The following is a 144179-nucleotide window of genomic DNA, read 5'->3' on the forward strand; positions in this document are numbered from 1 at the left end:
ATAAGTATCTTCTCCAAGAATACGTATCAAAACAAGATTGTATAAATGATTTACGAAACAAACAAATAAGAAAAGATAAGGTCAATTGTATCCTAATTCTAATAAATAAGTAGAACTCTGCCACGTGTCACTCTCTAAGACCCCCAAAATCGAGTTTTCCCGCTCATTTATTCATCTATATTTACGTAAATGCCATTCAATCCAAATTAAATCAAAATTCAAATTGATGCAATAAATCCGGAAATTAGCAACTTAATCGCAAAAAATCAAGAAGCAATCTCAAAATTTGAATCGGATACACTCCAAATTTGAATCGGATACACTACGCATTTTGTGGATTTCTATTTTCTTCGAACGCGTTTATGTATCACAAATCATGCAAATGGGCAAGCTTTCATTAGGAGGCGTAATTCTAGAAAAAAAATCACTATGTTGCATATCAACCTAAATCACAGCTAGGACTACAAATACATCTCCAAGGAAGCTGATCAGTTATCAGCAACGATTTCTCATTCGACTTCCGGTTAGTATATTTTATTATTTGATTTGCTTCGTCATCGTGTATTTCTCTCTTCCTCGTATCCACTTTTCTATCTCAACTCAAAATTAGTTTTGTTCTCACTCAAATCTTCGGATTCTGATGCTTCTGTTCCAAAGCCTAATACCAAAGTGCTGAAAAATTGGTTGCTCAAACATCAATTCCTCCAATGATGATGAAGATTCAATTTCTCCTAATTTTCAGGTAATTTTATTAAACCCTCTTGCTTCGGCTTGATTCAAAGAATAATTTGAATCATGTAAGTTAATCTGAGTTTATACGAGAAATTCATGTGCTGCTCCAAATGGGTTGATTTGTTGTTATATATTTGTTGCTCCATATGGGGATTTTCCTACTACAACTCAATGAAGCTGTTAAGTGTTGTACCAGAAGAACACAATAAAAATTGGCATCCAACTTTATTTGAAGAGTGGTTTTTGTTGTGTAATTTGCCTTCAGATAAATCTTTGTTAATGTTTTCGTTTACAGAAGTAAGCTGAATTGGATTGTAAAGCTATTTTTGCAAGCCTCACACGAAAAAGTTAACAATTGTTGATAGCAAGACGGGTGAGAGAAAAGATAGCAGGTATGTTGAAACACTTCTTAATCTCTCTAAAATTAGTATTACCTGCCGGTTCCACCGTTTGTTGGTATTAATTTGTTTTTCCTCTATGAATCCCACCTTCTGATCACATGTCTTTTGATTTGTTTGGCTTGTGCGACCACAGGAAAGAGGGAGAAAGGATTGCAATCGATTTTGTGTTTTCATTGACTGGAATATAATAACCGATATATAGAGTGAAGGAAGATAGTATTTTGCATGTGGGTTTTCGTCTGGGTCACAACAATTGCGATTTGTAGGTCACAACAATCGTCATTTGTGTAGAGGATGGTAGTGGAATTCAGGAGTTCAATGTGACATCAAAGTAAGTTACAGTTATGTTCAAATGCTATAAAATCACCAAAATCAATTTGAATTTAATGATTTATATATTTATGTAAAGGATGGTAGTGGAATTCAGGAGTTCAATGTGACAATGAAGTGGAGCCTACAAAGAAGAGAAGTTATCTAACATCAAAATCAATCTGAATCTTGGTAATTTATACATATTATATTTTTATTGTTGCAACTATTGACAATTTTGAATGTCCATAAAAGCATTTTTTTTCGAAAACTAACCAATATATGCATTGCACTTTCATTTTTTTTTCAAAACCTAACCAATTTTAGCATTGCACTTTGTATTTTCTTGAAAAACTAACCGGTAACAGTTTCATTTTCCTTTTAAAAACTTACCAGTTTTAGCATTGCAATCTTAAATTTCTTTAAAAATTAACCGTTTTTATCATTGCATTTCCATTTTTTTTAAAACCGCTTTTCGCATTGCACCAATAAGCCATCAAGTACGAGTTGTCCAAAAAAAAGAAATTTTTTCGTTAGTTGTTGTTGCTTAGCCTACTCAATTGGCCTCGACCTTACTGCTTTTTTTTTCTTAATTGTTTTTTGTAATTGAAATCAATGCATTGATATTGCTAATAATACAAATTTTTTTCAAGTTGACAGCAAAGAACAGGTTCTAATAACACAATTTTTTTTCAAGTTATTGAAATCACTGCATTGATATTGCTAATAACACAATTTTTTTTTCAAGTTGAAGGTATTAATTTTAACTTTGGGCATATATGAGGTATGAATCTGGATCTTCGACTCCATTTTGATTTTTATTATGAATCATGATTTTTATTTTCGTTTTTTTTACTGATTTAGAAGCTATGTAAATTTATATATTCATTAGAAAGGTCTAAATGAAGGCAATGATTGAGATGTGAGCGTATCAGATTTAGAAATTATTCAACCGATTTCTTGGGTTCCAGCATCAATTATTTTGGTGATGAAGGTAATTGGGTTTTCAGGGTGTATAATCCTTAATCAATTAAAGCATGGGAAAAAAAGCTAACAATACGTATTTATTCCTTAGAGATTATCGTTTTAATCATTTTCATCGAAGGGCAAAACTGTCACTTTTTTTGTATAAATAAGGTTGATGATTTTTATTATGTGATTACATCCATTTAGATCAAGTGCAATGTCATCAATCTTTTAAAACATTATTTATGAATTGTTAATGTGTTTTTTAGATTCAACACCAATTAAATGAAGAACACCTTTAAGGTGTCTAAAGGTATCATCATCTCTTCCTGTTCCCGATCACATACATATATTTAATCTCAAAATTGTTACCAGAGATTTCAAGTGGTTGTTTCTTTTTGACTTATTGGGTTAAGCCAAAAAAATCCGGTTTAATGTATTTAGAGTTTTAAGATATTAATCATTTAGCTATTTTCCATTCTTTTTTTTTCCTCCCAACTCCTATCATTAAAATTGATGATTACTAGACTACAGATTTTGTGCATAACCAATTCTTACACTTGGAACAACAGATTTTGTTAAATGGGAAGATAACTAGACTAAATTAACAAAGGATGGCGGTCATGCAACTCAATTTGAGCACACTATTTTGATCACAAAAACTGGGGTAGAAATTGACAAAATGTTGAAGCTTTTTACATAATTTTTGCACATAATAACATAAAAACTCAAAGAGAGGTTTCAATATTTGTTTATTTTAGTGATTTTCCGTTAATATAGTGACTAATTACAAAAGTTATAGCATTGTACTTTGAAAATACATTGTTGTAATTGTTATCTTTTACTTTTGGTTATCCAAATTATAGCAATGTACTTTCAAAGTACAATGCTATAATTAGGAATCTATCATTTGGCAATGTACTTTCAAACAAGTCATCCGAAATTTAATGTTCTATAATTAGGTTTGTCACTAAAATGTTATGGAAGATAAAACAATGTGAATATTATTTCTTAGTTTTTATAGATTTACATGTATTTGAATTTTGTTATTTATTTTTTATACTAAGTCATTTATCATTTATTATTGTTAATTTAAGTAATCAACCCTGTGTATTACACGGGTTTTAACCTAGTTATTTAACATAAGTAAACTCTAAATATTTTGTCAATTTACAAACACCAAACAAATTTATACTAAAGGAAAATATATTTCAATTTTATTCGAAATATTAATTCTGGAAACCCTGATTTCCAAATCTTTCGCATATTCTATATCGTTAATAAATTCCAAAAAACAATTCTACAACCACAATTCAATTCATCGGCTGTACCCTAAAATCATACCGATTCCAGGGTTTTGTGTTCTTCTTCTTCCCGTTCTATACTCTGTTTCTGGTAATGTATCATGTAAAATTGTAGGCTTCGCTTGAATTATTTATTTTGATTTGTTGCAATGTCTGTTCGTTCGAATGATTTATGTCGTTTAATCTGCATATTTGTTCATGCATTCTAATTTGTTCACATTAGCAATAAAAAGACAACCTTTTGTTTGAAGAACAGAAATTCACTTTGCGTCAGAACTTCACATTGCTTCTTAATTATCCCCATTACTACAACTAGTTACGCTTCTTAATCAACATCAATCTTAACTTTGTGATGATTATCCTTGTATCTGTCAATAAAACATTCTAAACTTTGTGATGATTTTTCCAATCATTTATCTTGAAAAATGTATCTGAAGAACAGAGTAATCTAATTTTACTTCAAAAATTTTGTTATCAAGTTAGCAACAAGACTTCACCACCTTTGTATTTGAATGGTATTATGAGATTTCTGATATAATGACTTGTTTTGATGCAGTTTTGGCATAAATATTCAGACATGGTGCAGTATAATTTGAAGAAAATCACAAGGGTACCCACAGAGAAAGATTTTGTAGACGTAGTCCTCAGTAGAACCCAAAGACAAACCCCAACAGTTGTTCACAAAGGCTATGCAATCAATCACATTAGGCAATTTTACATGAGAAAAGTGAAGTTCACACAAACGAATTTTCACGAAAAGCTCTCCACCATTGTAGACGAGTTCCCAAGACTCGATGACATTCATCCTTTCTATGGCGACCTTCTTCATGTCCTTTACAACAAAGATCATTACAAACTCGCCCTTGGTCAAATCAACACAGCAAGAAACCTCATTGGGAAAATAGCCAAAGATTATGTCAAGTTATTGAAATATGGCGACTCGCTTTACAGATGCAAAGCCTTGAAAGTTGCAGCTCTTGGTAGAATGTGCACAGTGACAAAAAGAATTGGGCCAAGTTTGGCTTATCTAGAACAGATCAGACAACACATGGCTAGGCTTCCTTCTATTGACCCAAACACTAGAACCATTTTGATTTGTGGGTATCCGAATGTTGGAAAGAGTTATTTCATCAACAAGATTACAAGAGCAGATGTCGATGTACAACCTTATGCTTTCACTACAAAGTCTCTGTTTGTTGGACATACTGATTATAAGTATTTAAGGTATCAAGTGATTGATACACCAGGGATTCTAGATAGACCTTTTGAGGATAGAAATTTGATAGAAATGGTTAGTATAACCGCTTTAGCACATCTCAGAGCTGCTGTTTTGTTCTTTCTTGATATCTCTGGTTCTTGTGGATACACTATTGCGCAACAAGCTGCTCTTTTTCATTCGATTAAGTCGCTTTTCATGAATAAGCCTTTGATAATCGTCTGTAATAAAACGGATTTGCAATCTTTGGAAGGGATTTCGGAAGATGATAAGAAGTTAGTCGAAGAGATGAAGTGAGAAGCAATGAAGACTTTGGTTGTAGATGGTCAACAAGTGTTGTTGACCATGAGTACTTTGACTGAAGAAGGTGTAATCGCAGTAAAAAATGCAGCTTGTGAGAGGTTATTGGATCAGAGAGTTGAAGTCAAATCGAAGTCAAAGAAGATGAAAGAATATCTGAATCGGTTCCATGTTGCAATGCCAAAACCACTTGAGGAAAGACCGGTTTGCATATCTGAAGGTGTTTTTGAAGCTAAAGCCATGGAAGCTGAAAAGGTGAAGAGGAAGCTCGAAAGGGAGAATGAGAATGAAAATGGTGGAGCGGGTGTTTACTCTGCAAGTTTGAAGAAACATTATCTTTTAGCTGATGATGAATGGAAGGAAGATAACATGCCTGAAATACTCGATGGGCATAACGTGTATGATTTTATCGATCAGGATATTTTACAGAGGCTTGAGGAATTGGAAAAAGAAGAAGAGCTTCTTCAAGAACAAGGAGATGGAGAAGATGAAGAAATGGAAGGTGAGGATTTGACTTCAGAACAACAGAAAGAGCTGAATGAAATCAGGAAAAAGAAAAGTATATTAATCCGTGAACATAGAATCAAGAAAAGCACAGCTGAAAGCAGACCAATTGTTCCAAGAAAATTCGATAAAGACAAAAGATTTACATCAGAAAGAATGGGGAGACAGCTGTCATCATTAGGGCTTGATCCATCAAAAGCAATGAAAAGGGTGAGAAGTGAGTCGAGGGGTAGAAAGAGGGAGAGATCATCTGATCATGGTGAAGGAATGGATGTGGATGATGATGAAGGGTCAAATAAGAAGATGAAGATGAGGTCAAAGTCAAAGTCAAGATCAATGTCAAGGCCACCTGTGCATGAATTGGTTCCAGGAGAAGGGTATAAGGATTCAGCTCAAAAGGTGAAGGCGTTTAAAATGGGAAAGAGTTCGGTTCACAAGAGGAATAAGGCGGCTAAAAAGGGTGAGGGCGATAGAGTCATTCCGACATTGAAGCCTAAACATTTGTTCTCTGGGAAAAGGTCAAATGGGAAGATTAGTAGACGTTAAGCACATTCAAGGTACACTTTGGTTTATATATTTTGATTTATTAATGATTCTTAACTATATAGTGTGTTTATATTTTTTGCATCGGTTTTTTAATTATGATATTTTTTTTCTGCTTATGTGAAGGTACACGTTAATAATGGTGTTCTTAATCGGATCCTGTTACCATATTTTTGAAGTTGGATGAATAATGCACCTTTACCTGGTTTGTTTTGTTTATGGGTTTTGCTTTTTTTTTTGTTATGATTTTGGTGACAAGTTCATTGTTCTTTAGATTGATGCTCATTAGTGATTACACATATAGACAGTTCACGTAAGCAGTTGGGTTTTGTTAAACATTTGATGTTAACATGAGTTTTTATGTTATTTGTGGATGCTATGTTTACGTTTTTGTATGTGTTTTCCAACCATGCAACATAACAAAATTCTTTTTTTGAAGAAGTTTAAATTTTAGTTTAGACAAAAATACAAAAATAATTAATATTATATATATATATATATATATATATATATATATATATATATATATATATATATATATATATATATATATATATATATATATATATATATATATACTAGCCGTGTACTCGCGCAAAGCGGCGGACGGCGAATAATTTGATCTCTTTAGAGTTAAAACCATTTTGTGTTCACTTCAAGAAATAAATATTAAATGACATATATTTTTCAAGAGCATTACCATACCATATTAAGGGGGTGTTTGACTAATCTTTTTTTCAACAACTTATTAGGTTCCACATCACTATAAGTTAAAAAAGTGTTTGGATTAAAATAACTTATTCTGGTGGGGAACCTCTAATACGTCATTTTTTCATAAGTTACCCTACACTTACTTATTAATTTATAAGCTAATAAACTAATAAGCAATAAGCTTTTTTGCCAAACACACCCTAAATGGTTATTACTTCCATTTATACATACCCAAACCACTTGTACTGTTTATCGCCCTCTTTTTTTTTCGTTTTCTTTAATTCCTTTATTAATTTAATGTCCTACTAAGTAAAATGCTAAAATATATAAATAATAGTTTATAAAAATAAATCTTTAGAATATCAGGTATTGTGATTCAAAAGTCGATAAATAGGCATTTGAGAAGGCCAAAATACTCAGGTGTCAACTTGTTCATTGTGATTTTAAACCAAGTTTGGTCACAAATTAAAACATTTTCAACGATGGTATGTAATTCAATGATTCATATTGATTTAGGTTCTCGAAACCTTAAAATATTGAACAAAATCTATATAGAACCTTATAATAAGGACAATAATCACCGTAATCAGGAAGTCAATGTGATGAAACTTGATATTATAAGGACCAATGATGAAAAAGGTTTCATTTTTAGACTAAATAAGATGAAAAATATACAAACTACCTTAATTATGTCAAATCTTGTATTTAACCGTTCTTTATTGTAAAAATAAGATGCCAAAATATACAAACTAATGATAATACAATGCTCTAACTGACCCTCTTGGTTGAGTTCTTTAAACCTGCAAAACCAACACATTAAAGAAACATAGTAAAAACATTTTTAGGAACAAACCTGATATAATAAAGCCTTCACCCAATATATTTATAAAATAAAAATACAAAAAGTTAAAAATGATGAAATCAATTACAAAAAACGATTAAAATAAAAACCTGTTAAGAAAGAGTCATCTGCAGGAGGGATATTTGAATTAATATGTATTTTCTGATGGTTTCAAATTTTGAATTATCCGAAATTCAGGGAAGAAGATAGAATTTGTTGAGAATTATAAGGATTCAAAACACAGGTTAAAATTTAATATTATTTTATTGATGACTACTTGTACTATTAGCTTAATGATTTGAACGTCTTAGAAAAATAATATTATTATATTCAATCTATTTTTAGAAATAGTGAGATTTCTTTTATAAGATAGTAAAGATATATATATATATATACTAGCAGTGCACCCGCGCAAAGCGGCGGGGCGTGTAAATTCTTTTAGTGATATGTTTCCTCTACAAAAATGTTATGTTACAAAAGAAAGTACACGTCGAAGACAAAATAATCAAACTATGGTGTTATTTGGGAAATGAAGTCATTTTTTGTTCTTGGACGGTGGACTTTATAGTAGAGGAGGGAGCAAAGAGGTATATGCGATTGGAGGGATATTTGAATCAACATGCTAAATTTAAGGATATCTAAAAGGGTTCAAAATTTGAATGAATCCGAGATTTGAGGAAACCATATCAAATTGTTGAGAAATATAAGGAGATTTGATGATAAATATTTGAATTCAAAATATGGTTAAAATTTAATATTATTTTATTAATGATTACTTGTACTATCAGCTTCATCATTTGGACGTCTTAAAAAAATATTATTATTATAATCAATCTATTTTTAGAAATAGTTAGATTTCTTTTATAAGATAGTAAAGATATATATATATATATATATATATATATATATATATATATATATATATATATATATATATATATATATATATTTAAGTGTTAGTTCAAACCATTTTTTTTTTAAATCATCGGTAGTTTTTTGATCAGGTAGGTGGTTTTGGCCCTCCCAAAAACCCTTATTTATTTATTTTCTATTTTCATTTATTTTTTGGAAAAGAGTAAATTACACCAATTGTAGGTTAGGAGTAACCTGTGTCTTTGATCCTAACTTTAATTTTTAACTTAGTTATAAGTTGGATTTGTTTCGGGTTTGATCCTTGATATAGCTAAAAAGACTAATATATCTTTATTATTTTCGTTTAACATTATTTATTTATTAATTATATGTATTTATTATTTATGTACATAAATTTATGTATTTATGAAAAGAATATGGCCCACATATCAGCATATCCTTTTTACCAGCACACCATTAAACCCAAGAAGTCGTCGGAGAAGGTGAATCTTACTGGAAGAAGAAGAACACCAACACTCTAAACCCATCTTAAAACGCTCACTCTCATCTCCAATCTTGAATCAAGTTTCAGCAAAAGGATGGATTAAGTTTTGTATTCCGATTCTAAACAGCAACAAAAACAATGGAATAAGTTGTTCAAGTTTTTCACTGTGACTTTTTCACCATTGTCTGATCACCAACAAAGTTTTGATTTTATTATTTATTATCTATCAAAATATCCCCAAAATCAAAGTCACGATGGTCAAAATTAAAGAACATTGAAACCTTGGTGAACTTACTATTGGTCAAAATCAAATCATACCATTTTCTGATAAAGAAATGAAGGAATTAGAGATTGAAGATGGAGATGCAGATGAAGATAGCGATCTAATTACACATGTAGTGATTTCTCTGTTTCTCTCGATCAATCTCTATCTCACTCATGAATTTGACAGAGAAAAAAGAATGGGTAGGCTCGGAGGAAGAAGACGAGGTATTGACCACGGGTAATTCTATATACACGAACAAAAATCTAGGTCCTCCTATATACACGAATTATATACACGAATTATTGGTGTATTGGCATTGAATTCCGTGTCTATGTAAATTAATCACTCTTTTTAATTCTTTTTGTCAAACTTTCAATTAGGGTCCTCTAATATACATCAAATTTATAATTTTCCCCTTCTCTTTTGTAAAGTTTTATATATTAGGCTTCTACTTTTATTATATATATATATATATATATATATATATATATATATATATATATATATATATATATATATATTAAAATGTTAACGTTTATCATTAGGAATTTAAATCCATTTTAAGTTTATTTTTTACTACGATATATTTTATCATTTTAAATTTATAATTTTAACGATCGATTTATTTGAAAAATTTTAACTTGTTTCTAGTAACATCTATTTAACCATCCTTACGTCAAATGTCAAGCCTTATATATATATATATATATATATATATATAGCAGAAAACATTTATATTTATAGATAAAATTATAAGTTATATGAAACATTAACAAAAATAGAATGGATAAAAATAAAAACTTGGTTTCAATTTCTTTCAATATATAGACCATTGATATTTCTTATATGTTAGACTGAAAGCAATTAACAATGTCATTTTGAAAGTGACTTTCGTTAAAAGCAAACATACGATATTTGTTATAAATATAGATCATATTAAATGGCTATTGTTTCAATGAAAGTAACTATTGTTTCAACGACACATTCCCATTCGAAACGGATATTCATCCAATGGACACAAATGAAGCAGATGAAAATCAAATGGACACAATAAGTATTTAATAGTTTAAAATTATATATATAAGGCTTAAGGAATATGTGGCTGTTATGTACCTAATATTAGGTATAGATCCATTAAAAACAATATAGTTTTAATAAAATACAATCAAATCTCTCTACTATCTTTCTTGTATTCATTTTCCATATAACTCTTACCTATATATATATATATATATATATATATATATATATATATATATATATATATATATATATATATATTAATATAAAAGCTAAAGTTTCAAAAAGTATAAGGTATGATATGAAAATCAACTATAAATATAAAGACATTTAATGAAAATTGAAAAGTAAACGTTTATTTAGTTTAATATATTAAAAAGTGTCAAAACTTTCAGTGATGTATATCGAGTCAATCAAAAATTCGTGCATTTGGAATTCAAGTCGTGCGGTTAAAATTCGTGTATTTGGAATTCAAGTCGTGCGGTTAGAATTACCATTTGATTGATTATGTTTATTCAGTCAAATTTTATTTTAAATTTAAACAAACTGTTTACATAATAGGAATTTTCATTTGTCACCCTTCTATTTAACTATGTATTTCAAAATTCACCTTTTACTTGTTTAAAATATATTCCACACCTCCATTATTTAAATATCATTTATATAATATTACAGGGGAAATGATTTTTTTCTACGCATATTTTTTTGTATGCAATTAACAATGAAGCTCTTATTGGCGATTTCTAAATGTATTTTGCAAGAAAATGATTGATTATATTTAATGTAGTCAAATTTATCCAAAATTTCAACAAAATATATTTTTATTTAGGGGTAATTACTAATCTAGCCAAATTAAGGAAGTGATTATCGATTTTTAGCCAAAAATTAGTATGTCCGAATATAGCCCACGAAACTATAGGTTTCTAAAATCGTCTACTGTTTCGTGTTTTGTATAAAAAAATTGTTTTTTTTATTTGTAACATACAAAACCGTAGGTTTAGGGAAACCTACGGTTTCCTCTCGGTTAAGCTCGGTATCCCAAACCGTAGGTTACGGTTTTGGGGGGAAAATACGTTTTTTTTTTAAATCTACTGTTTTTGGGGTTTCCTCTACTGTTTTGTGAAAAAACCTACGGTTTGGGATACCATAGCTTAACCGAAACACTACTTTGGGCTAATGGGCCATGAAAAAATAAACGAGCCCGTGAAACAGTAGCCTATTAGCACGAAACACTACTTTAAGGCATAAAATAATAGTCAACAATGTTGACCGTAGTCAACCAAAAGTTGACAACATTTTTAAGGGCTATTTTTGGCTAAGTATTATTTTCTTTTGCTATTTTTTGATAAGTAATTAACAAAAATTGCTAGATTTGTATTTTCCCCTTTTATTTATAGCTTTCTTTTTTATTTATATACATATTAAAAAAACGAAATGCCGATGGATTTCTCATGTTAAAAAAAAACACTAATTTAATAACGGTTTATGATGCTTCAATATTTGTATAATTTTAAACTTATGAAAATGTTATTTTCTAATTAACACTAATTGAGTTTTTAAACGCCAATTGAGTTCTAATACGTTAATTGAGTTTGTAAATGTTAATTTTAAACACTACTTGAGTTTTTAAACACCAACTCTAAATGCTGATTTTTTAAAACATCAATTAATTTTAAATACTAATTGAGTTTTTAAAAACTAATTTTTAAATGTTGATTGAGTTTACAAATGAATTAGACTAATACTATAGGTTAAAAAAATTATGTATATATATTTTTAAACATTATCATACACATATGAGCATATTTCTAATAGAATAGATTAGTATAGGGAATTTTTAAAAGTCCAAAAAGTATAGGATGAAATATGAACACTGTCTATTAATAAAAGGATTAATGAGAAATTATATAATAACATTTCATATATAAAGCGGATGTGACAAATTGTCAGTTTTCAAACTTCAGGCACAAATACCAAAACAATTACACGATTTGTTTCGTGCGAATAGGAGGACCCATTGACCACGTATGTGCATCAGGTTCCACCAAATCCTAGCCATCTCTCTTTCTTCTCTTCTGCGATGCTGTTGAGGCGACATGACCACAAACTTCAGTGACGGGATCTGGCAGCAGGCGGCGGCATTAGTGTATATTTTTGGTTACTTGCTTTCTTTCAAGAACGTGGGAGGGAAAGAGGACAAGATAGGGACAGTAGTTGGGTATTTTTTTTTTTTAATTCCCTTTAAATTTAAACAACAAAATAAACTTAAAAAAATAATTAAGGGTATAATAGTTTTTTTAAATCTAGAGGAGACAAAATAATATTTAGGAACCAAGTATGCAAATTACCCCAAACCATAGGGATCATTCATTAGAGGTGGCAATCGTGTCGTGCCGGGTTCGTGTCGTGTCGAAACAGTAAACGGGTTGAAAGTGTTTGACCCTAACCTGATCCATTTAATTAACATGGCGTGTCGTATCAACCCGTTTATTTTCGTGTCGAGTTTCGGGTTAGGGCTATACCTTAAAATATATCGTGTCATGTGAGATTAAAAGATTGAGCATGTTGAAAGAGTAGGAGTTTGGTAGGCGGAAATGAAAAACTAATTGTTTTGAGGCAGAATAGATGAAGTCATAGCAAGTTTAGATGACAAAATTAAAAGAGTGAGAGTTGGGGAGGCGAATGACAAGGTCATGAGGATGTGAGAGTGGTGAAAGAGACTGGATAGTTTGGGAGAGAATGGAAAAATTGAAATGAAATCTTGATCTAGATAGTTAAATCATTTCAACATTACAAAACAATTCAATTCTAAAGTTTTCTTTTACTTATGCTTTTGGTTTTGTATCATTCTAGTTTATTTAAATAATTCAAAAAACTTGAATATAAATAAACAGATCATTTTTGAGTCATATTCGAGTTGAAATTCTCAACCCTAACATTACCCATTTAATTTTCGTGTCGTGTCGTGTCAACCCATTTATTTAAACGGGTTGAAATATCTTACCTAAACCCGTTTATTTCGTGTCGGGTTTCGTGTTGTGTCAATTTTTGCCACCTCTACCAATCGTGTAATTTACCCTTTTGAAAAAACCCTACTAATTGTTTCAAATCTTTGTTCAAACAAATGAATACATGAAAGAATTCGCTTCAGATCTTCGGTTTTTGGTTTTTGATCTTCGTTCATAACTTTCAGAAGGGTTTGTTTGTTCATAGCTTTCAGATGAAGAAGCTGAGTGATGTGTGTAAGACCAACTAGTTTTAATCCTACTTATAAAATGTAAATTAATCACACAAAAGGCAGTGAACCTATCTATTGATGGTATAGTTTTAGTAAGCAAGGTATCGAACTCAGGGAACGACAATTTAAACTAATTACTAAAATTATCTAATAGTAACTAACAAATAATAAAATAGATGGTTTTCTCTAGTTTTGCAAGACTAGAAACTTACTAACTAATAATTAAACTAATTAACTAGAAACTAGGAAAGCAAAGATTCGACTAAATTCAATAATAAAGGAAACTTCTGTTGAGGTTCAACTCAATTGATCTTATGGTTGATTTTATGGTAATAGTGCAATGGATTAGTTGTTCTATTGGCTACCGATTCAAGTGATTAGGTTCACATTCGCTACACTAATCCTTAGAAAACAAACTAACTCAAACAATGACCAGTTGTCTAATTTACTTTAATTTCCTAGGTTGTTTATTCAGGTTAATTAAGACTTGTAATGGTCAACTAAATTGGCCCTTTAGTTAACCTCTTGTTGATGGTCATCACACAAGCTCACATGGGAATTTACCTATTTTCCTATTAATTCTAGTTTCACATTCGCTAATCCTAGTCATATAATAAAGTGGTCACATAAATTATATGAGGTCACAATTAAGAGATGTTCATGCAACTTAATTTTATTCCTATTAATAGAAAAATAGTTATCATTCACACATAAGGTTCTTTAACAAGCTTAGATTAACAAAATCACCAATATCAAACTAATCCTACCAAAAATCAAACCATAGTATCAATATTGTCTCCCCAAACAGAAGTTAAAAGGTTTAAGCTCATGATTGAGGCAATTGAAAGAACAAAAACGAAATATATATGTCTATACATGATGGAAACAATAGATTGAATTGAAAGTAATGGAAATTGCCTCTAATTTCCTTCGGAATCGGATTTAGGGTTGGATCTTCGTTCTCTAGGTCTTCTATGACTTTTATTCGCAGCTTTTCTCCCCAAGGGTTCTCCAGAATTCTTTGTGTCAATCTGAAAAGTCATTTTTATAGATTCGACCTGACTTGCCGAGTCCATCCCTTAATTCCTATTCACGGTAAGTTAAGGAGTCCTTATTTTCTCGAATCTTCGTATCAACTCGTCGAGTCGACGACACGACTCGCCGAGTCTCTTCTATTTTTTGGCCTTTTCTTCTTTTGATCATTCCAAAGCTTCCCAATGAGTACTCCTGCTTCTTTTTGCTCCCAAGCATTGTTTTTGGACTGAAAACAAAATTCACACACTTTTAAGTATCTTTTGTCCATAATATGCAAATAAATAGCTAATAAATGATAAGAATTACTAAAGGGCTACATATGCACATATCAAAATACCCCACACTTGACTTTTGCTTGCCCCCAAGCAAAACTGGATTTTAGCACATTAGAATCACATAGGACAACTTCAATTGAACCCAGCCATTATGCCAAGACTGCAACGCATGCATTTGTGTCTAAAATTTTCCTATGGAACCCCCCATACTCTAAATACTAACAATCCTCATAAACATTCGCCCACTTTTTCCGAACAATGCTCATTTTATGCATCCCTCCGAATCCATCCGCAGAAAACCTCCTAACCTCAAGGTTTTTTTTGGTTGAGCAACCCAAGCTACATAATCTAGACAATTATAATTTATGATACCACTATGGAGCTCTTTTGGAATTCTTCACTTCTTTGATATTTGATCTTTAATTTTTGGGTATCTTCAACTTTTGAATTTCTTCATTATTTTTTATCTTTGAACTTCATACTTTAACTTTGATGCTCCAAAAATTCTTCAAACTTTTTCTTGTAATTCTCTCTCTCTTTTTTTTTAACATGTAACTCACTTTTTTTTAACCTCAAAACCCTACATGCTTAAGCAGGGGCGCTTAACTTCAACCTTTATTGGATCACGATAATAATTTTCCTGAATACATTTTTGGTACACGATGCTAAACATATTGCATCCTTCAAACTAAGCGAGGTCGTGTTTTTGTCCCATGATTTCACTAGAATAAGGAAGCCACAAATGCACTAAAACGTATATAGGCTCAACTAAACATATGGGTTTTCATGCAATCATCAACATAATTCTAATATGATCCCTAATTGCTTTTACCAAAATTTCCTAAATTAGATCTTAGCAATTTTCATGCAAAATTTTCAAAATTTAACTAAAACTTTACTAATGTAACCACCCCCTACCCCACACTTAATTCATGCAATGTCATCATTGCATACTACGCATAAAAAATGAAATTTAGAGGGAATTAGAACAAACTCCCCTGGGATAGCAGTCGCGAGGATGATTGTCTCTGAAGCTCCATCTTCAATCAACTTTAGACATAGAAACAACTCATCCATGTCTCGGGTGTCATGTCGCATGTGGTAGCTCCAAATGTGCAGGAGAGATACTGGAAAATCCTTAGGAAAAAATTGTAAAGATAGGGTAGCCAAGTGGTGTAACAAATAACATCTAATCATCAGCCTTCTAGGTCGAATAAAGAATGACTCGTCGAGTCTAGTAAATAACTCGTCGAGTAATAGTGCGAAAAGCATGAAATCGTGAAAATATACTGGGACTCGTCGAGTCTGGTAACTGCACTCGGTGAGTCCTTGCTGGGTGAAAAAAAATGAACTTTGATTTGTATCCAGCTTTTGGTGGACTTCAAAAACTTCCCATTGCTTTAGTAACCATTCACTCATGAACCACTTTAGAACCGGACTCAACACCTAGACTTAGTACGTCGCCCTTTCTTGACTCTTTCCATTTTTCCTCACATTCTCTAGACTCCTTATGCTAGTATTCTCTAATTCAAATTCTGAAAGGAACCAAAGGAATTAGAACATCAAGCACATAATTCGAATCCTAATTAAAAGTTTAAAACACACCTAACAAATAAAACAAAATAAAAACAAATTGTTCAACAAAACACAAATAAAAAGAAACTAGTCATCTATCTTCCTCTTCCTCATCATCGTCCCCTTCATGCATAGCTCCACTTCCTCCAGCTCCACTCCGCCTTGCGTTAATGACCTCGTCCCAAGATGGAATGTAGGGGAAGTTACCCCCATCAATGTGTGGAATATGAAAATGATCAAAAAGTCGAACGTGGGATGCGTTGCTAAAATTTATACCCCTCACCATTAGATCTTGAATCCGCCTCATCTCGACATTGTACCAATCCATTGGTACTTTGTCATTGTCCACTGGAATCACCGGCGGTTCCTCTTCCACTTCCCGCTCCCGTCTTGGTCGAACCCTCCGTCCCGGTGCCTCGAGCCCGATCACAGGATCGTCATTGGGAATAGCATAATGTCCCCCTCCATAATCCTTAATAATTCTAGCCCTACGAAAAAGAATAGGATTAAAAGGAGGGGTCGGAATCATCGTCATGAAATTCCAAGCACCATGAGTCATCAACCCATAAGAGTGGGCTAAACGCATCACGAACATACCCCCATTAATTTTTGAGGTTTTTTGGTCCTTGACCGCCCTTTTAGCCAAGTATGAAGCCAAGCACCATGGTATGTTGCAAAAAGTGTTGGGTGTAATGATGCTCCAAAGATAAAAGACATCAAGGTTAGAAACCTTATCATCATCCTTTTGTTGGTTGATAGTGTTGGAAATAAGGCGGTGAGTGGGTGATCGTATGCTTCCCTCTTGAGTTGATTTGGGAATGTAAAGTTTGTTGGCAATGGTGTTCCACCAACTCGTGCTTGTGACACCATCCGAGAATACCTTATGGCAATGCTCCAAAAAATTACCAAATACAGCAATGGGAGTCAAGTTTTGGTCATAAATTCCCAACCTCCAAGCTAATTCAACCATAGAACATTGGTGAACCTCACCCCCAAGGAAAAAAGTGATGTTCTCGGGGCTATAATAATCATCCCCACCCCGAAAATGTATTGTGGAGAAAAATTCCAAGCACAATTCTCGATAGATCGGCTCCCGGATACGAAACAAATGACTCCAACCATCGCACGTGATTGACACCCCATCATGAGTAAATTCCAAATTCCTTAACAAGGTATGGTGCCAACTCCTCTTCGTTCAGACGTTCTGTAGCTATTCCCAGTCAATCGTATTGGGAAAACAAATCTCCTTTTTCCAGTATCTGCAAGTTTCTTCTTCCACCTAGTCATCGTGGATTGGGACTCGATTCGTGGAAAGTTCAACCAAGGAAAATCTTATTGGCTTCCTCGTGAGCTCTGACCCCATGAAAACATGGTTCCTGCAGAACAAATAACAAACAATCTAGAAAACACAGAAACACATTAAAAAAAATAAATCTGGGTTTCACGACTGGACTCGTCGAGTCCATGAACAGACTCGGCGAGTCTGATGAACTGCACGAGTCAGTCAGCGGGTCTTGTGAAATTTCAACCATAAAAACTCAAAATTAGTCCAAGGGTTTGTCCAGGAATGTGTATAAGTCATATTAGTGCAAGAACATTCATCCAAAACACCATAATTAAGTCAAAATCAAAACCCTAAAATTTCTAAAATTTCAAAAACGGGTGTTCTATCAAATTGATACTTTCAAACATCTAAAAATCATGACTTTAACAGAAATAAAGAAGAAATTGAGTACCTTGCTTGATGGATTTCAAAAAATTGGAAGAATTTTTTTTAAAAAAAAATTGATGAATGCTTGAGAGAGAAAGAGGCGCACGACGAGTGTGTTGCTAATAATATGTTTCAAATTAGGGTTAAAACCCTAGTTTAACCGGATGTAAAAAATGTTTTTATTTTTTCAGTAAATATGGTCGACTCGTTGAGTCGGGGCCAGACTCGTCGAGTCTGGTCGCGAATGAAAGTTATCCGGACTTTGAATAGATTCGTTGAGTCAGTATCCTAACTCACCGAGTCACTTGCAATCTAAAAAAAATCATATGATTTTGTCACTCTTTTCGCAAAAATAATCAATCCACCCCACACTCAGACCATGCTTACCCTCAAGCAATAATTTTTGATGATGAAAACAGAAAAATCCTAAGAAAATCAAACAAAAACTAAAACGGAAATGATAAAGGAAAAAGAAAGCAAACTCTCATAACGGGTTGCCTACCGCCAAGCGCTTCTTTTTGAGGAGTCTTTAGCTGGACTCCCTCCCGCTCTACGTTTCTTCGTTTTCATGCATCGAGAATTCACGCTTAATCTTTTGCGGTTTATACTTTATCTTGTAGGCGTGTATCTTCCTATTATATGCCCGTCGCAATTCTCCTTTCTTTTTCCTTGTAGTATCTTCTTTAATTGCATGCTTGATCGGTTTCCCAAACTTCTTTTTCTTCACCCCATCCTTTGGCCCCATCTCTTGTACTTCTCCTTCTTCAAACTTAATTAGTTTATAATTGGAAAAAACTTGGGCTCGAGGTTTGACTAACTTGATTTTTTTGATAAGTCATATGTGACTCAATGGATGAGTTAGTAGTATCATCATTCCAAGCCCTTGCATTCTCCTTTTCTCCCAAGCTTTCCTCCTTATCAAGTCGAAATTCTTTATCTCCTTGTATCATCGTATCAAGGTAAGCTACTTGAACATTTTGAAAGTCACAATAATTTTTAACAATTTGGCATTTTGCTGCTGGACCTTCCAAAGAATCTGGAAAAATCTTCATAGGAAAAGAGCTTGTAAATAGCAGGTCAAGGTTGTCCGAGTCTCTGAACTTTTCGACTCGACTCATCGAGTCTGTGTGTATTCCACAAATCCCATTGTTTCTTCTGGATCAGTTCCCTCCAAAAACTTCTCTATCTCTTCTAAATCTTTTTCAACATCAAAATTTTCTCCAGAAGACAGTAAAAATTTAATTGGATTTTTTTCTTTTAAAAGTGCAAGCCCTTTTTCTAGTAGTTCATCATCCAAATGAATGGAGGAAGCTTATTCTTTTCTTGTCATCTCATGCTTAATATCTTGTGTAGCCTTAAACACTGTTGATTCATCTCCTACCCTTAATGTTAGTGTGGACTCGCATACATCTATCAATGCACATGTGGTATTCAAAAATGGTCTCCCCAAAATAATTGAAATTTTGGGGTTTTCTTCCATGTCAAGTACTACAAAATCCACGAGAAATACAAATTTGTCAACCTTTATGAGAAGATCTTCAGAAACACCCCTGGACGAATGATTTTCTTATCTGCTAGATGAATCTTCATATTAATCGGCATTGGCTCCGGTAGATTCAACTTCTTGAAGGAAGAGTATGGCATTAGATTAATACTTGCACCCGAATTGGTCAATGCCTGAGTAGCAATTTTGTTTCCAAATTGGCAAGGAATCGAGATGCTTCCCAGGTCACCTTTCTTTCTTGGTAGCTCATTTAACACTATCTTAGTGACTTCATCCATATCCTTTCTAGCGGAAAAGAGACCTTTAAGCAAGTTTACATATTTAGGCGTTTGAATAATTGTTTCAGCAAATGGAATTTTGACTTGAAGGGCTTTAACATGTTCCATGAAAGTTCTGTATTCTTTAGCCTTTTCATCAGGTATGGATCGAATTGGATAAGGCAAAGGCGGCCTATAAGGCATTAAAGAAACAACAGTTTTGTCATTAGACCTTGGACTCGTCGAGTCCATTAGAGGGACTCGGCGAGTCGTGTCGGGTTTTGCTGAACTCGAATCTTCTGTCTTTTCTGCATGCACCTTAGTTGAGACCTTTTGTGCAGGGATCAGAGGAGTGAAAATTTCCCAAAACTATTTGTTATTACATTCATGTTCTCCATTCTCAGATTATTCTCGGTTTTACTTGGAAGTTCACCCACCCGAATAACATGTATCATTTGATCCATTTTGTCCATCCTCCTATCCATGGTTTTCAACAAAGCCATGACTGTTGACAAATCTTCTGAAGCTGCATAGGTAGCCCCCCTTGTCACATCATTTCTTGGATTATGGTATTCTCTAGAATGCTTAGAGAATTCTTCAATTAGTTGCTTTGTCACCGGAGGTGCCTTCTTCGTGAGTGGACCTTGCGAGTCAAGTAATTGCCTTGTTGTAACATTTACTCCATCATAAAAAGATGGAGACTTCTTGTTGACTATTGAGGTCATGATATGGGCAATTTCTTAGTAGGCTCTTGTATCTCTCCCAAGCTTCATAAAGTGACTCTCTAGGTTCTTATTCAAAGTTGGCTATGGCTTTCTTTAGCTTAGATATCTTGGATGGTGGTCAGAATTGATCAATGAGCTCTTCTTTCATCTGGGCCCATATAGTGATGGATCCGGGGGGGGGGGGGGGCAGTGACTTGAGCCAATCCTTTGCAACACCCTTCAATGTAACTGGAAGCATGCGAAGTAGCTGAGTTTCCCGAGGTACGTTTGGACCATTGAAATAATCAACTACATCATTAACTTCATCTAAGTGTTTGTAAGCATCTTCGTGGTCTTTGCCGGTGAAGGGGATCTCCTTAAGTTGAGCAAGGATGTGACCCTTAAGCTCAAAAGTAGCAGTTGCGGGAATTACGGGTTTCACAAGTCCCGATCCAGTGTCATCACGTATCCTCTTCTTCCATTCCTCCATGGGAATTTCATCGATATTAGCCATGGTAATAGCTAAATCGTCGCTTGAATCGGAGTCGTGTCCGTATTTAGGTTCTTCTTCTTCTTCTTTGGTTTCGTACTTTGTGTCTTCTTTAATCGGGTCTTCGCTTGCTAAAGAGGCGTTGGATTCTCCAACTTTCTTGCCTTTCTTCTTGCTGAAAACGGATTTCAAATTCCTTAGTGGTGAGTTTTTCGGTTTTTCGGGATCTCCAATTGTTATGCCTTTGTTTCTTCTAAGTGTTGCTTCCGGATCGTCAAAAGGTGGGACCAATGGTGTTCCTCCTCCCCTGGTCATAAACGTTCTGTAAAAAGAAAAAAAAATGCGTAAAAAGAATAAAACAAAATTATAAACGAAATTTTTTTGTTCAGTTATGGACTCGTCGAGTCTGTTCGAAGGGACTCGGCGAGTCGAGTGCAAAAACAGAAAAATTTTAAACAAAATTTTCTAAAAACTACTAACTAAAATTTAATCCTAATGCTAAATTTAATAAAAGCAGTAACTTTGTGCAAGTAAAATCTCGCACAAAGGATCGATAACAATAGTAATCAATTTAAAGATGGAACCATTCCCTTGCAACGGCGCCAAAAACTTGATGTGTGTAAAACCAACTTTTTTTAATCCTACTTATAAAATGTAAATTAATCACACAAAAGGCAGTGAACTTGTCTATTGATGGTATAGTTTTAGTAAGCAAGGTATTGAACTCAGCGAATGGCAATTTAAACTAATTACTAAAATTATATAATAGTAACTAACAAATAATAAAAGAGATGGGTTTCTCTAGTTTTGCAAGACTAGAAACTTACTAACTAATAATTAAACTAATTAAGTAGAAACTAGGAAAGCAAAGATTCGACTAAATTCAATAATGAAGGAAACTTCTGTTTAGGCTCAACTCAATTGATCTTATGGTAATAGTGCAATGGATTAGTTGTTCTATTGGCTACCGATTCAAGTGATTAGGTTCACATTCGCTACACTAATCCTTAGAAAACAAACTAACTCAAACAGTGACCAGTTGTCTAATTTACTTTAATTTCCTAGGTTGTTTATTCGGGTTAATTAAGACTTCTAATGGTCAACTAAATTGGCCCTTTAGTTAACCTCTTGTTGATGGTCATCACACAAGCTCACATGGGAATTTACCTATTTTCCTATTAATTCTAGTTTCACATTCGCTAATCCTAGTCATATAATAAAGTGGTCAAATAAATTATATGAGTTCACAATTAAGAGATGTTCATGCAACTTAATTCTCTTCATATTAACAGAAAAATAGTTATCATTCACACATAAGGTTCTTTAACAAGATTAGATTAACAAAATCACCAATATCAAACTAATCCTACAATAATCAAACCATGGTATCAATATTGTCTCCCCAAACAGAAGTTAAAAGGTTTTAGCTTATGACTGAGGCATTTGAAAGAACAAAAACGAAATCTATATGTCTATACATGATGAAAACAATAGATTGAATTGAAATTAATGGAAATTGCCTCTACTCTCCTTCAGAGTCGGATTTAGGGTTGGATCTTCGTTCTCTAGGTCTTCTATGACTTTTATTCGCAGCTTTTCTCCCCAAGGGTTCTCCGAAATTCTTTGTGTCGATCTGAAAAGTCGTTTTTATAGATTCGACCCGACTCGCCGAGTCCATGACCGACTCGTCGAGTCCATCCCTTAATTCCCGTATACGGTAAGTTAAGGAGTCCTTATCTTCTCAAATCTTCGTATCGACTCGTCGAGTCGACGACACGACTCGCCGAGTCTTTTCCATTTTTTGGCCTTTTCTTCTTTTGATCATTCCAAAGCTTCCCAATGAGCACTCCTGCTTCTTTTTGCTCCTAAGCATTCTTTTTGGACTGAAAACACAATTCACACACTTTTAAGTATCTTTTGTCCATAATATGAAAATAAATAGCTAATAAATGATAAGAATTAGTATTAAATGAAGGGCTACATATGCACATATCACTAAGAACCCTTGAACTTGATCTGATTTTGTTTGCCTATATTCCTCAGACCTAGGTTCATAAATTTATTCTTGAATATGTTCATCCAAAAACGCTTTACCAGATCTGATTTCGTGTGTGTGTTCATAAAATATGGGGTTCATGAATTTGAGTGTGTGTGTGTGTGTTTGAGCTATCAAGAGGCTTCTGAGGCTTAAGGATATGGGTGGGATTAACCGCCGAAGGTAAGAGTGGTGAAGGAGGAATCAGTTAGGTGGAGATCTCGTGGAGGGTTTAGTAGCATGGTTCTTATGATTCAAAACATGACTATGAACACACAAGAACAAACCAAGAAAATAGGGAGGGAGAACAGGAACAAACCTAACAAAAGCACTTGATAAGGATATGAGAGAGAGAGAGGTGTGGGCCCTTTATTGTTTTGTAATTATTAAAATAAATAAATAAGTATTAGATTTAAAAAAACTGAAAGCAAAATAGAAAGTAAATACAAATGGGTGTATTCCAATAATTTCAATTTTTTGAAGGACCAAAACCACATACAAACATGGTCAAAAGGAACACCGATCCAAAAAAAACTGAGATGTGCACCAAAACTCGAAAAAATGTATACCACAGGGAGCATTTTTGTAGTTTTATCTTTAATTTATAGTAGTTCTCGGATAAACGATTACTGATTTTAGCCGAGGGTGGGAAAAAAGTATAATAAACATTTTTTGGTGTTCTATTGAAATTGAAACGGAAAAATACTATGACATCCTACACAATCAGGAATATTTGATTATTTGAGTCTCTCACAATCATAAGCGATTCTTCAAAAACACACTCATTTTTTATTTTGATATGATTCGAAAGAAGAGCTTTATATCCTAACTTGATATGTTTTTCCATGATCTTGGAATGTTGAGCTTTAAAGTTTAAACCACTACCAACAATTTGCTACTAATGAAAAGTTTTGCGGATCTTAGGCTCCCAATACCTACACCACTAGAAGCTCGTGTTATTTCCTACCATAGGAATTTGCTTCTAACTCTATCTTATTATCTTCTTATTGAAAAGTATGAATTTTTTTCCTAAGGGAATACTCCGACCATTCCCCTGTTTTGCTTCGAACTAGCTTCATGGATTTTGGCCCTACCCATTTCCGTTTTTTTAACTCTTGGTTGCAATGTGATGGTTTTGATGAAATTTTTTTGTGAATGCCAGGAATAATTTTTATGGAGGAGGAGCGCATGACAGATTCCTTTCTGATAAGTTGCGTTTTGTCAAGGAGGCTATTAGGAGTTAGAGGAGAACTGAATTCGACAAGGAAAACAAAGTGATTTTGGATTTAGAACATAAAATTGATGATCTTGAGTTGCTAGCCTAAGATAGGAACCTCAATGTGATTGAACTGTCTGAAAGAAGAGAGTGTAAACATCATGTTCTTGAGATGGAAAATTTGTCGAGATTTGATTCAGTTCCAAAAACTAAGAACAAATGGGTGCGCGATGGAGATGAAAACACCATCTTTTTCTACAACTATCTTAAAATCAAGAATATGCGAAGTAATATCCAAGGCCTCATGATCAATGGTGCTTGGATTACTGATGTACGCAACATAAAACATGAAACATGGAAGTTCTTTAGGTATAAATGTGACAACCCGGAAATTTTTAGACGGTAAAGCACTGTTAAGCATAAAATGCGAAATATCAATAGAATACTTTTTAGCCTTACATATCTAAATGAAATTCGTAGATATCATTAAACCGTAAACGTAAATAAAAAGAACGTCCAAATCTGACTTTGTATGAGGAAGTTATGATTTTTCTAAGTTTCGGATATAACAATAGACAACTAATACTCGAAATAGAGATCGAGCGACTTTTAGCCGACGCAACCTAAACGAGAATTGAAGATCTTGACAATAGTAGTACAATGGTAAAAAGATAGATGAAAACGGATGTCGGATGAAGAAGTTATGGATTTTTAACGAACTTTTCTAGTCCCGACCTATTAAAAATAGAATATTAAAAAGAAAGTCAAATTTAGCCGACGGAGTCTAAACGAAAGTTGTAGAGCATAATCTCACCCACGCATAGATATAAAAAATGTCAAAATCGGAGCTCGTATGCGATAGATATGAATTTCTGAAGTTCGAGACACGAATCCCCACACTGTCAAAGGACTGACCACGTGAGCCAGTAATGGATAGGTTTCAGGCTATTAGAAGTCGAGTCAACAGATGGATAGGATCGAACTCACGAGGTGAGCCAATCCATGCTCACGACATGAGTTCCAAAATTTCTCCCTATATATAGAAATTGAGACCTTCTGAATTTGGTTGCTGAAATCCATCCTCTCTCTTACTTCTACACACTGTAAAGCCCCTCTAAACCACCCCGAAGCCCCGGTAACACCTCTATTACACAACGCAAGTCCTGACGCCCCGAATCTCCAGAGAAACTGACTCCTTTCCAAGTCGAAGTGTTGCCTACGTGAAGCTCGTTTCTTCACCAGAAACCCACAGTTCGTCAAGAAAGATCATTCCTAGAACGAAATGTTGCGTGATTCACTCTTACCAAGTGAGTTCATACCCCTAACTTATCTTTTAAATGCTTTTATGGGGGGGGGGGGGGGATACAAGTAGAAAACCATATACTTGTATACTCAATCACATGTGATTTATAACTATCAAACCAAGAGATTTCTTATACTTCAAACTGTGTTATCAAACAAACTATTTCAAATCAATTCAATACCATTGGGTAGCAAAGGTGTTCAAACATACACAATCATTCAAACAACATTAATAGTAAACTATAATAGGTATAGTTTAGAGGACTACTACTCACTATTTCTAGTACAATGAGACATAAAGGAGTCAGTTCATACTTAAGTTAGTTCAGAACATACTATAACGAGAAACAGAAAGAACATACTACAAAGAGAAACATGGAGGAACATACTATACACTAGAACAAAAGGAACATATGATAACAAGAACAAGATAAATATAATGTGAAACTACTACTTCACGGCTTAGCAATATACTTGCTAGGTCGCGTTTTGTAACCTGAATCTCTTGGAGGGAGAGCATGAGTTTGCGTATAGATCTATACGGGATTGACACCCCACACCTTGCTGCTAGCTACAATGGGACTTGCAAGTCTACGGGTGATAAATGTCACATCAATTTCGGCGCCTTTAGGTCGTCGTGTTAAACACGTGTCATATCAGTATGGTTACAACAAACTCACATTTTAACCTTAATTAACAAAATGGTTTTAAGGTAGTAAGTGCTTCAGTGATTACTTATAAAATATTACAGAATACTTTCATTTTCCCATTACATTCATATTGTGATCTTCTCAAATAAAGGGTAATGCAAACTATTTTCTAGTAAAGGTAGTCTTAAACTTGGGAAAACTTGCAAAAGAAAAACAATACAGTCGGGTCTTAGTACATTCATTTAGAAAAGGGCCTATAATGCTAGCTTTATGATTCCTTAGTGCATATATCAGAGATATATATTAATTGGGTCTGGCAAATAGTAGGATGTGTGCTTTCCGCTTCATTTCCTGTTCCTTGTTTGGTTGTGGGATTAGAGCAGATGCACCCAGTCTACTGTCTATCCGATCTTATATATATATATATATATATATATATATATATATATATATATATATATATATATATATATATATATATATATATATATATTCCGTTTACACCAAGTAATCATAAGGAGAACCAGGTATGGGTCAGGTCATAGCATACAAATTCAATATATCGTTTTCTAGTACAAAAACATACTTTTCAGATAGAACATTTAGTAGGCTAAACTAGAAACTTATCAGTAAAAGGGTTTAATCCATCAGTGGTTAATTTTATAATACCTTAGTTTATTAAACTAGTATAACTTAAAGGACCTTTAGTGGTTAATTCTATAATATCTTAGTTTATACATCAGGGTTATATATAATTAATATCCGATAGGCATTTGGATGTATGCTTTCCGCCTTACTTCCTGTTCATTGTTTGGTTGTGGGCTTAGGGTAGATTCACCCATTTAACTGTCCGTTCGATATTAGATTATATATAGCTTGTATAAACTAAATGATTATAGAAGGAACTATTGTGGTTACTATTTTTACTAAAGGAAATATTTGATTTTCTTAAAGAATGTTTTCATCAAATATAAAGAACTATTACAGTTAACCTCATAAGTACCAAATGAATATGCCATGGTTATATACAGTAAAGATCTAACAAACAATGGGATGTGTGACTTCCTTCTCATTCCCTGTTCCTTGTTTGGTTGTAGGCTTAGGGCTGATTCACACAATTGATTGTCTGTTTACCTAAATTGTATGTAACGTGTATCCATTTAGTACTCATAAAAGGAATTGTAGAGTCATTTTTACTCTCATTCATCACATCAGAAGATATAGGATTTTCTGAAGGAACAGACGAACTTTTCTAAAAAGAACTTTCAACTTACTTTACATCACTAAAATACTTATGAACTCACCAGCTTAAATGCTAATCTACTCTTTAAAAATAACTTGTATTCTCAAGAGAATAGTGGACATGTACACACCCTGGTATTCAGAAGATGGAGCATAGTAGTTTCATGTCTTGTTTTGTTATTTACTTTTGAATCAATCTTTTGTGAATCACATACTTTGTAAACACTTTAATATTAATATAATGGTTGTTTGTTACTATGATTACTATGATACATGTGTTGTGATACTAAACATGACGTCCCCCCCCCCCCCCCCCCCCCCCCCCGAACGTTTCTGTTGTTCCGGTTTGGGGGTGTGACAATAAATTTCAGGAGAAGTCAGGGAAACCTTTTTAAATCCGAATTTTAAGCAGATTACTGGTGGAGATAGGAATTTCTTGGAGGTCCTATTCGATCTTATTAAAATAAACCAGGTGATTTGGGTTTGTGTTAGCGATAAAGCCCCTAGACCCGACATATTTTTGTTTAAGTTCATCAAACACTTTTGGTCTTGAAGCAAGACGACATTATGAGACGCGTTAAACATTTTAAGGAGTTTGGAAGCCTTTATGGAGAGAGTAACTCTTATTTTATTTTTCTCCTCCCAAAGTCAAGGACCCGTCATCTCTCATTAATTTCCGACCCATTAGTCTCATCGAATATGTCTACAATATCATTGTCGAATCCGTTGCCTCCAAAAAAAAACACATCATCGTTTCTGTTATCCATGAAACCCAATCCGCTTTCATCGAGGGTCAGAATATTCTGGATGGGTCGTTGATCATTAACGAAGTCTATACCCATGCGAAGAAGAGTAGGAGAAAAATGTTTCTTTTTAAAGTTGATTTCAATAAAGCTTTTGATTCCATTAATTGGAGTTATCTTGAGTCCGTGATGTTCCAAATGGGATTCGGTGCTAAGTGGTGGTTTTGGATAAAAGGTTGTCTCCCTTCCTATAGTGCCTTGGTCCACATTAACGGTTCGAAAACTAAGGAATTTTTGATCCCTAAGGGGACGAGACAAGGGGACCCGTTGTCGCCTTTCTTATTTATTATCGTCATGGAAGCCCTAGTGCCCCCTTGAAGTCAGCCTGTCAAAAGTATTTCTTCTATGGTGTGTCTATCCCCAACGACGGTTCTAAAATCTCCCATCTTTTATATGCAGACGAGGCCTTGTTCGTTGGAGAATGGTTAAACTCCAACTTTGATAATTTGGCGAGAATTTTAAGGTGTTTTGCTGCTTCCTCGGGATTAAAAGTAAACTTTCATAAATCTCAAGTTTACGACATTGGCGTTTCAGAAGGGGGAATCAATGCTTGTACTTACATTTTAGGATACGAGGCTGCTTCCTTTCCTTTCAAATACTTGCGGATCCCGGTAGGTGCAAACATGTCGCTTGAGAAACTGTCGCCCTATTCTTGACCGAGTTCAAAGTCAACTCTCTTCTTGGTCAATTCTCTTTCCTTTAGTGGCCGACTCATCCCTTCTAAATCCGTGCTTGGAAGCCTTACAATTTATTATTTTTCCTTATATATAGCTCCTTATTCTGTTCTTGAGAAATTGGAAAAGATCCGAAGTCGTTTTCTTTAGGGTGAAAACTAAGAGAAAAACAAAATCTTGTGGGTTGCTTGGAAAACTGTTTTAGGCCCAAAGGAGAATGAGGGCCTTGGAATTGGGTCTCTCTTATATCTCAATTTGGCGTTACTTTTCAAATGGTTATTACATTTTAAGATCCTAGAGTTGGATCATAGGCAACTTGCACAATTGCTCGAGAAAATCTTTACATTCTCTTGGGAAAAAAAAAACGTTGGCATGAACTTGGTTTAAACATTGTTAAAGTTTTAATTCTTTTACACTATTTGGTGATATGCATTTTAGACATTTTAAAGTGCCAAATAAACTTGGGACGCAAAACCCTTTTTTAGACCAAAGACTGGACAGGGGAAGGTGCTTTCACTAACCATTTCCCCTTTTTATGCGGGCTCTACAAGCGTAAGTCTAGTTTTATCTCGGAGAGGATCAGGCCCAACAGACACCTAATATGGGCTTGGAAAAAGGCCCCCAACAGTGCCTTGGAGTCCGTTGAGTTTAATAGTCTCACCACAGCCATTTCGTAAATTCAACTCAACAAATGGTGACGACATATAGAGATGCAAGCTATCCAACGATTGTTGTTTCTATGTGCATGATCGGCCTTAGTTGACTCCAAAATAATAGTCTCGACGAGTAACCCCACTACTTGGATTCATATGGTTCCCTTGAAGATCATGAGGTTTGTTTAGTGTGCTTGTTTGGATCGGATCCCCTTGGCTCTCGCCCTCTCTCGTCAATGTATCTCTCTTCCTTCCACGTCTTGTTATTTGTGTGCCATTGGTTTCGACGAGACGAACAACATTTTGGTTGGGTTGTTGTGGAGGCTATAACGTGGATTCTTAATTGGTGCAATATCCCTCTTCAAAACTTCTCCAGGGTCAGTGATCTTGGGGATTTCGTAGCCAAATGGGGATGCTGTCCCAAAAAATGGAAACTCTTGCTTCCTACTGATTGTGGTTTCATTCGGTGTGTTTTGTTGACAAGGAACGATATTGTTTTTAACAAAACGCGGATCTTCCCTTTTAAATTGGCGGATAATATAATCAAAATGATGTTTAGTTGGGTTAACAATAAGGTTAATTTTGGAGTTTGTAATTGGATTTATTGTTGTCGTAAACTTTTAACATTTTAACATTTTGTAATTTGTTCTTTCCGTTTGTTCGCCTTGCTTTTAGCTTTTTAAAGTAGTGTCTTTTATAAATTTTCCGCCCATTCCAAAAATAGAAAGCATGAATAATAGTTTTATTATTATTTAATTCCAGGTTGTGTCTAAAAGAAATTGTGTACAAAGTGCAGTGTAAATGCCATCGCTTTCGCAATCGAGTTTGATTATTCGATCTTCCACCCTCTCAAATATTTTTCGCAGTCACGCCCTCTCACTCTTTCAGCTTTCGTTTTTACAACTTTGACCCACATTTTAATTTGTTTTACAAACTTGGAAAAGAAAATTGTAATATGAGTATTTTCGTAGCTTTTCTTTATTATAAATTTTACGCAACTTTCAGTTTGTTTTACAAATTTGATACCTTTTATAATATTTTCTCAACTTCTTTTAGTACCTTTTTTTTTTTTTTTTTTTTTTTTTTTTTTTTTTTTTAAGGAAAAGAAAATATTTTTACAATTTCTATAACAACCTTTTTAATAAGTGTGATTTGTTTGGATATCATTTTAACATTGTTTAAAAACTTTCCAATTTTTTTTTATAAGTTTTTTATTTTTTTATTTTTAAAACTAGTTTATTAAAAAAAATTAATTTGGTAACTTCTTTTATATCTTTTTTTACATATTTATTTTTTTTCAGGAATTTAACATCTTTGTTTTTTTGGTTCTTTATTTTATTTTTACAAATTAACACCTCACTTCTCCCTAAATTTTTTGAATGGAGTTCTTTATAGCAACACATCGAGGAATTAAAGATGTTAAATTCATCAATAATACCCACCAGTACTTATATATAAGTAGAAGTAGGACCGGTCCATATGTTTTTACTATCCTGGGCGAAAAACTTAATAATGACCCAATACTTATATTAAATCTAAATACAACATGGATTTATAAAACGAAAATGCAACTATCATGTTTTTCAAACAAATTCATATTCATATAACTAAAAGTTGTAAACATCACTAAAACATTTTCTTTAAGCATTATATGAATAAAAAACTTGATTAATATATCATAGTTAAGATAAGTATCTTCAACAAGTTCATTAGATTTAGACTTACTCTTGTATATGATTTGCAACAAAAATAAAATTGTTGTGTCAAACGAAATTGTGAAGTGTGAAGCACGAAAACAAAAATTTAACACATTCACAAATACAATACCCCTTATCACACTATATAAAATGTCAACAAAATATCAAAATTGGAACACAAAAATGTCACTACCTTAATATGTGTATAATAAAAACTCAAATTGAAACAATTACTTTTAGAATCCACTGTAAAATTGAGAACAAAAAATTTTGTTCACAGCAACAAAACATTTTAGAATTGCAGGGAATCAACTCCAAGGGCATAATCGTCCAATCAGGCTATCCTTTAATACTATTTGAAACCAAAATCATGATAACTTGAAACCGATTACAAAAATTAAATACACCTACAACAACAAGGGCAAAATCGTCCAAATTGGCAAAACTCAATATGTACAGGGAGGTACCTTTAACATCCAAACCGACCAAAACAAGGAAAACATAACCGTACACCTAGGTAAAACTCCAAAGCCAGAAAAGTAACACCATATGACAAAGCATAACATCTAGAAAAGCTATGTAACAAATGGAGAACCGGACAATTCCATAGCAACAGGGGCAAGATCGTCCTAGACAGGTGAATACTTTATACTTCCATTCCAACTATGATGAGTTCCAAACCGGAGAGAAGATAAATATCGAGATCATCACAGAAATCGGAAGAGGAAATGGTATCCAAAAAATAAGATAAGAAATGTTGAAATAAGTATCCTGTATATCAAACTTGTCATTAATTCTTAAGAGGGTAAGTTGTGTATTTTTGTATTTGTGTTGGGTGTGTTGTGTAACTTTTGTGTAGGATTCCGGGTTTACACGCGGGTTTGTGAGTTGCTCCATGGAGCTTTATACCCGGGATATATATGGTGTTAGGTGTAAGTAGTTCACAGTTAGTTGATAGATATTTTTTACAGATTGGTTCTCTCTTCTCTCTCAAGTTAGGGTTTTCTCTCAGTATAGAGTTTGTGCGTAAATCTGGAAGATCTTTGTTTTGTAAAGTCTTCTTGAGATTCATGTACATGTTTGAGTGTGAGTGTATTTGTAGAGAGGTTTCCGATGTAAGTAAATGTTTGATCGAACTGGTTTATAGTGAATAAACTGTTCAAGTTGGGAATTGTTGGTGTTCTTCACTTTCTTTACATGGTATTAGAGCTATAGGCTTCGTGTTCTTCATTTCGGTGTTCATCGGTGGTTGTTTCACCCAGAACGTCATCGTTAAAGGTTGTTTCTAACCTTTGTTTCTCTTTTACAGTTTTTTGTTGTTTGATCTGAAGTTTTTTTCATTAAATCTTTAGATCTGTGTTTTAGTGTAAAGTTTCTTTAAAGAGTCCTGGTACTGTGAGTTCTTTGTGGATTCTTGCAGGTTTATTTACCCGACACTTGGTGTTAAATGTCTGTGTAGCTTCATTCGATTAATCTATCTGTCTGAAATAACTCTCTAGGGGTCGGATTTTGTCACCAATAAACCCTAAGTAGGGAACGGACAAATAGAGTCGATTCTTTAAGCGTTCGTCACTGTAGCACTGTGAGGGATTTCTTGTTCTCTTCTGTTCTTTTCATATTATGTCTGTGAGATCCTGGATGTCTTGAATACTCCAGTTATTGCTGCTTATCTTTGTATGCTTCTATGTGTGGTTTTTTGATTATTTTCTTTACTCGGTATTGATTGTCTTGGGCCTCGACAAACGTGGTGACCTTCTGGACTTTAAGTCAATACTCGAATCTGTTTTTCATTTCTTAATCTTGTTATGGCTAGAAACACTGATCCTCCGGGTGGAAGTGGTAAAGATGATCAAGTCAATTTTGATGATCCTCTCTTTGTCCATCCCTCTGATAATACTGTTACAACAATTATTATAGTAAAACTAACTGGTAATGAGAATTTTAGATTGTGGAGAAGTTCCATGTCTAGAGCTCTTAAGGCTAGGAATAAACTTGGTTTTGTAGATGGAACTTGTAAAAAATCTAGTGTTGATGCATCCACACAAACTAAATGGGATAGGGCCAATGCAGTTGTTTGTTCTTGGCTCTTATCGTCTATTTCTGATTCCATTTATCAGAGTCAAGCCTATTCTGATGTAGCTGAGGATATTTGGAATAGTTTATTTGAAACTGTCACACCCCCGAACCAGACGGCGGAAACGTCCGAGGGCTGTTGTGACTCAATTGAATATCATCACAGTGAATATACATGAAACATAACATCATTCATCACCATGCATTGGAATAGTACAACTGGTAGTGTTTACATTTAGTATATTGTTTCAAAACATTACATTCCCAAAAATAGATTGTTCGATACTAGTTAAACAAACAACATGACATCACTGAATACATTTTTCCCTTCGATTTACCTGTTACCTGAGAATACAAGCATTTTGAAAAACGTCAACATATGAAATGTTGGTGAGTTCATAAGTAATGTTTGAAATAACACGTTTTGTATTGTTTTAAAAACCACCAGAAAATCCGATATTTTCTAAAAAGAGTATCGTATAAAAAGTGTGAAGATCCGTAAGTATGCTTGTTTGTTTCTATAAATGTAAAAAGAATTTGTTGTACTTGGTATGCATCTTATAGTTGTATGTATTGAAAAAACCCTAGGAAAACCCGATGTTTTCCTAATACTTTGAATTACGCTTTTTGTGTGGTGTTGTATCGTTGCGACATGTGAAGTTAATGATTCCAGGCGACATTGAATTAAATGTGTATTGTGAATTGTTATAAACACGCGTTAATAGAAACGACTAGTTTACAACCATACTAACGATCCCTTAGGCGTCGTCCGTACTATTCACTTAATCCAACCACCTTGACTTCTCGTAGCCCCACAATCGAGGAGAAAAGAGGGCACGAAGACCTCAATAATTCCATAAGTCGTTCAAGGCTATAGTGAATGCGAAGGGCCCTTGGCCCGACCCGCATTGTTGTGAATTCTCGACTTTACTAGCCGTACCAAAGGACCCTTGGGTCCCAATAGCCTGAAAGCCATTGAAAGTCCTTTTACACGGAGTTAGGTCATGAAAGACCCAACAATCATGTAAGTAAGTTATCTTCGGGCCTAAAGATCAGGTCATTGGGCTAGCTAGGCCCAACAAGCAAGATTTGACACTTTTGGGCCCAAAGATGGTGTATCGACGTCTGTGTATTCCCACATATGTATTGACTTCCCGAAATTTCCGCGTGTGTATTGAATATCGTCGTGTTAGTAGTTTCGGATTCGTTATTGATTCGAGACCAAATCAATTCGTTTAGTAACGATTTTTGGTGTTGATGGTGTATTAGGTTTTGTCGGTAGTCGTGGTACCAGTATTTTATCTCAACGGATTTATTGTTTAAACTTTGGAGTTTGTCTGTTTGCATCCCCTTTCTTTTATGAGTTTACACTTTTAACCCTTCGAATAAAAGAATTTCCAATTTAGTCCTTAGACCATTTTTCTTGACATTTTAATATCAAAACTTGTTGAAAATGGTATTTTTCAGCTCATATTTATTTGAAAACAGTTTTAGTCCCTCAAAATGAAGTTTTCTCGGTTGAATCCTCATTTTTTCGCAACTTTTACACTTTTGACTCAAAATAGAAAATATTTGCATCTTTGGTCCTTTTTAAATATGAAAAGTGTTTTTAACCCTTGAAATGGACTTGGAGCACTAGTAGTCCCCTGTTTTACAGAAAAATACAGTTTCAGCACTTCAAATTTGAAAATCTCGCATATGGGCTTTATTGGGTTGAAAAATTCATTTTTGGCCCATTATGCTTAAGATTTTACATTTTAGTCCTTCAAAAGAGTGTATTTCCAGAAAATACATTATTGAAACTGTTTTGACTCACTTCAACCATCAGAATTTCTATTTTGTCATTTTGGGCCCTTATATTTTATATTTTTGACATTTTGAGTCCAAAAATGGGTTTTTAGCCCAAAGAAGTTCATATTAACCAACTTGGTTATTTTTCTAGAAATGATTTGTATGTAGTAATATAATTTATACTAGTATCATATAACTTGATGCAAATCTCAGTTTTAAGGACTTTTTGACTAGATCCAACATCACAATCACATAAAAACACAAATATAAACATAGAAATCACACAAAGCATACATATACACGTAGATCTACACATTTGCTTGTATTCCCCCCCCCCCCCAAAAAAAAAAAAAAACTTATAAAACCGAAAAATAGGGGGTATGAAGCTCACCTTTGGGTGTGGTTTCGGTTTTGGAGAAGAGATGGAAGAAAATGAGATGATTTTCAGTCCTAGCAACACTTTGATGATGATCTCAAATTTGAGGTGATTCTAGGATGCAAGATCATGATTTCTTATGAGTTAAGAAGAGATGTTTGATAAATCAAGGAACCTAGATCATAGATTTAAGTATAAACTTACCTTAGATGATGATTCTTGTGAAAAATCTCCTTGAAATGCCCTTAAGTCTCAAAAATTTGGTGATGAGAGGTGAGGGTGTTCCTTGAGAGTGTTTGATAAGCAAAAAGTGATTGAAGTGTGTGTGTGTGAGCTCTCGGCCGAGAACAAGAAGAAGAGAAGAGAGAGAGAGAGAGTTGAGATGACAATCCTAGATGCATGTTGGTCCATGCATGGAGGTATGTGATGCATAAATGAGGTGGCAACTTCTCAAGTCAACTCTTCACTCCTTGGGTTTGGGCTTGGGCCGAGATTTGGAAAGAAAAAGGAGATTATTGGACTTTAATGCCCCTGAGCCCATATTAGAGTTAGGTTGGGTGATTTTTAGCCCTATAAAATATAAGTGTGATTTTTATGCTTTATTAGGCTAGATTAGGTTAATTATGGTCCATAATAGTTCATAATATTATATCTATTTCATTCTAGGCCGAATATGGCCCAAAATGTTGAAATAAATGAAAGTGGGTCCAATTAGAGCCCATTTAAAGGTTCTAAGCCCAAGATAGTCAAATTGGAAGCTTATTGGCCCATTGGGTCCAATAAGGAAGTCCTAGTCCAAAATGGACCTAAACAAGAACTTCTAGGGTTTCCAATTACTTGTTGACTATTTGAAATGCTTGTATGGTGTACTTGATTGAAATTTTTACTGCCATGAAGTAAGCATCTTACACGCTCTTAAGTTTTTGATTCAAAATTTTACTTGAGTGTTGTGATTACAAGGCACAAAATTTCTAGTTGTGACAGAAACTTATAACAAGTCAGATGGTTCTGTTGTTTTTAATATTCATCAACAAATCAATAACCTTAAACAAAATGGAATTTCTCTTTCAGACTACTTTAATAGACTTGACTCTCTTTGGAAAGAATTTGATGGTCTTACTAGTCTCACTGAGTGTACATGTGAAGCTGCTGTTATACAAAAGGATCACTCTAATCTCATGAAACTTATGCAGTTTCTTAGTGGTCTTGATGATTCGTATAGTCAGGTCAAGAGTCATATTTTACTTATGGAACCATTACCTTCTGTTAAAGCTGCGTTTTCTATAGTGTCTAGAGAAGAGTCTCTCCAGAGAAATGGTTCTTTAGGTTCTCTTCAGTCATCTCAAGCTTCATTTAAATCTCAGTTTGCTGCTTTCAATAGTAGATTTAATAATAAATTTAACTCCAACAGTTCTAATAGAAATAAGAGTCAAATTGTTCAATGCAAAAATTGTGGTATTAAAGGTCATTCAGTTGATAAGTGTTACAAAATAATAGGATATCCAAAAGATTTTAAGCAGAAAAATGACTTTAATAATCAAAAATCTTTTTCTGTTAATTCTACTACAACTTCTTCTGGGAATTCTAGTGTTTCTAATTCTACCGATTCTGTTGGAGATTCTGAGTTTCATCAACTTACCAAAGAACAATACATCAAGTTTTTGAAACTTATAAATGATAAGCAGGTTAATGAGGAAGCATCTGCTAGTGCTAATATGGCAGGTACTTGCTTATTCCAGGCTTTTAGTTCCTCTGTTGATACTCAGAAATGGATTGTAGATTCAGGGGAAAATCAACATATGATTGCTTCTGAATCTCTTCTTCATGACACTGTGGATGTGTCACAATTGAATCTTCTTGTTAGTCATCCTAATGGTACTTCTGCTAAAATAGAAAAGATTGGTAATATGAATATGACTAATTCTTTAACTTTGTTTGATGTTTTTGTTGTTCCTAACTTCATGTAAATTTGTTGTCTGTTCATAAGGTCTGTAAGGATAGTAATTGTGAAGTCATTTTTAATGAACATGGTTGTAAAATTCAGGGTTTACAATCAAAGGAGATGGTGGGGAATGGTAGAGAGTCTGGAGGTCTCTATTACATGAATAGTGAACCTTCAGGTAATTCTCTTAGGGTTAATAATTCCTCATCTTTTTGTTGTGTTTCTAAACTTACTTGGCATAATAGACTTGGTCATCCTTCTGATCAAGCTTTGTTTTCTTTAAAACAAAAACTTAATTTTGAAAATGATATTGTTCCTCCATGTGATGTGTGTCATAAAGCAAAACAAACTAGAGAATCTTTTCCTGTTAGTCAACATGTAACTTCACATCTTGGTGAATTAATTCATCTGGATGTGTGGGGTCCTTATAGAGTGACCACTGTAGAAGGATTTAGATATTTCTTGACCATTGTGGATGATTTTACTAGAGCTACTTGGGTATATTTGTTAAAATCAAAGGATGAAGTCTATGATTGTGTCATGTTGTTTTTCAACATTCTTTTAAATCAATTTGAAGTTAAAATCAAAACAGTTAGGTCAGATAATTGGACTGAGTTTTTAAATAATAAGATGAGACAATTGTTTGAGTCTAAAGGTATTATGCATCAAACTTCTTGTGTTCACACTCCATAACAAAATGGAGTTGTGGAGAGAAAGCACAGGCACATTTTAAATGTTGCTAGATCTTTAACTTTTCAATCAGGTTTACTTCTCAAGTATTGGGGAGAAGCTGTTTTAACTTCTGTTTTTTTAATTAATAGAACTCCTACGTCTGTTTTAAAAGGTGTTTCTCCTTATGAATTAGTTTACAAATCTTCTCCTGTTTTTGATAGACTTAGAGTTTTTGGATGTTTATGTTTTGCAACAAAATTAAATAATTTGGGCAAATTTTTTGAAAGGGCTGATAAATGTGTTTTTCTTGGTTATTCTTCTGATAAAAAAGGATATAAAGTTCTTAGTCTTGACTCAAATCTTGTTTTTGTTTCCAGGGATGTTAAATTTTATGAGTCTGTTTTTCCTTTCAAGCTCAAATCTTCCTCAATTACAAATAAATATAATGTTCCTTTGAGCTCTAGTGATCCTTTTTCCTATGATGATTCTGATGGGTTTTGGTCATAAGACATCCTATGTGCTCATACAAACCCTAATGCTTGGATCTAGGTTTCTCTATTGTACATGCTTTGAATCCAAGACTATAAACCCTAATTCTAGCATACATATAATCATATTAACATGAGAATAAGTTTATAGTGTTACCTTGATTGTTATGTAGCAATAACAATCCCAAATCTCGTTGTATTGACTTTGGAATGCTTAGAGTCACAAGTGTCACTCCTCTAATGGCTCACAAACACCATAAGCAAGTGGAGAAGGTATAAAGAGAGAAGTGAGAGGTTAGAATTCGTATCTAGGACCTCTTGGGAAGGGATACACGAATTCATGGCCCTAGGGGTGTTTATATAGGTGTAGAGATAGGGTTTCAGTCATTATCCTTATCTAGTTGATTATCCATTAAGCAACCAATAAGATAATCCTTGAATCCTTATCATACTCGAATTCTAAGGGATTTACACCTCAAATTCGTTCACCATATATATAAGATAATCCTTACCTTATTTTGTAACTATCACATAATTACAATTCAGCCCCTCTAGTTTAATTAATTACATTTGATCACAAAACTAATTCTTAATTAATTATTGACCAATATTAATTAAACAAATATGATTTCTCCTTTAATATATTATTCTTATAACATATTAATAAATCATATTATCCTCTCTCTCTTTATTCATTTCTCCAATCAAGTTGCTTTGGTGAAGGCAACCCAAAAGGACCATGCACCATCGGGTCAAGTACATACCAAAATAGTTATGGACTTAGACACTAATCCAACAGTCTCCCACTTGGATAAGTCTAACAACTATTTTGCGTATGACTTCAGATCCTGATCTGCAATCGTAGCTTTCCAAAGCCGCTGTTAACTCTGATCATATCAGATACGCGTGTCCTTAGATAAGGGATCATATATTCCTCCATTCTTGATATCGTCTGAGACATGATTTCTAATCATTCTCTTTGTACTACTTCTCGATTTCCGATTTATGACAACAGACTAATTGAACAAATCAAATTAGCCCTAGCCCGACCGAGCATTTACGTTTGTCATCACTAAACCATCGAGGGGCCCAAAGATATCGCTTTTATCCTACATTGGATAAAAGGAACGGATAAACTTTGATACAATGTTCGCTTGCACTCACTAACCAAATCACACACAACAATATGTTTTATAACACCAAGTTACTAGTGCGTTTACATATTATCAATGTGCAACCTATTCGCAAGATACAACTCACACATCTCGGTTTCAAGAATATAAGATGTTATCGTCTCACCAATCACTCGTAATACAATTCATGGAGTGATCCAAGTGAGCGTGGGTTTAATCCAATGCTCAAATCATATTCATAAGCACTCATGAACGTTGCAGCAAACATTTGCTTATGTCTAATACTCTTCTAGACAATCCACACACCAATTCACGACAGTCTTCATTCATATCTACTTCCAACATATGAACGACTGTGGCCCGTTTGAATAATTCGATTATTCTTAATAAACTCAATTATTCTGGAAGTCAAAACATGCAAGGTGAAACACAAGAATAATACTAATCCCATATGGCCTCAAACCTTTGAGTATAAACAAACACGTTTTATTTATCACCATATCGATTACTCATTATTTGTCGTTTCGGGTAATCAACTTCGCATTTGAATTCCAACACTTGTCCCATGCTCCTAGCATGCACACAATGTTTACCTATGGTTCTTACTTTTGCGAAATAGACAAATTGAACACATTTCCAATCATTCTCATTTTACAACACCAAATCCATTTTCTTAAGTGTAAGAATGTCAAATTCTTGTTACTTATAGAATACACTAGATTCTAACACTTTATGCAACGATCCTTTTGTAATGTCACTGCACCAAAGTCTCAAAGACTATTGCCAATGATATTACAAATTCCTCTATCGGAAATTTTTACAAAACAATTCCTTAGATATGATGTCTCTCACTCAAAGTACATTCCTTTGAACATCCTTTCGCATAAAGTTTCTAATCTAGACATAGATTTTACTTCCCAACATGGACACACTTCCATATTTTCTATATGACAACTCATTCTTAATAGAATCTTATCTATTTGTAATGATGTCGATATCGTTCATCCAATATGGAAACACTTCCATAATTTCCAATACTATACTTCCAACTACTCGCAAGCGACCAATCCTCGTCGAACTTTGGATTGTCCTTTGATAGTTGTTTAATTATTTTAGTCAAAACCAATTCTAGTCCCTTTTCCCTCTAAATGCACTATACATTTGGAAAATCTTAGAATGGTCAAACATTAAATCATTTGCAATCGATCCTTTACCCGAAGCGTAAGGGACATGATGCACAATGTTTTATTTGCTATGTTCTCAAAATTCGAATTGCGAAGAGGAATGCCGTAATCACAATCGAAATTTTAAGAACACACTATGTACCTTTGACTAAATTTATCAACATTTCGCAACCTAATCCTTTAGATTTGAAATGAAGCATAATATTCTCTCCCTTAATTATAGCAAAACAACCTTTCAACTCTTACAACTTTGCAAAGTATGACTCTTGTTTTCTATAATTAATATTGCCAACTATGCAATACGTGCCTTAATAATCATACAATCATAACATTTATGCTCCCACTATCATGATGATTATTATAAAACATAACACTTATGCTCCCACTAGCTTCGACATGTATTCATAAACATCTTAACTTCCAGAAAAACAATACTTATTGAATTTCTTAAGTTCATGTTTCTAATACTTAATGCTTTGATAATCTTTTATCAAGGCTTCTTGAACTTATACACCTTTGCCTTAGATAGTTCATATGTGTGTCTTAACGATTAAGACTAATTTCCAAACCTCACAATTCGAATCATGGAAAGGGATACCGTAACCATAATCAAATTTGAGAATGCAATTTTACAATCACTATCTTCTTAAAATCTTTCTTAGTGAAAGCATTTCCTCACAACCATTTTCATGAAGGAGGAAATCTTATGACACTTAGATTTTAAACGGTGTATGTGTTCCTATCCATGTGAATTTGTTAAAACCAAAGTTTACGACAAATTCAAACTCATATGGATCGAACTTTCTTAATCTTGATTTCTTGCCTTATGGTAGCACAGCTGCCCACCACGTCTTCCAAGTAGTTAAGCATCTTACCTTTTTCCTATCAATGTACCTTTCATTGATCAAGGTCCTTGCCTTTTACGCATTCAAATGAGAACTCATAGGACTCACATGCATAATTAACTCGATTGGATTGGCACAGAAACAAAATAATGTCTTCACGATAGGTTGTAAACCTCAACTCGTGTGCTAGTGATGATCGATAAGGTTTATTTGATTTGTTCTTGAAACTTTTCAAGACCATTAAGACTCCCACTGACTTCTTAACATATAAGATTCTTTTGTCAATAAACATTTCTTGACAAACAAATATTCAAGAGTTAGTGTAGTTTTTATCAAAACACTTCACAAATTGGTCCTAGTTGGTCTTTTTTTTCTTATTCAAGACATCACAACTTTCCACAATTGATGAATGTTATAAACCTTCTTAATACTATTCACTCAATGTCACAATCTTGACTTTAAGACTTGTTTTTGGAACGAAGTATCATTGACTTCTTGATTTGACCATTTCTTCAATCTTTGATTCCTCTTCTTGGACATACAATTGTACCAAGACTCACTTAGAGGATCAATTGAGATATGGTTCTTAATCATTAAGACCTATCATAAAGCATAAAAGCCACTCTCCCTTCTTCTTAGAATGGAGAAACTCTTATCTTTCTGCCTATTTGATTCTTCTTATTCGTTTTGCTATTGATCTAAACCCTTTAATCAATTCAGAATTACACTTAATCTTGTAAGTATAATCATATTTACTAAACCTTTAGTAAATGATGACGAATATCTTTGTTACTCTTATGGTGAACTTGATCAACACACAACTTTGTGTGCTCGATCTCCTAGTCCTTCACTTGACACTTTGTCAATGAATTAGTCTAATTTCCAAATATGAAATTTCTCATTCATCATGCAACCACGTTGTATGATTCCAAGTTTCTGTCCAATTGAAACTTGGGCGATGAGAAATTCTTGACTTTCCATAATACAATAAGAAACAAATCCATTATTGCTAATAATTTTAACATCAATTTTTCATACACGCCATTGTAAGGATAAATAAATAAAATTTAAAATCAAAATTTATTTTATTGCGGAAAAATTTGTCCTTCACAATGCAACTCATTGAAAAACTTATGCGAATACATCTTTCTTAGCAATCTAATTCTAACTCTAAGTAGTAGCTCAAGAATCTAATCTTTGAGAAACGCAATCGAAATCCATTCCTTCACGGTTAGATTCTGCTCACTTCTTCCCTTAAGCTTCTTTTCTTTTCTTTGATCCTTCTAAACATCAATTGTAATCTTATCACATTATGTATTCAGAACCTAGAATGAAGCTTAAAAGAGTTAGTCAATGGATTTTACCTAAATTAGAGCCATACGTTTCGACTCTCCCATCTCTTAGATCTCTTAGGTAAATAGGGCAGCTTCGTCTCCAATGCCCCTTCTCTTGGCAATAAAAGCAAATTGACTCTTTTTGGAACAACACATGGAACTACTTCAGACATCGCCTTTCTCTTATGATCAAACTTTTCGATCATTGCATGTCTTTCATTGCCATTGTCTATATCCACAGAGGTCTCGAAGGCAGATTCACCAATCAACTTTGCTTTTCTATTGCGCCAAACCATTGCTGATTCAGCAGCAATAAGCATATAGGTGAGATCTATAAGGGTCACGTCGCGGTTCATCATATAGTACTCTCTTACGAACTCACTATATGAGTTAGGAAGTGATTGAAGAACCCAATCAACAGCCATCTCTTCACCGACAATGGATCCTATCATTCTTAGTCTATCAATGTGCGACTTCATCCCTAGGACGTGTGCACACACCGACTTTCCTTCTTTATGTTTACTTGCCAAAAGGGCTTGAGTGATATTGAACTTTTCAATTTTACAATCTTGTAGGTTAGGGAGAATAATTGGAGGAGGAGGAGGAAGTGAAGCATGATTTCTTATTCCTTGATCGAATCGTGGAATATCATCTTCATGTGGAATGCTTGTTCCACGGGACTTGAGAAGACCATAGTTGTCGAACTTTGACATCGGGAGAAAAACGAATTCAAGTTAGTTGATTGATTGAGTCCTTGGTAAATCACCCAAATGAAATTCCAAGGCTAGGACCCAACACAATATCCTACAACTCGGGAGAGGGATACCGTAACCCAAATCGCAGAACATTTGAAGGTAAGTGAATGACGATTCACTAGTTTTCACCATGAGAAACGAAAAAGAAATTTAAGTTTTAAATCTATGAAAACTCCTAGATCCTTTGAGATTCATTGAACATTTCAATGGCATGTTTAAATCTCGATATGCCCCTCTTGTTTGTGACTGGGATGCCGAGGATCACAAAGCGGGTGTGAATAACCATGCAAACTACATGGTGCCCTCACATGTTACAATCACCTATTCGATGTGCCGGTAAACCACACACGCTCCACCGAACTATGACAAACATTGAGTCACCCTTTGCTACCTTTGCTTAGAACCATTTAGTGTGCCGGTAAACCACACACGCTCCACTAACGTCTTCGCGAGGGCACAAAGTATAATTTTATGGAATTGCATCAATTCACTTTTGCCTAAGTAACTAAGATTGGGAATTTGCGAAACATTTAGTTACTCTGTATTTCATTATACTTATAATGGAAGGTTTCGTCCTATCCTACCTGTTCGGCTAACGACCCTCCACTAGTCAAGAGTGCGATGGGTAAGAGTGGATACCCATTCAATCGCCATTTTATAGGCAATTTCCTTAAACACCCCTTATAGACCAGCTTCGTGAATGAGGCCTACTAACGGTAAGACTGACTTTTACTCATACATATATATAATGTTAGACTTTTAATCTTATATATAGTATAGGGTGTATTTTATACTTTTAAAATACTATGTGGTTAACTTTAATAATTACACTTTTAATTCAATTAAATTGTTAACCTAAACTTTTATGGATTTATTTAACCTCTTTTAATTATACTCCTTAATTAATTAATAAAACCATAAAGGGGTGATTTGAACTTTTCAAAACATTACTAGAGTTTTAGAATTTAACATTTCTAATTAACCTTTTAATCAACCTTTAAATTCCAAAACTTGAGGGCAAGTTTTGAAACATTTCAAAACATTAGGGTTTTAACTATTTAAATTTCAAAACAACAAAACTTTTGGGGTTCAAATTTAAACTATAAAACCTAAAGGGATAAATTGAAACTATTTCACAAGATAATTCAAATCTAAATTACAAATAATCAAACTTTATCTAATAAAACAAGTGATTATCTAAATTTTGACAATTATCTTCTATTTTGGTAAGGATAATCACATAATAATGAAAAAATTCGGATTTTATCACAAAAACAAGTTTATGGTAATTATCCAAAACCAAAACAGGAAGAAAATCGCGAATCTGAGCTGTCAGACCCTTTGACTCGTCGAGTCTGGACCTGGACTCGTCGAGTACATCTAACTCGGCGAGTTCACCAAGTGACTCGGCGAGTCAAACATTCAGAAACTCAAAAAAAATCGATTTTCAGTGCTTATTTCGATCAAATATGCATCAATACAATTGAAACCAATCTAGGCTCTGATACCACTGATGGGTTTTGGTCATAAGACATCCTATGTGCTCATACAAACCCTAATGCTTGGATCTAGGTTTCTCTATTGTACATGCTTTGAATCCAAGACTATAAACCCTAATTCTAGCATACATATAATCATATTAACATGAGAATAAGTTTATAGTGTTACCTTGATTGTTATGTAGCAATAACAATCCCAAATCTCGTTGTATTGACTTTGGAATGCTTAGAGTCACAAGTGTCACTCCTCTAATGGCTCACAAACACCATAAGCAAGTGGAGAAGGTATAAAGAGAGAAGTGAGAGGTTAGAATTCGTATCTAGGACCTCTTGGGAAGGGATACACGAATTCATGGCCCTAGGGGTGTTTATATAGGTGTAGAGATAGGGTTTCAGTCATTATCCTTATCTAGTTGATTATCCATTAAGCAACCAATAAGATAATCCTTGAATCCTTATCATACTCGAATTCTAAGGGATTTACACCTCAAATTCGTTCACCATATATATAAGATAATCCTTACCTTATTTTGTAACTATCACATAATTACAATTCAGCCCCTCTAGTTTAATTAATTACATTTGATCACAAAACTAATTCTTAATTAATTATTGACCAATATTAATTAAACAAATATGATTTCTCCTTTAATATATTATTCTTATAACATATTAATAAATCATATTATCCTCTCTCTCTTTATTCATTTCTCCAATCAAGTTGCTTTGGTGAAGGCAACCCAAAAGGACCATGCACCATCGGGTCAAGTACATACCAAAATAGTTATGGACTTAGACACTAATCCAACAGATTCTTTGTATTCTAGTTCTTTACTTGATAGTTCTAGTGTAGATAGCTTGAGAGATGTCCATCAGAGGGATGGTGCTAGTGCAGACCAATATCTGGATGAGACTAATTTCTTTGATGTCAGCAACCAGACTGGGGAGGCACATGTGCCTTCTTCTGGTGAGATGTTTCCTAGTCCTTCTACAATGTCTGAGGAAAGTGGTCAAGATAATACAAATTCTCTTGAAAGTGGTCAATCTATTAGGACTACTAGATTTGGTCGTACTGTACATTTGCCTGCTAAATTCAGTGATTATATTGTGGAAGGAAAACATAAGTTTGGTATTGAAAAAACAATTAACTATTCCTTACTGAATAATGAAAATTTATGTTTTGTTTCGAATCTTAATAAAACTGTTGAACCAAGAACTTATAGTGAGGCTGCTTTAGATCCTAATTGGATAAAAGCTATGAATGATGAAATGGAGGCACTTTATAGAAACAATACTTGGGAAATTACTGATCTTCCTAAAGGAAGAAAACCTATAGGATGTAGATGGATTTATAAGATTAAATATAAATCTAATGGGGAACTGAAAGATTTAAGGCTAGACTTGTAGCAAAAGGATATAGTCAGCGTGAGGGCATTGACTATGAGGAGACCTTTTCTCCTGTTGCTAAAATGGTTTCTGTAAGAGTAGTATTATCTTTAGCTGTTCATTATTCATGGCCTCTATTTCAAATTTATGTGAATAATGCTTTTTTATATGGTAATTTATCTGAGGATGTTTATATGAATCAACCTGAAGGATATCATTCAAAAGGTGATATTAGGGTTTGTAAACTAATAAAATCCTTGTATGGTCTTAAACAAGCCCCTAGGAAATGGAATGAAAAGTTATGTCATTCACTTTCAAGTTTTGGTTTTAAACAAAGCATAAATGATTATTCTATATTTGTGAAAAATCATGGGGATACAATTGTGATTTTACTGGTGTATGTTGATGATATCATAATTACAGGAAACTGTAATGCTGAATTGGAAAATGTTAAGAATTTTTTAAAGTCACAATTTTTTATTAAAGACTTAGGAGATTTGAAATATTTTTTAGGAATTGAGGTTATTAAAATTGATAAAGGAGTTTGTCTGAATCAAAGAAAGTATTGTTTGGAGTTGTTGCATGAGTTTGGAATGCTTACTTGTAAACCTGTTAAGACTCATTTGGAAACAAATTTAGTTTTAAAAAGGGAATTAGATTTGGGTAGTTCTGATTGTGTAGTTAATATAACTGAATTTCAAAAACTGATTGGAAAATTAATTTACTTGACAATGACACACCCATATATTTCATATGTTGTTCACATTTTGAGTCAATATATGCATAAACCACACAAATCACATTTAAAAGTAGCATTTAGATTGTTAAGGTATTTAAAGAATTGTCCAGGTAAGGGTGTACATATAACAAAGGATAATTCTTTGGATATTACTGCTTATGTAGATGCAGATTGGGCTAAATGTTTGTTTAGTCGCAGGTCTGTTACTGGTTTTCTAGTTTATTTTGGAAATTCTCTTGTATCTTGGAAGAGTAAGAAACAAAATACTGTTTCTCGTTCTTCAACTGAGTCTGAATATAGAGCATTAGGTTCTGTGGCTTGTGAAATACTCTGGATTTTAAAATTGTTATTTGATTTTGGTATTAATGGTTTAACTCCAGTTAATGTTTTTTGTGATAATGAATATGCTATTAAATTAGCTCTAATCCTGTATTTCATGAGAAAACTAAGCATTTTGAAATAGATCTGCATTTTATTCGTGAAAAAATTGAAAAGGGTATTTTGAAAATAAATAAAATCAGTTCTTTAAATCAAAATGCAGATATTTTGACAAAATCATTGAGTATTTCACATCATGAATATATTTCTAATCGTTTGGGTATGAAAGATGTTTTTAAAGGTTAATAAATCCTTTTGAATTAATGATCAGTTTGTGGGGGGTGTTGAAATAAGTATCCTGTATATCAAACTTGTCATTAATTCTTAAGAGGGTAAGTTGTGTATTTTTGTATTTGTGTTGGGTGTGTTGTGTAACTTTTGTGCAGGATTCCGGGTTTACACGCGGGTTTGTGAGTTGCTCCATGGAGCTTTATACCCGGGATATATATGGTGTTAGGTGTAAATAGTTCACAGTCAAGCGATATATATTTTTTACAGATTGGTTTTCTCTTCTCTCTCAAGTTAGGGTTTTCTTTCAGTATAGAGTTTGTGCGTAAATCTGGAAGATCTTTGTTTTGTAAAGTCTTCTTGAGATTCATGTAAATGTTTGAGTGTGAGTGTATTTGTAGAGAGGTTTCCGATGTAAGTAAATGTTTGATCGAACTGGTTTATAGTGAATAAAATGTTCAAGTTGGGAATTGTTGGTGTTCTTCACTTTCTTTACAAGAAAAGAGAGTTTAGAGAAATTGAGACACAAGATATGAGAGTTTGTAGAAATCACTATTCTTGGCTTCTTGTGTACTAGAAAGAAATCGGGAGAGGGTATCCATTATTTATCCAAATAAGAGCCTCTTAAACAATTGATGATTGGGGAAACCAATGAACTCCTCGTGTTCTGCATCTGGACCTTTCAACTTTCTAGGAGACAGCTGGGAAGGCGGGAACTAGAGCAAGTAAACACCACAGTCAACCAGAGATGCTGAAATCATTTGGGCCGAATACCTAATACATTGAAATGATAGGACTAAAGTTATGCCCTCCTCTCTTTGCTGCCCTGGGCCGCTGCCCAACTCGCCCATGTATTGGGCCGGCCCTAAGTAGAAGTAGTACAAAGGAAGGCTTAAAAGGACAAATTTGATTGGAATGATTCTACATGCCAAAGACAATGTCTAGCCTTCCAAGTCGATAATTTGGAGTGGAACTTGTTTATCATTGGTTCCAAATTTTAACAAAATTCGTATTTGCCCCAACTAGGAGGCTCAAATATGAAAAGGGAAAGGAAGCCATTTGACAATGAAGTAGGAAAGTCAACCTCAATACCTTATTTTTCTCAAAATTGACTTTTAGACCCGATGATAAATGAAAGCATCTAAGTTTACGGGTTAGATTGTAAGATTTTAATGTAGATCAATCGCCTAAGAATATTACGTCATTAGCAAGAAAGATGTGAAATAAAACTAGGTTGTTAATATATTTGATCCCATGAAATAGACCAATATCAGATGGATTCTTTGTGACAATATACAAGGCTCCCGTTGCAAAGACAAGAAAAAAAGATAACAATGTTAAAGAACAATATAAAAAAAACAAGAAAGAGAAAAATAACAGTTTTACCTAGGGGTGGAATTGGTAAGATATCAAGTTTTTTTCCTCAAAACCGTGTACTGTACCAATTATAATTGACATAAAGTTTTACTTACTAATACCGTACCAACGATACTTGATACCAACTTAGGTGGCTAACAACAAATTTGGTTGGTACATATTGATATTGGTATATACCAAAATATTTAAATAATATCTATATTTGAAGAGTTTGAGACTTGATAATCTATATAAGACTTCACATTATAATCATCATTGAATGGTTAGAAAGTTTTCCAAACATGAATATGAGTTGACGTTGTGGCCCTCGCTTGTTTTAGTAAATCATTTTAGTATCATATATCTTCTTTAACGTTATGTTAGTAATGTCTTTTACTACCATGTTTCGTTCAAAAAAAGAATCAATATCAATAGAATTATATTAGTAAATCCGACTATTACTTATTAGTTGTTACTCCTAATTAAAACTTGAAAATGTAATAATTGATATATATATATATATATATATATATATATATATATATATATATATATATATATATATATATATATATATATATATATATATATATATATTGGTTGGTATGATACAACCATAGTATTCAAAATTTTATATCGTTACTGTACCAAGACTACTTAATTGGCATGATATTACCGGCTAAACATATTGGCTATCGATTTTATTGGTTCTGTTGGTAACATGTTGGTTGGTTCTCCGTGGTACAAATTTGTCAGTAGTTTTACCTTCGACATGGATTAAGTTCCTAACATAAAAACAAAAAACTAAAATTAAAGACCAAACGTATAATTTTAATCAAACCACAAAAACATTTTCAAGATTTTACTCATAAAATGACGGGTGAAATGAAACGCGTGGACTTATATATAACGTTGAGTTTACAAGTGACACACGCATTGCCTATTCAAGCCGATTTGAGCCCCTGAGCAAAATAAAAAAAATAAACCTTTAATAGTATTTTTTTTAAAGTAAAAAAATGATAAATTGCTTGGATTCCTAAAGAATCTGTTCGAATTGATTTGTCGTTAAACCAATCTTTGCGCCAATTATTTTTTCGGCTAACTTAATACCAAACGATTTTTTTTTTATAAAAAATATAAATAGATACATAAAAAATAGGCCCTACAAATTTTGAGACCTTGGGCTGTCCCACCTCTAATACGGCCCTTGGACACACTAGGTTGGTCGAGTGGTAATGATTTTTTGTTTGTGTTCGTGAATCTTAGGCTGATTGATTACGAGGTCAAAAAGTTCAATCTTACACAATTTATATAAATATTTGTGTCATTTTGCTCGACACTTAACTTGGATAAGCCAAAACCGGACATTACCCACTTAACCATTTATTTATTTAGATTTTTGGGTCAGGTTTGTTAGCCATACTTGTTTAAATAAGGAAAGTTCTAGAAAACTAAACTGATAAGCACATCCAATGTCTTGATGGATGTGTTGAGCTTGAGTGGAGTGGTTAACGTTGAACAGTTTGTCCGTTGATGGTTTGAATGTTTGATGCATGAGTCTTGAGTCGTAGCTGTAGCCTACATGAACGTGATTTAGACGCTTAATCTCTTATGCTGATATTACATAATTACATATTATTCCTTTTCTTCTTTATTTATCCGAAACTAGTTACAACCCAAAATATGGATTTCGTGTCACGTTTATCACATGTAGAAAATTAAAGCCGTTGGTTTGGTCTTTATTCTTCGACCACAATTTCCTATTTAAATGGAGGCACTACTCTCACAGCTGAGAGGGACACTACAATTAAAGTTGATAAAACATCATAATTACAAATTGAGTGGGACGCTAACTAATCCAAGGACCATGTAGGACTCTTTCTACATTTTTACCTTGTTTATCTTATCTGTTATAAGATGTCACTTAAAAGAATTCCTAATAATTAATCTTTCTCCTTTGATATATATATATATACACACCCAGTGATAGGTTCTATTGAAGTTCTAAAAAAAATACTGAAATTCAATATTAATGTCATATTTTCTCATATGCTGCTCTAGCATACCGACACAACGGTGGAGTTATATTCATAAATGATTATGCAACATTACCCGTTCAATGTATGAGAATGACTAAAAGAATATGTTGTTTAATAATGTTAATATGTTCAACCTTACATAAGTATCATCATATCATGCATTTTTACATATTATTAACTTTTGTTCTCACACATCTTTTTTCACCCATTCTTATTCTTACATAATAAGATTATCAAGAACACATTTTTACAGAATGAGAATCATAAAAAAAAGTCGATCATACCCTTATAGATAATTTAATTAATGAAAATGCCTGATAATAATAATAGTTATGTGAGGTTGAACGTATTCACATTACCAAACAACAAATTCTCTTAGTGATTCTCACATAATAGCACTATCTACATGTTCGCATAATAAATGTTCATCTGTCACACCCCCGAACCAGACGGCGGAAACGTCCGAGGGCTATTGTGACTTAATTGAATACCATCACAATGATTATACATGAATCATAACATCATTCATCACCATGCATTGAAATATTACAACTGAATTGTTTACATTCGGTACATTGTTTTAAACATTACAAATCCATAACATAAACCGTTCGATAATAAATTTAAGCAAAACACCATGACATCACTTAGTACTTATTCTTCGGTTTACCTGTTGCCTGAGAATACAAGTATTTTGGAAAAACGTCAACATATGAAATGTTGGTGAGTTCATAAGTAATGTTGTGAAAAATGATTTCTGTGAAGTTTGAAAAACCCAGAAAATCCGATATTTTCTGAAAAGAGTATTGTTTATAAAAAAAAGTGTGAAGATCCGTAAGTATGCTTGTCAATTTTTTTAAACATGTATAATTGTTGAACTTTGTATACATCACATAAGTAAAAGTGTTGAACTCCCCGGGAAAACCCGATGTTTTCCCAATACATAAAAGTATGTGTCTTATTTATTGTTATGCCGATACGACGATTGTTTTTGATTACCCATGTGACATTGGATTAATTATGGGTTGTGAGTTGTTATAATCACGCATTAATGAAAATGACTAGTTTATAACTACCAATTACAAACGATCCTTTAGGCGTCATCCGTACTACTCACTTAATTCAACCACCCTTACTTCTCATAGCCCTACAACCGAGGAGAAAGGAGGGTATGAAGCCCCCTTTATTTCCATAAGTTGTTCAAATCTATCGGGAATGCGAAAGGCACTTGGTCCGACTCGCATTTGACTTCTCGACTTTATTAGCAGTACCAATGGACCCTTGGGGCCCAACATCACAATAGAGCTATTGAAAGTCCTTTTACATGGAATTAGGTCATAGAAGGCCCAATAACATGTAAGCGCGTTCCCTTCGGGCCTAAAGATCATGTTATTGGGTTAGCAAGGCTCAACAAGCACGATTTGAAACTTTCGAGCCCAAAGATTGAATATTGACTCCTCGTAGATTTCGCATGTTTATTGAAGTACTATTGTTTATTGATTTTTGATTTGTTATTGATTCGAGACCGAATCAATTCGTTTGGTAAGGATATTGATGTTGAAAGTGTATTTGTTATTATGTTTCGCCGGTAGTCGTGGATCTCGTATTTTGTCTTAAGGGGTTTATTTGTTTAAAAGTAAGATTTTAGCTTTTCACGACCCTTCTTTGATAAAATTTGCACTTTTAATTCTTTATATAAAAGAATTTCCATTTTAGTCCTCAAACCATTTTTTTTTCTTGACACTTTAGTACCATAACTTATTGAAAAGACATTTTCAGCCCAAATTTACTTTGTAAACAGCTTAATTCCTTCAAAAATGAAGTTTTCTCGGTTGGAACCCCCATTTTTGCAACTTTTACAGTTTTGGCCCAAAATGGAAAAGTTTTTCATTTTTGATCCCTTTTGAATTTGAAAAACATTTTTGACCTTTGAAATGGTTTTAAGACACTTGAAATCTCCTGTTTTACAGAAAGTTACATTTCCAGCCCCTCAAATTTAAAAATTTCGCAAATTGGAGCTTATTGGAAAAGCCCATTTTAGTCCATTAGGTTCAAAATTTTCATTTTAAGCCCCTCAAAAATGTTGATATTCAGAAAAATTGTATCAGAAACTGTTTGGACCCTTTTCAACCTCCAGAAATTATAGTTTGTCGTTTTGGGCCCTTAATTTTGTATTTTTGACAATTTAAGCCCAAAAATGGGTTTTATGTCCAACTATGTTCATCCTAACCAAATGAACTATTTTTCTTGACTTTATTAGTGCAAAATGGTATAAGTTATGTTTATTTCATCCCTCATGTCATAGATCTCGGTTTTTAGGTACTTTTTGGCTAACATATTCATCACAACACATGATATTACACACAAACATGCATCAAATCACACAAAGCATACATTTACTCATAGATCTACACATTTGCTTGTATTATCCCCCATAAAAACTCATAAAAACAGAAAGAAAAGGGGTATGAAGCTCACCTTGAGTTGTAGTTTCGGTTTTGAAGAAGATTGGAAGGAGCTTGATGTTGTTTTCGGCCCTAACAATCCTTCCTTTGATGATTTCGAACTTAGAGGGTTTCTAAGAGAGTGATCATGCTTTTGCATGGATTAGAAAGAGATTTTTGATAAAACAAAGAACCTAGATCATAGATCCAAGCATGATCTTACCTTAGATGAAGAATTTGTGGAAATATCTTCTTGAAAAACCTTCTAAATTTTGAGAACTTGATGAAGAGTGGAGGGAGTTTCCTTGAGAGATTTATGAGAGAAATGTCTGTGTGTGTGTGCTTGGAATCGGCCGAGAGCAAGAAAGAGAGGAGAGAAGAGTGATTTTTGAAGTGAGTTGCATGAAAACATGAGATGGCATCGATGTTTGAAGTGTAATAACCTAGATATCTTCCATGCAAAGATGAGGTGTCATGCAAAAGTCAACTTCTTCTTCTCCTTTTGGGCTTGGGCCGAGAATTAGAGAGGAAGAGAAAAGAATTTGGGCCTTGTATGCTTAAGCCTTTTTCATGGTTATGTTAAGTGATGTTTGGTCCAAATAATCATAAATATGAGTCTTATGACCTATTAGGGCTAAATTAGGTTAATTACGACCCAAAATGGTTCATATAATTAATTTATTTCATTCTAGGCCCAATATGACCCAAAATATTGAAATAAATGGAAGTGGGTCCAATTAGAGCCCATTTAAGAGTTCTAAGCCCAAGGTGGTCAAATTGGAAGCTTATTGGTCCATTGGGCCCAATAAGGATGTCCTAGTCCAAAATCGACTTAAATAAGAACTTATAGGGTTTCCAATTGCTTATTGACTACTTGAAATGCTTGCATGGTGTGTTTGATTGAAATTTTGTTGTCATAGAGTATGCATCATACATGCTCTTATGTCTTTGATTCGTAATTTGACTTAAGTGTTGTAGTTACAAGGCACAAAAATTTCTAGTTGTGACATCATCCACATATGAACCTATATATATATATATATATATATATATATATATATATATATATATATATATATATATATATATATAATTCCTAACCATCTATTTCATCAAGAACATAAACGTCAAACACAATTTTTAGATTTGTTGTGATTGTAAAAGGTGGACTGAAGAATATGAAGAGTATTTGGAAAAACGTTTGAATCAATCTTTTAAGAAAAGCAATAAAGAAGAACACATCGATCTAAATAAGATCTATTAGCTCAATATATGTTTGGAATAATACAACGAGATTTCGAGTACATGAGAATATCTGATAAAGTTCTTCCTCTAACCTCTAAGTACTTACTTTATTTATAGGGTACTTAAATACCAAAAAATAAAAGGGCTAGACGTTGCATTCGAAACTCTAATATGCCTTGTAAATAGATAAAGACAACGAAAGTACTTAAACTTTCGCTATTTACAGATGCAAACATAAAGACACTACTTTCGACTCTCACAACTTTCAACTATACATTCTCCCCCCTTTGTGAGAACAGTCGAAATCATCAAGCCAGTATCTTCATTGTTTGTACCAGTTTCTTTCTGATCTCAATATACAAAAGAATGATTTTTCGAACCTCCGCCTTTTATTCATTATCATTCCTTTTGTAGTTGCTGATGTAAAGTAAAATATTCAAAAAATGAGAGTTCGTGTACCTCTCAATATCATCCGTTCGTAAAAGGAACTTTGTTAAATTCCCTATTTTATTCTTTCTTTGGAAAACAACACCAAATGGATAATGGATTATTTCTCCATCTTCAAGCTTCTCGATGTTGAGCTTCCCTTTTAACAACGATTTTGGTACCTTTGAAGTTTTGTTGACTGCCATGGAAAGATCTATATATGTTATAACAATATAATCATAGTAGCAATCAATGAAGGCCTTGATATGAACATATCCAAGAATGAACGCGTGACGATATTCTTCAACAACTTCAGAAGTATCCACAGTACATAAGATCTTCGACATTGTGATGAGATCATTGAGATTCATCAATGGAAAATCTGCAATTGTGAACTCAAAACCACATTGTTAGCTCGAACAACTGAGTATCGAAAGTTCTGCATCAACTCCTCAAAAAGCACATTTGGAACAATCAAAATAACCTTCACGATTTTTACTAGGGACTAAAATTCTTCTTCACTTTTTCCCAAAACTGCATAGAAGCAAATCTTTAACTTTTTGAATTCTTCCTTGTCCTTGAAACTTTTAGGAAGTTTGAACTGACTGAAAGTAAACATCAGATGATTTATCAGAAAATCAAGCTGATTAATGTTGGTGTTTTCGATGTCATAGCTTTTCTTTGGCTTCTTCATAAATTCTTCCACTTTATCAAGTAAAGCAATTTCGATAGTTTCATAAAAGTAGGCTTTATTTGGATCACCATTGTTCAATCCAGGAGGATCATTCACCCATTGATTCAGAATGCTATTCACTTGTCTTTGCCTCTCAAATTCTATATGTTGCAACCTTTTCTTTTCTTCTGTGGAAGGTTCAACTTGAATGTTTTTCCTTTATCTTTGGGATTGACTGTTGTTGTTGTATTGGCGATTGCAGAACTCAAACCTCCCTCACCAACAAAATTCTTTTTTTTTTTGTAATTTTAATAAGTCAACATTAACATGAGGAGCATTCGTGATTAATGTTGTTGTTGTTGTTGACATTATTGGTTTCATAGGAATCGATGTGGGTATCTGAGTAGACATAATCCTCCCACAACCGCACCTTTATCTTTGCCAGTTCCCTTGGAAGAACCAACCCTATTTTCCCCCCTTGCAAGACATGTACAAGACATGGAGCATTTGTTGGTGGTCGAAGAACCATGTCAAGGATATGAGCCAATTCTAACTTAAAATTGGACTCAACGGTCGAAACCATAGCTGAAATGGATTCTTTAGAAATTGAAGATGGAGACGAGAGAACAACGTTTGAAAAATTCTCTTGAAAGTCAGAAAGATACTTATCAACCTTCTCAAACACTTTTGCATGTTGTTTAAAATTAAACTTGAGATCACCAGGATAATCCTTGTTGAAAGTTGTAATGTCTTCTACCAGTTGAGTTGTTGCATTAGCCAACACATCAACTTTCTTATTCAATGAAACACAAAAGTTATCAAGCATCTGAACCTCTTTGGAAAATAAATCACTAAGATCCTTAATTTTCAACTTAAGATAGGATTTTGAAACAAACACAATCTTCTCGAAAAGTTCACGACACTCTTTCGTAACATCTCTCAGTTTTGAAATCTCAAAAATCAAAAGTATGAGAATACGTTGCCAAAATCTCATCATTTCTTTTATCAATATTTTCAATAATAGTTCGCGTGCAAGACTCCTGAGCCTTTAAGAGGTATTTGACGTTAACACCACTAACATAGGACTTTCTAGCAGTATCGTTCAAGAATTGCAAAAATCGAATTCATCTTTGACTTTAGAATTTTGAATTGATTACCTGACATAATTGCATTTTCAGGCACATCTTCGTCTTCTGGATTGAACTGTAAATCAACAAAAGCAACCATTACATCATCATCATTTTTTTCTTCTTCTTCATGAAAAATATCTGTGGATTGTGATGAAAATAAAGCTGCAACTAGCTCTTGCATCACTCCTTCAAAAGTTGGAGAAACAATTGCAATAGATGTTGGAATGGTAGATGTTTGTGGTGGTGAAGTAGGTGGTGGTGGAATAGTAGAAGTATCAATTGTAGTTATCGAACCCCCATCACCCATAGTAACATTTTTGTCCTTATCAGATAACTTCACATTGATGTTTGAAGTTTCGTCCTCCTCCATATTGGACTTGGAATGCAAAACTTCGGGTGGTGTGACTTTCTTCTGATAAGGAAGTGAGGTACTTGGTTGTTCACCAGAATTGATGTTTGCATCCGTATTAGATACATTTGCATTGACATCAGGAATACTTGTCTCATTGAAAGTCGATTTGATAGAGGTATCCTTCCTTGGTGAGATACGAAAAGAACCATCCATTACATAATTTATGTCTTCACTATCTACATTTGTTTCTACCATCACATTCTCCATTTTTTCCTCAACAATAGTAAGCTTAAGCTTATTCAAACCGTTGCATAGATTTTATTGCTTTTCACTTCCTTGTTTGTGGAGAATCAGGAGTAAAAACACCTTGGTGTTTTGGAATGTCTTCCTTAATACCAAGCCTCCTATTTGAAACCTTTTGACCCTTATATTCCTATTGTAAGAGTTGGTGATTCTTTGTTGATGAGTAGTGATGCGTATTTTGGCAAGATCCCTAAGCTCGTCAATAATGTCAAGATCCTGTGCTAGGATCCAGGCATTATTTTTTTGGTCTTGCAGCAAGTACCTTGCCGTTGGGATTGCTACTTCAGTAGGGATTACTGCTTCTATCCCAAACACCAAGGAATAGGGGGACTAACCTATGGCCACTTTGGAAGTGGCTCTATCTGCCCATAAAATGAAAGGAAGTTCTTTTGCCCATTTTCCCTTCTTTTCGTCCATCCTTTTCTTCAAATTGTTGACTATGATTTTGTTGCTGGACTCCGCTTAACCATTAGCTTGGGGATGAACAGGAATGGACATTATCATTTTGATCCCCCAGGTTATGCAAAAGTCTCTTGTTCTTTTGCTAATAAATTGGGATCCATTGTCGCATATGATCTCAGCCGGGATCCCGAACCTGGTCAAGATATTACGTTTAATAAACGATACTACCTCTTTATCTCTTACCTGGATGGAAGCTTCAGCTTCGATCCATTTGGAGAAGTAATCAATCATCACCAACATAAAGACTTTTCCTCCTGGGGCTACTGGAAATTTTCCTACAATATCTATCCCCCATTTCAATGAATGGACATGGGGAGATAATAGGATGTAGAGGTTCTACCAGTTGGTGCACGAAGTTGTTGTGTCTTTGGCAAGCATCACATTTTTTTAGTATGTAGAAAGGAGTCTTTCTTCATGGTTGGCCATTAGTATCATGTTCTCAATATTTTGGGGCATAAGGATTTGCTCCCGGTGTGATTGCCATAATATCCTTCGTGTATATCCTTGAAAACTTCTGCAGCTTTAGGATCTTCTAAGCATCTTAGGTATGGACTTACCATAGATTTTTTGTAAAGTTTACCTTTTATTAACACGAATCTTGAGACTCTCGTCTTGAATGCTCATTCACTTTTTTCTCCTGTTGGGAATATGCCATTTTGGAGATATTCCATAGTAGGTTGGATCCATGATTGCGGACTTCTTTGATGATCCTGTTCGTCGAGATCTCTTGGATTAAGGATCCTAGGGTCAGGATCTTCAATAGTTGTTATGCTTGTCGGACGCTTAGGATCTTCTAACTTGTCGGAGATGGTTTCTATGGATGGGTTTATTATGTGAGTTATAGGAATCTTTGTCTCTGGTGGGATCCTAAGGGAGGATCCTAAATTGGCCAGTGTATCTGCTTCTGTGTTTTCCTCTTTGGGAACTTGGGTCAGGCTAAAGTTTTTGAGATCAGAAGCTAATTTTTTGAGGATCTCTAGGTAGGGGTGTGCGCGGTGCGGTTTGGTGCGGTTTCGAGTCAAAACCGCAAACCGCACCGCATATGTGGTTTGAATATTTTAGAAACCGCAAACCGCACCACAGATGTTCAAAACTGCATGACGCGGTGCGGTTTGATGCGGGCGGTTTAGTTGTGGTTTGTGTGGTTTGATCAGTTGTTTAAGATTAAATCTATCAAAAAACCAAAAACCTGGCCCGGTTAAAAAAACTGATTCCTTTCATTTTATAAAAACAAATACAATTTTCGAGTTAAATCGTTTTTAATAAATTGTGACTCATGTTATTATAGTTTTGTAAGTATCATTGTTATTGCTTTATATTGTCGTTATAATTGATATATTCTTGTAAACCATGAGATCTTGATCTAATAGTGATTTAATGTTACATTATAGATATTTGGTTATTGTAAGAAATATATTAATATACATCATTTCTAAATTGTGATTTGAAGTTATAACAAAATAAAGAAAAAAAAGTATATATATAACATGCGGTGCGGTGCGGTTTAAACCGCAGTTTTATAAACACAAACCGCAAACCACACCGCATAGTGCGGTTTGATAAAATGATGAACCGCAAACCGCACCACGAAATTCTAAACCGCATTATGCGGTGCGGTTTGGTGCGGTGTGGGCGGTTTGTGCGGTTTGTGCGGTTTTTTGCACAGCCATATCTCTTGGTATAACAATAATTCTTCACTTTTCACTCCATAAGATCCATTGTGGTGATTGGTTAGTAACAAAGAATCAACAAATACTTGAAGATCCTTAGCTAATTGTAGTTTTATGATGAGTGCTTCGTATTCTTCTTCGTTGTTGGTAGTGTTGAATTCACAACTAATTGCCTGGTGTACGATGTCCCCCTGTGGCAACTTTAGTATGATCCCAAGGCCTGTTCCTTTCTGATTTGAAGCTCCATCTATGAACAACGTCCATCTTCCCAAGTGTTCATCTTCTAGGAGTCGCTTGGTGTAACGACCCGTCTCTGGTATGTGGTTTTTTTAGTATTTATTTTTGAAGTTCGTGGAGGAACTCGACGAGTCTATGTCCCGACTCGTTGAGTAGGGCCGCGTTGTTGATCAGCGTATAGATCGGCGACTCGACGAGTCCATATTCGGGACTCGACGAGTCGGCCTGCCAGGTTGAAACCCTAAATCTCCGGGTTGCTCACTATTTAATCCACCTTATAGCCCCCATTCTCGCCTCCTTCACCCTCAGAACGCTGTGAGAAAACCCTAATCCATCCTTGAGTAAACTAAGTGTTCTTGTGTTGATTTGTGAAGGCTTGAAGAAAGAGAAGAAGAAAGGAGCAAGGAGAAGAGGAGTAGTGCAAAGATCCAAGGGAAAATCAGAGTTCTTTGAGGTATTCTTCGGATTCCCTCTTGTTTTATGCTTTAAACCTCCATTAGAACTCTTCTAGATCTAGTTGATGCTTTTCCCAAGCCTTATGATTGTATGGATGCCCTAATAAGTCGAGATATCCTTAGATCTATTCTTTGAGAAGTTTCAGAGCCCAGATCTATTGCCTTTATGAAGATACTTTGCATGGAAACCCTAGATCTAGCCTTTATTATGCTTTTTGAGCCATTTTATCTTCATGAATGCATATGGGCACGTAAAGATAGAATCTTTACGTGATAATCGAGTTAAGGGAGTTCAGATCTATAAGTTTTATGCACTTGATTCAAGCAAAATCAAGTTTTGAGTTGCTGCATGCAAGCGACTCGGCGAGTCGGAAGAACGACTCGGCGAGTCGAGCCGCGAGTCCCCAATTTTTCCCTTTTTGAGTGATGCCGAGTGAGACCAGTGAGTGATGGAGTGGACTCAGTGAGTTGTGGTTAGACTCTGTAATGGAGGGACTCGACGAGTTGTTCATACAACTCGGGGAGTCCAAGGCAATCTTTTTAGCTCGAAGAACAATTCGTCGAGTTGTTCATACGGCTCGGCGAGTCTGATGCAGATTGCCTGAGGTTTTAGATTCGAAAGGGAACTCGTCGAGTTGATGCCATACTCGACGAGTAGTAGCGAATAGGGTGAGAAATGAGAGTAGGGACTCGGCGAGTTGGCGGCCCAACTCGGCGAGTCAGGTCAAGTGTAAAGTTGACTTTGATCAGGAGAGTTGACTTTAGCCAGGGGTAAAGGAGTCATTTACCCCAATACAGTTATTAATAATTTGATTGAGTGTAATTGTGGATTTGTAGCTGGGGAGATACCGGAGCAGTAGCAGATAGTTCCCGGAGCCACACACTCAGCAGCCAGATGACGAGGTGAGTTTCCTTTCAGTAGGAACGGGTCTAAGGCCACAATGCCGGCCCATTTAGCTAGCAGTAGTATCCGGACTTCGGTTCGATGCAGATTTTAGTATGTTTGATGCCTTCGTGGTTCAGACAGTATTTGGTGTTATGTGTTCCGGGTTACATCCCAATGTAGTATGCTATGTATGTACTCATGTTAGTTGATATGCTTATGTGATGCTATGTTCAGTATGTTCTGGACTTCTGTCCGATGCAGTCAGTTCCGAATTCCGATCCGATGCAGAGGGCAAGGCCCTGGTTAGTTCCGGACTTTGGTCCGATGCAGTTTCCGGACTTCGGTCCGATGCAGTGGGCAAGGCCCAATATGTGATTATATGTATTATATGGTATGTGGTAGTTTGGGGGAGCTCACTAAGCTTCGTGCTTACAGTTTCAGTTTTGGTTTTAGGTACTTCTGCAAGCAAAGGGAAGAGCTCGAGTTGATGGCATCGCACACACACACCACATCATCAGTTGTCCTGGGAGTTGTTTTGTTTCTCATAGATGCGACTAATACATTCTTGATTCATTTTACTTATAACACTTTACTATTGTTTGTGAGATATTAACGTACGAGTTTACCTTATGATTTTCTTATGGTGTTTTTAGTAATTATTCAAGAAAAATTTTTGGGTCATTTTTTTTGGGATGTTACACTTGGCTTCCATGTCTACTTCATTTTGTAGATCATTACTAAAGTCAGCCACAAAGTCCACTAATGCTTGTGATTTTATGGCGGATCTTGGTTCTTATCTGATGTCAAATGTGCTTAACTTCACCGACCATTTTTCCATCCTTCCTAACATTTCTGGTTTTCTCATGCCATTCTTGAGAGGATAGTTAGTTTTTACATGTATAGTGTGTGTTTCAAAGTAGTGTCTTAATTTGGTAGAAGTAGTTACTAAGGCAAGAATTATTTTTTCGAGATGAGAGTACCTGGTTTTAGGATCCAAGAGACGTTTACTTGCATAGTAGATAGGATGTTGCTCTCCGTTAAGATCCTTGACCAGAACGACACTTACCTTGTTTGAGGATACTGAGAGGTAGAGAATAAGTGGTTATCCATCTATAGGTTTCACTAGTAGTGGAGCAAATCTTAGATATGTTTTGAGTTCCTGGAAGGCTATTTCATGTTCCTCCTTCCACTAAAATTTCTTGTTCTTTTTCAAGATATCGTAAATGGGCTTGCTCCTTTATGATGTTCTTGAAATGAACCTTTTGAGTGTTTCTAGCCTTCCGGTTAGCCTCTGGATGTCATTTGTTGAAGACGGGGATCTTAGTTCCATGATTGCTTTTATTTTTTTTGGGCTTGCTTCTATCCCTCTTTTGGTTACCATGTATCTAAGGAACTTGCGTGACTTCATTCTGAAGTGACATTTGAGTAGGTTCAGCTTCATATTGTATTCGTCCAGGATGTTAAACGCTTCCTCGATGTCTCTAAGGTTATCTTCGACTTTCATCAACTTCACTACCATGTCGTCAATATAAACTTCCATGGTATCCTCCATTTTGTCTTTAAACATCCAATTCACTAATCTTTGATATGTCGCACCTACATTTTTAAGACCAAAAGGCATTGCGGTGTAACAATATATACATGTTGTTGTAACAAATGCAATATCTTCATGGTCTGATGGTTCCATTTGGATTTGTTGGAATCCTGCTGAAGCATCCATGAAAGTCAGGAGTTCATGGCTAGCCGCCGCATCTATCATAGAGTTAATATGTGGTAGACGGAACGGATCCTTAGGGTAAGCCTTGTTGACATCCATGTAATCTACACACACTCTCCATTTTCCGTTTTTCTTTTGTACAAAAACCACATTAGGTAGCCATCTTGGGAACTTTACTTCCTTGATCATCCCTGTTTTGAGGAGCTTCTCTACTTCCTCTTGAATGATTTGATTCCGAACTTCCTTCTCTTTTTGTGTATTGGTCTGAAAGAAGGATCAATATTAAGTTTATGAGTAAAAATATTCTTTTCTATACCTGTCATATCTTCATGTTTCCATGAGAATGTCTTACTTCTGGTTTTAAGAAACTCAGTAGATCTTGCTTAGGCATTAAGGATCCTATGAGGACTTTTGCTTCAGGATCCTCGATGCCCAGGGGAACTTCCTTTACTTATTGTTCCTTTGTCTCTAGAACATGTCGTTCCCCCTTCCTTAATTGTATGCTTGTTGTGGTTTGGTTGTAGATTTCATAGAGTTTTTGTAGCATTCTTTCGATTCTTGTTGATCTCCTATGATCTTCATTGTCCCCCATGGAGTGGGCATCTTCACACACTAATGCTATGTTGATGGAATCACTTTCATCTCGTGGATCCATGGTCTACCTAGTATCACATTATAAGAAGATAATGTGTCAATAACACATAGATTTTGTATGGAGTTTACCCCTTCTATGTATATAGGTAGCTTTATTTCTCCAACTGTATGTTTTGTTTCCTAGCTAAATCCTATGAGGTCTAAGGATCTTTTGACTATCTCTGATTCTAGGATGGTCATTATTTTCAACGCAAAGCCAACTTTAATCGGAATGGGCACAAAAATAGGAATATGTCAGCATGATAGGTTAGAAACCTCACGTCGTGTGCTAGTGATAAATTATGGGTTTGATTCTTGATTAGATCTTGAAATTCTTTCAGGATCATTAAGACTCCCACTGTCCTCTTGACATATAAGACTCGCTTGCCAAATATTCAAGAGATAGTGTAGATTCTTTATCAAGACAAAACACTTCACACAATTGGCCCAAGTTGGTCTTTGTTTTATCCAAAACATCACAACTTGCCAATTTCAAATGTACAAGAGTAGGACACATTTTACTCTTACATTTGACTAGTGTTATAAACCTTCTTTAAGATATGTCACTCAAGTTACAATCTTGGAGTATGATTCTAAGAATTGTTTTTGGAACGAAGTATGGCTCATCTTCTTGATTTAACCAATTCAAGAATTCATGACTCCTCTTCTTAACCATAAGAATGCACTAACATTTCCTTAGAGGATTAATTGTGATATGGTTTCTTAACCATTAAGATGATCACAAAACATGATATTAAAGTACTCTCCCATCTTTTCAGATTTGAGAAACTTTTATCTCTCTGCCTAATTTGATTCTTCTCATTCATTCTGCCATACAGCGAAACTTTTCCAATGTTTCAAAATTATACTTAAACTTGTAAGTATAACCATATTTACTAAACTTTAGTAAATCATGACGAATAGTCTTACTGATCTTTTATGGTGGAGTTGATCATTCCACAAGAATGTGTACTTGATCCCTTAGTCCTTCACTTGAGTTGCATATACATGTGAACAAGGAATTAGTCTTATATTTCCAAAGCTGAAAGTTATCATTCATCATACTATACAACTTGCATGATTCCAAGTTTCGGTCCAATTGAAACCTTGGGTGATGAGAATCTTTCCTTATTTGGTAAATTTAGACACTACCACAAATGAAATACTCAAATTCATATTTCCATTATTGCTAGAAACATACAAACATTAATTTTCCATAAATGCCATTGCAAGGATTTATAAAAAATAAAACAAAATTTTATTTATTTATAAAATGCGGAAAAACTTTTCCTTACAATGCAACTTTAAATGGAAACTATGCTATTACATATTTCCTAGAAATCTATCATAACTCCTAAGTAGTAGCTCAAGAATCCGATCTTCGAACCATGTGATTGAAATCCATCTTTGCGATCAGATTCAACATACTCTTTCTTTAAGATTCCTTCCCTTTGCTTGATCCAACCATACATCAAAATGTATTAAGAATCTCCAAATAGGAACTTAATTGAGTTAGATAGTGGACTTACCTGAAGCAAAATCAACCTTTTTGACTAGACCTTCTCTCAGATCTTTCGGGTAGTTAGGGAAGCTTCGCAACTAATGCCCCTTCTTTTGGCAATAGAACCATATGGACCCTTTGGGAATGGTACACTGGACTATCTCAGACTTGCCTTTCTCTTTACCATTTGGTCAAACGAGTTGACTATGGCCGATCCCTTTCCATTGGGAAGAGAAAGCTTTTTTGGATATCCAATGTTACCATTGTCAATGTCCATGATAGTTTGGGAAGTTGATCTTCTAATCAAATTTGCTCTACCAGTGCTCCAAATCACTGTTGATTCAGTAGCACCAAGCAAATAGATAAGATCAGTAAGGTTCATGTCATAGTCTGTTACATAGTAGTCCTTAAGGAACTCACTATGTGACTTAGGAAGTGATTAGACAACATCCAACTTCCTTAACACTTTGACACCCAACTCTCCCGGCTTGTCAATATGTGACTTCGTCTCCAAGATGTGAGAACACATAGACCTTGCTTGCCAATAGGGCTTGAGTGACCTTGAACTTGTGGGTTAGGGAGAATAACTGGAGGAGGTAGAAGAAGAGAAGTATGATATCCATGAGCCAACCACAGGACATCATCTTCATTAGGGAGATATTCAAGATAGTTTATTTAAAGTCCTTAATATAACACCCAATATGATATATTAAGGCTAGGATCCAACACAATATTTTATAACTTGGAAGAGGGATGCCGAAATCCAAGCTATAATATATTTGAAGGTAGGTGAATGACGATTCACCAATTTCCACCATGAAAAACGAAATGATTTATTAGGTTTTAATTGGATTTGAAACTCCTAGATCTTTTGAGATTCATTGAACTTTTCAATGGCATGTTTCAATCTTGATTGCGCCCTCTCAAGTTTTGTGACTGGGATGCCGAGGATCACAAAACAAGGTGTGAATAACCATGCAAATATACTTGGTACCCTTAATGTTTATCCCTCAATTGATGTGTCGATTAACCACACGCGCTCCACCGATATTATGATAAACATAAAGTTACCCTTTACATACCTTGTTAAATCCATGTTAGTGTATCGGTTAACCACACGCGCTCCACTAACGACTTAAGCAAAGTGCAAAATGTAATTTCATGGGTTAGCAACAAATTCACATTTACCTAAGTAACTAAGATTGGGAATTCATACTAGTTTAGTTACTTAGTATTTATCATTAATATTTTTAATGAAGTGAGAATTCTAGTCCTTATCCTACCCGTTTGGCTAACGACCATACACCAGTCAAGGAAGTGGTGGGTGAGAGTGCACACCCATTAAACTGTCATTTTATAGGCAGTAACCTTATACCCCCCTTATAGACCGACTTTGTGAATGAGGCCTACTAACGGTAAGACTGAATTGATCTTATATATATATATATATATATATATATGTGTGTGTGTGTGTGTGTGTGTGTGTGTGTGTGTGTTGAGTATATTTGTGTTGCATCTTGGGCTAAGTGTTTTGTAATCCGGATTGGGCGTGTCCATCCGTGTCTATCTAGATTAGTTACGTAGTTATCTAGATTGATTGTTAGGGTTATAGTATATATATATGCATGCATGTATGCGTATATTGATAAGTTTTTCATTACGTTGATTTTTGTAACCCTAAATGCCTCTACAGATTGAAGTTGTTTATCGAGCTCTTCTGAGGTGTTATTGCATTAATCATTCGACACATTCAACGCAATACTTGTGTTCTTATTACGTTCTTATTTTATATCTTGTTTAGAATCATACGATCCTAAAAGAACTTTGTTCTAAGAATTGGTAGCAGAGTAGGAGACTGTGTGATCAATACACATTCCTTCTGTATACGTAATTCTTTAGGGTTTCCGCTTTTATCGTATAAATAGTAGTCGTCGTCTTCATATCGACGATAACTCTATTTTTGATAAAACCCTAATCTCAAGTTTACAGGTTTGATTCTGAGCAGCTCACCATGTCTCAAGAAGATTCACATACAAACCCAATTATCGTCTCAAACAACATTGGATCAACAACCAGAGTACCCATACTCTATACTCAAGACTACGAAGTATGGGCTCATCACTTTGAAGATTATGTGGTTGGATCGGAAGACAATGGCTATCTCATCTGGGAAGCTATCACTCTTGGAACGTTTGTACATTCGGAGACAAACACAACTGTTAAGACGCAAAAAGATTACAACAAGTTGGTGACAGATGTTCAAAAGAGGCCACATGTTGAGAAGGACAAGATCTTGTGTAACGTAAAAGCCATGCGAATGATAAGATTCGCCCTGCAATCTTACACCTTTCGGCTTGTAGGTTCATGCACAACTGCTAAAGAACTATGGGATAGGCTGAAGGAACTTTACTCAATTCAAACTCTGTTACTATCAGAATTTGGAGTTTTCGAACAGAAACTCGAAGAGAAGCTTGTACAGACCTTTGATCGGTTCAATCATCTCTTAAGTAAGATGATCAAGCATGGGATAGAGAGGAAGCTGATCGAGCAGAAAGTAACGTTCATGAATGGGCTGAGACCAGAATGGATGGCTGTGGTTTCCACTGTGAAGGCGCATGAACAGTTCAAATCGTACTCGCCGGCGAACCTAGTAGGGATACTGAAATCCCATGAAAGTGTTGTAACTAAGGAAGTGAAAGTGGTCTCTGGTATGGGATCGTTGGCTCTTGTTTCTAAAGGAAAAAGTAATACTGAAAAAGAAGAAGAAGAGTCAGACATGTCAGAGTGCGAGCTTACAAGTAAGGAATATGCCTTGATGATCACAAATCCAAAGAAATTTGCAAGGAGAAAATTTCCCGCCAACAAGAACCAAAACTGGCAGGGAAGCTACAGTTATGAGAAGATGAAGGATGAATCGAATGTCTCCTCTTAAAAGGATGAATAGAAAAAGGAGAAGACGCTTGTAGGAGACTCCGGATACGACTGCAACTATTGTCACGGCAAAAACCATTTTGCCAAAGATTGCATGTTGAGAAAGATGGCCGAGAAGAGAGAGGGTGAAGATGACGAAGCGTATTATATGCACAAATTAGAAGAAGTCAAAAAGAAAAAGGCGTCCAACAGCTCAATGAATGCCTTAATCGTACAGGAGAACGCTGAGGAAGATGAGTTCGGTGGCGTAGAAGTATGGTCAACCGATTCTTAAGATGAAGAGGTTAGAAGACCCACTAATGGAAAGGCGAATGCGGCAAAGAATGAAGGTTCGGGTAAAAAATGTTTTATCGTCACTGCTGGTCCATCAATCGAGAGTGCAGATTCGGAACCAAACCTGACTGAAAATAAGTGTTTTGCAGCCAAACCAGTGAGTGAGAAGATCAACGACTGCGATCGATTGATCAAAAAGGTACATTCTATTCTTGAGTCTCTTAAAATTTCAAAAATTGATTATCAAGAAGAATTAAATGAATTAAACTCTAAATTCTCTAACCTAAGTAGTAGCCTTATGCAAACCCGCTTCGCAATTTCTAACCTAACTGAACAACTCGGCAGGGTGTTTTCAAAAAGTGAGGAAAGGAGAATCTGGATTGAGCTGAAGGAAGCAGAGTTAGTTAGGGCTAGGGATGAAAGTATTTATTTGCAAAGAGACAATTTAAAGTTATTAAAACAAAGAAATGTTTTTTGTTTGCTTGTTAAGCGTCTTTATACTAATATTGCTCAATTACATATAAATTGTGAAATTGGTAAGAAAATTCATAAGATGATTTTGCCCTTTCTTGAATTTAAAGAAGATGAAGTTATAGCAGAATGTGAATCAGAAGTGTCATCTGAAGAAACGTCAATGTTGTATAGGCTAGGTTTGGATAAGATAGAAACTTTCATCGATTCTAAGGAACATAAAAGTGTGTTAAAAGATATCTTAGATGAAAATGATAGGTAAAAGATTAAAACTGAAACTATACATACATTCGACTTGTCAAATGCTAAAATTGTTAAGGATAATAAAACAAACTTAGATAATTCGTCCGAATTTGATGCGGAAAGCGAGATGAGTGAAATTTCAGTAGAAGATGTGGTTGATTGTTCTAAGTTTATGAAAAATGAAACCAAGAGTGAAAAACCTCTAATATCAAAAAATTCGGTTGAGTTTGCTCGTCTGTCAAAAGAACAGAAACCAAAACTCAAGGAAAAAGCTTTGGTTTATCAAAAGGTTCAGACCGTGCCAAATCAGGTTTATGCTACGACTGGAGTCACTCAAAAGCAGACGACATAATTAAGAATAATGGGTGACGAAGATAATGTTGTAGGTTGCGAAGACTATTTCTGGTCTGCTCCTATTGATAACGCAGACGAAACGGTGGGACTATCTGAGAAAACCACATGGAGAGTCAAGGGTAGATACATATCAGAACCTCTCAACAAACCCTCCAGTTTTGATATTCCAAGCACAAGTGGAACCAAAGATGTTCCTAAAGAACCGATGGTTAAACCTGATGTTCCTATCAAGAGGGAAGACCCTCAAGAGAGATAAAGCACCGAAAGTTCAAACTAAGTCACCTGCAACCCACCAGAAAGAGAAACCAAAGACAAGCTTCAATATTCATAAATCTCAGAAGGAGCTAGCTGAACAGAAACGCCTGAGAAATCGAAGATACGCCACAAATCTGAATGAACGTAAAAGGCATTGGAATTCTCAAAATCCCAACTATGAGATTCCCAGGAAAGAATCCATGGACAAGGGAAAGGAAAAGATGAAGGAAAACTGTAGTCCAAATTCCTATTATTCCAAACCCCAGAACCGAAAGTCTAGTCTCAGTCCTGAACCCACTTTCGGTCCTCGACCCACTTTCGGTCCTGAACCCACTTTCGGTCCTCGAGCCACTTTTGGTCCTCGACCCAGATTCGGTCCTAAAACCATATTCGATTCTAATCCTAGTTATGGATCCTCCAAGTCCTAACATACAACAAATTCTTTAAAGGAAATCAAAGGAAAAGGAAAGCTGGTATCAGATTCTGAGAAGGAAAATATGAAATCCTCTACTAAACCTAGGAATTAAATGAAAAACACTAAACCATCAAAAGCAACACCAAATGATACATTAAATTTAAAGAAGATAAATAAAAAATCAAGGTGTATACCATTAAAAGAAAAGATCAAACGACTCTAATTAAACGAGCTTATTTGGTTGATGTTTCTGTTGTAATTCCTTTTTCTATGAAAAAATTACAAGGATCCAAGAAAATTTGGGTTCCTAACTCTGCTTGAATTTACAGGTAATCAGTGACGAGCAGTTTGACGAAGAATGGTATATAGACAGTGGCTGCTCGCATCACATTACATGAAGGAAGGAGGAGCTAAGGGAGTTTCGGTCCCTGAAAGATGGTGGGTCTGTGATGTTTAGAAACAATTCCTATGGGACAATCAAAGGATACAACATGATAACTAATGAAGATTTCTCAATCAGAAAGGTGGCTTATGTAGAAGGATTGCAGCACAATCTCATCAGTGTATTGCAATTAGTTGTGGGCACAGGTTTGAAGGTATCATTCGATGATGAGGGGTCTGAGATAATCGAAAGACAATCTAAGAAGGTTCTGCTGAAATCTGCGTGGAAGGGTGATATGTACCCTTTAAATATTAATCCAATACGAGGTACACTAGCTATTTGTCTTCTGTCAAAGGGAAACACTAATGAAAGCTGGTTATGGCATCGACGTCTATCACACCTAAATTTCAAAGATATCAACAAATTGGTGATTGGGGATCATGTTCAAGGCCTTCCTCTTCTCAAGTTCGATAAGGAGCATTTATGCGCAACATGTGAAATGGGTAAGCAAAGCCGAAAAAGCCACCCAACACGCATCAATACTAAGATAGTGGAAGCACTTGAACTGTTACACGTTGATTTGTGTAGACCTTCTGCTATAGAGAACATCGGTGGAAGTAAGTACATTCTTGTTATTGTAGATGACTTTTCCTGCTTCACTTGGGTTTTCTTTCTTAAACAGAAATCAGATGCAACTCCCAAGCTGAAGGTGTTCATCAAGCAAGTGGAAGTGCAATTAAGGAAGATAGTCTGAAACATCAGAAGTGATAATGGACTAGAATTCAAGAACAAGGACTTTGAAGACTTTCTGGCTGATAAGGGGATAACTCACAATTTTTCGGCCCCCTATACACCATAGAAGAATGGGATTGTTGAAAGACGAAACCGTTCTCTATGTGAAGCAGCCATAACCATGCTCAGTTACGCTTCTTTACCTTTATACTTCTGGGCTGATGCCATCGCTGCTGCTTGTTATACTCAGAATCGGTCTTTGCTCAACAAGAGATTTTCCATAACTCCTTATGATATCTTAAATAATAGGAAACCGAACGTCAAATTTTTCCATATTTTTGGTTCACGATGCTTTATTTTTAACTCTAAAGAGAACCGAAATAAGTTTGTTGTTAAAGCTGATGAAGGCATATTTCTGGGTTACTCTCTATCATCAAAAGCATATAGGGTGTTGAATAAGAGTTCCAGAAAAATTGAAGAAACTTATTATGTCACTTTTGATGACAATTATTTGAAGAAGGTTCAAAGGACTGACAATGCTTCAGGAGACATATTCCCAGAATCTGGACAGGTCTCAGTTCCAATATCCAACTTGTTTGAGGAATACATTCGGCTGTTCGATGAACCAGAAAAAGCAATTCATTCGGAGGCAACAGTAGCAGACAACAAATTAGATAATCTAAAGAAGGTCATAGACGAAGCCACTAAAGAGATGGAAAGTGGACCACCAAGTCCTAAGTCATCCAAAGGCTCTCCAAGTAAAGCTTCAACGTTCCAGGGGGAGAGCTCAACCACTCCAAAGACAACTGAAGTTACTGTTGAGGGGGAGAATCCAAGTTCATCCCCAACATCTAAAAGTATAGATGATAAAGATACAACTGATCCAAAAATCCCACATGGTTTGGATTCAAAGTGAATTAAGAGACTATGGGTTAAGTATGAAAAAAATTCCTCTCTACTGCGACTCTGAAAGTGCAATAAGGATTTGTCATAATCTAGTGCAACACTCAAAAACTAAGCAAATTGCACTTAGGTATCATTTCATCAAGGATTACGTAGAAGACGGAAACATGGAAGTTCACTTTGTTCGATCTGCTGATCAACTGGCTGACATCTTTACTAAAGCCTTACCCGAAGCAACCTTTAACAAAATCTTACAAGGCTTGGGCATGATGGAAGGAGAGTCGGTACCGAATCTTCAAATCTCTCATTAAAAATTAGACAACCGAAATGGATAGACCGCTCGGTCTATTTCGACTCTCGAATTTTAGGGAACAGAAATGGACAGACCGCTCTGTTTATCTCTGCTCCTTAATTTTCTGGAACAAAAATGAACCGACTGGTCAATCTATTTCGCTTCTCTCAAATAAGGTTTCGGTTGTATATTTTGTGCATATCTTTTGTTTGCTTTGAACTTTAAATATTTTATCTTTCTGTTTTTATTCTTTTTCAGAAAATTTCAAAAATCCAAAAATATTTTATCTTTCTGTTTTTATTCTTTTTCAGAAAATTTCAAAAATCCAAAAATATTTTATCTTTCTGTTTTTATTCTTTTTCAAAAAATTTCAAAAATCCAAAAACATTTTATATTTTTAGTATTATTTTATCTATCTCGATTGTTTGTTTGGTGTTTCTCTTTATTTTTCTTAGGCTATATGGGTAACAAGAACAACCGACTGTGGATTTAAGGCAGGTATGATTTAATTTCAACATGAACCAGTTAAGGGTCCCTAGAAGCATGCTGCTGCATGTTATCTTAAGCCTCTATGATCTTGAGTAGGCCTTAATGATTCAATCTATACCTATCATTTCTTCCAAATCAGGCCAATTTATGCTAATCGGTCTAGAGCTACCTTACTCTTCTCATATGAGTTAAGAGTTTCTCTGCCCTGTCAGGATTATCTAGCAGAAGTTACATTCGGTCCTTAAGCCACCTCTTTAAATTCTACATCTACTTTCGGTTCACCAACGTAACCTTGGAGACTCTCGGTCTTTACCATTGAGGTTTATGTTTACACAACATCTGTGTTTATGATCTTAGATACATATACCATGTGCTGAGTGAAACCCAAAATCCAACACCAAAAATGAATTGACGGTGAATTATACATTCAAGATTTTACTGGTTACCAATGGAAATCTCTTTTTATTTTTGAGATCTTTATGAAATTGTCTACAACCAAGGCATTTCTTCCCAAAAAGATCCAGTTTATTTTTTTTTTTGAGATTTCTGATTCCAATATCATCACTAAAATAAGATATCCTACCTACCTGTTCAATAGACCACATCAGTCTCACAGGTACTTCTTCCAACGACCAGTTTTATGTTAAATCCCGAAGTTCGGTTGAACACAAGCTACCCTGAACCTATTATTAAAAGAAGCCTTTCAATGTTTATTAACAAACAGTTGATCGTATTTTTTGAGAAACCACACAAGCACTTCAAGTCTATCTTGACTCTGAAGGAAGTGATTCTTGCCCAGAATCCTCTGCTTTATGTCTCACAGACATCACTCACATCACGATATCACAACTGTTCTCCATGATGTACAAAATGGGGTACACGGATGTGCTTACAACGATTACAAAGGTGAAGAAATCATGTTTACCATCCCAATGGAATGGTTTATTAACCCTGTTGATTAAGGGTTTGGCCGAACGAAGTGGTGGTTCCAATACCACCAGCAAGGGGTTTCTTACTCTTCTTTATGGTCTCTACAATGGGATCAATCTCGACTACGGCTCCATCATCTGGTCTTAAGTGGTGCAGAGTCTAAACACTACGACACACCATTTAGAAATCTCTTGTGGCCGTTTTTGGACTTTAATTACCAAGAAGGCTACCGATTCGTTAGAGATTCCAATCATGAAGGATGCTCTTCTTGCTACAATCGCAACCTTCCATAGGAAGAAAATTATTCTTTCAGATCCACGTAAGTTTCTTCACTATGGAATGATTCCTGAAACAATGTACAAATGTGTTTCAGAACAGAGCAACATCCTGGCCGATTATAGGAAACTACCTCCTATTGGACCGAGGGTTCTAACTCCTGAGCAGCAAGCTGCCTTCGACGCATTGGAGAAACCGATCAACCGAGGAAAGAAACCTACAAAGAAAGAGGAGCCTGAGGAACCAAAGGCCAAGTCGTCTAAGCGAAAATTTGATGAAGGGGACTCTTCTAAACCGAAAAAGAAAAAGATAGAGAAGATGGCTCGTAGGCCAAGAGCACACACTTCTCCAAGAACAGAGCCTGATGTTGAACAACATGAATAAGAGGAAGTACATCATGACTCGCCCCGAGAGCTCACTCCTCCATGCTCCCCTACTCCACTAGAATCTCCACAACAAACAACAATTCCAACTCCTCCTCCATCACCAAAACAGACAGTTAACCTTTCTGCTCCTGCTGTTACTCCACCAGTTATCATTCCAACAACTGCTATGCCACCTTCATCACCGATTGCTTCTGTTCCTATCTGTACTATAGAATTATCAACTCCACTTGTAACCGAATCTACCACTACTACCATTCCTAAACCCACAGTAGAAGTCAATGTATCTGATACAGGGGCTACTACTATGCCTAAACTTCCAGTTATCAACTTACCTCCTTCACCAACCCAATCCTCCGATTCAGCTGCCACTCTTAGGGGAGATGATGAGGATTTTGATTCTATTTACTACAACCCTTATCGAATTCCATCAGAAGAATCAGCTGATGCTTCTGTCACAAGTCAGCAGATCCAAGACATTCATGAAAAGTTGGATAAACTGCTTGCTGATAGCAAAGCCTATGATGGTGTGGTTATTAAAGATTTATTGGAGACAGCTCTTCAACAGTACACTGATGCCATTGATAAATCTATAGCGGCTGTGGATGAGTCTGCTTCTACTTGTAAGAAGGCCACCAAGGAAGTTTCTGAGGTTGTTCATACAACTCAGATTTTCCTTGACTCTTTAAAATCTCATGCTGACACCAATGCAGCAAAATATCGAGCTTCAGTGGATTCCTTCTCAAAGTCTCTTCGTGAAGAAAGTGACAAATTTCAAGCTGTTCGTACTGAGCTTAAAACAGAAACCACCTCTTTTTTACAATCTGTGGACTCTCGGTTTGATGCTCTAACTACAAATCTGGCAACTGAGAGTGCCTTGAAGGAGGATCTAGTCAAACAGCAGGCCACTATTGATATATAGAAGGTGCAACTCGCCTAGGCAGAGAAGGAAATCTCTCTGTTAAGAACTCAAAGGGCGGTGTACAAAAGTTGTGCAGGAGATGTTAAGGATATGCTGACCAATTTGCTGGAAGCTCATGATCCTATACTAACCTTGACAATTCGCAAACGTCTTCAATCCAAACTCCTCCCTGCCATTTCCATACTTAGCGAGATGAAGGGTGTTTCGGAGGGGTTCATACCTCCAAAACAAGGGGGAGAGGGTAGTGCACAACCGATAAAAACAAAACCAAAGGTTAAGTTAGCTTCGGTTTCTGAGAAAAAGCTGAAACAGAAAGAGATTCATATTGCAACTGATAGTGATACAGAAGAAGAGACAATTGCAGATGCTCTCAAGAGGAAAAAGAGAGACAGAGAGTTGGATGAAACTATGAAAGTGGCCAGAGAGGCTGAAGAAAGAGAGAAGAAGAATAAAGAAGTTGAAGAGGCCTTGCAGTGCAAGAAGGCTCTTTTTCCATAGTGGAACAGAGATACACTTATCATTCAAGCGATTGAGTTTCCATCTATCTATTGGTTGGAACTAGTTGCTTCGTTTGACTGTGAAAACTCTAGAGACTCGCAGTTTGACATGCCCATAACCATAAAAGCATTCACTTTCCATTCCTTTGAGGCAACTGTTGAGGTCCCGTATCCACATTCTAAGGTTGACAGGGAGCTGATAGATTTTTATTTGAAGAATGGTCAACCGCAGTACTTGACATAGAGCGCACTAAAATTACTAAAGTCAAGGTACCGAAACCTTTATCTACAGGGAGATTCATCAATGTCAATTTTAAGATCGACCGTGGTTCAGCAAACACGGAGTCTTTTATCTCTCTGGTAGATCTTCCTAACCTTAATCCACATGACTGGATTCTGCTATACAACATTCTGCTCTCTAATTCCAGAGAGTATGAGCCGATTCTTGAACATATTAAAAGAATGTTGGCCTCCTATATTCTTGAGCTAGAAACCATGGATCAGGAGATAGCTAAGGTTATGAACAGAAAGCCGACTGTGAAGCCGACGTCTAAGCCTAGTGATGTGAACAAAATGAAATTGGGGCAAATTGATTCTACAAATCTCACAGTTATGTTCACTAAAGGTGATAGACACAAGTTTCTATTCGCTTTGGTCGATAAGCATCTATTTTCAACAGATTGCTTGGAGCATATCATAAATATCATACATCGATGCAAGTAGAACTCAGTGGCTGACAAGAAGAATTTCACAGACATGCTTCGGTGGTATATAAGGTTTCGACATCATATTCTGGCCATTATACCGAAGGTGTTTAAAACAGTGACGAAACCTTCTGTTGTTAAGAAGGAATGAAGTTTCTGCTCCAAAGACGTAAAGGGGGAGATTGTTGAGTATATTTGTGTTGCGTCTTGGGCTAAGTGTTTTGTAATCCGGATTGGGCCTGTCCATCCGTGTCTATCTAGATTAGTTACGTAGTTATCTAGATTGATTGTTAGGGTTATAATATATATATATATATATATATATATATATATATATATATATATATATATGTATATATATATATATATATATATATATATATATATGCATGCATGTATGCGTATATTGACAAGTTTTTTATTACGTTGATTTTTGTAACCCTAAACGCTTCTACAGATTGAAGTTCTTTATCGTGGTCTTCTGAGGTGTTATTGCATTAATCATTCGACACATTCAGCGCAATACATGTGTTCTTATTACGTTCTTATTTTATATCTTGCTTAGAATCATACGATCCTAAAAGAACTTTGTTCTAACAATATATATATATATATATATATATATATATATATATATATATATATATATATATAATTAACTATAATACTATAAAGTATAAGAGTTGAATTTTAACTTTTAAAATTCTAAGGGCTTAACTTGGAATTAAAGTATGCATGAAGGGAAACTTTACAAATTCCAAAACTTGAGGGCAAGTTTTGAACTATTCAAAAACTTTTCAATTTCGTAACTTATGTGATTAAAGTATTTTTAATGAAAAAACCCTTCAAGTTCCATAACTTGAGGACAAATTATGGAAGACTTTAAAACATTTAAAAATGAGACTCCATTTTCATAAATATGGTAACCTTATGAGTTTTAATAATCATAAATGTGACTTTTCATATAACTTGAGGACAAGTTATAAAAACACATATTATGAACAACTTTTGGATTAATTTGGATTGAAAGCATATTATCACATAACTTTTCTATTAATCTAAATCAACTCATAAGAACAACATAATTCAAATCAAACATTTTTCATGCAATTAGCCTAACCATTAAACTAATAAAAAACATGAATCTATTGACAATTATCCATGAAATTGGATTAGCATGAACATTACCACATCAAAAACAGCTTTACAAGTTCAAAAACAACTTAGGGTAATGTTCCTAGTCCAATTCTAGCAAAAACAAACACGAAAATATGCAATCTGGAAACTCAACTCGTCGAGTTCTCCAAGGAACTCGTTGAGTTCATGACTTAACACATGAACTCGGCGAGTTTTTGGCAAGAACTCATCGAGTTTTCCATTATGGGCAGATTTTGGTTTTGAAAAACAAGTTTGCATCAAGTATAAATAAAAACAAGACTAGACTCTGATATCATTGAAGGGTTTTGAGAATTCTAACACTCATATGGTGTACATGCAATCCTAAATACCTTGGATCTATGTTTTCTATATTATACATGAAAACTTGAACTTTCCAAGGTATTACCCTAACTAGCATACAATCATTGATACTTGGGTGATACAAACAAGCTAGAAGACATTCGTTTTAATGTAGCTTGATTCCATGGAGCTTAAGAACCTAGTTCCTCAAGTGTGACACCTCAAATGGTTTACACAACATCACCATCATCTTGGAATAACTTAAGAGAAAAGGTCCCTATGCTCAAATTGGCTAGCCCTCGTGTGTACACACACTAATGCCAATTTCTTGAGCCATGGGTCCTTATATATGGTGGCTAGTAGGGATACACCATGTAACTAATTTCTTTCCATATTCTTCATGCTCCATGGGTTAAAACCTCCATGGAGTATCCATGGGTTTAGCCCAACATGAAGAACTATGGATCGTAAGCCCACATATATAAGAATGAATAATTTACATAATCAATCCCAATATATTTACTTAGTCTCCTTTTGATCACAATATTAATTACAAATTAATTTTTGATCAATACTAATTAAATAATATGATTTCATTTTAATATATTAGAACTTATAATATATTAACAACTCATAATTATCCTTTTCTCACAAAAAGTCTATCCACATTGTTCCGATGCCATGCAACCCAAATGGACCATGCCAATCGGGTCAAGTACATACCAATTATAGTTATGGACTTAGACACTAATCCAACAAGATCCACCTGAAATAACGTTAATCATCTTAGCATCAAAGGGCAATGATCCTGGTTTCTCGGGGATCCTGTGATTGTCCTGTCTGTTTTCCTTGGATATTTCTCTTTTTCTTATGAGGATCTCAATCATGTGGCCAAAGTCTTCATGGTAAGCACACCATTTGTACTTGTCTTTCCAAGCGGTGGAATTGTTATCTCTCTTTGGCCATCTTGCTTTATCTTCAAGATCCTGCATAGCATGGATTACACCTTAAACATCCACAAAAAACAATAGTTAGTGATTTTAAAAAGTTCTTGTTCTTCTGCTCCATCTTCAAGCGCATTAACCCTGTGATGATTCAGTTTGGAATAGGGCTTCGATTTGTAGGATCTTTGAGTCGAGGATTTAGCCTTCCTGTTGGGGTTCTCATACTGGTTCGAAGTGTAACGTCCCGATTCTAGGTATGAATTTAGTTAAAGAATAATTGGTCTTATGTCCTACTCGGCGAGTTGGTTGCCCTACTCGCCGAGTAGCAGTGGGAATGGAACGCGTGTTTAGTGACGTACTCGGTGTGTCCACCAAGGGAATCGGCGAGTAGGAGCTGGCAGATGAAACCCTAAATTCTGCGGGTTTTACACCTTATTTAAAGGATCATTGGCCTCCACCAGCCTCCCCTTATGCTTCTTGTCCCTCTCAAACCCTAAAACATGTGTGTGTGTGTGTGTTCTTTGGTGTGTCCAAGCTTGAAGGAGTAACCTTGGAAGGAAGTACTCGAAGAAGCAAGGAAAAGCAAGGCCAGGAACTCGTGGGAAGCTAAGGGATTGCATCAAACATCACTTTCTGGAAGGTAATAGGCTGTTCCTTAAGCTCTTTTCACTTTGAACCTCCCTTGGATGGGTGTTATGAAGGGCTCTCCATGTTTAAGCTAAGAATTTAAGTTGTAACTTCAGATCTGGACTTCCCTTGACCTCTAGATCCATAAAGTTCCCAAATTGTACAAGGATGAAACTTTCCCAAGGTGTAAAACTCCATTAAAGAGCTTAGATTGATCATTTCGGGCCTTTAGAGCTTTGCATGTACATAAAGATTGCAACTTTACGTGATAAACATGCCTTAGGAGCTTGGATCTGTAATTTAGGGCCTTGCCATGGCTTAAAAAGCATTTGCATGGATTAAGAACTGCATGGACTCGGCGAGTTGAATGAGGGACTCGGCGAGTCCGTTGAAGATGGCCATGAACTCGGCGAGTTGGATGAACGACTCGGCGAGTTCGTTGAAGATTGCCTTGAACTCGGCAAGTTGGCTAGGGCTTGTTCCAAATCTTGGCCGCATATGAACTCAACGAGTTAAAAGGGGACCTCGACGAGCAAATCAAGGATTTCGCGACTTCTCGAATGCAGGAAGAACTCGGCAAGTCGGTGACCTGTACTCGGCGAGTCGAGTCAACATAGACTGTTGACTCTGACTGTGGACTTTGACTTGGACCAAGGGTTGACCAATTGAATTCTGTGGGTTTCTGGGATTCGGAGATTTATGAAAAAGGTTGTGTGGTACTTTTTGGTGGTGGAGTTCGTGTTGGACCCAGGAGTTAAGCTTTCTTATTTCCGACGATAGTTGCGAGGTGAGTTATCCTCACTATACTAAGGGGTCTAAGGCACCATGGCCGGCCCATTAGATATGATATCCTAGTAGTTGTATTATGTTGAGTCGGAGTTAGTTATGCATGCTAGTTTGATACGCTTGAGGGTAGGACTGTAGGACTACTGTGATACTGATTGATTTCCTATATGTGCATTATCTGTTACATGTGATATGTTATGTGGGATGGGTTGAGGTTGTACTGCTCTATGCGGTAGCCAACAAAACCTAGAGTATTCCAGATATGAGCTGAGGGCCCGGTAGGCATTCCATACTGATACTGAGGGCTTGGGGGCATTCCATATACGAGCTGAGGGCCCGGTAGGCATTTAAGACTCGTACTGAGGGCTCAGTGGCAATCCAGATATGAGCTGAGGGCCCAGTAGGCATTCCAGACTCACACTATGGGCCCAGGGGTATTCCAGTCTGTAAAGCTGTGGACCCGTTATGTGTTGTTCTGCTCAGTTTGTTATGATATGTTAAGGTGTGATAGGGTTATGTGGACTGTATGTGTATCGGTATTTTGGGGGTAACTCACAAAGCTCTTGGGCTTACAGTTTCAGTTTATTGTTTCAGGTACCTCAGGGGATCGCGACAAGGCGAAGACATGATCGTACAGCTCCTCCTATTGTGTTATGTTTCTGGGTAAACTCTGATATAAATGTATTTTGAAAACAAAGTTGTAATGTTTTGATGAATTTGACGTGTTTTTGAAAGTTTAAATTTGGCTTAAATTTTTGAGTGTTACAAGTTGGTATCATAGCCTTGGTTTTAGTGAATTGGGGGGACATTCGTGTGAATCCAGTCTCAAATCGAGGACAGATTTTCAAAATGGTTTTAAATGGTTTTCAAAATAAGTAAAGGAGGATGCAGGGTGTACGGTCAGCCGGAGCCAATAAGTAGATCCCAAAATACCATACAATTATTTGATATCGTGATATGTTAGAACAACATGCTAGTACTAGGCTAGGGATCTTCAGGAATTGCATGATAGAATTGCCTGATTATATGATGCCTGATAGCCTAGGGATTCATTATGTGAGATTGACATCATGATTGTAGTTGTCTAATGTATGCATCACAGTTGTACCTAATTAAGATCTTATAGCCTGAGAATGTTTGATTTGGCCTTATGTTCTGTTCTTGTTTGATTGGGAGCTTGGGGTAGGATTGGATATTCGAAAGTCTATAGGGTCCAACGTTATGTATGGCTAGCATACATTAGTGTTGTAGGTTTGGTGGAAGTTTCATGGATAGGAGGGATTAAGTGAGACCGGGAGGTCAGTTATGAGATATTTAGTATTTCTCTAGGAGTGAAGGTTGAGCGCTTGCCTTGTTGTGCATATTGTTAGGGTGTTGTGGGGACACTTGGGATGAATATGGGTAGGTGTGGAAGGTAGTAGGGGCCCATGCTACTGAAAGCACAGAACCTATACGCGTGCCAAGTAAGTCGCAATCCCTAGGGTTAGTAGGGAGTTGGCTCCCAAAGATTTATATGAATTATCTAATATCTTATGATATGTTTCAGAATGGTGATGACGAGATGCTTTGTCGATGGATCTGGTTCGGGATCAGGATTAGGGGATGGAGGTCAGGAGGGGCCGACAACACTTGAGCCAGTGGTGCAGATGGGTACAGAGGAGTTGGATGACAGGATTTGGGAAATCCTGCATGATGAGGTCGCTGCTTCATTCCGGGCTCAGTTACCGGAGATGTTCGGATCGATCAAGACTGCCTTGGTGGAGTATTTTGATGAGCGCTATGCAGCCCTTGCAGAGACAGTCGTCACAGCAGCTGCATCAGCGACGGGGGGAGGAGTTGGTAGAGGTTTTCAGTACAGGGACTTCGATAACACGAAGCCCGCTACTTTTGATGGGACGCAGGATCCCATCAAGGCTATGAGGTGGATTTCAGATGTGGAGGGGTGTTTCTTCACCTGCTCGTGTCCTGCTGACCAGAAGGTCAGGTGTGCTCTGAACCTGCTTAGGTCGGGGGCCAAGGACTGGTGGAGACTTGCGACTGGGTCATACTCTGATGATCAGAGAGCTGCTGTTACTTGGGAGAAGTTCATGGATATGTTCCGTGATGGGTTTTAGCCATAAGAACATCCTATGTGCTCATACAAACACTAATGCTTGTATCTAGGTTTCTCTATTATACATGCAATTTATCCAAGAATATAAACCCTAATTCTAGCATATGATAATCGATATTAACATAATAATGGGTTTAAGATATTATCTTGATTGTTATGTGGCAATAACAATCACCATCCCTCCTTGTAATGACTTTAGAAAGCTTAGAGTCACAAATGTCACTCCTATAATGGTTCAAAAACACCAAGAGCAAGAGGATGAAGAACAAGGAGAGTGGAGGCTGCCCAAAATCATCCAAAACCCTAAAGGATCTCATCATCACGTTTTTGGGGCTTAAGGGTGCTATTTATACATGTAGGCTATTAGGGTTTTAAACTAGGAAACCCTAATCTGACTGCTTAAGCCCTAAGCAGCCCATGGATTCCTTTCTTAAAGGCCTTGGACGATTTCTAATGGGTTTCCGCATAGAATTTGTCCAACCTTATATAATAAGGTAATCCATAGCCCAATTGCAATATCTTATAATTACAATTCCAGTCCCTTAAGTTTAATTAATCTCTTTTAGCCACAAAATTAATTATCAATTAATTCTTGACTAATATTAATTAAAGAATATGATTTCTCCTTTAATATATTATTCTCATAATATATTAATAAATCATAATTAATCCTCTCTCTCTCTCTCTTCATAATTCATCCTATCAAGTTGCTTTGGTGAAGGCAACCCAAAAGGACCATGCACCATCGGGTCAAGTTCATACCAAAATAGTTATGGACTTAGACACTAATCCAACAGTCTCCCACTTGGATAAGTCTAATAACTATTCCGCATATGACTTCAGATCCTGATCTACAATCGTAGTTTTGTAAAGCCGTTGTCTACTCTGATCATATCAGATACGTGTGTCCTTTAGATAACGGATCATATATTCCTCCATTCTAGATATCGTAAGACATGAATTTTAATCAATCTCTCTATACTATTTCCCGACTTCCGATTTATGAAGACTGACTAATTGAACAAATCAAATTAGCCCTAGCCCGACCGAGAATTTACGTTTGTCATCACTAAATCATCGAGGGGCCCAAAGATATCGCTTTTATCCTACTTTGGATAAAAGGAACCGATAGACTTTGACTCAATGTTCGCTTGCACTCACTTACTGAATCACACGCAACAATATGTTTTATGACACCAAGTTACTGGTGCGTTTACATATAATCAATGTGCAACCGATTTGCAAGATAAAACTCACACATCTCGGTTTCAAGAATATTAGATGTTATCGTCTCAGTAATCACTCGTGATAAAATCCATGAAGTGATCCAAGTGAGTGTGGGTTTAATCCAATGCTCAAATCATATTCATAAGCACTCATGAGCGTTGCAGCAAACATTTTCTTATGTCTAATACTCTTTTACCTTCCCGAATGAATGTAGGACAAATATTTGAATCTTCACTCGGGTTAGCTGGGGGTTTGCTAGATAGACATTATCGAATAGAACCTTTTGATGAGAGATATGAATAAGAAGCTTCAAGAAAACTGGTGTTTTCTAAATTATAATCCACACACCAATTCACGACAGTCTTCATTCATACCTACTTCCAACATATGAATGACTGTGGCCCGTTTGAATAATTTGACCGTTCTTGTGACATCCCCAAAATCACGGCCAGAAAAGACCGATTTTCATTTATGCTTTTAAAATAAATTCAGAGTAAATCCTTTTTGATTTGAAAGAGTTGCGGAATTTGTTCCCAAAAACAAAACATGATAAAACAATGTTTACCAAAGCATTTCATAAAAGAAATGTATTTTTCATTATATAATCAAAACCCGGGGTGTCATGTTCCGATATAGACCAATAAGCATAAACAATAACATTACAAGTCATTCTACAAATATATACATATACAGACTTGTAAACAAAACAACTTGATGGTTCATCCATCTTACGCCCTTGCGCCACTTCCTGTAATACAAATAAAACTGAGTGGGTCACGCTTGGGAGCCTGGTGAGAATATAGGGTTTTCAACCCACAATAAATAAATTAATTAATTATTATCAACCAACAATAACCCAGTTACCCATTCCCGTTCTTCTCACTTTATGTCCCTAAAATAACTAACACAAGGGACCTAGTCTAAGAATATTTTCATCGGGGTGACAACACATGCTGCGGGGGTTCCTCAACAATATAAGTCAAATAAGGCAACCATGAGGGGGATGGAATACAGCGAATGAACACCCAAGTTCATTAACACCTACAGGTTATGAGCCTGCTAGCGTTCCACAGGACTGTCTAGAAAAGTTCGTGGTCATCATCTAAATTCCACTAGATGACTGGATCAAAACAACAACGAGGCCTCTCATCTGTTTATTACACACCAACTATCTACCTATGTTCTACCCAACATATTAGTAGATAAAAACATACATTTTTATACATATTTTCAAAACCTGTATAACATGCTTGATCAATACATTTTCCATATAACAGATGAGGCACACACACATAACACGTATTTCATATAGAAATAATCCCGTCTGTAAGATAGAAGAAAGCGAATATACATTCACACACATAACAACAAAAATATACACATAAGACGTATCTCGTATAAAATACTCCATAATTATACGTTAGGAGAAAGTAACAACACACTCACACATATAAACAACAATATACTTAATACACTCAAACCATACTTGTATTATTATTGCGTTTATGAAAGGTAGTATACACTCACTTGATCAGAAGATGATCAGACAGTACTACGACTTGCAAAAGTAGTAATCCTCAGCAGATCTGGAAGATCTCTACAAAAATCGAACTTCTTGCGGGCAGAGCTTCGGCTCAGAAACCACACTTCTCGGGATCTTCGGGATCTCGGGACTTGCTTCGGGACTCGGGAATATTACCGGGGATTCGGGGTATTTCTGGCATGCAAATCGAGGCAAAACGGGAGAGATAATGTAGAAAAATAGCAAAGAAGCCGGCTGCCCTCGCATCCTATTTATAGGAGGCTAGAGCCTCGGAGTACGCGGGGCGTACAAGTCCGAAATCGTCACTGCGTTCGTCATCCGAAGTCCTCGAGTGCGAGTTTCGACATCCTCGGTGTACGTGGGGCGTACTTCGGATGAGTCCGATGACTCGTCCTCGAATAATACCGGATTTTTCAATTAAATTTAAATACAAATTATTTAATAAACTTCAGAAATTCATATCTTCTTCATACGAACTCCGTTTTTGACGTTCTTTATATCCACGCGAAGGTGAGACTACGCTCTACAACTTTCGTTTAGACTCCATCGGCTAATTTTGACTTTATTTTTATTATTTATTTTTAATAGGCCGGGACAGAAAATTTCGTTATAAATTCATAACTTCTTCGTTTGACGTCCGTTCTCGCCTAACTTTTTATCGCTTTGATACTAACAACGAGATCTTCGATTCTCATTTAGATCACTAAGGCTAACTATCTCTCTAACGTAAATTTCACTTTTTACATCATTCAGCGTTGCTGGTTCTGTCGCGAAACTTCGACAGGTCATTACTTCCTCGTTATAACTCGGATTTCGGCATTCTTTATATCTTCGGAAACCTTGTTTCAACTACTACAACAGTATCTAAAGATATAAAGTTTATTTTACACTTAAATTTTGACGCTTATTTTTATTCTTAATTAATCAAGCCACATAATTAAGCAATTAAGCACAAAATACATAATACTCAAATAATACACTTCTATTAAAACGGGTTACAAAGGTTAACCTAGACTATTTCATCGCTAAAAATGGAAAGCTCGGAAACACAGGTGTTACAATTCTCCCCACCTTAGGATGATTCCATCCCCGGAATCACACCTCAACAAACAAATGCGGATAGCGACCCATCATGTCACTCTCCGTCTCCCAGGTAAGATTCGGCCCATTCGTGTGTTTCCATCGGACAAGCACTAACTCGACCATCTTCCGTCGCAACTTCTTAGTCTTTCGGTCAACAATTGCCTCTGGTTCTTCAATCAACCTTTTGTTCTCATCGATTCTCAACTCTGAAAGTGGAATCATGTCGGGAACTTCCCCCGTGAACTTCCGTAAATAACACACATGAAAAGTGTTATGAATTCCATTCGGTTCTTCTGGTAGTTCGAGCTTGTAAGCTTGGTTCCCAATCCTATGAAGAACTTTAAACGATCCAATAAACCTTGGACTCAACTTTCCCCTTTTACCAAATCTTATAAGTCCCTTCCACGGTGAGACTTTAAGTAAAACCGAATCCCCAACTTCAAAAGTCATCGGTCTTCGCTTTTTGTCAGCATAGCTCTTTTGACGATCCTAAGCCGCTAACATTCTTTCCCTAATTATTTTCAACTTTTCAGCAGTTTGATGAACCATCTCCGGTCCCATAAACTGCGTTTCCCCAGCCTCAAGCGAACAAGACGGCGTACGACACTTTTGTCCATACAAAGCTTGGTAAGGTGCCATCTTAATGCTCGAGTGAAAACTATTATTATAGGAAAATTCTTCCAATGGTAAATGTTCATCCCAATTACCTAGGAATTCCAAGGTACATGGTCTCAGCATATCTTCAAGTGTTTGTATCGTTCTTTCACTCTAACCATCAGTCTGCGGATGGTAAGCTGTACTTAAACATAACTTGGTACCCATTTCCTCTTGTAGACTTTTCCAAAACCTTGAGGTGAAACGACTATCACGATCCGACACAATGGTTTGTGGAATGCCGTGAAGTCTCACAATTTCCTTCACATAAGAATTCGCAAGCTTTTCCATAGACCATTTCTCCCTGGCTGCTATGAAATGCGCACTCTTAGTGAATCGATCGACGACCACCCAAATCATGTCGTGACCATTCTTTGTCCTGGGCAGTTTAGTGACAAAATCCGTAGCAATGTCTTCCCACTTACCCATAGGCACAGGTAAAGGTTCTACACTCCCATACAGTTTCTGGTGTTGTGTCTTGACTCTCGCACAAGTCACACACTCGGCCACATACTTTGCAACATCAAGCTACCGGGATGAATCGAGTACATGGTCTTGTGAGCTTCTTCCATTAGAAGATCTCTGATTCCTCCTATCTTAGGTATCCAAATCTGATCTTGGAACACCTTCAGTCCATGACTGTTTACACCGAACACCAACGTTTTGCCCAAACGTTCACTACTAGAAAAACAGCCTTTTACGACGCTCATTGTGCGTTATAAAGGACTCAGACGATGCGCAAATGCGCGTCAAGGAAGGCCCTGTCATAAAGAGAAACGATGCGCTTTTGCGTGTCGTCTATAGACGACGCGCATTTACAACGTGCAATTACGACGAGCGTTTACGAAACGCAATGCGTATCAAGAAAGGCCATGTTATAAAGGAAGAAGACACGCATTCGCATGTCGTAACCTTACGACACACATGTTAATGACACGCAATGCGTATCAAGAAATCCCCTGTCAAGAAAGGCCATGTCATAAATGAAGATGACACACATTTTTGCGTATGATAATTTTAAATGTTTAAAAAAAAAGTTATTTATAGATTTACTAATTTTCAAATTAAATTTCCATTTCATGTCTCCTAATAGAAAATAAAATACCATATACAAAAAATATAATACATTTCACAAAAGTTAATGTCATACAAATAATCATTCTAATAGTAGACAAATGGATAAATCTCAAAGGGATCAAAAATATGTTTGTCTTCTAATAGAACTTATACACAAGAAAGTACTGAATTTGCTATTGATCTTATACACAAGAAGGTGTTTGAATTTAGAAAATGTCTCAACAACTGAATTGGCCCCGGAAGCTTGTGGTTTGACTGCAACTGAGATAAGGATACCATGTTTACTCTTCTTAAGCTTACTAAACAAACTTGACAATAGGATAATATAAAACTGAATTAAGATTAAGCCACAGATGAACTCAATCTATACATACCAATGGCGATGATCTTTCATCAGCTGCACGTGGAAACCCATTACCATAAACAGAAGTATCAAAAAACTCATATTACTATTGTAATCATAATAAAACACACCGATTATGTATAGTTTTATACAAGAAGTGTTCCAGATCATTATTTTAGTAATAATGAATAAGAGAGGATACATTACTTACTTTATACTGGAATAAATCAGCGAGATCTTTTCTTAAGTTGAGATACAGTTCAGCCAATGAAGGTTCCATAATTACACCAAGGTCCGATGAATCTATGATGAAATATTACTTAATTAATTCTCCAACAAGACATATTAACTCTTTGTCATATAAAAAAATCACTGATAAATTTAGAAACAAGTATTCAATAGTTATTAGTCCAAATATTTAAGATGTGTTTACTTTCGTGTAAACTATTTATTTCTTTTATCAGTGCTTGAATTGCCAAGAAATTGCAGAATTGGTCATGTAATTGTGTCAGTTAAGTATCTATCTATACCTTTGACAAACTTTATAACACACATAAAGTTGCAAAATAGAGATGGAACTGGAACCAGAAATATTCACATTGTTGCACTTGTATTCCTTTTCTCTTTCAAAAGGGCAGCTCTCTTCTGCTCTCTCATCTACATCATTCAAACCAAACAATCAATGGGGGAAAATATGTAAAAAGTCGGGAATTAAAGGGTAAAGCCTAATTCCCTAGACTTTCTTTATTAAGTCATCCTTTATGATTCAATTCAAAAAGGAACATTAATATATGGCAAGTTCCAGTAAGATAATCAAATTACCATTTTGTTACAGTGTAATCGAGCAGCCCGAGCTCCCTTCGTGGCATTGCGATCAGGTTTGTTGATCTTGCATCATCTATTCTACATTAGTTCTCCCTGAACTCAACTCAACTCAACTCGTTCTCTCTTATTTTCGGATACAGGTAACACCCGTATGACACTAAAACCTTGACCAACTGTAATTTATATCTGGTTCTCTCTAATCTTTCTGATACAGAAGAAATGATATTTTCAAAAACCTTTTAACTGTTGACATACATATTACCACATAAGCTCTAATTTTTATGAATAGTTGTATCAAAAACTTATCATACCTGAAGTTATGAGTCTTGAGGCAGAACTTGGTCTTCCTAATTCAGACTACTATCAACAAAGTATAAACATAACAAAAGCTGATTACAACCTAGATAGAATTAATATCTAGTTATTTTCAGAAAATAATATTGTATATCAATAAAAAAAAAGTTCAAAATATAAAAAAACTAATGGAATAAAATAATCACCCCCAACTTAAATGTTTATATAAAAAACTATATACCATAAAATCTTAACATAACATAATTAAATAATTGTTTTGACAACTTAAAAAAACTTATATATTGTTGTGAACCACTTTCAGTTGGTACAGGTACACATACCTTAGGTGGAGGAGGCTCACTTGCTTCATCATGATCATGAAACGGGTTGATAAATGGATCATGTAAAGTATTTGGTCGCACTTGTTGTGAAATGGATATAATGCCATCACCCGATAACAGGTTTACCCAGGAGGTACTAGAATTTTTGGATTTTAGTGAATTATCATCAGTAGAAAAGGGATTGTCGCCACAACCATATCCTCATCACTCACAGCTCCTGGTATGGGTATCAAAATGCTTGTCCCATTAGCACACTCAGGAATAGAGGCTCCCTGCACACAACCACAACCTTTGTTATACAACTACTACTTTAGGAATTAGCCCAATTTGGGAGAGATGAGCCAGACCGATCTCCACAACAAGTTTAAGCCCATCTAGATCACATCCAGTTCTCACATCAACTCTTGATGGATATGTTGAACTATCTGCACAAGAAGCTGATAAACATGACAAGGCTCTCGAAGATGGATAAAGACTTCCATTACATCTGCTGCCTATGGACAAACCTGTACACCACAAAAAAAGTAAGATTGTATTATACTATATATATATATATATATATATATATATATATATATATATATATATATATATATATAGCATTAGGAAGTACAACATGTTATGGTATGGTTACCCATACAAGGTATTTCTGCTTAAAGCTAAGAAGTCTACCTCTGTCATCAGAGCTCGGCAAAATGTTTGATATGGTCCAACAAGCTTCTTTCTTAATACTTTTTTTCTGTGGTTATTGGTCAACAAGTTGAGAAGACAAGTCAAAGCTATGACTTCAGTTTTACCCATCTTGACTCTTGCTGAACCATTTTCCTGTCATTAATTAAGCCCATTAAGAGCATAAACTAAGTGTTTTAATTAAATAAAAAAGAATTTGAAAATGTTTTTACCTGAGCAATGACTCCAGTTTCAATAGATATGTGGCAATAAGTTAATCTTTTACACCCATTTGTACAAAGGTCTTGAGCAATTCCTCCATATATAAACTTCTTTTCTCCAACAATTCATATTTAAATATCGTTTAGGAATATAACTAACTTTAGACACTTAATGCTTGGGAACAAATGTTTTTAAGAACAATTTGAAGAAAAGATACTAACCTTTTAAGGAAATTGTTGATCAGTGAACAAATATGGAGCTTAATAGATAGCTTGAAGAGTACCCTGGTGCTGATTCTGGATACAATATAAACAATAATAATATTATTAGATGTTTCTTTTAATGTCAAAACAGATGCAAGACCAACTCTCAGGATAGGAACAACCAGGAAACAAAGAAGGGCTTATTAGTTAACTAAAATTCACAATTAAAGACGACTTTTACCATTATAGTAAACCCAAAATAAGTCTTTTTTTTCCCAAAAGAGTAAACCCAAAATAAATCTTTATTCTAAACCAAAATCTATACATATAACTTTCTATCAACATAGGTTTCATCCAAATTAAAATCAAAGCATTAGAACATTAAGTATATAGATTATACTTGACTATTAAGAGAAAAAAGATAGAAAACCTGGTGATTTGGAAAGTAGATTGGACCTTTCTTGACGGTGGGCCCCACACCCGGTACCCATAAAGATATCAGGAAGCTTAGCACCCCTTTGTTTAGCATGCCACACTTTTCACTTCGAAGACCATTCCAATCAACAAATAATAAGAAAAAAAGTCAAATACCCAAAAAACATATGGTAAAAGCCAAGCTCAAAAGTTCAACAATCCACTTAATGATTATGCAGCATAGACCTTTTTCACAGTAGTAGCTATACAACCTCTTAAAGAAGAGATCAAAATCAGCAATTGATTCGACTTTCAAACTTTCACCATTAAGAAGCCCATAAGGGCTTTCAGAAGCCGGACTTGGTGCTTTCTTACAATCCTAGAATGAGGAGTCCCCATATGCCAGGTGAAATTTCAACATACAGAGCAAAAGATAAGTGAATTGCATGGGTTCATAAGCATCTGATCTGAAAAAACACAAAAGAAAGAAAAGTTGATCAAATAACCTTAAATATGTTCCTGATGGTATACATGGATCTGCTAGAGGAAGGGCTTGAAAGTTCATGTTAAGCATATCATCACGTGGTAGGGAATGACCTGAAGAATCCAATGAGTGATTAATAATCTTGTTAGTTGTTAGACACAAAAACTAGTTATCATCCCTATTTTTGACATGTCATTAGGTTAAAAGAAGGTCCCTAAATAATTTAGTCTAGTATTGTTTAAAGACTCGATTTCTGTGTCCATTTTACATGTTAGCCCGCCCAAATAATCTTAATAATCATGTTAGACACAAAAAATAGTCATCATCCCAGAGTATGATGGATCATTTGTATCAAAGTTTGATCATTTAGTTTATAGAAGAAGTTCCCTTACTATATTAGTCAAGTATTTGGTTCTTAGATTTGTCACCCGAAACAACAATTCGTGTTTGATTTAGAGAAGATGGAGATCGTTTCAGGTAGTACAGGACCGAGCGTTGGGCAACCGGGCCACAGCGCAGAGCACACGTCTCTAGGTCCCAAAACATACCTTTGGCGGATTAGATCTAATTTACGGACCATAGGAAGGCAAGAAGTTGGAGATGTGGAGAACAGCGGTCGGCGGAGCAAGTCGACAACTGTTGTTGAGAAGTGTCGAGATAAAGATAAGGTCGGCCATGTAAACAAAAACATACCTTAATCGTACTTAGGGCTTGTAAAGTTGAGCAGTCATTGTTGTCTCCGGTGACGTGAGGTGAGCCCGAGGTCGCTGGTGGAAACAGATGAGCCGAGGTCGCCGGTGGAAAGAAATGACCTGAGGTCGCCGATAGGAGGTGAGATGAGGGAGCGAACATTATAGAGAGCACTCCTTGAAAAAGCCCTAGATAATGGTCCCTTCAATGGCGGGGTCTTTAACTTTTCTAATTTTTTTAAATTCTAGGTTTTAGATTTGGTCGATGCCAATAATGAGGAGACCTCGTGGATCAATTACGATTCACCTTCGCTTTATCTTCTTGTTCTCCTCTTGATGATTTCAGACTCCGTCTCTACGACTTTACATGATATTTTTCATAAAGGAGTCTTTGTGGAGCATTGGGGTTTTTCTTTATTTCATAACCCTCGCACATACTGGGTTGAGAGAAAACGAGAGAAGCGGAATCTTAGAAGAAAATAAAACCCTAGCACGTGCTAGAGAGAAGGGAGGTGGCGATGGCTTAGGGTTTATAGAGAGACACAGGAGGTAGAGAATGAAAGGAGATCTAGAGGAGAGAGTATCAGAGAGGGGAGAGTGGATTGCAAGGATGAAAGATAGATACAAGATAGAAAAAACAAGGCGGGTTTTCAAAATTTTGGAGATTCCGTTTCCCCCCTTGTCTACTAAAAGCGCGTTTCATTAAAATTATAAAGCGACAGGTACAGACGACGTGCGTTTAACATAAAGCGCCCTCTGTATTTTTAATTTTTTTTCTTGAGACACTAAATTAAGGGCACGCAATAATGCGTGACGTAAATCCTTAAATTTTTTGGAGAGATAACACCATTTTAAGGGCACGTCCTTTTGCGTATCATTAATCAGTGCGTGTCGTAAAAAGCACGTCATTGAAGGTCTGTTTTCTAGTAGTGATTCCTCCTTCTGGTCATTCTTTTTAGAAGCTTCCTCTTGAGCTTTCTTTATACTTTCCACAATGGTCGATACAACTTCAATTCTCAACGCTCTTGGCCTTTTCCTTTCAAGGTTGACTTTCCGACTGAGAGCATCAGCAACTACATTAGCTTTACCGGGATGGTAAAGTATCTCACAGTCTTAGTCCTTGAGTAATTCCAGCCAGCGTCCTTGCCTCATATTCAATTCCTTCTGATTAAAGAGGTATTGGAGACTCTTATGATCAGTAAAAAGTTTGCGCTTCGTGCCATAGAGGTAATGCCTCCATATTTTTAGAGTGAAAACTACCGTTGCCAACTCCAAATCATGAGTCGGGTAGTTCTTTTCATGCTCTTTCAGTTGTCGAGGCGCATATGCTATCACCTTTTCTCTTTGGGTCAAAACACAACCCAATCCAACCCCAGACGCATCGCAATAAATAGCGAAGTCTTCAACTCCATCGGGTAGAGAAAGTATCGGTGCCTCGCATAGTTTCTTCTTTAGCTTCTCGAATTCTTCTTTATGCTTATCACTCCAAGCATAAGTAGCTCCTTTGTGGGTCAAAGCTGTCAACGGAGTAGCGATCGAAGAAAAGCCTTGGATAAACCTTCGGTAATATCCGGCTAATCCTAAAAAGCTTCAGATCTCCGTGGGACTTTTCGATTGTTCCCACTTCATTACAGCTTCAATCTTTGCTGGATCAACCATTATCCCTTCTTGGTTGACCACGTGATCTAAGAATTGGACTTCACGAATCCAAAAATCACATTTGGAGAACTTAGCATACAACTTCTCCTTTTTCAAGACTTCTAACACTTCTCGCAAGTGTCTGCCATGCTCCTCCTGGCTTTTCGAGTAAATCAGAATGTCATCTATGAACACTATCACAGATTTATCAAGGAACGGATTACAAACTCTGTTCATTAAATCCATGAATGCTGCTAGAGCATTGGTTAGTCCAAACGACATAACCAAGAACTCGTAGTGTCCATATCTAGTTCTGAATGCAGTCTTCTCTATATCTTGTTCTCTCACTTTCAGCTGATGATATCCTGACATTAGGTCGATCTTTGAGAAATAGCTCGAACCTTGCAATTGATCAAACAGGTCATCAATCCTTGGCAAAGGATATCTATTCTTTATTGTTGCCTTGTTCAGCTCTCTGTAATCAATGCACATTCTCATACTTCCATCTTTCTTCTTCACGAATAACACCGGAGCTCCCCAGGGTGATGAACTAGGTCTAATGAAACCTTTGTCCAATAACTCCTAAAGTTGCATCATCAGCTCCTTCATCTCCGTCGGTGCTAATCGATAAGGTGCTTTTGCTATTGGCGTGGTTCCTGGTAACAAGTCAATTCGGAACTCCACTTGTCTATCAGGTGGTAATCCAGGAAGATCTTTGGGAAATACATCCGGATAATCACATACCACAGTAATACTCTGCATCACCTTCTTTTCCTTCTTAGCATCAATCACGAATGCTAAATATGATGTACATCCCTTGGTCAAACACTTTCTGGCTTTCATTAGAGAAATGATTCAAGAATTTACTCTACGTTTATCTCCATATACCATAAACAATTCCTTCCCTGGCGGGTTTACTTTAACTATCTTCTTCTTGCATAAAATTTTGGCATCATTGGCGCGAAGCCAATCCATTCCCAACACGATGTCGAAACCATTAAGTTCGATAGGTAATAATTCCTTGTGAAACTTATTCCCATTAAGGTCGATTAAGATGTTTTTCATACGATGGCTAACAGGTACAAACTTGCCACTAGCAACTTCGACTAATAAAGCATTATCTAGTCTATCAATAGGAAAAGCTAGTTTTCTACCAAATTCATGCGATATAAAGGAGTAGTTGGCTCCAGAATTAAATAAAATTTGGGCAGGCAATGTGTTTACGAGAAAGGTACCTGAAGCGACATCAGCTTCATCTTTAGCAGCTTCCAGTGTCATATGGAATGCTCTCGCCTTTGGCTTTGGTGGAATGTTGGGCTTAGCTGCCTCCTTCTTCTTCGGACAGTCTTTCAAAATGTGCCCCTCTTCATTACAACCAAATCACATCCTTTTGTTGTTCGGACATTCATTGGCAAAATGTCCAACCTTACCACACTTGTAGCAGGTCACATCCTCGCTACATTTCCCGAAGTGCTTTTTCTTACACTTTTCACACCACTTCGCTTCGCCTCCTTTTCCCCCCACCAAACCTTTTCCCTCAAACTTCATCTTCTCACCAACCTCAACCTTGTTGGTGGTTCTCCCCTTTATCATGTTCTGAACAGACTTGGCAGCCCAGATAGTTGCCTCTAAAGTATGTGCCTGATGTACTGACACCTCGTACTCCCATGGGATTCCCTTCGCATACCGGTCCACCTTTGTCAGCTCGTCTGGAACGATACACAAGGAAAAATCCATTTTATCGGTGAAGTTATTGGTGTATTCATCAACTGACGTGCTGCCTTTCGTTAGTGTTAGAAACTTGTTCTCTAGCTCCAATAGATTTTGAGCCGAGCAGAACTTGCGCTTGAACTGCACCAAGAACTCTGCCCATGACAATTGTAGTGGTTCATTTGGGCTTAAAGTCTTCCCTAGAGTGTTCCACCAACGAACGACTCCACCTCGGAACTGACGCATTGCATAGATAGTCTGCAACTTGCCTCTGCAGCCACAAGTCATGAAGGCTAACTCCATTTCAGAGATCCAATCCATCACTCCTATCGGATCCTCCTTTCCATTGAAGGCCAATGGTTTGCAAGTTAAAAAGTCCTTGTACTTGCATCCCGTTCCATCATTCCTTTCATCATGGTTGTCTCGTCTAACTATCGGTGGGTTGGCTTGACCAACTGATCCACTAAAGTTTCCACCTTCCGAGTGCCCTTCATTTAATTCTGGCTCTTCCACACGAATTGACAGTTCTTCACGATTCTGTTGAAGCAACCGTCTAGTTTCATCCATCTGACGATCCAACATCGTTTGAATCATCATATGCACACCAGCCATGGTTATTGGCTCAGGTGCTGCTGCTACGACAGGTCTTGGCTCAATCACTGGTGGTTGATTCCTGTTTTCATCAGCATTTCCAATTCCACTTCTTGTTCTCACCATTTTTGATCTACACACCCAATAAGGTGAAATTAAATCCTCATTCACGATAGATATTCAAATCATCCTTATCACTCCGAAACGTTTATATGCTAGTTCTAATATCGTAGACGTACACTTAGAATCCAACACACATAAGGTTTCTAGATCCGGTCGGCAACAGACCATAGATCCGAACAAATAATATCATATATGGCAACATATAACATTTAGCACATAAAGCATTTTAGGCAACTTTCCTACAATAAACTAGTGCTCGTGTCTAAAATATAACAAACATGTACACATCTCAAAATTTCACTTAGCATTCTAAGTTTAAGTCTAGAAATCCTACAAATTCCTAGTTCGCTTAAACTAATGCTCTGATACCAACTGTGACATCCCCAAAATCACGGCCAGAAAAGACCGATTTTCATTTATGCTTTTAAAATAAATTCAGAGTAAATCCTTTTGATTTGAAAGAGTTGCGGAATTTGTTCCCAAAAACAAAACATGATAAAACAATGTTTACCAAAGCATTTCATAAAAGAAATGTATTTTTCATTATATAATCAAAACTCGGGGTGTGCTATTCTGATACAGACCAATAAGCATAAACGATAACATTAAAAGTCATTCAACAAATATATACATATACAGACTTGTAAACAAAACAACTTGATGGTTCATCCATCTTACGCCCTTGCGCCACTTCCTGTAATACAAATAAAACTGAATGGGTCACACTTGGGAGCCTGGTGAGAATATAGGGTTTTCAACCCACAATAAATAAATTAATTAATTATTATCAACCAACAATAACCCAGTTACCCATTCCCGTTCTTCTCACTTTATGTCCCTAAAATAACTAACACAAGGGACCTAGTCTAAGAATATTTTCATCGGGGTGACAACACATGCTGCGGGGGTTCCTCAACAATATAAGTCAAATAAGGCAACCATGAGGGGGATGGAATACAGCGAATGAACACCCAAGTTCATTAACACCTACAGGTTATGAGCCTGCTAGCGTTCCACAGGACTGTCTAGAAAAGTTCGTGGTCGTCATCTAAATTCCACTAGATGAATGGATCAAAACAACAACGAGGCCTCTCATCTGTTTATTACACACCAACTATCTATCCATGTTCTACCCAACATATTAGTAGATAAAAACATACATTTTTATACATATTTTCAAAACCTGTATAGCATGCTTGATCAATACATTTTCCATATAACAGATGAGGCACACACACATAACACGTATTTCATATAGAAATAATCCGATCTGTAAGATAGAAGAAAGTGAATATACATTCACACACATAACAACAAAAATATACACATAACACGTATCTCGTATAAAATACTCCATAATTATACGTTAGGAGAAAGTAACAACACACTCACACATAAAAACAACAATATACTTAATACACTCAAACCATACTTGTATTATTATTGCGTTTATGAAAGGTAGTATACACTCACTTGATCAGAAGATGATCGGACAGCACTACGACTTGCAAAAGTAGTAATCCTCAGCAGATTTGGAAGATCTCTACAAAAATCGAACTTCTCGCGGGCAGAGCTTCGGCTCGGAAACCGCAATTCTCGGGATCTTCGATATCTCGGGACTTGCTTTGGGACTCGGGAATATTACCGGGGCTTCGGGGTATTTCTGGCACGCAAATCGAGGCAAAACGGGAGAGAGAATGGAGAAAAATAGCAAAGAAGCCGGTTGCCCTCACATCCTATTTATAGGAGGCTGAAGCCTCGGAGTACACGGGGCGTACAAGTCCGAAATCGTCACTGCGTTCGTCATCCGAAGTCCTCGAGTGCGAGTGTCGACATCCTCGGTGTATGCGGGGCGTACTTCGGATGAGTCCGATGACTCGTCCTCGGATAATACCGGATTTTTCAATTAAATTTAAGTACAAATTGTTTAATAAACTTCGGAAATTCATATCTTCTTCATACGAACTCCGTTTTGACCACGCGAAGGTGAGACTACGCTCTACAACTTTCGTTTAGACTCCGTCTGCTAATTTTGACCTTATTTTTATTATTTATTTTTAATAGGCCGAGACAGAAAATTTCGTTATAAATTCATAACTTCTTCGTTTGACGTCCGTTCTCGCCTAACTTTTTATCGCTTTGATACTAACAACGAGATCTTCGATTCTCGTTTAGATCACTAAGGCTAACTATCGCTCTAACGTAAATTTCACTTTTTACATCATTCAGCGTTGCCAGTTTTGTCGCGAAACTTCGACAGGTCATAACTTCCTCGTTATAACTCGGATTTCGGCATTCTTTATATCTTCGGAAACCTTGTTTCAACTACTACAACATTATCTAAAGATATCAAGTTTATTTTACACTTAAATTTTGACGCTTATTTTTATTCTTAATTAATCAAGCCACATAATTAAGCAATTAAGCACAAAACACATAATACTCAAATAATACACTTCTATTATTTCAAAACGGGTTACAAAGGTTAACCTAGACTATTTCATTGATAAAAATCGCAAGCCCAGAAACACAGGCGTTACAGTTCTTAACCAATTAAATTATTTAGGAAGTCAAAACATGCAAAGTGAAACACAAGAATAATACTAATCCCATATGGCCTCAAACCTTTTGAGTATAAATAAAACACCTTTTATTTATCACCATATCGATTACTCATTTTTTGTTGTTTTGAGTAATCAACTTCTTACTTGAACTACAATACTTGTCCCATGCTCTCAGCATGCACACAATGTTTACCTATGGTTCTTACATTGTGAAATAGATCAAATAAACACATTTCCAATCATACTCATTCCACAACTCCTAATCCTTTCCACAAGTGATAGAATATCAAATTCTTGCCACTTATAGAATATGTTAGATTTTAACATTTTATGCAATGATCCTTTCGTAATGTCACTGCACTAATGTCACAATGACTATTGCCAATGAAATTACAAAGTTCTCTATCGGAGATTGTTACAAGACAATTCCATAGATGTGATGTCTCTCACTCAAAGTACATTTCTTTGGACATCCTTTTGCATAAAAGTTTCTAATCTAGACATAGATTCTCAATATCTAACTCCCAATATGGAAACGTTTCCATATTTTCCATATGACGACTCATTCTTAATAGAATCTCTTCTATTCATAACAATGTCTATATGGTCCATCCAATACTATACTTCTAACTACTCACAAGCGACCAATCCTCAACGAGCTTTGGATCGTCCTTTGATAGTTGTTTAATTATCTTGGTCAAAACCAAAAATTAGTCATTTTTCCCTCTAAATCCGTTAGACATTTGGAAAATTTTAGAATGGTCAAATATTATAGAATTTTCAAGCATTCATATACCCGAAGCGTATGATACACGATGCATAATGTCTTACATGAAGATTCAATACTTTATCAATATTCTGCCATAATATTTTATGTACTATGTTCTCACAATTTGAATTATGAAGGGGAATGCCACAATTATAATTGAAACTTTGAGAACGCACTATGTACTCTTGACTAAATTTATTAACATTCCACAACCTAAGCCTTTAGATTTGAAATGAAGCATAATATTCTCTCCCTTACTTATAGCAAAACAACTATTCAACCGTTACAACTTTGCAAAATATGACTCTTCTTTTCTATAAGTAATATTGCTAACTTGTAATACTTGTCTTAATAATCATACAATCATAACATTTATGCTCTCACTATCATGATGATTATTATAAACATAACACTTATGCTCCCACTAGCATTGATGTGTATTCAGAACCAGCTTAACTTCCTGAAAAATAATACCTATTGAATTTCTTAAGTTCATATTTCTACTACTTAATGCTTTGATAATCTTTTATCAAAGCTTCTTAATCTCATACACTTTTATCCAAGACAGATCATATGTGTGTCTTAAACAATTCAGACTAATTGCCAAATTTCACGATTCCAATTATGGAAAGGGATACCGTAACCATAATCGAATTTGAGAATACAATTCTACAATCGCTATCTTCTTAAAATCTCTCTTGGTGAAAGCATTTCCTTACATCCATCTTCATGAAGGAGGAAATCTTATGACACTTAGATTTTAACGGTGTACGTGTTTCTATCCATGTGAATTTGTCAAAACTAAGGTTTGCGACAAATTCAAACTCATTTGGACCAAACTTTCTTAATCTTGATTTCTTGCCTTATGGTAGCACAGCTGCCCACCATGTCTTCCAAGTAGTTAAGCAGCTCACCTTTTCATATCAATGTACTTTTCATTGATCAAGGTTCTTTCCTTTTATGCATAATGAGAACTCATAGGGCTCACATGCATAATTAACTTAATTGGAACGGCACAAAAATAATATAGTGTCAACCTGATAGGTTGTAAACCTCAACTCGTGTGCTAGTGATGATCAATAAGGTCTATTTTGATTTGTTCTTGAGACCTCTCAAGACCATTAAGACTCCTACTGACTCTTCGACATATAAGATTCTCTTCTCAATAAACATTTCTTGACAAATATTCAAGAGTTAGTGTAGTTTTTATCAAAACAAAACACTTCACAAAATTGGTCCTAGTTGGTCTTTGTCTTATCCAAGACATCACAACTTTCCAATTTCAAATGTGCAAGAATAAGAAATTTTTTCCATATTTACATTTGATGAGTGTTATAAACCTTCTTAAGACTTGTCACTCAATGTCACAATCTTAACTTTAAGACTTGTTTTTGCAAACGAAGTGTGATTGACTTCTTGATTTAACCATTTCTTCAATTCTTGATTCCTCTTCTTAGACATACAATTGTACTAAGATTTACTTAGAGGATCAATTGAGATATGGTTCTTAATCATTAAGACCTATCATAAAACATAATAAAAGGTGCTCTCCCTTCTTCTTAGAATATATAAACTTTTATCTTTCTATCTACTTGATTCTTCATATTCGTTCTGCTTATTGACTTAAACTTTTACAATCAATTCAGAATTACACTTAATCTTATAAGTATAATCATATTTACTAAACCTTTAGTAAATCATGACGAATATCTTTATTATTCTTGTGGTGGACTTGATCAACACATAACCTTGTGTACTTGATCTTCTAGTCCTTCACTTGACACTTTGTCAACGAATTAGTCTAATTTCAAATGTGAAAGTTTATTCATTCATCATACAATTCTTGTTGTACGATTCCAAATCTCTATCCAATTGAAACTTGGGTGATGAGAAACTTTTCCTATTTGGTAAATTTCCATAAACAACATAATTAAGAATCACATCCGTTTGTTGTAAATATACGAACATCATTTTTTCATAACGATTTCATTGCAAAGATATAAATAAATAAACACGTCAAAATTTATTTTATTTGTAAAAGCAGCGGAAAACATTTGTCCTTACAATGCAAAATCAACTGAAAATCTATGTAATAAATATTCCTAACAACTCTATCTAAGCTCAAAATCTAATCTTCGAATCCATGTCTTCGTGATTAGATTCATCTTGCTATTTCATCAAGCTTCCTCTCTTTTCATCGATCCTGCAAAACATTCAAATGCAATCTTATCACATTATGTATTAAGAATCAACGAATACGAACTTAATCGAGTTAGATAGTGGATTTTACCTGAAGCACAACCATACTCTTTGACTCTCCCATCTTCTGGACTCTTCAGGCTCTTAGAGCAAACTTGTATCCAACACCCTTTCTCTTGGCAGCAAACGCTGGTCGGTTCTCCTAGAACTTCCTCGGAAGCATGGTTGGTTGACTTTCCCAACAAATATGCTCCATTTCTTTGCCAAACCATTTCTGATTCAGCAACAATTAGCATGTAAATTAGGTCAATGAGGTTTGCGTCATGATCCATCATATAATACTTTCTTTTGAACTCATTATATGATTCAGGGAGTGACTGTAGGACCGAGCCTATAGCCAACTCATCAGGGAATGATGCACCCAACATTTTCAACCTATCAATGTGTGATTTCATTCCTAGAATGTGGGCACACACAAGTTTACCATCTTCATGTTTCATTTCCAATAGGGATTTAGTGACATTGAACCTTTCAATTCTTCGATCTTGTGGGTTAGGGAGAACAACGAGAGGAGGAGGAGGAAGTGAAGCATGATTTCTTGATCCTCGACCGAATCGTAGAATATCATCTTCATGTGGAAAGCTTGTTCCACGGGATTTGGGAGGACCATAGTTATCGAACTTTGCCATCTACAAAATGGGAGAAAACATAAATTCAAGTTAGTTGATAGATTGAGTCCTTAATAAATCACCCAAATGAGATATTAAGGCTAGGACCCAATACAATACGCTACAAGCTAGAAAAGGGATGCCGTAATCTAGTTGCAGAATATTTGAAGGTAAGTAAATGACGATTCACTAGTTTTCCACCATGAAAAACGAAAAATAAATTTAAGTTTTAAATCTATGAAAACTCCTAGATCCTTTGAGATTCATTGAACTTTTCAATGGTATGTTGAAATCTCGATATGCCCCTCTTGTTTGTGATTGGGATGCTGAGGATCACAAAGCGGGTGTGAATAACCATGCAAACTTACGTGGTGCCCTCACATGTTACGATCACCTATTCGATGTGCCGATAAACCACACACGCTCCACCGAACTATGACAAACATTGAGTCACCCTTTGCTACCTTTGCTTAGAACCATTTAGTGTGTCGGTAAACCACACACGCTCCACTAACGTCTTTGCAAGGGCACAAAGTGTAATATCATAGAATTGCATCAATTCACTTTTGCCTAAAGTAACTACGATTGGGAATTTGTAAAAACATTCAGTTACTTTTGTACTTCATTATACTTATAATGGAAGGTTTTGTCCTATCCTACCCGTTCTGCTAACGACCCTCCACTAGTCAAGAGTGCGGTGGGTAAGAGTGGATACCCATTCAATCGCCATTTTATAGGCAATTTCCTTAAACACCCATTACAGACCAGCTTCGTGAATGAGGCCTACTAACGGTAAGACTGACTTTTGCTCATACATATATATAATGTTAGACTTTTAATGTTATATATAGTGTAGAGTGTATTTTACACTTTTAAAATAGTAGGTGGTCAAATTTAATGATTATACTTTTAATTGAATTAAATTGTAAACCAAAACTTTATGGATTTATTAAATCTCCTTTAACTATACACTTTAATTAATTAATAAAACCATAAGGGTGTGATTTGAACTTTTCAAAACAATACTAGGGTTTAAGAATTTAACATTTCTAAATTAACTTTTAATCAACATTTAAATTCAAAAACTTAAGGGCAAGTTTTGAAACATTTCAAAACATTAGGGTTTTAACTATTTAAATTTCAAAAACAAAACTTTTAAGGTTAAATTCAAACTATAAAACCTAATGGGATTAATTTGAAACCTTTCCAAACTTTGTCAAGAATATTCTAGATCACATAATTCAAATAAGGCAATTAACAATTAATTGGTGGTTATTTAATAAGATCTATTTCAAATTCTTGCAAAATAATGATCAAATAATTCAAATAATTTAACACTTTTCAAATAAGGTAACAATTATCTAATTAGATGACCAAAATCTTTTATTTTAACAAAGATCATCACAAGGAATCAATAAAATTCATATTTTATTAATTTTAAACAATTATGGCAATTATCCTAAGTCAAAATAGGTAAAAATCCTGAAAATCTGCCTAACTAACGCTCGAACTCGCCGAGTTCATCAGTCAGGGGGCCAAAAAATCGATTTTTGCAACAAGAATGAATATACTAGGCATCAATACAATAGAAACCAATCAAGGCTCTGATACCACTGATGGGTTTTAGCCATAAGAACATCCCATGTGCTCATACAAACCCTAATGCTTGGATCTAGGTTTCTCTATTGTACATGCAATTCATCCAAGACTATAAACCCTAATGGTAGCATATGATAATCGATATTAACATAATATTGGGTTTAAGATATTACCTTGATTGTTATGTAGCAATAACAATCACAATTCCTCCTTGTAATAACTTTAGCAAGCTTAGAGTCACAAATATCACTCCCCTAATGGTTCACAAACACCAAGAGCAACAGGATGAAGTACAAGGAGAGTGGAGGCTGCCCAAAATCGTCCAAAACCCTAGAGGATCTCATCACCACGTTTTCGGGGCTTAAGGGTGCTATTTATACATGTAGGCTATTAGGGTTTTAAACTAGGAAACCCTAATCTGACTGCTTAAGCCCTAAGCAGCCCATGGATTCCTTTCTTAAGCCCTAAGCAGCCCATGGATTCCTTGCTTAAACCCTAATATTTTATAAGCCCTAAGCAGCCCATGGATTCCTTTCTTAAGCCCTAAGCAGCCCATGGTTTTAAACGATGTTTAATGGGTTTCCCCATAGAATTCACCCAACCTTATATAATAAAATATTTTATAATTACAATTCCAGTCCCTTAAGTTTAATTAATCTCTTTTAGCCACAAAATTAATTATCAATTAATTCTTGACTAATATTAATTAAACAATATGATTTATCCTTTCATATATTATTCTCATAATATATTAATAAATCATAATTAATCCTCTCTCTCCATAATTCATCCTATCAAGTTGTTTTGGTGAAGGCAACCCAAAAGGACCATGCACCATCGGGTCAAGTTCATACCAAAATAGTTATGGACTTAGACACTAACCCAACATTCCGTGCCCGTTACATTCCACGGGTTGAACGGGAGCGATTGTCATAGGAGTTTTTGAGTTTGAGACAGGATGGGGAGACGGTAACGGAGATCACCCGGATGTTCACTGAGAGGGCGATGTTTTGCCCAGAGTTTGCTTCAGATTAGGCTCAGATGACCCGTTATCTGAGCATGCTCAAGACGGATATCCGTCAGTTTGTGTCTACCCAGCGATGTGATACTCTTCTAGAGTTGCAGGAGGCCGCCAGACGGCGTGAGTTGGAGATTGAGCAATAGTTGAGAGAACAGCGGTAGGCCCCGACACATTCTCAGCCGGCACCGAAGCGGTCTAAGACCACTGATACTAGGACTAGGGGTCAACAGAGCTGCACATGTGGGAAGTGTGGAAAGGATCATTCTGGTGTGTGTCGAGCTGGTAGTGGATGCCACAAGTGTGGCAAGGAGGGGCATTACGCAAGGGACTGTCGCCAGGCCGCTCCAGTTCAGAGTCTGAGGTTATGTTACCATTGTGATCAGGTTGGCCATTTGAAGGCTAACTTCCCGTTACTCGCCGCCAAGCTGGCGCAGGCTCCAGCGCCAGCTACTTTGAGGATCATGGATGGGAGACCAGTCAGGACAGAGCCTCCAAAGGCTCAGGGTCGTGCCTTCCAGCTTACATCGAAGGAGGCCAGAGCAGCACCAGATGTGGTTGCTGGTATGTTTCTATCCTTATCTCGTTTTTTTCTATATGTGTTGCATTCTTATCTGTTGCACCTATGGTTAGGTATGTTTTTAGTGAACTCCTTACCTGCTTTGGTCTTATTTGACTCGACGGCGAGTCGGTCCTTCGTATCTCAGACATTTAGTAGGGGGTTCAGTGCACTAGTGGGCGAGTTAGAGTGTCCGTTGCGAGTGTCTATCGCCAACGAACACGGGGTTTCTGCTTCTTCAGTTTATTGAGGGTGTGACTTGGAGATTGTGACAACCCAAGTTGTCTCGTTACATTTCTCCGTTACCGTTAACGGAATATTCCATTGTTCAAAAGTTCCGTTAATGAGAAGTCGTCAAGTTTAATAAACATTTCAATTGTGTATGTTTATATGCCGTTAAGTCGTGATAAAAGGAAATAAAATACATGGCACATATTTCCATTTACTTGGAAAATATTAGTTTATTATTACGACCACTAAATCGGGTGCGACCAAAAGCCCCATTTAACGGCAGCATTGGGTAGAATTCCACTGTGTCCCGACTCAAAACCCTATGTAAGGGTGAGTGGAGTCCATTGGAGACTTTTTACACTCTCTCTTTATACTCACTCTCTAGACTCGTTTTAGCCCCGAATCCGCAACTAAACGCTTCCAAATTGTAAGTCCGCTTACCCTAGCTTATTCTAAACATATTGAATCATGTTTATAGCCCAAAAATCGGACTTAGAAGCCATGAAAAAGGAGTTTACGGCCTAAGAACCTCCTTAGGCCGTAAACACCCAAAATGAGGCCAAAATGACCCAAACTTGTCCCTATAGGCTTGGAAATAAATTAAGGGGATTGCCTAGGAGTGTTTAAACATCAAAACACAAGGATTTAGGGGACAAAAGAGAGTTTACGGCCCAAGCACAAGCGTAGGCCGTAAACACCTCAAAATCATGTTAAAATGCCCCAAAAACACTCCCAAACCACCCTTAGGATTCATACATAATTTGGGGACTTGGTATTTTGGGTTTAGATCACTAAAACACACCAAAATGAAGGATAAAAGTGAGTTTACGGCCAAAGCACATGCTTAGGCCGTAAACTCCCCAAACATGCCCAAAATGTTGGTTTTGTCCCCCAAATGGCCTTAGACTATTTCTATAAAATGCTAGGAAGGATTTAAGGACTTAAACACAACAAATGGAGGGATAAAAAGGAGTTTACAGCCCAAGAAATTGTCTAGGCCGTAAACTCCCCAAAACCCACTCAAATGATGGTTTTAATCCTCCAAAATAGCATCATACTTCATTATAAATCACTAGAAAGGCATTAGGGGCTTTAAACTTCCCAAAACTCTAAGGATGAGAGTTTACGGCCGTAAACTCCTTTAGGAGTGGTTCCTTGGCCGTAAACTCATAGATCAAGCCCTTAGAGGCCTCAAACCCACTCATGCCTTTTATGTAAAGTCCTTGGAAAAATCCCATGAACAAGCTAGAAGCGTTAAACACCCAAGAATATGACCTTGGGAGTTTACGGCCGTAAACTCCCTTGTGTTACGCCGTAACTCCAAAATGGTCTATGTTAATGCTTTATACCCATTCACACACTTGATATTTGAGTTTAGCAAAGTTCCACAACTGATAGGAGATCCGTAGCACCCTTAAACGCTACCCGGGACCCCAAACACTTAACCAAAAGTGTTTTCCGCTCCTTTGAGCGCGTATATTTGTGAAATTCGCATTAAATGTACAAATTGTATGTAAACATATGTTATCATATGTTAAATAGGTCATTAAGTGTGTTCGAGTCCTTACATGGCACCGAACGCCCAAACAGCACTCTCGTCGGACCTACTTACACCAGGTGAGTTCATACCCCTGAATGAACCTTTTAAATGCTTTTAAATGTTTTATAGGGGGGGGGGAACACAAGTTAAACATGCCATTTATCATGTCAATCGCATATGATTGATAACCCGCATGCACAAGATTTTACCACTTTACACTGTTTTACCGAGTGGGACACTAAAATGATTTTTACCTGTTTCATAACTTTTACTTATACTGATTTATTCAAATTCATTCTAAATTGGTTTATGAAAGATCCTCTAAGGTTTCAAATGTATTTTACAAAGGAATACAATTTGTGATTTTCTCTGTACATAAAGGCTTTTCATTAAATATTTCCCTTTTTGACGTATACTTTTACTTATTAAATACTGCTGCTTCACTTGTACTTATTTTGTACTCTGACTCGGTAACACTTTCACTTATACCTATAGTCGCTTATACTTGATGACGCTTATACTTATTCACGCTCTTACTTAGTGATACGATTTCTTCTTCACTTATACTTGATAACGACTCTACTTCACTTATACTTGATACGCTTTCGCTTCACTTATTATCGCCTCTACTTCGTGATACGCTTATACTTGTTCGACACTTCTACTTCACTTGCGACTGCTCCTACTTCACTCGTTAGACACTCCTACTCCACAAGAATCACTTATACTTGATACACTTATACTTTACGATTCTGTTATTCCACACTGTATGACTTCACACCACGGTGATATGTCTTCAATTATTACACACTCAGTCGTAGTTAGATGTACGTCTGTGCTTATATAGATACATATAATTAACGATTGAAAGACTTAGGAAGGCTCATCCGCCCTATTTCCTTTCCTTCATTGAGATGTGGTCTGGTGGGATCGGGTGGCCGTCCGAAAGTCGTTTGGTTCATTAGTTATATACTATGTATATGAGTATGGACATACAGGAAATACTCCAGTCAGTTCTGTTAAGAGTCTCTACCTCTAGTCTACACTTACATTAGAAACCCACTCCCTCCTAGTAACACACTATCCTATATTTGGGATGCATCTTCGTGACGCGGCCTTCTCCGTCGTCTAGTTGGTAACCAGAGTCTCCTGTAGGGAGAGCGGACATTGTGTGTATAGGCCTATTCGGGATTGACAACCCCGCACCCTGATTGCTAGCTACAGTCCACGGCCTACCAAGCCAAGGGGTGACAAATGTCACATTATATAGATGCTTGTAGAGCGTCTAGAACTCTAGTCAGTATGGTTACGAGTATCTTGGGTTGCCTTATAATTCATGGTTTTAAGGTAATGATATTTCGTCAGCGATTTACACTATATGCTGATGTCACCTTTTTTAGAGTCACACTGTTTGGCCTTGCCAGATGTGTCTTTCTTGTGATACTGTCTGCGGTCTGTAGTCTATGTTCTGACCTTGCGAGATGTACCTTTCATTTGGTATCGTATGCGGTCTGTCTTCACTGTTTTGACCTTGTGAGATGTACCTTTCATTTGGTGTCATCTGCGGTCTGTCTTCACTGTTTTGACCTTGCGAGATGTACCTTTCATTTGGTATCGTCTGTGGTCTGTCTTCACTGTTTTAACCTTGCTAGATGTGTCTTTCATTTGACACTGTCTTCGGTCTGCGTTCACTATCTTAGACCTTACCTGCTGTACCTTTCATTTGGTACCTTCTGGGGTGTGTGTCTCCATTTGTTAGACTGAACCAGGTGTGTCGTTAGCTCGATACTCTCCTGGAGTCTATGATTCTTTTGCCTTAGTCAGCAGTCCTCACTGCTGAGGCATATGTTATTCCCTGATGTCTCTTGCTTTCTTTAATAATTAAATTAAGTATTTTGATAATAATAGCAATTAAGGGAAACTTCTTTTTACCACATTACACTGACCAGTCTTGGTAGAAGGCTGCTTTTATTAAAGAAAATATAGGATTTTCTGGAAAGAACACTAATACACTGAAAACACTTAAACTAGTACTTTATAAAGTTATTTGACTAAATGACACTAAATACTTATGAACTCACCAGCATTTGTAAAAATGCTGATACTCGCTTTTCAAATAACTTGTATTCTCTGGTTAGCATTAGACAGGTACATCCCCAGAGCTGTTGATGAAGATAGCTTAGTACCACGCTGTATTTATTCTATTACTTGTATTACTTTGAATTGTTGTAATGTAACCTTGTAAAACTATTACTATTAATGCAATGTTTTGTTGTACCACTACTAGAAAAAAGGCCTTTTACGACGCTCATTGCGCGTCGTAAAACGCTTAGACGACGCGCAAATGCGCGTCACGGAAGGCCATGTCATAACGAGAGACGACGCGCATTCACGACACGCATTTACGACGTGCGGTTGTGACGCGCAATGCGTATCAAGGAAGGCCCTGTCATAAAGATAGACGACACACATTTGCGTGTCGTAACCTTACGACGCGCGTGTTTATGACACCCAATGCGTATCAAGGAAGCTCTTGTCAAGAAAGGCCATTTCATAAATGAATATGACACACATTTTTGCGTATCTTAATTTTAAATGTTTAAAAAACATATTATTTATATATTTATTAATTTTCAAATTAAATTTGCATTTAATGTCTCATAACAAAAAATAAATTACCATATACAAAAAATTCAATCCATTGAATAAAATTTAATGTCATACAAATAATCATTTCATGGAAAGATAAAACAAATCAATAGAAGTTTTCTCCCTATACATGATTCTCACATACTAAATAACAAACTTTATTTCATATTCATACATATGATTACATTATTCATTAAAAAAATATACCTACATCTTCGCCTAAAATGTTATTACATGATGCAAGTTGGCCATTTCATTGATGGTTCACCAAGAGGAAGACCAAAAACTACTGTTAAGTTTCACAGATATGATAATATTTAAGAAAACAGAAGGGCAGATTTGTAAATTGTAATTGAACCTTCTCTATGGATTCAGCTTTGTTCTCGGATCCTAAAGTTTCAGTGGCGGTGCCTCTTGTTTGGCACCATATACAAGCTTCATCTAGCGGCTCCACAAGCTCTGTATCTTGAGGGATTTCCACTTTCATTCAGGCTTCAATACAACCCATACTTGGATAAAATATTAAAACAAGAAGGATGTAAGAGTTTTCAGCTTTTTAGACACCTACAATTCACTGTAAATTATATATACACCCAAAATAAATAAATAAATATCAAAATACAGTTCAGGATCCATGATGAAATTTTTGTCCATCTATTATCTAAGAGAAAGAGTAACAGGAGTTAAAAGGGACCTTTTTCAATATATGCAGATCTATCAGAGCAGTTAGCAGCCTCTGCTAATCTTCGAAATGGGCTTTTACTTCGGTTAACTTGAAAAGGCCAAAAAAGCATGCTTCAAGTCTCTCAAAATCTGCATAAAAGATTAATAACTTATATGAATAATAGATATAGTATGGCGGACATAATGTAAAGACATTCCTGGTAGTTCTTGACTGACTGCTATTAGTATGAATGATCTTTCTTTATCTCCACAAAGGGAAGATTCATGAATGAAATCATAGATTAACCAAGACGATTTAAAGAAAATTGCGGCCTAGTCAACAAGCTTCTCAACTTCCTTTCATCTACTTATACGAGAAAGGCCTAAACAGAGCCCCGGAAGACAAAATCAACCCAGCCTAACCGGTCACGACATGTTGTTGATATTGATTGAGTTGGAGGGACTTTCGATTACGGAATCCATCCATAAACCTAGGTTCGAAATGGTGAATTGAGATAGAGTAGACCGATGATCCTGTAGTCATTTGGCCGGCTATTAAAAGAAAAAGCTTGCATCTGCTCCCCCTATTATATAACCGGTCCTATCTCTCTCCAAACCTAACGTGGTAGTTTCCCATCATAGGGCTTTCTATCTATAGATTAAGCCATTACCAAACCAAGGAGCGAATTCGTTCAGAAGTGAGTTGACTGCTTCTATAGATAAGGCGGAGCGTCCTTGGCTCAGCATTATAGCCCTTCTTAGTAGATTTGATTTACGGGAAGAGATATTTATTGAATAGAAAGAATGAAACCTGTACCAGCTTATCGCCAACTGTGCTTCCTACCAACTCCGCCTATCCCAGACGGTCGGTCCTATTGATTTAGCCGCACCTGAACCCGCAACAGCTGCCTCTAGTCCGAAAGCAACTTACTTTTCTGATGAATCTTAGCTTGCTTTTTGAATACAGTCAAAGTGGGACATCCCTTGTTCTCGCGCATTCTATGGACTCTTCCACCACGTCCATAAATGCTATGCCAACACTTCCCAAATCAACAAAAAGACTGCTATACTAATACTCTAATATGCATAAATTCAATAATATATTTACAGATTCTCTTCTACTTACCCAATATGATAAATAGGTAAAAAAAAAAGCAGTGAACCTGAAAATTAGTAGAAAAACCAAGCCTGAAAACGTGCAAGGCCTTCAGGATTAATGCATTGAGTGTTCATGCCTAATAGCTATTAAGACATGACAAGTAATGAAAATTGTTGGTGAATGACTAAAGTTGGTCATAAATGGGTTACATTAAATTGGTAAATGACATCTAATAATGGGTTGGAATGTAGAGTCTCTAAGCAACAGAGTGTAAAGAAAATTAAAATATGATATTTTTGTGTTTTTAATATATTATGTGACAATAAATTAATAAATTATGACATGGTCCAAGACCTAAATACAACACTTAATGGAATGAATGGATTAATTAGACATTGCTTTTAAATAGAAAACATGCATGTAAATGATAAGGCAATACCTGAACTGTGTAAATAATAATACTCAAATGCTAAAATCGCATCACAAGATTCCTGCAACAAATCAAATCACACTCTGTAATGGAGTGAATTATTACATATAAAATATATTGAATTAAACCAGGGACTGATCCATACCATGCACCATAACACTGCTTCCATCGCATCAGATAAACAAACCGATTTATTACTTTTAACAAATTTCTCAACTACCTAAGTTATATGGTATTTAAGTTTTTTTGAACATTTGATATACATTTATTTATAGTATAAATTTGGAAGGACATGAATTCTTTTTTTTTTTTTTTTTTGTATTTATGAGTTTAATTGGGGACACATTTGCTACATCCCCATTTGAAACTTGTTTCTCTGTTCATCAATAAACATGAATTACTTATTCAAAAATAATAAAATATATGATCATTGCATATAAGTTATAATGCTACCAACCTCACAGTGCATCTTCTATTACAGTAATGCAAGCATCACAATCTGTGTTGTAACCATTAACTAATAATCAGAAAAGAATATGTCGAATCAGCTTTAACCTTTTCATATTTTGATTGCAAATAAATGCCTTAATTTCACTTAGATTATATTATTCTTGGTTCTTAGTTTCTTACCTTAGCAAGGGAGTCAACTTCATCACAGCATGCTATTGCTGATTCCTTATTTGGTAGACCAATAATATTCGTTCCATCAAATAGAATACGTGAATGAATGCATTAGAAAGACCTAATCAATAACAGTGTTACATTTTTAAATGATCAACTTTGAAAACTAGTTTTGTGATTAAATCAAGTACCTGAAACCAGCAAAGTCAGTACATGAAAAAACACTGAGAAACTCCTTGATGTTATCAACCAGGAGAGAAAACCAAGTCCAGTAAAGCACCCTGTATGTGTATTGTTTGGAGAAAAACTTGTTATTATAAACTAATAGGGGTATTTTAGGAATTTTAGAGGCTGAATGGGGAATGAACATTCATTCCTTGAAACTCCTTGATGCTATTGGTAACACAAAGTTACAAGAAATTAAAAAAGATATGAAATTTTAAAAATGACACCTGTAACTGTGCCAGCCTAGCACATGATGAAATGTCTCATCCACTCTGCCCAATAAAATAAAAGGTAAAATTGTATCATTGACTCATACATATTAGTTATATACCCGGTTACTATGCTGATAATGGGTTAATGACATGTAAGGCATGCTTGAGGATGTTTCACGCCCACCCATTAGTAAAAGAACAGCTTGAACCTGATCAACAACACGACTTCATTTCTTTTTATTACATAACCACTCATAACTCATAAGTCAAACAGATTCATGCACACACATAAAAAAAGTAACAAGTAAATGTTTTTTTGCTCTTGTGTATGTTATGATGTCTTTGTATGCCACCATTGGTTATATCGAAATTAAAAATAATAACCAAATGATATTTCTTATTATTTATTATTATATATTATATTACCTGTTTTTCAAAAGTAATGATGTCTTTGCATGCCACCATTACACGTTCTTCTTACAATTTAAGTGCAAGAGATACAAACTTGTTATGTGCATTTTGACGTGTAGTCCTTTCTCTAATAGCCTATTCAACCTATAAAAAATAACATAAAAGATTAAATCATATTAAAAATAGATAAGAAAATATAATTTTGATTTTACCTGTTCTTTAAAAACACCACAATCTAACATGTTTCCAACCAATCCAAATCCAACTTTTCAACCACTTCCTATTAACCCTATACTCCCACAAATTATACCAAACAACACTATCTAGACCATAAAAAGAAGTCTTAAGAAAATAGTCAACAACACCTAAGCTCCACGAAATTATTAGGAATGGGTAAAAAGGTATCTTTTCCCCAACGCAAAACTTCTTCCCACAATCAACAAAAGCCCAACTGCTAGGGGAAAGAACTGTCAAAAAAGCCATTATCCAAGGAGCAATAAGAACTAAACAATCCAAAAAGAAAAAAAACTAATCATCCACTCCAAACAAAAATAAGCAATCCGAAAACTTGATCTACTCAACCGCCACCTGCCAAAACTACCATCCGTGTTCTCGCCTAAACTCCTTTTTCTCCCCTGTTTGAATAGCATCATCAAACTCCATCTGCATAACAACACAAAAATACTAACAGGAAGAAGCCAATCAAAGTTAGAACCGTCAATTCCTTCAAGTAATAACCTGGACATGGCATCAATCACATGTCCGAGATAGAGCTTCAAGATAATCTCAAAAAAGATCATATCTATCCATCTATCCCAACTGGTACCATTACTTATTAAGGAGAAACAAATCCTATTAATAAGGATCAATCCGTTAATTCCTTTTATACCCTTCCTTCTGCTAATAGTCAACAAAAGAAACCACATCAAACTACCCTCAATACTCCTATGGCTCCTTTCTAAATAGTCCCCCTACCAATAAACTTAGCAACACACTCACACTTAAAACTAATGATCAAAGCCATCATTAAAATCCTGGTTCCTACTCCCATTATCAATCCAGTTTTTCAATTTCACCACACCCAACTCCTTACATACCTTATGACTGAACCACTGAATGATTCCAGTCCAGTTATCAGGGCAATCACCCATCTCCGCCTTCTTTTTTATTTTGTGCCAAAGAAATAAAAGAACTTCACACATAAAGAAAAGATGATTATGTGAATCCATATCCTTACTACATAAAGAACACTCATGAGTTCCCCTTATTTCCTAGCTCTTGATCCGATCTTGTGTTTTCAATTTACCCAGAATAGCCATCCATAAAATAAAAGCATTTCTGGGAATATTCTCTTTAAACCACACTATCTCATACCAATTAACTTTTATCTCAGGCCCATATTAAAGATCATTCCAAACTTGCTTTGTAGAAAACCTTCGACCAATACCATTCAGATCTGTCCAGCAAAACTTGTCTCGATCATGGACAGATTAGGAAATCTCTCCAACCACTCATCTGATCAACTAATTTACCATCAACCAGCACTTCCGCCAACTTAGAGTCATCCTGAAATCCTCTATAATTCTACACATGCTAAAAGATAACTTACAGCAAAAAAAACCACCATCTCCATTCCCAACATCCACAACTATATGATATCTGTCCATTAATGGCTTTTCTGTAATCCACAGCAAGTAAGAAAATAAGCATGAGAGAAAGAAAAAAAAAGTAATGTTCACATCCAACTTCTGTTACAACTGTTTCTATGCAAGAAAATAAAATGCCGTATGAGTTCAGCAGCTTCAAAATCGCAGTTCATATTATTTAAAGTTGTTGTGCGCAAAGAAATTAACAGTAAACATACTCATGCTACTCGTATCATAAATCAAAACCACTGTAATCGGTGGATTTATTTACAAGATTTTGAAATTATCGACTTACCTCCAGTTGACCTTGTAGTGATAGAACGTAATTGATGATTTCATCGACCATGAGTGCTTTTCCAGTGACCTAAGAACATGATTTCGCATTTTGATTTCACCGACCATGAGTGTTTTTCGAGTGACCTAAGAACACGATTCCGAATTGGAGATGCAGACGAACCAGAAGCTTTTAGAGGTGGCGACCTGGCGGTGGTGAATTCTCTTTCTACAACATCGGCGGCTCTGAGTTTGATGACACCGGCGGTGGAGGATTCTCTTCTACAACACCGGCGGCTCTCAATTTGATTGAGGTAGAAGACGAAGTAGTAAGAGGTGGAATGTATTTAGGACTTAACCAATGAATGGGCGTTGGGAAGAAGTAGACGATAATGGAGTCGGGGTTGCGTTTCTAGAGGCTTCGTATACGGCGGTGGTGGTGAGAGGGTTTTGGCTATGAACTGTAAAGAAAAAAGATGGTGAGGTTAGTCTAGTAATTTGGAAAATAGATGGTGATGGGGAAGAATGGTCGTCTTTAATTGGAAATCGACGGCGGTGGGAGACACTCAGAAGGGTCGAAGAAGCAGCAGATGATGGAAGGTGAATGGAGGTTTGAGAATCGAGAGAGAAGAAAGAATGAAAGGGGGTTTTCGGCGGGGATGAGCTAGGGTTTTCAGCCGGTGGAAATAAAGCGGGCTTTTTAATTTTTGGATTTCATTTCCCCCTCGGATGAAACGCGCGTTTCATTAAAATTTATAAAGCGACATGGTTAGATGACGCACATTTTATATAAGGTACCCTCCGTGTTTTTTTTTTATTTTTTATTAGGCACTAATTTTAGGGCACTCAAAAATGCGTGCCCTCTATTATTCATATTTTGGAAAACGGGCATCATTTTTTAGGGCACACTCAAATGCGAGTCTTCTATCAACGCATGTCATTGATTGCGCGTCGTAAAAGGCTATTTTTCTAGTAGTGTACTTTGATTACTAGAACGCATGTGTTGTGATACTTGACATGACGTCATCCACCCAAGAACGTTTCCGCCGTTCCGGTTTTGGGGTGTGACAAATTGGTATCAGAGCATTGTTTATAGTGAGCTAAGTATATCAATTCATAAAAGATATACAGCCTATAAATACAAAAGGGATAAAACACTCTGACCAAGAATTATACTTTAAAATATAACCATATTTTACCAAAGTATAATGACATCCAGAATCTAAGCACTCGAACACAAGTATCACAAGAAGAACAAGAATAAAAGTCTTCGGATGTTGAGCACTACAGACAAATCTGGGCAGTTATGTAATCGTACGATGGAATAAATGTAACCTTATCAACTACCTTTATTCGAGATGCGATGAACGTGTGCTCAGGAGTGATTGTGGTGTGCAACAGGTCTGAAACTTACCAACTAGGATTTGTTAGAGCCAAACATAAAGTTAAAATACTATAGGAGTATTTTAGAACGCTAAAAGATTCACACTAAACCCAAAATCATAATTCAAAGACGAGAACCAAACAAGAATTAAAATACCATAGGGGTATTTAGAATACATAGATAACCTGGTGTGAGAACTAAAAGATCCTTATCGATATACCTACATCTACAAAGGGTATACTCCCAAGGTTATATATAATAAGGATCCCATAGGCTAAGAATATGTGGTTTCGCTCTATTTCCTTTTCCTCGTTAGGATGTGGTCCTAGAGTAGTATCACGTATTCGAAGGCCTATCAGATCTAAGCTATATATGATTTGTATACCCTGTGTAATTGTAGCAGGAGTCGATATGGATCATCCAGCGAAATGTTAATAATCTGTTAGGATTCTTTAGACATTTCTGTTCTCGCACGAACCCTGTAGAAAACCCTACCCACTTCAGTGCATAACAGAAGAGTTGAATTCCGACCCCGAAGAAGTTCATTTAGAAGATTTCTTGTTCGAAAATAAATGAACTGGGTCGAGACTATTGAATGCACCAAGTGCCCATATTCTTTTATGGACATCGGTGAGGAATTCGCCTAAACTTCGGACACCCATAGTTGGAATCAGAGGGAAGGCGGAGTAGAAATTCAATATGTCCATACGAGAAGAGAACCCTAGGAAACTGCCCGAAGGAAACCAACGCCGATTTCAGTCAAAAATACGAGGCAGACCGAGGGAGCCAGTACATGGAACCCGAGAATTGTCTTTTCCTCGCGTTCGTCACGCTAATACACCTATAAAATAATACAATTTAGTGAGTTAGTGGTTACACTGCTCACGCTATGTGTTAGGTAAATCGCCTTGTTCCCGTTGCCAGTAATACGCTTAGAGCGGATCCCCACACCTCTGTGAGGTTGTTTAGCCATAAGCCCTCATGAGCCTCTCTTTCTGTAGCTTCGTTCCGAACTGTTCTCAAATCTCTCCAGGCCGGAGAGTGAAACCTTTCTCAGTGTAAAGGTAACTTAGTAGGAACGACTCGCATCTTATGGCCTTTTTCTGATACTCATACACTCACTTCGATTACCAGGACTACATCATAGGGATGTAGGTCGACACTCAGACAACCAATACCCGAGGCACGGGAAAAATATTATGCCTAATACGTTCAGGACAGAAATGTCCAAGGTTAACTATCGTCTCTCATCACCTTGTATTCCTTTCCGTGTAGGAAAAACCATGCCACCGAAGAAGCGTAACCAATCCACAAGCAAGAAACCTACTCTCCTATTCGATGAAGCTACATTCCAAGCTGCAGTCTCAGCAGCCGTAGCAGCTGTCATGACTCACCTGAATGCTAATAACACCAATGTTAGCAAGGTGCCTGTCGGGATTTCCAATCCTGGCAATGGACAGCAACAACCAACACTTTCATACCCAGTCACCCAAGAACCTTCACCGAACCCACTAAAGAGAAAACTCAAGATAGAGGAGGGAAGTACCTCGGCTCAAGGACCTTCCGAAGGGCAATGAGCTGAGGCAGTCTGTACCCCTGTCAACCTTTCCCTCCCGACTCCAAGAAGACCGTACCTAAGAGACCTCCCCCACTGCAGCAAGTGCAGCTACCATCATCATGGTGCCTGCTGGGAACTCTATTGTGCTAGGTGCAACATGAAGGGGCATACTGCTCATGTATGCAGAACTCCGGTGGAACGTATTGCATCAATCGCCAATGCGGCGGCCACACAGGTTTGCCGCCTATGTGGTGAGTTTGGACACTTCAAGAAGGACTGCCCAACTGAAGGGAAAGACAAAGACACAGAAGGAGCCTGACACTACTGCTTAGGGAGAAACGTCAAGGAACTCGGTAGATTTTTGGTACGACTCTCGATCTCAGATAACTAAGCTAAGAACAATAAAAGACTAATTCAAATGCAAATTCTTTCCAGTAAGGCAAAAGTTGCAGCACTTTTATAAAATTTAAAATTCATTAGGTAAAACTATAGTGGCCAAACATATACGTTACGACCATGAATATTTAAGATGGACAGACCTAGAGTGAGCGAATGCCGCCTCATTTCCTATTCCTCGTTTGGTTGTGGATTTAGGGCGGGGTCGCTCAGTCAACAGTCCTCCCCACCTTAAATGTACATGACTAGTATATGTGAGGCGATCATAGAAATGCCTTGTGGGAATCCGTTCATGAAAGGATACTCTAATCGGAAACACTTAGAACTCTCTATAGTTCTGCGTCGACTCTACCGGTCCAAGTATCCGCGGTAGTGATACGTAGGATGGAACCCGAGACGCCTAGAACTAGTGTGCCTGTTCGACACATGACTCTATCGATCTCCACTTTACATCATGTCGGAGTGTGCCAACTTCGACGACTCTATTGATCATGGTTTGACTTCGTACAACCATGTGTACATTCTTAGTGCTGTGTAAAAAGAGATTTCTCCATAGCCATATCGGCAACTAAAGGTTCTTCCGAACCTGAACCTAACACAAATAAACCAACCTAATAAGATCCGTCAATCATCCCTCTTATCTCAAAACTTTCGAAGTACCCAAGGGAGGGTACCATATACTGTTGACCAACCCCTCGTAGTCAGATGAACACCGAAGAGAAACACACTACAATATACTCCAGAAGACAACAACCAACCGAAGCATACTCAGTAGATTCCCTCGGAAAACCCTTCGCACCTCGCACATCAGGTTCGTGAACCCAGAAGATAGAACTCATGAGACTGACCGCTATAATCAGGTATATGCATAAGGGTGGCATATAATTGAGATAAAAAAGATTTAAGGTGTGTGTTTCCTCCCTATTCCCTGTTCCTCGTTGGGTTGTGAGTTTGGGGTGGAGTCGCACAGCTGAATGTCCTGCCGACCTCAATCGTATACTGCTCGCATACACCCGATATTTGTGGTTAGACTGAGCATGAGCTCTACCACGTACCTCTTCGCAAAACACTTTCACCCTATTCCATAAAATAGGAACCCGAGTCAAGAAAATCACTACGGGTTGAACTCTTAAGAGTTCCAAGTGAGAAGACTCTATACTCACTAGATTTGACCTAGACCAAGAAAACCCAAAACCTTCGGAAGAGTAGTTGCAGTATATGCCCGCACTACTCAGGCACTTCATCCACCTGTTGCAGACAGCTAGTGCCTACCATCCTCCATCCTATTGCATGGAGGAAATCGTTGCCGCCCTGTAGACGATAGACTTTATCCTCCGAAGTGAACACTAGAATACCGAGAACCCACAGGATAACCTTCGCAGCTAAGAATACTTGATCTAAGTGCAATAGTAGTTTCATTGAACCTCGTGACCCAAATCCCGAAGAGATTATAGACTTGACACCAGCCCTGGTGTTAGTCGAAGGGTTATGCAGCAACATACACCTTCCACGCTAGGATAAACCACAGTCTTAGAGATTCATTTGACTATTAGGTGTTCCACTAATACTATCTCACACAGAGATAATGGAACCACCTCCCGAGATAGTCCAACGTTCATCTAGTGAAACCCTATCTCTCCGACCCTCAGGATTTCCGTATCTCGAGATTCTTAAGTGCAGATCCACTTTGCACGAGCTTGAGATAGACACTCTACAACAATCCAATGACCATAGTCATGCAATCCTCACGATGATCTAGAAAGTCTCTATCAGCCAGTTGATAGAAAACATGAAACCAAAGACCCCTCGAGATTTCTAAGAACCAACTTGAAGGACTACACTACCAGTACGAGAGAGAACGTTAGGAACTTTGGAATGGCGATCACGCCAATGATGATCTTGCCATGGATGTACACTATGTTCTTAATACTGAAAAGATCTACCCCTTTCCAAGAGTTTAGGACCATCCGAGAATCCTCATGGAGATATGGTCCAACCCCTTTTCAGGCCGCTATTACCTTCGGATATACCACAAGATTCACACTGGTCTATCCACTCTTAGACTTAATATGTGATTTCCCGACACCACTCTTCGTGCCTCACTCATCTTGATAGAATCCATTGAGAACTCTAACCTTGTACATACACCAGTTGGAACCCACTAGCTACACAGGACGAAATCCGCATCTCGTACGCGAGGGTCTGTTGAAATGACAAACACAGGCCAGAGATCACTTGGGAATGCGAGGACAACCACATAGGAAGTACTCTCTTACCTCTACTTGGGAATGCCTAGATCTGAATTTCGGGACGAAATTCCCTCTAACGGGGGGATGATGTGACAACCCAAGTTGTCCCGTTACATTTCTCCATTAACGTTAACGGAATATTTCATTGTTCAAAAGTTCCGTTAATGAGAAGTTGTCAAGTTTAATCAACATTTCAATTGTGTATGTTTATATGCCGTTAAGTCGTGATAAAAGGAAATAAAATACATGGCACATATTTCCATTTACTTGGAAAATATTAGTTTATTATTACGACCACTAAATCGGGTGCGACCAAAAGCCCCATTTAATGGCAGCATCGGGTAGAATTCCACTGTGTCCCGACTCAAAACCCTATGTAAGGGTGAGTGGAGTCCATTGGAGACTTTTTACACTCTCTCTAGACTCGTTTTAGCCCCGAATCCGCAACCAAACGCTTCCAAATTGTAAGTCCGCTTACCCTAGCTTATTCTAAACATATTGAATCATGTTTATAGCCCAAAAATCGGACTTAGAAGCCATGAAAAAGGAGTTTACGGCCTAAGAACCTCCTTAGGCCGTAAACACCCAAAATGAGGCCAAAATGACCCAAACTTGTCCCTATAGGCTTGGAAATAAATTAAGGGGATTGCCTAGGAGTGTTTAAGCATCAAAACACAAGAATTTAGGGTACAAAAGAGATTTTACGGCCCAAGCACAAGCTTAGGCCGTAAACACCTCAAAATCATGTTAAAATGCCCCAAAAACACTCCCAAACCACCCTTAGGCTTCATACATAATTTGGGGACTTGGTATTTTGGGTTTAGATCACTAAAACACACCAAAATGAAGGATAAAAGTGAGTTTACGGCCCAAGCACATGCTTAGGCCGTAAACTCCCCAAACATGCCCAAAATGTTGGTTTTGTCCCCCAAATGGCCTTAGACTATTTCTATAAAATGCTAGGAAGGATTTACGGACTTAAACACAAAAAATGGACGGATAAAAAGGAGTTTACGGCCCAAGAAATTGTCTAGGCCATAAACTCCCCAAAACCCACTCAAATGATGGTTTTAATCCTCCAAAATAGCATCATACTTCATTATAAATCACTAGAAAGGCATTAGGGGCTTTAAACTTCCCAAAACTCTAAGGATTAGAGTTTACGGCCGTAAACTCCTTTAGGAGTGGTTCTTTGGCTGTAAACTCATAGATCAAGCCCTTAGAGGCCTCAAACCCACTCATGCCTTTTATGTAAAGTCCTTAGAAAATCCCATGAACAACCTAGAAGCATTAAACACCCAAGAATATGACCTCGGGAGTTTACGGCCGTAAACTCCCTTGTGTTAGGCCATAAACTCGAAAATGGTCTATGTTAATGCTTTAAACCCATTCACACACTTGATATTTGAGTTTAGCAAAGTTCCACAAATGATAGGAGACCTGTAGCACCCTTAAATGCTACCCGGGACCCCAAACACTTAACCAAAAGTGTTTTCCGCTCCTTTGAGCGTGTATATTTGTGAAATTAGCATTAAATGTACAAATTGTATGTAAACATATGTTATCATATGTTAAATAGGTCATTAAGTGTGTTCGAGTCCTTACATGGCACCGAACGCCCAAACAGCACTCTCGTCGGACCTACTTACACCAGGTGAGTTCATACCCCTGAATGAACCTTTTAAATGCTTTTAAATGTTTTATAGGGGGGAATACAAGTTAAACATGCTAGTTATCATGTCAATCGCATATGATTGATAACCCGCATGCACTAGATTTTACCACTTTACACTGTTTTACCGAGTGGGACACTAAAATGATTTTTACCTGTTTCATAACTTTTACTTATACTGATTTATTCAAATTCATTCTAAATTGGTTTATGAAAGATCCTCTAAGGTTTCAAACGTATTTTAGAAAGGAATACAATTTGTGATTTTCTCTGTACATAAAGGCTTTTCATTAAAGATTTCCCTTTTTGACGTATACTTTTACTTATTAAATACTGCTGCTTCACCTATACTTATTTTGTACTCTGACTCGGTAACACTTTGACTTATACCTATAGTCGCTTATACTTGATGATGCTTATACTTATTCACGCTTTTACTTAGTGATACGATTTCTTCTTCACTTATACTTGATAACGACTCTACTTCACTTATACTTGATACGCTTTCGCTTCACTTATTATCGCCTCTACTTCGTGATACGCTTATACTTGTTCGACACATCTACTTCACTTGCGACCGCTCCTACTTCACTCGTTAGACACTCCTACTCCACAAGAATCACTTATACTTGATACACTTATACTTTACGATTATGTTATTCCACACTGTATGACTTCACACCACGGTGATATGTCTTCAATTATTACACACTCAGTCGCAGTTAGATGTACGTCTGTGCTTATATAGATACATATAAGTAACGATTGAAAGACTTAGGAAGGCTCATCCGCCCTATTTCCTTTTCTTCGTTGAGATGTGGTCTGGTGGGATCGGGTGGCTGTCCGAAAGTCGTTTGGTTCATTAGTTATATACTATGTATATGAGTATGGACATACAGGAAATACTCCAGTCAGTTCTGTTAAGAGTCTCTACCTCTAGTCTACACTTACATTAGAAACCCACTCCCTCCTAGTAACACACTATCCTATATTTGGGATGCATCTTTGTGACGCGGCCTTCTCCGTCGTGTAGTTGGTAACCAGAGTCTCCTGTAGGGAGAGCGGACATTGTGTGTATAGGCCTATTCGGGATTGACAACCCCGCACCCTGACTGCTAGCTACAGTCCACGGCCTACCAAGCCAAGGGGTGACAAATGTCACATTATATAGATGCTTGTAGAGCGTCTAGAACTCTAGTCAGTATGGTTACGAGTATCTTGGGTTGCCTTATAATTCATGGTTTTAAGGTAATGATATTTCGTCAGCGATTTACACTGTATGCTGATGTCACCTTTTTTAGAGTCACACTGTTTGACCTTGCCAGATGTGTCTTTCTTGTGATACTGTCTGCGGTCTGTAGTCTATGTTCTGACCTTGCGAGATGTACCTTTCATTTGGTATCGTATGCGGTCTGTCTTCACTGTTTTGACCTTGTGAGATGTACCTTTCATTTGGTGTCATCTGCGGTCTGTCTTCACTGTTTTGACCTTGCGAGATGTACCTTTCATTTGGTATCGTCTGTGGTCTGTCTTCACTATTTTAACCTTGCTAGATGTGTCTTTCATTTGACACTGTCTTCGGTCTGCGTTCACTGTCTTAGACCTTACCAGCTGTACCTTTCATTTGGTACCTTCTGGGGTCTGTGTCTCCATTTGTTAGACTGAACCAGGCATGTCGTTAGCTCGATACTCTCCTGGAGTCTATGATTCTTTTGCCTTAGTCAGCAGTCCTCACTGCTGAGGCATATGTTATTCCCTGATGTCTCTTGCTTTCTTTAATAATCAAATTCAGTATTTTGATAATAATAGCAATTAAGGGAAACTTCTTTTTACCACATTACACTGACCAGTCTTGGTAGAAGGCTGCTTTTATTAAAGAAAATATAGGATTTTCTGGAAAGAACACTAATACACTGAAAACACTTAAACTACTACTTTATAAAGTTATTTGACTAAATGACACTAAATACTTATGAACTCACCAACATTTGTAAAAATGCTAATACTCGCTTTTCAAATAACTTGTATTCTCAGGTTAGCATTAGACAGGTACATCCCCGGAGCTGTTGATGAAGATAGCTTAGTACCACGCTGTATTTATTCTGTTACTTGTATTACTTTGAATTGTTGTAATGTAACCTTGTAAAACTATTACTATTAATGCAATGTTTGGTTGTACTTTGATTACTATAACGCATGTGTTGTGATACTTGACATGACGTCATCCACCCCAGAACGTTTCCGCCGTTCCGGTTTTGGGGTGTGATAGAGATTTTTGGGGTGTCATTTCCGATAGATTTGATTTCGATTTCCATGGGTGAGGTATGCGTGATTGTAGGAATGGATTGGCTCAGTCGATTCGGTGCCATGATCGTCTGTGAGGGGCAACATGTAGTAGTTCGAACCCCAACTAGGGGAGAAGTGATTGTTTATGGCGAGGGCACCAGAGTGGGATCAGGGTTTTGTTCAGCTGCCAATGCACGATAGTACCTTCAGCATGGGTGTACAGGTTATCTAGCGTACGCGAGCCAGGGACCAGATTTTGGTTTCCGACGTACCGGTGGTCAGGGAATTCGCAAATGTATTCTTGCAGGAATTACTAGGGATACATCCGGAAAGGCAGGTCGAGTTCAGGATCGACCTGGTGCCAGGTGCAGCCGCTATTGCTAAGGCGTCGTACCGATTGGCACCGCCAGAGATGCAGGAGCTGTCATCGCAGCTGCAGGAACTGCTGGGCAAGCAGTTCATTCGACCTAGCAGTTCTCCATGGGGAGCACCGATACTTTTCTTCCGGAAAAAGGATGGTTCGCACTGGATGTGTATCGACTACCGGGAGTTGAATAAGTTGACGGTGAAGAACCGTTACCCACTCCTGAGGATAGACGATCTCTTCGACCAGTTACAGGGTGCATCTTGGTTTTCTAAGATAGACTTGAGGTTTGGGTATCATCAGGTCAGGGTCAAAGAGGAGGACGTGGAGAAGACCAAGTTCCAAACTCGTTATGGACATTACGAGTTCGTGGTGATGCCGTTCGGGCTCACCAATGAGTCAGCGGTGTTCATGGACCTGATGAATCGGGTCTGTAGACCAATGCTTGATCGCTCGGTCATAGTATTTATAGATGATATCTTGGTGTATTCCAAGACCCGAGAACAGCATAAGGAGCATCTGCGGGAGCTGTTGGGAGTTCTGAGACGGGAACAGCTGTACGCCAAGTTCTCGAAGTGTGAGTTTTGGCTACAGGAGGTCCAGTTCCTCGGACATCTCGTTAACCAGGAGGGGATTTTGGTCGATCTGACCAAAATCGAGGCGGTTATGCAATGGGAGGTTCCGAAATCTCCCTCGGATATTAGGAGCTTTCTGGGATTGGCAGGGTACTACCGGAGGTTTATACGGGACTTCTCCAAGATCGCAGTGCCACTCACTCATCTGACTAGGAAGGGAGTGGATTTCCTATGGGGTCCCGAGCATTAGAGGGTGTTTGAGACCCTCCGGAAGAAATTGTGCGAGGCTCCAGTATTGACACTCCCGGAGGGAGTCGAGGATTTTGTGGTGTTCTATGATGCATCCACCACTATCACACCCCAAAACCGATAACGGCGGAATACGTTTCGGGGTGGATGACGTAGTGTACAGTATCATCACAATTGTATAATAGTAAAAGCAAGAAACATATAGCCATATCATTTACATAGTAAGTGTATTTACAAGTGTGTTTTGTAATGTTTGACAAACACCAAAAGTAAACAAAAATAAGAGATGGGTCTTGCATGCTCCATCTTCTCCCAAAAATGCTACAGTTGTACCTGTTTATCTTTGACCTGAAGATGCAAGTTATTTTGAAAAGAATATCAACATAAAGCTGGTGAGTTCATAAGAGTTTAGTGTGAGTTCTTGTATAAAAAGCATTAGAATCATTAGTATAAAAACTGAAGTTTGTAATCATAAGTAGTGGTGAAACCTAGAAAATCCAATATATTCCAGAACTGTATAGTAAATGAAAATCTTTAAGAAATATGGTGTTTCTATCTTTGAAAGCCATTTATCGTAGAAGTATAATAGTGACTCACCAATAAGTAAGGCAATATAGTGAGTTATTCTTGGAGTACATAATAGTGGTGCAACATCCTTTAGTATTAGATACTTATTTACTTCGGGATATTAACTTCATCTTTCTTTTAGTATTTTAGTGTGGTTATAGTGTCTTTCTTGTATGTTACCAACAGTGTGAGTAATAGCGGACCCTCATGACCTTCCTAGTCATGCATAGTGTAGTAGAGTAAAGGCATCCCTGGACCTGAGCAGCTCGGACTGAAGTTATCAGTCGGGATGTAATAGCGTCTGCCCTGTATAGATCTATACATATAGTGTCGTCTTCCTATCGGAAAACTTCGGGCGTAGTGTGTAGCGAATAGAGTATTTCGTAGTGGATTAATGACTTATCTCATGATTAGTACATTCTCTTGTATTATAGTGTAGTAGTCTTTTGTATAACTTGTATTGTATTCTCTTATTAGTGTATAGCTTCATAATAGAGAGAATTATAGTGGTGTAGAGTAGTAGTTAAAACAAGGGATAGAGACCTTAACTATACCTATTATAGTTAAATTAGTGTGTGTGGTTCTAGTCAGGTTAGTGATTTAGGCATCTAATGAAATCAGAAGTACTCGTAATCCGTACTAATATACGAGATATATAACTAAGAAATCAATGACAGTCGGACGGATAACCACTACCCTAAGCCCACAATCAAACAAGAACAGGAAATAAGGCGAGCTATCGGTCCTAAGTCCTTCAAGTCTTACTTATATAAATATATCAGTGTGGTTACATTTTTATAAGGAGTTTTATAATCAAAAGTGTTGTATAAAAGTAACATTCAAGGCTTGTTTGTCAATTCAAAATAGTTTTGAAAACAGATGATTGATTTATAAGGCATAGTGATAAATCACATGTGATTTGAACTACAAGTAGTGAATCACATGTGATTAATTCTGTGATATGAAAAATTGTCTTGTATTACTTTTCATAAACATGTATATGCAACTTGTATCTCCCCCTTAAAACATATAAAACATTTGAAAGGTTCATTAAAGGGGTATGAACTCACCTGAATTCGCGTAAATCGGGTGAATCGGGTAAATCGGGTAAAAGTGTCGGTTGAGCGTTTTGTTCCAAATAATGACTTGTACACCTTTAGGACCCTAATGTCATATGAAAATATGTGTTTTACAATAAATTAATCATTTTATGCTTTCCGTTTAAGTATTGAGGCATTCTAGCATCAATTCGGGGTTTTAGGGCCTAGAAGGGATTCCCGAGAGTGGTTTAAGGCTAAGGAGGATTTACGGGAGGGTCCATGAGCTCACTCCCTTGGAGTTTACGGCCCAAAGGCCAATCTTTGGGAGTTTACGGCCGTAAGCCCCCTAGGCTTGGCCGTAAGCTCATGTGGTCTTCCAAATTGCAGTTTTAAGGCCTTATTTCACTTCGTTACTTTATTGGTATGTGTCTTGGACCAATATGGAGGGATTAAACTATTATTTTGTGACATTTTGGGGAGTTTATGGCCAAGACTTGTTCTTGGGCCGTAAACACCATTTAATCCTTCAAGATGGATGTTTAAATGGTACAACATGTTCTCATTCACCTTAGGTAAATTCTAGAAGGCCTTAAAATGAGTTTTGGGACAATTTGGCATGAAAATTGGGGAGTTTACGGCCCAATAATATCCTTGGCCGTAAACTCTTCATTTGGCCTCAAAATGGGAAGTTTAATGGTACAACACACATCTAAGGGCCTTAGCTAAATTCCTTACATGCATTTGAGAAGTTTTGGGACTTGTTTGACACAGAAACTTGGGTGTTTATGGCCCAAGCTTAGCCTTGGCCGTAAACACCTCTTTTTGTCCTCAAATGATGTTGTTTGGTGCATTTAAACCTTCCTTAGTGTCAAGTCCAAATTACCAAACACCCTAGATGAGTTTTTGGGACTTTAAACAAGGGTTTTTGGGGTTTTTGAGGTGTTTACGGCCTAAGCACAAACTTGGGCCGTAAACTCCTTTTTAAGCTTCAATTCCTTGTGTTTTAGTGTTCAAACTCTCCTAGTTTTATACCTTAATTAGTCCATAAGCTTAAAGGAAGAAAAAATGAGGTTTTTGGCATGTTTTTAGGGGTTTACGGCCTAAGGGGCTTCTTAGGCCGTAAACTCCTTTTTGGTCCTTGTTTTCCATGATTTTGGATTCTAAATACAGTGAAGTATGTTTAGATTAAGATAGGGAATGAGTCCTTACGTTTGGGAGCCGGAAATTCGCGGATTTGAGGTCGATTTCGGGTCTAGAGAGAGAAAGTAGTGAGAGAGAGGTGAAAGTGTGGTAAAAGAGTTCAATTGTAGTGTTCAATCGTTTTTATATGTCTCGGGTATTGCACCCGCTACACGGCTACCCAATGCTAAAGTTTAACGGGATTAAAACTTTTTACCCGGGTGAAGTGGTTGAAAAGTAATATAACTCTATTTAGTTAAACTGGGTTAACATTTACAAGTTATAATTACTTATGATAATACCGGAACATATAAATAACTAGATATTTGTTTATTGACGACTACAAGCATTACCGAGAAATAACATATAGTGTCACACCCCAAAACCGAGAACGGCGGAAATGTTCTGGGGCGGAGGACGTCATGTATGCATCACAACAAATGTAAAGTAGTAAACAAGCAACAACATCATCCATTGCATCAATAGTATAATTTTAATTACAAGTGTTTTCTTTCATTGTACAAGATATGATAATAACTTATCAAAATAAAAGACGAGTCTTGAGTGCTCCATCTTCTCTAAACCTAGTATCGACACCTGTTTATTTGTAACCTGAGAATACAAGTTATTTTGAAAGAGTAGATCAGCATTTAAGCTGGTGAGTTCATAAGTATTTAATGTCATTACTTTGATTAGTTGATATGAAAGACTGGTAAATGAATGATGAAACATTTAGTATAAGTATGAAAAGCTTTAGAAAATCCCATATTTCCTACTAGTATAAAAGTAGTCTTCTGCCAAGACTCGAATGTTTTGAAAGTAGTCTTTTACCTAGACCTGACTGTTTTGACAGTACGTATCTCTTGAAAATGTGATGGTTTTTCCTTGTTTAACTCTTATTAGTAGCCCCTTAAGTATACCTGAAATGGTATCAATTTAGAACATCCGTAGACTGCTCATTTACCTCTGTTGCTAACAGCCGGGTGTAGGAATAGTTAGTCCCTTATGTATACCCACGATGGTATCAACCTAGAACATCCGTAGATTGTTCATTTACCTCTGTAGCTAGCAGTGGTTGTCATAATGGTTAGTCCCTCAAAGTATGATGTGGTACTAGGAGATAAAGTCCCAGTCTACCTCGTCGATGATGTGATTGAAGCACAAGGTAAAGATAGAAAGGCGAACAATATAACCATATCTAGACATATAACATGTAATATTAAATTGCCATATCATGTCTATGTAAAAGTATTCATGTATAAGTATTCAGGTAAGAGTATTCCTTCATATAACATGTAGTAGTAACTTGCCATATAATGTTTATGTAAAAGTATTCATGTATAAGTATTCATGTATAAGTATTCATGTATAAGTATTCAAGTAAGAGTATTCCTTCATATAACATGTAGTAGTAACTTGCCATATAATATTTATGTAAAAGTATTCATGTATAAGTATTCATGTATAAGTATTCATGTATAAGTATTCAAGTAAGAGTATTCCTTCATATAACATGTAGTCTGGACTCATGAATGAACTGACTCTGGTGTAATTTGTTGTAGTAGTGAAAATGTTTTGTTTACTCTAAACTATTCCTATAATAGTTTACTGGAATGTAATTGATGAGTGACCAAGTAGGTTTATACACCATTGATATCTATTTGTATCGGAACTAAATTACTGAGGGAACATTTATGACCATATATGTATACATGATATATAACTAATATTTAAACGACTTTCGGACGAATACCCAATATCCCACCAGACCACATCTCAAGGCGCGAAAAGGAAATAGGGTGGATAGCCTTTCTAAGTCTTTTAAACATTTCTTATATAACTATACATATAGAGGCATGCAATTTATAATATAAAAGCATAAAGAAGTTTTGTAAAACCGTTGAAAAGTCTAATAAAGGTTTGTGACTTGATGTCAGTTTATAAAATGATTGAAAGTATTTTGTTTGATAAGACAGTTTAAGTACACGTAAAACCATTGTTTGAAAACACCTTTGTAACCGATTTTGAAAGGAAGCTTACAGTATGTAAGACAGTTTGATAACGAGCTTTAATCATGTAAAAACGTTTAAGAAAGTCATTTAAAGTAATATGTTTAGTGAAACTGTTGAACTTGTAGTAAATCTATTTGCATACTAGTTATAAATCACATATGATTGATTTATTAACAAGAAGTATCCCAAAATATTGATGTTTTTCGTACCAAAATAATCGTATGTTTGTAGTACTAAAATAATCGTATGTTTGTAGTACCAAAGGTGGACACATATACATACAGTATAAGCGGAGTGTTTGATTTATATATAAATAACAACACTTTTCAATTTCCGAAAGATATGATATTATCGTGATGCATTTTGCACACAAAAGTTTCTTTATAATGATTATAAATCACATATGATTCCGTTGATAAAAAGTATAAAACGAAACTTTATATAACATACGATAATCATCGTGTGTTTTACTTGTATTCCCCCCTTAAAAGCATATAAAAATATTCATAAAACATTTAAAAGTGTGGATTATAGGGGTATGAACTCACCTGATTGATTGAAGAATGCGTGACGAAAACCGAGCAGAACTTCTACTCGGAGAAAGCGGATCTCTCGAGATTCTCGGGAAATCTCGGGAGTCTCGGGAGTGTAAAACTTTCTTCCCACCTTGGATATGAAAGCCGGGCCTTTGGGATGATTCCGAGGGTTGAAACGCAGAGCTTCGGCGTGAGAAAGGAAGGAAATTAGCAATTTTGGCCGGCACCCTCGCATGCTATTTATAGGGGTCTGAGGGGGTTGCGTTACGCGGGGCGTACTAGAGTACGCGCTGCATACTCATGCGTCATGCATGAGCGCATCCTTGGTCGAAGCATTGGAGCGACGTGGACGAACCGGAGCCTAGCATCCGAGTACGCTGGGCGTACGAGGGATCGGACCGGTGACTCCTCCTTCGGATAATACCGGGATTTAATTTAATTTATATTTAAATTAATTAACAAACTTCAAAAATTCATATCTTTCTCATACGAACTCCGTTTTCGACGTTCTTTATATCCACGCGAAGGTGAGACTACGATCTACAACTTTCGTTTAGACTCCGTCAGCTAGTTTTGATTTTATTTTTAATATTATATTTTTAATAGGTCGGGACAGGAAAAGTCCGTTAAAGTTCCATAACTTCTTCATCCGACGTCCGTTTTCGTCAGACTTTTTACCGTTGCGCTAGTATTGTTGAGCCCTTCGATTCTCATTTAGATTGTGTCGGCTAAAAGTCTCTCGATCTCTATTTCGAGTTTTTAGCTGTCTACTGCTATATTTGTAACTTAGAAAAATCACCACTTCCTCATACGAAGTCAGATTTGGACGTTCTTTTTATGTACGTTTACGGTTTGATGATATCTAAAACTTTCATTTAGATACCTAAGGCCAAAAACTATTGTATTGAAACTTCGCGTTTTACATTTATCAGTATTGTCGGTTTTGCCGAGAATCTTCGATTAGCCATAACTTCTTCGTTATAACTCGGATTTTAGGGTTCTTTATATGTATGAAAACCTTGACACGATTCCTACTACTTTATTTAACCCAAATAAGATTTTTGGAAAGTTAAATTTTGACCTAAATTTGACTTGCGTTCCATTATATTGCCTCGAAATATCGAGTTGTCACATCATCCCCCTGTTAGAGGGAATTTCGTCCCGAAATTAGAGTTTAAGTAGAATTGATACTACGCTATGGATTGAAGTTTAATTTGATCTTTCTGTTCCTAAGTGAATTCAAATCCTCGCATGGCCTTCCAGTGAACATTTCACTATCGGGGAATGACTTTGTTTCTTTCGTTTGCCTTACTAGTGTTATAACTCTTCTTGGTCGAATGTATGTTGGATGTTTTGTGGACTGTGAAATTAGTACACCTTGTACCCTACAAGTAGTGCCTCCAGATCTTCAGAGTGATTATCATTGCTCCTGACTCAAGATCATGTGTTGTATAGTTAACTCCCTGTTTCTTAAGTTGTCTTGAGGTATAGGCAGTGACCTTTCCTCTTGTATAAGAACAAAACCAATTCATACTGATTATGAAGTCAAAACCTTGTGGTTGATTAGGTGACGTGAAGATCTAAACTAAAGTATGATTGTTCATGACTTAAGGAAAAATGGTAGGTACTTTTGTTCTATCTGACTTTCTTGTCCCAATCGACAGAAAGGGCACGCATTGGGCTTCTAAGTTTACTCGCATGGTAGCATGATCACTCGTAGTCTTCTTAAGTAGTCTCCATCTTGAAGTTCATCTTAGAACTCATACCTGGTTCATCAATTTCAGTTTCGCGTATACGAGTCGTATATAATTAAGATTGAAAAGGTAGTCGAATAAATGATTCTTCTTTAAGCTCACATCCCAACGAGGAAAAGAAGTTAGAGTGGAATCATCAATTCTAAACCTGTAGAACCTTGATTATATACTACCCCTATGTATACATTCTTCAACAATAGATCAACCGTATGGGTCTTTGGATTGAACTTGAGGTGCTGTACGAGTGGTACTTCGGGGCGGTTTGTTGAATTTTTCTTCGAAAAGGATGAGAAACAATAAGTGCTCTATGCATGAGTACTTTGGTATTCTGGAACGATGGCTTTGCTAGAAAGAAAATTTCGGAGGAAGAGATGTACGTATGAAGCTGTTTTTGTGAGGATCAAATTGAATCAAGTCATATGATAATGTTAGGATCATAAGGAAACTTAAAGACATTAGATTTGAACGTAAGATGTTTACAGACAAAACACAACCGTGCAACCATCAACAGAGTTACAGCACTTTAGACTACTATAAGACTATTGCTGCGAATAAGGTATACTACAAAAGACAAGTATACGCAGGACGAGAACTCCTATACAGACAGGATCTCGCAAAAGGTAAGACTCTAGTTGCACTAGTTCTAGTTGGTTTATAAAAACATAGATATTACTGACGGTTGGAAGTGAACCTATACTATAGTAGGGTCCTTTGTTGTCTCTTTCCATAATGAGGTCACACTCCTCCGGATTCACCATCATTCTCCTCTGTTGGACAGTCCCTCTTGACGTGTCCTATTACGCCACATAGATGGCATATTCGAGAGATTTCGACATTGGTGGTTGAAGTAATGTGTTGGATCCGAGTCCAGCAGCAATTTGTAGTATGTCCGTTCTTGTTGCATTTAAAGCAATGTAACGAACGACAACTACCTAGATGATGGAAGCCGCACTTATTGCATTCTGGTAGTGTTTCCGGCATACTGCCTAGCTGGTGTAGGGACAATTGGGATACCAGAAGAGATGGTAGTAGGATGTACAGATGTCGTGGCTGCGAAGGTTGCCACATGTTGTCGTCTTTTGCTCATCCCTTGGGGTGATTTTCCTTTAGACTTAGCCCAGAACTTTCGTTTGCTATTCTTGGGCTTGGGATTCGGGGTATCGTGGTAGTTTGTTTCTCGTTGAGGTACTTGACTGTTACTTGGATTGGAATTATTGTTAACGATCCCGCTAACATTCGTGTTGTTAGCGTTGAGGAGGGTCAGAACAGCTGACACGGCAGCCGAGACTGCAGCTTGAAAGGTAGCTGCATCAATCTGAAGAGTTGGTGTTTGGTAGATGGGTTGATCGTTTTTCTTCTGCGACATGATTCTGTTATATGAAAAGAAAAATGAATTTATGAGCGATTATGGTTGAACCTTGACGTACTTCGATCGTTCATGTAAATAATAGAAGTATGTTCTTGAAGGATTGACCTACATCCCTATGATGCAGTCCTAGTGCTGGATGGAAGTGTGTGTATAAAGGGTTGACCCTGATGTACTTAGATTGTTCATGTTAAGAGTACGACGATATTCTCGAAAGTTTGACCTACATCTCTATGATGCAGTCCTAGTACAGAATGAAAGTATGTTCGCGAAGGTTTGACCTACATCCCTATGATGCAGTCCTAGTAATGAATAGAGGTAAGTTCGTAGAATGTTCTCAAGACGTTTGTTGTACAAGGTGAGGTATCGTGGGTTGGTGAATAACAAAATCCAAACACTGAAAGAGACTTGGAAATGTTTCCGTATTTAACTTGTTATGGTCCAATGACTTAACTAAACATTGTTTCAGATAGACTCCAATGAGAGTATGATAAGAGTACTTGAATGAAGGAAATGACACAAAAGTTAGCCGGCTGTCAATATCTTGGATATTTACGGCGTAAAGGTTCAGGGAAATGACCTTGTAAAGGTTTTACATCATATCCACAGGAGGTAGTTCCTGACAGCATAAAGACCTAACTAAAGTAGTTACGGTACCAGATAATTTCATAGAAAATGCGACATCAGGCATAGACAGAAAATACGATTTCTCTTTTTATAAGGGAAATAAAGTAAAGCGTCTACTACTGGCGACGGTAATTCCTCGGGTGAATTTTTAGTCCAACCACTTGACGTTCCATGTCAAGTAGGTGTCTTTCGCACACCATCTGGTGTACTCAGAGCCCTATCACTTCGGCTTGTGATTCAGTCAGTGCTTGCAGTAGGGTTTCATGGTTTCTCTCTGATCTCTCGTGAGCATCTTCTAGATGAATGGTGTGGAGGGTATGCATTCTCGCATTGGTGACAACTTCGTCAATCTGATGTTGGGCTGACCTGCCTTGAATCTCATTTTGGGCCACTCTGCGGCCCATGATTGGCAAGGTTCTACCTGCTGAGCCCCCATTGCTCAGGTCGTAAAAGTTTCGGTCGCCAATAACTGGCATGGGCTGATCTTGTTATTGGCTTCATGTTCCCAAGCATTCCACCGAATCAGGCGTCGGGCCATGAAGAGCCGGACGAGGGTTAGGAATTGGAAAGGAAGTTGCTCGGGGTAGGTTCTCAACCTCTAGTTCGGAATTAGCATCGTAAGAAAAGCCTTCATCACGGTGATCATCCAAGGGGATAGGATGATCGTTCTATGGTTCTTCTCCAAACCAACCAGCTATAACTTTATTCGAAAGATACTGGTTGTCAAGGGGATGGAGTCCAACTGTGATTTCTATGCGAGAATTTAGGGTAAGTGGATAATTATTAGACGAACTATCTAGATAATTATTTAGAAAACCCTCATTAGTTACATCACTATTTGTGAAGTGCATACCAGCTATGTGTAATCTAAACAGGATAGACCTTCGAATAAGTGACCTTATTTCCAAATTCACATAGAATAGGGGTAAGGCAAAATTACCACTGATTCTAAGTCTATAACATCCTAATTACATGTAGCCTTAGTGTATCCATTTAGCAACTATCAACTTAGTAATGAGGATCCCGTTTTAATTCTCAAGTATAAAGTACTTATAATAACACCAAATACTCCTATAGTATTTTAATTTTTATGTTATGTTCTATTATTCTCATTGTGGTAGGGTTGGTAAGATTTTAGCATTGTTGCGACTACACACTTAAACTTAGGCACATGCTAGTCAACCCTCGGATAATATAGGCGATCAGGCTATATCTTCCCAGTTTTGACCATATGTCTCTAAGCCCACTTGTGTTGCCCAACAATCGTAATTCTTTTGTACTGTCCTAGTGACACTGATTTTAGTATGAATGTGTCACAACTATAAATTTTGAGCCATGTAATCTATGCATTCAAGTACATGTGAATCAAAAACTTCAATCAAATACAAGATACAAGTACTATAAGTAGTCATCAAACAATTGGAGACCCTAGAAGTTCTTGTTAAGTCCATTTAGGACTAGGACTTCCTTATTGGATCCAAATGGACCAATGAATTTCCAAATTGGACTATCATGGGTTTAGGACCCTAATTGGGTTCTAATTGGACCCACATTCGTTTATTGCAATATTTTGGGCTAGGTAGAACCTAGAATGAAATAAAACACAAGTTTTGATCCATAATTTAACCTAACCTAGCTTAATAAAGCATAAAAATCACAATTTTATTTTATAAGGCCAATAAATACCCTAAACTACCTCTAATGTTGGGCTTAGGTGCAAAGAGCCCAATTTTTCCTTCTTCTCTCCCCATTCTCGGCCCAATGCATGAGCCCAAGAGGAAAGGAAGCATGTTGACTAGTGAGTGACACCTCACTATTATCTAATGGATTTCTAGGCACATATCACATACCTCCATGCATGTATCACTTCAAATATCACTTCCTCTCTTCTCTCTTCCCACTCTCGGCCGAATCCCCTCTCACACACACCAAAAATATCTCAAATTCTCTCTAGAACACTCAAGAACTCTCCTTCCTCCCCTCTCCAAAAATCTCGAAAATTAGGGACTTTCCAAGAGGATTTTGCAAGTAAATCATCATCTAAGGTAAGATTATGCATAGATCTATGGTTTAAATTCTTTTGTTATCAAAATCCTTTCCTAATCTATGCAAAAATCGTGATCTTGCACCCTAGAACCATCTCAAAACTCGAGATCTTCATCAAAGGGAGCCAAGGCCAAAAACACTTCATTTTTTTCCTTCCATTTTCCTTGCAAAACCGAATCAACACCCCAAGGTGAGCTTCATACCCCCTATTTTCTGTTTTTATGAGTTTTGTGGGGGGGGGGGGGGGGGGAATACAAGTGAAAGTGTAGATCTATATGTGTTTGTATGCCTTGTATGATTTCCATGCTTATATGTATGCTTTTATGTGTTTTTATGTTGGATCTAGCCTCAAAAATCATCAAAACCGAGATATAACTTGTGCTACATGATTTTAACTTCAAATATATTTCTAAACACAAAGTGCTTCAAGAAAAATTGGCTAAGTAGTTTAGCAATAATTTCTTTGGGTTAAAAACACAAATTTTGGGCCTAAAATGTGAAAAATGCAAAAATAAGGGCCCAAATCGACATGTCACAGATTCTGATGGATGAAGTGTGCCAAAACAGTTTTCATAAATAAATTTCTGGAAATATACTCATTTAGGGGACTAAAAACATAAATTTTAAGCTTAATGGGTTAAAAATGTAACTTTCGGCCCAATAAGGCCCATTATGCGAATTTTTCTGTTTTGGAGGGCCAAAACTGTAACTTTCTGTAAAACAGTGGACTATAAGTGTTCCAACTCCTTTTCAAAGGTTTAAAATGCTTTTTAAATTTAAAAAGGACCAAAGTTGCAAAAATTTTCCAAATTGGGCCAAAATTGTAAAAATTGCGAAAAGAAGGGGTTAAAACCGTGAAAACTGCATTTTCAAGGACTTAAACTGTTTTTATGAAAAATATGTTGAAAAATATTAATTTCAATAATTTTTGGTGTTAAAATGTCAAGAAAAATAGTTTAAGGACTAAACCGGGAAGTATTTAATATAAGGGGTTGAAAATGTAAATTTTACAAATGATGAGGGGCTGAAAACAGGAATATTTCAAGGCTAGTTCAATATACCCAATTTGATCAAATGATGGCACCACGACTATCAACGGAATACAATACATTACAATACCAAAAGTCGTTGTTAAACGAATTGGCTCGGTCTCGAGCCAATAGAAATCTACAACTACTAACACTACGACACTACAATTCATACAAGTAACGTTTGGTTATACATACACATGCGAGTGTGCACAGACGTCTATGCACCATCTTTGGGCCCCACAAGTGTAAAATCTTGTTCGTTGAGCCTAGCTAGCCCAATGACCTGATCTTAAGGCCCGAAGACATTTTTTTTACGGAGTGTTGGGTTTTACCGATCCGACACAACGTAAATGGACTTTCAATGGCTTGTATACCACCGGTCCCCAAGGGTACTTTGGTCTTGCTAGTAAGGTCTACATTTCATGCGAGGCGGGTCTGGGACCCCTCGTACATTTTATCCCCAACCGGCTAATGGAGTTACCGGGGTCTTCGTGACCTCTTTCTCTTCGGATGTGGGACTTCACCTAGTCAGGGCGATTGGATAACGCGATTAGTATTGACGACGCCTTCGGAGTCGTTAGTATAACTATAAACTGGGCGTTTGTGTAACGCGGGTTTGTAGTAAATAATCCTGCTCGAAAACCTTCCAACGTCGCCTGGGACTGACACTATACGCTATGCAATGGTTTCAATGTAACATCACGTAATTCAAGGAACTAGGAGAACATCGGGTTTTCCTAGGGTTTTCAATACTTACCAATTTGAAATGCATACATTCTAAACGAACATTTTTTTTTACAAGTATAGAAACAAACAAACATACCTATGGATCTTCACAAACGTTTTCGGAAACTTATCTTTTCAGAAAATATCGGATTTTCTGGTGGTTCTTCAAACAATACAAACATTCGATTTCAAACACTACTTATGAACTCACCAACATTTCATATGTTGACGTTTTTTCAAAATACTGGTATTCTCAGGGAGCCAGTGAATCAAGGGAAATCATATCCAGTGACGGTTGCGGTTTATTTTTGTATGAATTAAACAACTTAATTTTTGGGGAATGTAATGTTTAAACAATGTATGTTATGTAAACACTACTGGTTGTACTATGTTGATGAATGGTGACGAATGTTGTTATGTTTCATATATATTCAATGTTATGGTATTCAATTGAGTCACGACAGCCCCCGGACGTTTCCGCCATCTGGTTCGGGGGTGTGACAGAATGCAACACGTATACTTACTTAAATATCTTATTATTTAAAGTATATACTCTAAATCAGATTATTTTTAATCCCATTGTATTTATAGTTAGTATATCTTTTATAGTTAGTAGTAACTTGCCATATAATGTTTATGTAAAAGTATTCATGTATAAGTATTCATGTATAAGTATTCAAGTAAGAGTATTCCTTCATATAACATGTAGTAGTAACTTGCCATATAATATTCATGTATAAGTATTCATGTATAAGTATTCATGTATAAGTATTCAAGTAAGAGTATTCCTTCATATAACATGTAGTCTGGACTCATGAATGAACTGACTCTGGTGTAATTTCTTGTAGTAGTGAAAATGTTTTATTTACTCTAAACTATTCCTATAATAGTTTACTGGAATGTAATTGATGAGTGACCAAGTAGGTTTATACACCATTGATATCTATTTGTATCGGAACTAAATTACTGAGGGAACATTTATGACCATATATGTATACATGATATATAACTAATATTTAAACGACTTTCGGACGAATACCCAATATCCCACCAGACCACATCTCAAGGCGCGAAAAGGAAATAGGGTGGATAGCCTTTCTAAGTCTTTTAAACATTTCTTATATAACTATACATATAGAGGCATGCAATTTATAATATAAAAGCATAAAGAAGTTTTGTAAAACTGTTGAAAAGTCTAATAAAGGTTTGTGACTTGATGTCTGTTTATAAAATGATTGAAAGTATTTTGTTTGATAAGACAGTTTAAGTACACGTAAAACCATTGTTTGAAAACACCTTTGTAACCGATTTTGAAAGGAAGCTTACAGTATGTAAGACAGTTTGATAACGAGCTTTAATCATGTAAAAACGTTTAAGAAAGTCATTTAACGTAATATGTTTAGTGAAACTGTTGAACTTGTAGTAAATCTATTTGGATACTACTTATAAATCACATATGATTGATTTATTAACAAGAAGTATCCCAAAATATTGATGTTTTTCGTACCAAAATAAACGTATGTTTGTAGTACTAAAATAATCGTATGTTTGTAGTACCAAAGGTGGACACATATACATACAGTATAAGCGGAGTGTTTGATTTATATATAAATAACAACACTTTTCAATTTCCGAAAGATATGATATTATCGTGATGCATTTTGCACACAAAAGTTTCTTTATAATGATTATAAATCACATATGATTCCGTTGATAAAAAGTATAAAACGAAACTTTATATAACATACGATAATCATCGTGTGTTTTACTTGTATTCCCCCCTTAAAAGCATATAAAAATATTCATAAAACATTTAAAAGTGTGGATTATAGGGGTATGAACTCACCTGATTGATTGAAGAATGCGTGACGAAAACCGAGCAGAACTTCTACTCGAGAAAGCGGATCTCTCGAGATTCTCGGGAAATCTCGGGAGTCTCGGGAGTGTAAAACTTTCTTCCCACCTTGGATATGAAAGCCGGGCCTTTGGGATGATTCTGAGGGTTGAAACGCAGAGCTTCGGCGCGAGAAAGGAAGGAAATTAGCAATTTTGGCCGGCACCCTCGCATGCTATTTATAGGGGTCTGAGGGGGTTGCGTTACGCGGGGCGTACTAGGGTACGCGCTGCGTACTCATGCGTCATGCATGAGCGCATCCTCGGTCGAAGCATTGGAGCGATGTGGACGAACCGGAGCCTAGCATCCGAGTACGCTGGGCGTACGACGGTACGCTGGGCGTACGAGGGATCGGACCGGTGACTCCTCCTTCGGATAATACCGGGATTTAATTTAATTTATATTTAAATTAATTAACAAACTTCAAAAATTCATATCTTTCTCATACGAACTCCGTTTTCGACGTTCTTTATATCCACGCGAAGGTGAGACTACGATCTACAACTTTCGTTTAGACTCCGTCGGCTAGTTTTGATTTTATTTTTAATATTATATTTTTAATAGGTCGGGACAGGAAAAGTCCGTTAAAGTTCCATAACTTCTTCATCCGACGTCCGTTTTTGTCAGACTTTTTACCGTTGCGCTAGTATTGTTGAGCCCTTCGATTCTCATTTAGATTGTGTCGGCTAAAAGTCTCTCGATCTCTATTTCGAGTTTTTAGTTGTCTACTGCTATATTTGTAACTTAGAAAAATCACCACTTCCTCATACGAAGTCAGATTTGGACGTTCTTTTTATGTACGTTTACGGTTTGATGATATCTAAAACTTTCATTTAGATACCTAAGGCCAAAAACTATTGTATTGAAACTTCGCGTTTTACATTTATCAGTATTGCCGGTTTTGCCGAGAATCTTCGATTGGCCATAACTTCTTCGTTATAACTCGTATTTTAGGGTTCTTTATATGTATGAAAACCTTGACACGATTCCTACTACTTTATTTAACCCAAATAAGATTTTTGGAAAGTTAAATTTTGACCTAAATTTGACTTGCGTTCCATTATATTGCCTCAAAATATCGAGTTGTCACATATAGTGACGCATTCCGTTAGTGAAAATAGGGTTTGTAACGGCAATATATTTGGGGTTATCACATTATCCCCCCGTTAGGGGAATTTCGTCCCGAAATTTAGAATTTATATAGATAAGAATTACAGTACTACTACGCGAAGAGATGGGGGTATTTGTGTTTCATTTGGTCTTCGCGCTCCCAAGTGAACTCCGGTCCTCGTTTGGCGTTCCACCGAACTTTCACAATTGGGATACGGCTTTGTTTCGTTCTTTTTACTTCTCGATCCATAATCTCTGCAGGCTCTTCTACGAAGTTGAGGATCTCATTGACCTCAATCTCATCAAGGGGAATTACGAGTGTCTCGTCTGACAGGCATTTCTTCAAGTTAGAAACGTGAAAGGTAGGGTGTATGTTGCTTAGTTCGGGAGGTAGGTTGAGTTTATAAGCTACGGGGCCGATTCTGGCGAGAATCTCAAAAGGCCCTATGTACCTTGGGTTCAAATTTCCACGCTTTCCAAAGCATATCGTGCCCTTCCAGGGTGAGACCATCAACAGGACTCGATCTCCCACCTGGAATTCCAAGGGTTTTCTTCGTTTATCGGCGTAGCTTTTCTGTCGATCTCTAGCGGCTTTCAGTCGTTCACGTATCTGTATAATCTTCTCGGTCGTCTCTCGAATGATCTCCGGGCCAGTGAGAGAGCTGTCAGGAACTCTTCCTTTAGCCAGCTGAGTGTCACCCACCTCAGCCCAGCACAGAGGAGATCTGCACTTACCGCCGTAGAGGGCTTCGAACGGAGCTGCCTTGATACTTGTATGATAACTATTATT

At 36.4% G+C, this 144179-nt stretch overlaps 2 protein-coding genes, 1 non-coding gene and 1 pseudogene across 4 annotated transcripts; 3 read left to right on the top strand and 1 right to left on the bottom strand.

Moving 5' to 3' along the window:
* The first annotated feature begins 4279 nt into the window (after positions 1–4279).
* LOC145013232 (nucleolar GTP-binding protein 1 pseudogene) lies at positions 4280–6584 on the top strand (annotated as a pseudogene). Its single transcript, XR_013664881.1, has 2 exons — positions 4280–6289; positions 6402–6584. The product of XR_013664881.1 is annotated as a nucleolar GTP-binding protein 1 pseudogene (transcript).
* Positions 6585–19827: 13243 nt separating this feature from the next.
* LOC145010661 (uncharacterized) lies at positions 19828–20268 on the bottom strand. Its single transcript, XM_078969175.1, has one exon. It carries the CDS (start codon positions 20266–20268, stop codon positions 19828–19830), a length of 441 nt encoding a protein of 146 aa, XP_078825301.1.
* Positions 20269–20782: 514 nt separating this feature from the next.
* LOC145013631 (small nucleolar RNA R71) lies at positions 20783–20889 on the top strand. Its single transcript, XR_013665179.1, has one exon. It is a non-coding gene; the product is annotated as a small nucleolar RNA R71 (small nucleolar RNA).
* Positions 20890–33335: 12446 nt separating this feature from the next.
* Positions 33336–47029, top strand: LOC145010662 (uncharacterized). The gene is made up of 5 exons (XM_078969176.1): positions 33336–33687; positions 36842–37710; positions 37815–38367; positions 38476–38622; positions 46476–47029. The coding sequence occupies exons 1-5, from the start codon at positions 33336–33338 to the stop codon at positions 47027–47029; spliced, it is 2475 nt and encodes an 824-aa protein (XP_078825302.1).
* The last annotated feature ends 97150 nt before the right edge of the window (positions 47030–144179 follow it).

This window comes from Lactuca saligna, chromosome 8 (assembly GCF_052625555.1).
Source record: "Lactuca saligna cultivar CGN05327 chromosome 8, ASM5262555v1, whole genome shotgun sequence".
NCBI classification, from domain to species: domain Eukaryota; kingdom Viridiplantae; phylum Streptophyta; class Magnoliopsida; order Asterales; family Asteraceae; genus Lactuca; species Lactuca saligna.

Bases quoted from the DNA above. Each gene is read 5' to 3' on its own strand.
- LOC145010661 (XM_078969175.1), bottom strand. From the start codon at position 20,268: ATGCCTTATAGGCCGCCTTTGCCTTATCCAATTCGATCCATACCTGAT.
- LOC145010662 (XM_078969176.1), top strand. From the start codon at position 33,336: ATGGCTAGAAACACTGATCCTCCGGGTGGAAGTGGTAAAGATGATCAA. The intron at 38,368-38,475 runs GTATTATGCATC...CTTTTCAATCAG, and splicing joins ACAATTGTTTGAGTCTAAAG to GTTTACTTCTCAAGTATTGG. The intron at 38,623-46,475 runs GTTTATGTTTTG...GTTCTAGTGTAG, and splicing joins TAGACTTAGAGTTTTTGGAT to ATAGCTTGAGAGATGTCCAT.